Source organism: Schistocerca cancellata, chromosome 4, assembly GCF_023864275.1.
Source record: "Schistocerca cancellata isolate TAMUIC-IGC-003103 chromosome 4, iqSchCanc2.1, whole genome shotgun sequence".
Classification (NCBI taxonomy): domain Eukaryota; kingdom Metazoa; phylum Arthropoda; class Insecta; order Orthoptera; family Acrididae; genus Schistocerca; species Schistocerca cancellata.
In genome coordinates, this window is record NC_064629.1 from 530,133,146 (window position 1) to 530,277,324 (window position 144,179).

At 41.4% G+C, this 144,179-nt stretch overlaps 1 protein-coding gene across 1 annotated transcript; it reads right to left on the reverse strand.

The window, feature by feature from the left end:
- Positions 1-13,270: 13,270 nt before the first annotated feature.
- LOC126184557 (cyclin-dependent kinase 10) lies at positions 13,271-120,555 on the reverse strand. Its single transcript, XM_049926984.1, has 9 exons — positions 120,382-120,555; positions 61,564-61,680; positions 42,894-43,033; positions 38,524-38,596; positions 29,107-29,281; positions 27,241-27,443; positions 25,698-26,144; positions 18,571-18,743; positions 13,271-13,411 (listed from the first exon to the last, which is right to left on the reverse strand). Exons 2-9 carry the CDS (start codon positions 61,577-61,579, stop codon positions 13,376-13,378), a joined length of 1,263 nt encoding a protein of 420 aa, XP_049782941.1. The 5' UTR covers positions 61,580-61,680; positions 120,382-120,555; the 3' UTR covers positions 13,271-13,375.
- Positions 120,556-144,179: the final 23,624 nt, after the last annotated feature.

A 144,179-nucleotide genomic window follows, 5' to 3' on the forward strand; every position in this document is an offset into this window, starting at 1 on the left:
CACACACACACACACACACACACACAGATCACAGATGTCTCAAAATTACACTCAATAGTTCGCATTACCATCTGATTTTTGACAACATTTGACAGTCAGCAACAACGACCAAAACACAGCATCAAAACAAGTATGTTGTGAAGTCTGCAAAACAAAATTTCAATTGGCAATTATAAGGAGGAGGACAGGGCCAAAAATGAACAAAAACACATGTAGAAAACCATCCACCAATCTGGTTGCAGAATTTCAAATTACTACTATGCCATAGAAAAACCAACCGCCAGAACTGTTTATATATATATTATAATCCCAAAATTTAAACTAAATTGTATAAACAAAAATATGTGCATATTCCAGGCCACTGGAGATACCTTACGAAGAATAAATGAGAAAAGATCGTGGCACAAAAATTGTGTGTCTTTCAGTTGTAATTAGATGGTCCAAAAGCAAAAAATATCAATATACCATGTCTATTGAAAGTACTGTAATTTCTCTTTACCTTAGTTTACACGTCAAGTTCCGTAGGACCAAATTGAGGAGCAAATCTCCAAGGTCATGGACATGTCAGTACATGAAATTACAACATAAAAGTAATAACAGATACAAATAAAATGTCTATGAACCCAAAAAAAGTCAAGCCATAAGTTTAAGTAAATGCAGTCAACAATATAACATAAGAATCAGCTTAATTTTTCAAGGAACTCCTCAACAGAATAGAACGAGTCACCCATTAGGAAACTCTTCAGTTTCGATTTGAAAGTGCCTGGATTACTGCTAAGATTACTGAATTCTTGTAGTAGCTTACTGAAAATGGATGCAGCAGTATACCGCACACCTTTCTGCAAAAGAGGTGAGGAAGTCTGATCCAAATGTAGGTTGGATTTCTGCCGAATTAACTCTTAGGAATAAGCTGATATTGTTAACAAGAAATGACACTAAAGAATATATAAGCTGATATTGTTAACAAGAAATGACATTAAAGAACATAAATGTATACATTTTTCATTATTGAAAGGCCAGTGTCAAAATACCCTGACTAGTGAACAGGGGTCGACAAGAGGTTCACAAACTTACGCCACTTATTGCCCGAACTGCCCATTTCTGAGCCAAAAACATCCTTTTAGAGTGGGAAGAGTTACCCCAAAATATAATACCATATGACATACGTGAATGAAAATAAGCAAAGTAGACTAATTTTCATGTAAAATGATCACTTACTTCAGATACAGCAGCATTAAGTCTCTGAACAAGATCCTGAAAGTGGGCTTTCCATGACAGTGTACTATCTACCTGAACACCTAGAAATCTGAACTGTTCGGTTTCACTATCATATGCCCATTCTGTGAAATTAAAATGTCGGGTTTTGTTGAATTAAGTGGTAGAAACTGTAAAAGCTTAGTCTTACTGTGATTTAGTGTTAAGTTTATTTTCTACACACCATGAACAACTTACGTCATGAAACTGAGCCAATGTTGCACACGACATCCTTTACTACTAAGCTAGTGTCATCAGCAAACAGAAATATTTTAGAGTTACTCATAATACTAGAGGGCATATCATTTATATAAATAACGAACACGAGTGGCCCCAACACTGATCCTTGGAGCATCCCCCCCCATTTGACCATACCCCACTCAGACCCCACATCACAGCCATTCTCAACACTGTGAATAATGACCTTTTGCTGTTTGTTGTTAAAGTAAGAGATGAACCAATTGTGAGCTTTTCCCATATTCCATAATGGTACAACTTCTGGAGTAATATGTCATCAACACAATCAAATGCCTTAGTTAAATCAAAAAATATGCCTAGCATTTGAAACCTTTTGTTTAACCCATCCAGTACCTCACAGAGAAAAGAGTATATAGCATTTTCAGTTGTTTAACTACTTCTAAAGACAAACTGTACATTTGATAGCAAATTATGTGATATAAAATGATCAATGATCAATAATAACTTTAGCAAACACTGATGGCATAGAAACAGGTCTAAAATTGTCTACATTATCCCTTTCTCCCTCTTTATAATGTGGCTTTACTGCTGAGTACTTTAATTGTTCAGGAAACTGACCATTCCTAAAGGAAAAATTACAAATATGGCTAAGTACAGGACTAACATGTACAGCACAGTACTTTAATATTCTGCTAAGCATTCCATCATATCCATGAGTCCTTAGTCTTCAGTGATTTAATTATTGACTCAATCTCACCCTTGTAAGTATCACAGAGGAGTATTTCAGATATCAATCTCGAAAAGGCATTTTCCAAGAGAGTTATATGATTCCCTGTAGGAACCAAATTTTTATTTAATTCACCAGCAATGCTGAGAAAATGATTGTTAAATACTGTACATATATCTGTTTTATCAGTAACAGAAATATTTTTATTACGAACTGAATTTATATCATCGACCTCAGACATTTTTCCTTTGATTGCATAACACTAGAAAAATTTGCGTATCAATCACACTCAAATAATACACTAAAGATGGAAAGCTACAACAGTACCACCATATTTAAAATAAAAATTAGTTTCTATACATGTCCCCCCTCCATTTATTTTAGATTACTCCGACTGTGTGTGATGATATATTATATTTTGCAAGCTCCGTTACAATCTTAGCACATGACAGACACTGACTGTTGTCTCAATAGTCTTAAATAACCAATTTTCATACAAAATTATCTGCAAGAGCACAATATTGTATATTTTTTGTTAGAAGCCTATCAATTGCATTTAAAATTCAATCACTCTGCACTAAATATCATAAATATCATTTACCCTTAATCCACACAAATAAGAGTTTTACAAAAGTCAACAGTTTTCTGGATATTGACTTTTATTTTCCACTCATTATCACACAACAAGGCGAGTACCGTATTTACTCGAATCTAAGCCGCACTCAAATCTAAGCCGCACCTGAAAAATGAGACTCGAAATAAAGGAAAAAAAAAAAAATTCCCGAATCTAAGCCGCACCTGAAATTTGAGACTTTAAATTCAAGGGGGGAGAAAAGTTTTAGGCCGCACCTCCAAATCGAAACAAAGTTGTTCCATTGTAATATGAGACACAATTTAGGTCGAGTGAATGATGATACAGCTACAGTAGTTTGGATCGAGTCGTAAGCTTAGCAGTTAAGCTTTACCAGGTAGCCATTGCTATGCGTCAGGCGCTCCGTCCGTATTTATACGGGTGCCCTTCCTTTTTCACGTGCTTCGTCTGGTTTGAATCGATTGCTTATTTTGCTTTGATCTGATAAGTGCCGTTTTCTTTGTTATAGGTGTTTGCGTCACTCTTAAGCTGAAAATGCATTACTGCACTGTGTCATGCATTGTTTGTCGCATTCTGATAGTGCGTGTTTACGGCCGGTCGCGGCTCGCGGCATGGCTTGCTTTTGTGCGCGCTACCACCGCGTACAATTAAAAAAAAAAGACAGGAATCGTCTCATTAGCGAAACAATGGCAAGAGACTGCTATTTGTTGTTACTTACACTGCTGCTTTCTTTGATAATGATCAACAAGAATCAAATAATAGACTGCGTATGATAGAACATGTTCTGAACGAGAGTTAGGCGAAAATTTTTCTCCGTTTGAAAATCTTTGCGGCCGCTTCTTTATTACATCAAATTCTGAACATAAATTAGAGTCATCTTAGGTTTAAAATTCTAGTCACTTGCCGTGCTTCATTTCTGACTGTATCACTATTAGGCATAAGACTAATACGAATATAAACATGACACGATACGTATATTCTTCCGCGTTTGCTGTTGTTTCACTCTAGTTTCGTAGGTTATTAGGCAGACAGGATTTAAATGAGATAGCACCAAACACGAAAGAATACATGGCAAAATGTTTATATTCGTATTATTCTTATGGTGAAGAGAATACTGTATGTGATTCAAATTTCATCAGGTTCCTATTAGCAACCATCTCTTCTCACAGATAGGAAAAAATTCAGAACGTAGAGTTGGCCATATTGACAAACATCCCAAACAGTCTTGCCAGTCAGATTTTCGTGGTACACTGAAATTGTGCTACATTCGAAGATGAACAATACGGAATTTGTATTTACTTCGTTGGATAATGTATGAAAATGCAGTGGTCGAAACTCGCGGTGGAGAAAAAAAGCTCATCTTCCACTTTTTTTTTAAATTTATTTACTGACGCAGAGGTTTTGGCGCCAGTATTTATCTTTGTGCCTACAAAGCATGCCCGCGTAGCGCTACATATATTCGACGGCGGAAGTTAGTTGTGGCGGCACGTACCAACATTTTTCATAATTTCCGCTTGCTTTGCACTCGATTCTAAGCCGCAGGTGGTTTTTTGGATTACGAAAACCGGAAAAAAAGTGCAGCTTAGATTCGAGTAAATACGGTACTCGGCATTGTCCAGATACTTATTTATTCCAATATTCTATTAGACCATCTCCTTCTCCCCCCTCTCTGTCTACCTCCTCCTGCCCCCACTCTCTTTCACATCCTCCTCCACCCTGTCTCTGTCCACCTCCTTCACCCCCTTCTCTCTGTTCAGTTTCTGCCTCTGTCTCTCTCTCTGTCTCTTCCCCCCCCCCCCCCCCCTTCCTCTGTCCATCCGGTCCTTCCTCCTCTGTAAATCTCCTCCTCCTCACCCCTTGTAAGTCCAACTCCCCCTCACTCAGCTCTTTAACAATCTCCTCCTCCTCGCCCCCCCTTCCTTATCTCCTGCACCCCTTCCCTCTGTCCCTCTCCTCCTCTTTCCTCTCTTTGTCCACTTCCTCCTCCTCCTCCTCCTCCTCCTCCTTTGCCCCCCTCTGTCCATCTTCCATTTCCCTGTCCATTTCTCCTACCCAATCTCTCTGTCCACCTCCTCCTCCTCCCACTTCTCTCCACATTATCACCCCCCACCCCAGTAGGAGGTTGCTGGTTCGTACCCCCAAAGTATTTCTTGTATTTCTTTCCAGATAGTAAGTAATGTGTGTACCAAGTTTGGTTGAAACCAATCCAGTGGTTTAGGAGGACCTCTTATCCATAGCTTCACCCACATACACACTTGTCACATATATTTAACATATTTCACTCATTTTTGTACCTCTAGCGAATTTTGTCCCACAGTTCCAGCTAAATATTTATGATACCATATATCCTGAATTACAAGAGGTACAATGATACAATTTTGCTGGCACATCCAGTGGCATATGTGGACACCATTTGCTAATTGTGTTGTGAATAGAGTTAGAAGTACAAAAATAATAAATTAAAATGCCACGCATGATACAAGTTTCACTGTAAGCAGAAAACCTTTTTCCTTTTATCATTTTGCAGGGAGTGTAGGCAAAAAGATGTTTGAAATTATGTGTAAAGTTTGTAGCAAGTCACTAAGTGCTCTTAATTCTCAAATACTGGATGAATATAGTCTGGCTATTTGCACATCATGGGCTACAATACTTTTTCACTCCCACCCCCACTCTTACTCCTTTGAGAGGGAGGTGGTTCTTACCCCCACAGTGGTTGTTAACAGATAGTAAGCGATATATATATATATATATATATATATATATATATATATATATATATATATATATATATATATACACACACACCAAGTTTGGTTGAAATCAATCCAGTGTTTTATGAAGAGATCTGGAACATACATACATTTATACAAACACACACACACACACACACACACACACACACACACACACACACACAGATATATGTACACTTTTATAAAATGTTTGGAAGCGGAACATATCTGTAATAATGTTTTGATAATTTATAATAGTGGGAAGTATGCTTCCACTATAGAAATGTAACATTTTCTTAGGAAAGCTGCAGCAATATATATTACTAAATGGCGAACCCGGTTCACGGTTCACAGTCCCAGTTGCAGGCTGCCCGACAGTTTCCAGGGGGACAACAAAGATTCGACTTTCAGAATTTCATATAATTATTGAACACATTTAAAAAGTTAAAATACTGTCTTAATCTACCAGTTAAGAAGTATGAACTCATGTCAAAAGTTTAACAGTTAGACAAGTATTACAGCTAGAAACTGGCAGCTTAACTTGTGGCATGCCAATTACCCAGACTATATTAATCCAGTATTTGAGAATGACAGTATTTAGTGATTTCCAACAAACTTTATACACAATTTTCAACCTTTATGAAACTTTTTATTGCTGATACACTCCACAAAATGATGGAAGGAAGAACGATCATCACTTATTACATTTTTATTGTTTATTGAGTTATACTTTAGCATCTGGCATGGCACTCTATTTATTACTTCTTTACTACTCTTTCAAAGTGAAAAAATTTTGCAGAGAGTGTCCACATGTACCACTGAATGTACCTGCACAATTATATCATTGTATGACACATATTTAAGGACATATGATGTCAAACATTGGTATGTGTGAAAAACCAGCTTTTGTTTAAAATGGGGTAGCTATTACCCTGACTATAATCATCCAGTGTTTCATAATGAGAGCATTTAGCAATTTCCAATAAACTTTGAACACAATTAGAGTTTTGCATCTTGAGCCATTAAGGTTTTATATGCTTAACACCACATATTTAACTCATTTATAAAGTAATGAGACACCTGAAGTTGTTTTAGATATGGAAGTTTGATTTTTTAAAGTATTGGGGGGGGGGGGGGTGTTTGCTGGTAGTAAATATTACACAGTGACTAATTTTGGAACTGTTGTTGCCTGTCATCAATTTTCCAGTGTATTTCTGTAAACAATTTTGTTGCTACCTCATTGGACTGATGTCAGATAATGTACAACATTTCGTTTACAATGAAACTATACAGAAGTACATGTGCATAAAAAAGCAGTGGCAAGTACAAGATTCTATGTCTTGGCACATGGAACTATGAAATTGTGAGTAAATGCAGATGACACTCTTCGTGTTATTGCATTTACTTATTCCAGTGCCATACATAATACTTTCTTCCTAAAGGTGACAATGCTCAATGACATAGTACTGGTCTCATCAATAAATTCCTTCAGTAGCTAACAGTTCAGGGGAAAGAATAAAGAACTCAGTCTCTCTATATTCTTTCCAAAGAGCAGGTGTAGCATCCACCACAAGTGGTGAGCTGCTGCTCAAGGTAATCACACTCAATATTGCCATAACTTGAGCTATGCCAAACTAATGCAATTATTTTGCTCACTTTAAACATGATCAGAATTGTAAATTTTTTTTCTTTAGAACTGTTTTCATGTTCAGTGTATGTACTATCATGGATCTACACGTTATTTAATTAAGTTTCATTGTATATGGCTGACAAGAAACTTAATTAATATTTTTGTTATTTTTTCCTTTGACTTTTGGATATCTGAATATACAGGGAGACAGCTTAAATGTTTATTCTGTTAAACTGATGTTAGTCCAAGCAAAGGAAGTTATTTTGGTACATGAATAATAAACAATGAAACTATGTTTATGAAAGCAATTTACCCAGACAGTTAGAATAGTGACATTACATTGTTCTCTTGGAGAGGTTAAAGTGTTCACTTTCTGACCTCTTAAGGGTTTTATCTTGCAGTGTAAGTGACTATAATGACTACTTGTGTATTGCACCTGTGTTTTTCTGGATAATGTCCAAACAGAAAGGAAGTGAAAAGGTAGAAATAATTATTTTGTGGTAATTTCCATGATTACTTTACTCAAGTGGCTTCTCAGTTGGTCCCATAAGGCTGTGTTGACCACATTAATTACATTTCTATCACAGAAGAATCTGTAGTGATCTGCAGAAGTTGAAGCCATGACTGTCAGGCCAACAGCCCATAACACTAACTACTAGAAGACATCTGAAAACTCGTGCAAGCAGATTGCCTATTTCTCAGAAAATTGCATGGGCCACTTTTAAATTATAGACATCCCTGTACAATATCTGGGATAACATCCTCTTTCCTGACTCATTAAAATAGGACAGGGTGGTCTGTATGAGTGTGATCACCCTTTAAAAAAAATGGATAAACAGGAAGTTACAGTTGTACAGAACAAGAGGGGAAAGGGGGGGTTAACCTGTAAGGCTACGTTACCAATATGGCAACAATTTTGGAAGCCAATGTCTTGGATGCAACATGATTTGCAAATGAAAAGGAGGTTTGTGACATATCAAACAAATAATGAAATTCAGATGAAAAACAATGGTGCCTTTCATTGGAGCACAGCTTTATTCATTCTTGAATTAGACAAACTCACTCCATTGGACTTCTGTAGCCTAGCCTGGTGAAACTGGATATCCATGTGCACCCAGAACTGCAATGAGGAGAGGAACCATCATGCTAAAAGGAAGCTGGAATTAGCCTATCTTCAGGCACCAGTGACAGCAGGACATCTTTTTCCAATAACTGCAAATAACTGGCTACTGTTAGTGTAACCCGAATGAAGGGGATCCATGTACTGAAGGTCGACATCTGACCAGTGACTGTGATTCTCTTTATTTAACTATCCATTCCCATATAAATTAGCTTCATCTGTAAACAGTACAAATTTTCTTTTGGTCCATCATCATTCCTCATGTTATACTCAAAGTAACTGTTAGAAACCATCTCAATTTGATGACTTGAATGAACTAGTTGAAATAATCTGATGTTTGTTTAACTTTTTCTGTCATGTGTTGGTGACTTAAAACCACACAACATAATCCTAAAGCATGTGAAATCATTTAATAAGTTATTTCTCATAAGACAAATCCAATGCTGATAATCCTGTCTATTGCATAATATATCCAAATCTAGAAAGTTCTTCTACAAGCCTCTTACATGGTGACCCTGTGGCTTATATATCACCTGTTAAGAGACCTGTAGATGAAGACTTATTAATGTTCCAATTTCCATGTTTATATTATGTAAATGTTCCCACAATTATAAATCTGAAATATTCCATATATTTACATTATTTATTGTTAAAATTTTTATTGGAAATTCAGCACATGTGATTTAGTTGAAAAATGTCAACAGATTAAAATTATTTTTTAGTTTGTTTCTCGATTTTCAAGGCACTTTGAAAAATAAATAAGTTTAGAATAAAGAGTGCAATGGTAAATTATCAACTTTATTCCAATCTCATTTTAGTTTTCTTTTCATAATCTGAAGCCCAGCAAGATAACACAGTATTAATGAGCAGCACCAACAAAAGTGACCACAAATAGAGTCTTCACTTTTATTGGAGTTATTCAGAAAAGTAGAGTTTGTGGATCATGTTTGTCTTGTATAATCACAACCAATACACTATGTGCTCATCTCAAAGTCATTGCTGAGAGGCATTGTGAATTTATACAGAATACTCATTAACAGTTTAGGATCAGGGAAAGCATCTCACCATCTCTATAATGCAATCTGTATGCCACTGACAAAGTTATTTTCCATGTCAAAAATTCAAACCAACTAACCCCTGTGGTCAAATGCCACTACTAAACCATTTATAGTGACTTTTCTCACAGAGGAGATGTACATCCACTTCAATTGAAGGAGTAACTGTCTTCAGTTGACTTGTCATGAAGAAATAAAACATTCAAATGTTGTTATATTTTCATAAACTACATATGAAAATTACTTAAAAGACACTAAATAAGTTATGACAATGTAGTGCTGATGAGCTCTGAAGTTTCTACACCATCACAAATATGGGAAAGCATTGTCTATGTATTGACATTTTAATAGCTCAAAATGTAACACGTGATATATCATGGAAATAGAAATTATCTGGAGAAATACGGGTTGACTTTTTCACTTATTTAAAACTCATCTCACTCTGTGTTAAATTGAAGCTTTGGTACACTGTACAGTCAAACCCTGTGTTTAGCTCAAGTATTGTTAATAGATATGCTGACCAGTGCTTACATTCAGGAAGTGCAACTTCTAATATTGTCAAGAGATAGACTTAAAACAGAAGACAGTCCTTTTTAGTTTTAGAACATCAGCTCTCTTCTTTCTTCTGGGATGAAAGAGGAATGATTGATTGTGGGTAGGAAAAAAAAAGACCAGGGGCTGGGAGGGGAGGGGGCAGAAGGGGGGGGGGAGGGAGAAAGTAGGACACTCAGACTTTAGGGTATGAGAAGCTCACCTGCTGTGGAATAGAGGAGCAAATATATGATTCATACTGTGTAATGAATCTTACTGAAAGTGTTGGTCATCTGCAAGGACTTATAGGCAGAGGGATGCATATGATCAGACAGTCAGTTCCTGTATCTTTAGCTAAAGAAAGAAGATGGCAGATAGTGGTGGTGGCCCCATTTCATCCCATTTAACAATCTTTACATGAAAATACTTCCACTGTCTATCTAAATGGCGCTCTGTTGGCAAATAGAATGTACTGCCTCACGTGATAGCAGTATGTGTCACACACAATATGCACCATGAGCCATCAATCCAGACATCCTTTCTTCAGGTTCTGAACACCCAATGGACATATTGCTACACCCATGCTCATATCTGAGTGATAAATTCTGTATCCGATAGTGAGGAGTTGGTTCTGGATGGTATGATCATTCATTGGTTGCTGTTCTCCAGCACTGAATTGGTGAGTGATTTACTACCGTGACCCATCTATCCAATGATACAATTTGCAGTAGTCAATGGCAAGTGTTATCATCAAGACATAGCTGCCCATGTCAGTCCACAATACATGTAGCAGTTTTGCCAAAAGTTATGTCCGTCAGATATTTAACATGGCTTTGCATAACCATTCCACATAAATTTATAATTGGAGAGCAAGGTCTGGGGTTTTCTGGTTGCAGTAAACAGTTCTTAATGAGTAATAGGGAAAGCAGTGAGTGGGGAAAAAAGCATCAATGTACAACACTATGGGTTGTGATTGATTTTGCCATTTTGGAAGATATCAGTAAAATGAGCTTTCTTACCTACATACAATTAATTAATAATCTTTTGTCTCTCTGTCCAGCCACTCTACGAACTGTTAAATGCTGTAATTTGTCTGGGCAAGTGCTCAAAGAATACCTTGCAGAATGCACTCAATAAAAATTACATACTCTGGCTCTACAATAAGAAGGCCAAGTAAGTGATACACATACCAGGTCCAGTCCATAGGATTTTATTTTTCTTCAACTGTTACCAAGTACTACCATACATGCTAACCCACATATATTTCTTGTCATTCTTCAAGGTACCAATTTAAGATAGTTTCACTAGGTGTGCATGAAGTATGCTGCAGTAACCTGCTATCCACGCCACTGGAATACAGCATGCTCATACTTCAAATAAAAGTATGACTTTTGTTCGTACAGAAGATTTGAAGAGAGAACAGGGCAGGGAGGAGGGTAAGGAGGAGGGGGAGGGGTAGTACATGAAGGAGGGGAGGGAGAAGAGATAAGGCAGGGATAGAAAGCAGAACAACCCATCAGAGACTTCTGACATCAGTTCTTATTTAAGGTAAGGGTATGGTGAGGATTGGATGGCCAGTGACATGCCATGAGCCAAGTTGTGCCAGCAGAACACTGTTTCTCTGAGTAGCAGTCAACACTACAATTCTGAAAATATGATTATAGCTAAACTGTGGTCCAAGAACACCTTTTTGGTAAATCATTTAACTTGATGTTAAAAATTCTATAAAATCCTACAGTATCTAGAATGAATTTAATTTTTTGAACTGGAACTTTCTGTACTTGCGAAAAAAAGAATTACTGCATATGTGGTGTGTTTTCATTGTTAACTGCAAATGATGCAATGCAGCTTTCATGTTCAGCCCTTAAACATTTCATTTCCTCTGATGTTTTTGTGTTTCCTTTCCCAGATGAAGGGATCTACTGGGCTTATGTATGTCAGTGTGCGGTTACATGTTTAGTATCCACTTTCTGTATCTTTTTTTCCAACTGTACTTTTATTGTTCACTCTTCTTCCATGTGTAGCTTATAGCCTAATATGAGATAATTTCACTTTTAAATGGCTCTGAGCACTATGGGACTTAACATCTGAGGTCATCAGTCCCATAAAACTTAGAACTACTTAAACCTAACTAATGTAAGGACATCACACACATCCATGCCTGAGGCAGGATTCGAACCTGCGACCGTAGCAGTCGCGCGGTTCTGGACTGAAGCGGCTACAACCGCTCAGCCACAGCGGCCGCCATTTCAGTTTCCACAGCCAATCAGTGACACAAAAAGAACAATCCCAGCATCCTCGTGGATTAATTTAGAATAAGAAAAAGTTTACAAAAAGAAGCCTGGACCAGTGTTTTGCAGTATTTACTCAGCACCCCATTCTCAATCACCTTCATCAATTGTGCACTGCAAAATCATTACTTATTATTGAAGTTATGATCATTGTCCCATAAGCACAAAGAATAACTGAACCATTTATGGCAAGTAACTTTTACAATGGACTGGAACTGCATCTTACTTGTGTAAAATGGTAATGAATCTGGAAATGCTTCACAACTGATAAATACATATGGGAATTTGATATACATTCTAAACTCATTCCCCCCTTTCTCTGGCCATCTCCTTCTCACCCCTTTATCCACTTCGTCCTTCTTCTCTCCTCTACCTGTGCATCATCTCATCATATCTTCTCCCCTCTCTCAACTCACCCCCCCCCCCCCCCCCCAAAAAAAATCTGTCTTCTTAACCCTCTCTCTAACCTTGAGCCTTCTTTATAGTAATTACAAATGAACAATTTGTCTAATGGTTTACACGACCTCCTATCATAGTTGAAATTGACAGTGAGAAAATAACTGAAACCACATATTTTCACAGCACAGCTCAGTTTGTTCCTCACAGCTGGTTTTAACAGAAAACCTGTACATTTCTGTTTTAAAAAACATACAGCCTATGACTGTCTGAATGTTTATTAGTGTGTCATGTAAAAATCTTAAGTAAATTCGTAAACAACTTTTCGAGATTTTCGGTAGCGACTTGTCTTTATAAAATAGTATAGATTACTTGGTGCTTGATGCTGATATTAATCACTTTCAAATGACACCTTTTTTAACAGGTTACACAATGGATATGAAAACACTAGAAATCAGTCGGATGATTATAATTATAGCAAAAAAACACATTCTTTTCTGCACACTTGAAAACAAGGATCCTTTACTATGTTCACTGAGAAATAAGAAAGTTAAGTGTGATAGCTGCTGCTGGAGAATGTAATATGCAGTGGCTGCAGATAAAACTAAAAATTTCTTAGGTCAAACTCTTTCAATAAAGTAACTAAGAAATACTCCTTGAAAATTTTAAACACTCAAATTAGTTTCAAATAAAAAGATGTAGCCATACCATTCATTCGTATGTATCAAAATTAATATGACAATATAGTATGCCCACTCTTTAAAACATAGCTTTATTCAGTCTGAGCAAGGAAGAATTTTATTTAACAAAATACTCAAATGCATTCTGATTAAAGTCAATTGTCACACATCACTCAATTCGCCTCTTCTTCACCAATGAACCAAGCTGGAACAGAACAAATATTATGTGTAAATGACAAAATTTTGCTTTGGACAGGAAACAAAACACACACAATACCTCCCCCCCCCTCTCTCTCCCTCCCTGTCCCTCTCTAAAAGTTATTAAAGATGTTCTTACACTAAAAATGCTTAAAACACAATTACAACAAAGTTAATATACCAAAATTTCTAACAGAGAGTAAATATATAGTATGTTTTGACAGTTTTCTTCTGGTAAAAATGTTTAAGGACACTGTTATTCTACACAAATACTATACTGAAAAGGGAAAATGATGCTGTAGTATCACAAGCAATATACAAAAAATTAATAGCGAAATAGAAGTTCAGCAATGAGAAAATTATTAATTATTTGAAAACTGTACATGACTGACATTAATCCTAGTTTACTCGCAAGTGCTTTCATGTCTATAATTCCAAGACACATCCCAAAACAAATACAACTGTGTTTTTGTGTCATCATATGATGTATTTTTATCTAAAGACATGTTGTGGTGACATCTGAATGAATTACTATTAGAGAACAATCAACACATGTAGTGATTGTGTCACCAACCATGCTCGTGAATCTGAATAACAAACCTATGTTATTACAATGTAAGTGATTAAAGCATATAAACAAACAATTTCAAGATATGTTATAATTAAGCAAAACAAGATAAAAAGAAACAACAGTTTCCCATATGCTGTGTGAGCTAATACAGAGCAACATAACTTGATACAGTTTTATGCCATTTGGACAGCACTTAAAATTTGCAAAGAGATTATCATGAAGATACTACAAAAATTAAGCAACTTAAATTTCAAGTATGGTTCAGCATGACATTGAAGTGTTTATCCAGAAATTATCTACAGAGTAGCAACAGGAATTAGTTCCACACTGGCAAATCTATATCCTCTTGACAAGGGGTATCCATCAACAACAAATATTAATTCCATAAAAATGAGATTCCTTTCTGTGTAATTTACTACAGTGGAACTTTTCACTACAAAGGTATGCTGAAAAGTAATGTCTCCCAATTTTTTATCCTGTTCTCAACCCTGTTTGAGGTACCACATGTCATGTGTATCACTTGGTCGACTGAAAGCACAAATTCAAATAGTTCATCTACACTCTGATGGCCTTCTCCTTCACCATGACAGTTCCAGACTATACAGGAGGACCGTGACATCTGCAAAAACCTGACGCATTAGGTTGTCATTGATTATCCACCATACAGTCTTGATTTGGCCCCATCCAATTTTCATCTGTTTCCAAAACTGAAAGAACACCTTTGAGGACTTCACTTCAATAGTGATGAAGCGGCAGAAATAGAGGTGAGCCGGTGAATCCATCAACAAAGTCAAACATTCTACAGTGACAGTATCAACAAATGGTCTCTTGTTGGAAGAAATGTATTTGTTGTCAGAGTAGCTGTGTTGAGAAATAAATGTGCCGAAATGAAGAATAAAGATGTAGAATGTTAACATCGTTTGTTTTATTTAAACAGCTTTAAACATTTTCACATAAAAAATTCGGAGGCATAACTTTGTAGCATACCCTCATATCCAGCACTTGCCCGCGAAAGGCAAAGGTCCCGAGTTCGAGTCTCGGTCCGGCACACAGTTTTAATCTGCCAGGAAGTTTCATACCCTGATATGTAATAATCTGGTCAGGTAGAGTATATTAATGGTCAATGGAATGTAAAAAAAATGACAATATGTCTGAAACATCAATTTAAATGAAATTACAGTGCTCATCATGAAATTAGGTATGTCGAGGTCACATTGCCTGCCTACTAGAGTGAGATGGCACACTGGACTTGCATTCGGGAGTATGACAATTCAAATCCTTGTCCGGTTGGACAAATTTAATTGTACCATTATTTCCTTGTACTGCTCGAGGCAAATACCCCGCAACGGTTGCTTTGCAATGGCACAGTCCATTTCCCTCCCCATCCATGAAACGATCTGATCTTGTGCTTCGTTTCTAATGACCTCACAGCCAACAGAATACTAAAACCTAACCTTCCCTCTTTCAGACCACCACCACCACCACCACCACCACCACCACCACCACCACTGTCATCATCATCATCATCATCATCATCATCATCATCAACATCATCCCTTTCCCTTCATTTTCATCTCTTGCATTTTTCCAGGAATCCTCATCCATTCCCTGCACATGCCAAAACTATTTTATATTTTTCCTTCATCTTATCTTACAGAAACTCACATATGCAATCTCCCTTATACTTTCATTTTTCATTTTTTTCTTTTTGTTACATCCACCTGACTTCTCAAAACCTCATTTCAATTACTTGCACCTTACTTACACCCCCCCCCCCCCCCCCCGTCTTAATAATTCAGATTTCTGAATTCTACAAAACAATTAGTATATAATACATTTTGTATATCACTTTTTCTTTCTTTCCTTTTTTTTTTTTTTTGGGGGGGGGGGGGGGGGGTCTGTCTTGTTCCATATCATTCCTCTCACACTCCCATCAGCTTCCCTTACACATTCACGTATCACTTTGTTATTTCTTTCACGTCCCTGGTTTTATGCTCCCCAGCTATTTTAAACCTCCAACTGGTTTTAACTGTTCCCCATATAATGTCATTTTTACTACATATAGGTCTATCCTTTTTTCTCACTGTAGCAACTCACTTACACTTCTTTGGATTAAATTTTAGGCCATACACTTGGACAATCTTTTCCAAAAACCCACTCACTCCTGTGCTTCCTCCTCATTGTTCCTCCCCTTCATCAAATCATCAACAAATGACACTGCTGTCATCCCGTCTTTTCTCTCTCCTGCCATCTGTGCCATTGTAACATAAAACAACACTATGAAAATCAATGAAGACATTGGACTTTCTTCTTTCAAACTACTTCTCTGCTTTGCCATCTTTTTCTCCATCTTCCCACTCTCACACAACTTACACCTGCCTGGCATACTTCTTTCGGCTTTTACAGTCATCCTGTACATCCCTTTCCTTCTTAGTGCCTCCAAATATCACTTCTGAATACTATGTACTATGCTTTCTCTAAATACAGGAAGATCAACAGCAGATCTCTCAAATGGTGTTTCTGCAGCTGTCTCACAGCAAATGGGAGATCTACTTTGGACCTTCCTGGCCAGAAGCTATACTTTCCTTATTTCAGCTGCTTTTCCATTTCTCTCGGAATTCACCTCTTCGGAATCTTCTCAAAAATTTTTGCACAGTGGCATAAAAGGTAACATCCCTACAGTTTTTGAAATCATATTAGTTTCTATTTTTAAAGACTGTCTTCTGGAGTATTCATTTCCTTCCACAGAGCCTTCACAACTTGATACAACATTGCATCCCCAAATCATCTGCTGCTCTGATTGTCTGCACATTCACTTAATCTAAACCTGCTACCTTCCCTCTTTTCATGTTTTTCCATGCAATTTAAATCTTTTTTCAGTTCACTCTCTATATATCTATCTTTGTCTGTTGTTCCACATGGATTCAGCAGATTATCAAAATATGTCCTCCACAGCTCTTTAACATCATCTTCTGTCTTTATCTCATTCCCATCTTTACCAATCAATTTTACACTTTCTGCTATTATGATCATTCCATACAGTGTTTTCTTCTTTCCTTTACTAATTCAATCATCATAGTCTGTTTTTCCATCCCCTTTCTCCCTATCCTCTGTGATCAGTTTTTGTGCCTCCCTATTTCTGAATTCTTACCCTTCTTCAAAATTGCACCATGGTATCTCCTTATATCTCCTATTACTGTTCCTTATACACACTTCCTCTGCAGTTTCTACCAGTGTGTTCTTAAAGTTCCTCCATTCTTCTTCCACATCCCACCTAGTGGGATTTTGTTTCTCATTTTTCTATGATAACATCCTTCAGCTCTGCTTCTTTAACTTCTATACCTTTACATGCCTTTCTTGACCACCTGTTCACTCTCGCTCCACTATTTTTCTAATGTTCATTACTAACAGCCAATAGTCACCAAACCTGCAATGGTTTTATAGTGATATCTGCTATGTTACTCAACATTCATCACCTGCAAACATATAATCAGCTACTAGCTTTTTAGCCTCATCATTGCTATGCCACATAACCTCTCTTATCAAATGAGTTTCCAACCTTCAACCAATTTGGTCTTTACCATTCTCCAATTTCTTCCTCTTTCAATCAATCTCTCCAAATTATAAGCATATCCACTTCAGTCTTGGTGTCCTCCTCACTGGCTATTGTATACAGTCTACACCTATTTCTCAGTTCACACCTTCCTTCACCCCTCAAACTTGTTTCTGGTATCTCTAACACATCTAGTTTCTGTCTTTCCATAATTTCAACAAGGTCTTCAACTTTCCCTTTTAAAGTTTTTACATTTAATGTTCCAAATCATAAACTACGTCTATTGCTATGTAGTTAACCTTTAGATGCATTTTAGATTCTGAGGCTTGTAACATTTTTGAAAGCTCCTTAGATATCCTCTGTTGACTTGCCTATTGCAGTTTCATTCAGATTTTCCTGCCCTTTTCAGGTTTTCTGTGACCTTTACAGTTGATCACGGGCCACAGATCCCCACTGTACTTCACCACAACATGGAATCTCCTATTTCATACTGTTGCAGTCAACATGCAAAAGTACACAACTGTGTACTTTACTTCATTAGAACTAACCAATGAGAATCTGGCATCTTCTACAATACAATATGCTGTTTCTGCGTTTATCCTTTCTTCAGTTCATTAGAGCAAATATTTTTTAAAAATAAAACACACACACATACATGCATGCATAATCGGGCATTATTTTTGGCATTTGTAATAATCAAGTTTTGCTCTAAATGGAGAATGTTCTCAAACATGTTTGCAATTTACAAAGAGAAGACTTGGTCTTTTTCCAAGATATTTCTTTTACTTAAATTAAATCAATGCAATTGCTGCCAAACTGATATATATGTGTAGATGGACAGTAAAATGAAAATCTTTCAAAATGTGCAACCAGCCTTTAACCATTACACTATTTTGTTAGACGATAAATTTTGAATAAAATATTGACATTTAATAGAGAAAGATCATTTTTCTTTCCTTAGAAATATTAAATATTTGAAATACTTCCACAAATTCATTTAACAAAGACCTCAAATGAAATAATAGCACTTTCTGATACTTACTAGATCTGAAATTGCTGGCAAATGAAGTGAGCAATCTGCTGCTTTTGATGGATCAGCTGGGTCTTGTGTACTGTTTCCAGCAGCTGCTGAACCCGAAGATGGATTTTCACCTGGCTTTCCAGGCTTAAGATTCCGGTGTTGTGGGAATGTTGGCATCAGTTTTGGGTCACATGCTACAACAAACAAGAAAAAATATAAAATCACTTTCAGTTGTATAATATGTGCAAATCAGGAAAGAAGGACTAGTGCTCTCATCTTGCGTAAAGGTAAACAGTTCTTAGTAAGTGTATATGATTAAATCTAGAGACATTTTCTGAATCTCATGTTTATTATCCAATTATGGTAACTAATCACACACTAGGGAGTAGTGAAAGTGGAAAGTGAGAATGGTAGGTCAGTTCTCCAATCCCTCAACTTTCCTCCATTTCTAAGTAGTAATGAGAAGCCTTTTGCCTAGTCCAACTTGGTCTTTGACTCTGAGCTTACACTGTTGCCACAATCTCATTTCTACTGTGAGCACCACCCAGATAAAGTAAGAAGCAACAATTACTAAACGAACATCTGTCGTTAACATAGTTTGTGTGGCAATACAGCACTTCATTCATACTGATCCTGACACGGCTTTGCAATTTTGTTGCTAACCACTAGCCAAAATTTGCTCATGTGTGCACTGCATGAAAGTGAGAGAGAGAGAGAGAGAGAGAGAGAGAGAGAGAGAGAGAGTCAAGACAGCAGGGATTGTTTGCCATTTTTGTTTTTCAGTTAAGGTGCCCGAGTTTCACGGCACACACAGACAAACAAAGGGGGCATATAAAATGTATACAAATTTATTTGCAACCTTAAAGACAATGCCAGAAGAGATGACATCTTATTGGCACCATAGACTGCAACAAGAAAAGTATGTGTGGTCTTTCACTGGGAACAGTACAGAAAATATTTACAGAAGCATGGGCAATGCAAACCTGTGGTCCAGAAATCATGTTTCAACCTCTGAGAAAAGATATTGGTGGAAGAAAAACTGCCAATGATTTGGATGATTTCCAGAAAGACATTGTTCACCATAATGTAATGGAATATTATGGCAGTAGCAAGTATCCTGCTAGGAAAATGCTAGCAGACGCTTTCAAAGAAGGGCCGTCGTTCGAATGTAAGAATTATGAAATCTTTGCGATTTAGGTACAGAACATGGGTCAATGGAAGACAAAATTATGATGGAGAGATCTAACACTGGAACAGCTATAGCTACTTTTATGAGAGAAATGCACCACACACCAGGAAAGAAAATCATCAAAGCCCAATTATTTACCCTCAATGAGAGCTGGTTCAATCAGATTCATGCCAGAAACCACGTATGTCAGGATTCGAAAGGCAGAGGTGCACTGAAAGTATTGAGTGGCAAAGGAAACAAACTCTGTCATGCAGGATCATCTGAATATGGCATTATCCAAAGTGTGAAGATAATCAGTGGATTTGAAGGATGTAAATATTATCATGAAGAAATGAACAGTGATGCATTTAAATGCAAGTTTTTAGATTTATCATGTGGTTCAGAAGAGGATTGTGCAATTGTCACTGATAATGGCAATTATTATTCAAGAAGAAAATTCATAATTCAAGTACAAAGAAGGAATAAACTGCATACTGGCTATAAGATAAAGGTATTTCAATTTCAGCCCACTACAGAAAAGTGGAGATGTTAGAAGAACTCTGGAGCCACAAGCACTTTTATAATCAATATGGACTTCACAGCTCTGTACCATTTCCAGTGCAGCCTGTTAAAAAATGTATGGGACCTGGTGAAAGCAAAGCCACATACAAAAACTGTAAGTTCAGAATGAAAGAAGTGCACAATTTACTTGAGGAAGCAATTGATGATGTCATGGTGGAAGGCTGGATTAAGTGTGTATACCACACTGAAAATCTACATGTAAATGATTTTCTGAAGGAAGGCACACAAGAAAATTGTAGGGAAAGCATTGTCACTGCTTCAAATGACTCCTCGGATAGCAAGTCTTCAGAAGAGGACATTTAGAACTGCAATAACTTGTATTAAATGTTGTTTTCTTGTTCCTTACCCTCCCCAAAGCTGAGGACACTGTTCCCTCTCTCTGTTCTCTTTCCTCTTGTCTTCCCTTTCCTTGGCAGAGCAGCTAATATGTGTATACCACCTGTCCTGGCACGTTTGTCGATATTACTTGTTGGGAACACAAGACTAGCGTTTTCTGTTTTGCACCAGGGTCACAACTAGCATTCAAAGCTAAGAATACTTTAAATGTTCACATAACCGTATAGCTTTATAACTTAACAGATGAGTAGTAATAACATATTTGGCTATAACACATCTTCTAGAGCACATGAGAATACATTACTGAAGAGGCTGCTGTTTAGAAGTATTTTCTGAACATTTGCTTGGCATATGGTTTCAAAGCCATGATAAATTGTTTAAAATAAGCAACTGTCTGCTTCTGATTATAAAACCTTTATTGCTATGTACTATCTGCCATGTCAGATATCACATGATTTTCAAGTGAGTATACTGAGCATACATGTGGCAGACAGCATTGTCTGATGGCACAGTTTGCTGGGTTCAGCTCAAGATGAGTGGGCCACAGGCCTCTGACTTGTGGTGACTGAAGCGTATGGTGAGAACAAGAGTGTAGGAAGTGCACAGGAAAGGTGGATGGGGTGCCCTCTACACTTGCACCTTCAGCCATCATGTTTGCTGCTTCCTGGTAAAGTAGGTGTATCTTGTATTTCATTTTTCCTCAATATCTCAAGTTACCAAAACTTCCTCTCTATTCAATTTTTTTACGCTCATGACTGACATACAAATTAATGAAAGGCAGTTTGGAAAAAACAGTGCTAATTGACTCTCTTATTGAGCTATCAGTTGTGGTCTACAAGACACTGTAGGTCACGACTGGTAGTACAATAAAGAGATTCGCTTAGCAGCCATCGGATTCTCTCTCTCTCTCTCTCTCTCTCTCTCTCTCTCTCTCTCTCTCTCTCTCTCTCTCTCTTCCAACACAACTTCATAAAATAACTTACAGTTGTGGAACATCGCCTATAAATTTTTTTCTGTAACATGTAACTTTTTGCACCTATCACCTTTACTTTAAAAGTATCAACTGCTTTAAATTTGTTAACACATTTCTCCTTCAGTTGACAAGCAAGCAGTATCATGCAGATGACAAGGTGGATGTATCCATATTTGTGTGTCAACACTGCAAAATTAACCACATAAATAAAAATTTATATCTAATGACACACAGAGAACAGCAGAGAATTGCACTTTCATTGCATGACTAAGGTACCACTTCCCCCATTAAGCTTAGACATGTGAGAAATTATTTGTTTTAAATATACAGTATAACCCCACGATCCCAGAATTAACGTTTTCCTGCCGTTTATGACATTTTTTATCGGTCCCGTCAAATTTCCTATGCCCAAAATCTTAATTTGCACCTCATTTTGCGTCAAAATATTTATAATTTTCCTGTGATTTACGCAATTCGAAACTATGTTTTTGGTGAAAGTATGCTGGCCGTCCAGTAGTGTTTACAAATATTAAGTGGTTAAGTTTCTTGACACCAGGGCACTCTATTCAGCGGATTTGAATGGGTAAATGAGTAAAAGTTGTAACAATTTGTGCTAAATCTCCCTCCGCTGCCTAGCTCTACGTGGCGTCGTGGCTGATGGGAGTAACTAGGTTCGTTCAAATGAAGATATCATGACCAATCACAACTATTTTCAAACTGTCTCTACTGCACAAATGCAGTTTCGTGATTGTTGTGATCATCATGACACCTTTGTCAAACCATATTTAGCGTGTTTCGGCGTATGGCCATGTGGATTGCTAGTTGACACCATCATTAACTTTGTGTTGCTCAAATGTTTTTAGTGCAAACACAGCATTGGTTATTTATTGTATCCATGCTGAGCAAAACGTGTTCTGAGAATTTATTCTCATTGCCAAGTGCAGTATTTACGTACGTATTTTTTGAATTATTACACAAACAATGTGAGTAAGAGTTTGCGTGTGTGTGGTTTTTTAGTAATGGTTTAAAAGTAAATGATGACGTCGAAAATTCATATACACAGTGCACGAGATGCAGAATAACACCTATTCAAACACTGTCAAAATACTTATTTACATATATGCACTTGACAATGAGAGAAAATTCTTGAAACACATCGTGCTAAGCTTGAAAAAATACGTAACTAGTGCAGTATTTCATTATTTAAATAATGAATGACAGCTGCAGGCTTTTCAAAAACATCGATTATGATGTTTGAAATTAAGTCAAACGTTATCAATTCCAGTTACATCAGCGGTTTTTGTTAGATAATAAACCTTGATTAGATAATAAATAAGTCCCTGAAAAGTCTTTTGATGTCTGTTATGCACATACATCATACATAAAGTGCAACAGGGTATCCTATATGTAACTCTTACAGCTTAAAACATTATTTTCCACATTTTACACTTTTTTTTTTAGAAGTCCCCTGAAAAGTGTAAAAGCAGGGTTTCACTGTATCACTCTCTCCTGCAATAGGATATTTATACACAGCACCAAATAGCATCACCACAGGCCAACCAAATGATGTATCGATGTTAAAACTCTACCCATTTTATCCTGTCACCTACCTGTATTTTCCTACATCTCTTATCACTGGCAACACAGGTCCACTCAGAGATTCTTTTCCCCTATTTCTTTCTGCTGTTACAGTTGCACTGCATTATGGATCATATGCTTTGTTATGTGGTAATAAACCATTCATGAAATCATATTCTACTAATGTAAGGGGTGGAATGCAACATGCACAATATTTCTATGAATGGCATGTGTGTTCCTTGTGATAACTGTCTGTGTGTTACATTTATGATATATAGATATGGAGAATGATTTTTGGATCTATTTTAAAAGATATGAAAAACCACCTAACCACAATATTCACATTGTCTGGTACAGAATACCAATAGTACATCAATTTGATTCACAGAACTTTTACAAGTATCCTCTAAGAGAATGGATTACAATTTTGTCAGTCAAATCTTTTAATAAAGTATCATCAAAAGCTAAATTTCCGACCAGATAAATTATCAATAGCAGCAGGCGGCGGCAGGTACAGGTGTACCCGACTTTAACGCTCAAATGAATTATAGTAATGCAATCAAAAAAGAAGCATGTGTAAAGTATAAAAGTGAATTCTCGAAATTTAGTGAACACATTTCAAATTTACATTTCGTTATTGATGGTCTAAGAAGAGAAAACCACAGCCTGAAGCTCGAAAATGTACAACTAAGAACGAAGGTAAACGTGCTTTTACTCCAACAAGATAAAATGGATAAATCGACGGAATGGATAAAAGTCAACAACAAACGCAGATCACCGGGCGCTAATACTTCACAAACAGTAAGTGACACAAACTTGGTGGACGTAAATAAATTTGCTCCTAGTAACAGTCTATCAGTGACTGGCGCAGAATCAAAACTAAAATCGTGTATGTATATCCTCACCAAATGAGCGTTCGAGTTCTGACAACTACAAACTTTCTGCTCCAAACAAATCTATCAAACATGTACACATTTTTGCGGACAGTCATGGTAGAGGCTTAGCAGATATCGTAAAAAGCAATCTTAGCAATGCTGAAGTGTGTGGAATAGTGAAACCTGGTGCAAAAATCGAGGAAGTATTATCGGGTTGCGATCCTGAGAACGTTAAAAATGACTATGTGATGATAATCGGTGGTGCAAACAATGTAGCCTGTGATGAAGGCCACGATGTGATACAAATGCTGGAAAAGAATTTCTCAGCGTTAAATCGCTCCAAGTTATTTGTTGTAAACATCCCGAAAAGACATGACTTGGAGGCACAGTCATGTGTCAACGAAGCTATCTCGCAAACAAACTATAAATTGACAAAGACTTGCAATCGATTTAATAACAGTTGTGTTGTAGATGTAAGCAGTTTTAGAAGGGAGTTGTTTACAAAACATGGTATGCACCTAAACCGGGCAGGAAAGAGAGCATTAGGTATTCTCCTAAAAGCAGTAATGACAGAACAACTCAACTCTACGAGATGCACTTCGTATAAACAAACTACAATGCAGAAAAAAGTAGTCCGTATAATGTGCAGAGTACCTCCGAGAACCTCCTGCCTTACGCTCTTTAAAAAACTTGGAATACTTTCCACAACCTGCCAGTATATTTTTCCCTAATGAGTTTCTTGGTTGACAATCCTGCCCACTATGCAACCAATGAAAGCTTTCATTTTCACAATACAAGAAAGAAGGCTGGCCTCCACTTCGAACTAAAAAGTTTAACTCAGGTACAGAAAGGAGTGCATTACTCCAGTGTCAAAATATTTAACTTATTACCGAGCTATATAAAAAGTCTACATAGTAACAGTGCATCATTCAAAAACAATCTAAAGACATATTTAATCGAGAAAACGTTTTACTCACTTGATGAATACTTCAACAGAGAAAAGTAGTCTTTGTATGTATTTATATTTACTGTTGTTTGTTTATGTTCTTTTTGTTCCTATTTGTAACCATATACTTACTGTGACAAATAGGCTTTTGCAATGTGATAAACTTTGCATAATGTATTATTCCTACAACTTTATTTTAGTTCATTATTATTTTTGCAAGTCTTATGTAATTTATGTCTAGTTCTGCTCTTGTAAACTAATTGGTACCATGGTCTGTGAACATATATTACTCAGTCTGCTGGTAAAGTAGTGTAGTCACTCCTCATGTTGGACAACAAAACTCTTACTCACAGTGGTTATGTTACTCTCTTTCACTTTCCTTGTGCTACATGCAGATATGCAAAGAAGCATTATCTATAGAGAGCAGTATTTGGCAGACAAAGCCAAAAAGTAAAATATCTGAAGACAAAGCTCATGCTTTTAAAAGAGAAAGCCATTTGCTTCATAAACATGAAAAATTATAAAATATTCTGTTACACATATTTCTTTGTTGTAGTGAAACCAAAATTAATGCATTTGAAATTAAAAATAAAACACTGAGTCATTTTGATTAAAAAGCTGTCAATATTTACTTGTATGAATTAAGGATGTTTAATGACCCATAAAACAAATTAAAAAACAAATACTTACGAAGTGGTGCTTCCTTGAAGTAAGAGCTCTGTAGACACTCTTCAGCTGTAGCTCTTTTTTTGGGATCATACATGAAAAGGAAGTTTAGTAACCTTAGCCCAGCAGCAGAAAGCCATGGAAACCTCTGCTTTAAATTATTATAGGGCTGCTGCTTCAAAGTAAAGCTCTGTAGAGCTGGAAGAGAGGAGAACTCTGGCCAGATGGCATCAGAAGGTGTTCCCAAAAGATCCACAATAAGCTCAAGCTGGCCAAGTTCTGAACGCCCAGGCAGTAACGGCCGATGGCCCAATAGTTCACCTAATATACAGCCTGCTGCCCACATATCCACAGAAGTAGTTTGTGTGCGGGCCTGTAGCAACAACTCTGGTGCACGATACCACAGTGTTACCACACGAGGGGTCATTGGTCGCAAAGGTAATCCAAACCATCGTGCTAGTCCAAAATCAGCTAAAAAGAGACAGAGAGAGAAACACTGTCATGAAAGGATATATTATTAATGAAACACCATATCATCATATTAGCTGATACAGTTTATATAATCCATTTAAGAAACCTAAAAATTATGAACATTTATAGTTTTATGTTTTTAGTAATGGTTTAAAAGTAAATGACGACATCGAACATTCATATACACTGAATAAATCAGTGCACTTTTCACATTGTAGTAATATTCCCCAGAAGCAGGCAGTCTGCTCTGTCAGTCAACTATGAATGTTTAGGTAAAAGGAAATGTGAACCATAAATAACTTTAATCATGTACAATGATACTGTAAAAACTACCATAATTATACAAAAACGGAACAAATAAAGTATTTCTCATGATAAACTTAGCACAGAATAACAAAGATGTCTGAGCACTGAAAGATATTTTGGTGAGTGGAAGGTGGGAGGGAGGTGATGTGGGTTGTCTCATGGACTTGAAATATGGGGAAAACGGTGTGATAGCAAGGTAATTTCTGTGATGGCAAGGAACTGGGTGGGCAGAGATATGAATATGGATGAATAGGGTTGGTGAGTGGGTACAGAGGTTTTAGGTTTGTAGGCAAGTGCAGATCCTGTGGAGGGGGGAGAGGGGGAGGGGAAATGTCACCTGGGTCATGACCTTCTCCGGTCCAAAAAACATTTTAGTATAAGCATTTATGTTTTTAAATCCCATATTTCAGAGCTAGCTTTTGGAGAATATAGTAGCGTGAGAACTTGAGTCTCGAAAATAAGGAGTTCTAGAAATTACAAGTTACTTTTAACAAACTGTGACCCCCTCCCCAGAACTGAACACTGGGTCTGCACATGATGGTGGGAGAGGAAAGCGTGTCATAGATAGTGGAACAGAAAGAGAGTGAGGATGTATGAAGATTCTCAGATGGCAGGAAACGATGCATAGATGGTCAAAAAGTGGAAGGTTAGGTGGAACGGGAGGTCTGGAGGTGAACTGATGGAATTACAGCTTCATACTATTTCAAGAAACCAATGTCTTTATGCATCGACAACAACTATTAAAGGAAGTAACATTTGAAAGACAATCCAGAAGTATTAATAAAGTTACCTATTTTTACACATCCTTTGTCTGTCATCAGCAAGTTTGAAACTTTAAGGTCACGATGTACCACAAAATTACGATGTAGGTACTGCAGGCCTCGTAAAACTTGCAACATGATACACTTTACTTGCGATTCAGAAAAAGGGGCCTGCATGTTATCAAGTAGACTAGCCAGGTCCTGTTCACAGTACTCCATTGCAAGGAAAATGCTGAAACAATAAAAATTCAAATGTAAAAATTATATCCAAATGTAAGAAGAAAATGATATTAGTTGAGATGATAATGTTAATATTTTACAAGTCACATTTACACAGGACAATGGTCAAGAAAATTTAAGACATAAATATTGCTTGTTTGATATTACACTCTCAAAGAAAACTAACGGCACTTTTGACAACAGCCTGTTTAAATAACAGCAACAACAAAACTTTGAAAGAAATTTAAAAATAACATATTTTGAACAATATAAAGAGACAGAAATATGTTAAATGTTTTCTTTCAAACTCCAATCATTTATAAGTAACTGTCAATACAAAGGATACTAGGAAAGTTTTGCAGTGTGCGACCACACACGGATATCTAACAATTTGGTTTTGTGTGTGTTTAGCTTCAACCATACTTACAACAGGAAATGTTTAAACATGAGAGTCTCAACATTTTTAAACAAAGAAAACTTCACTATTATATAGGGTACAGAACAATGTTGGACACAAACCGCAAAGTCATTTAAAAGTCGTGTGCCAAAATTCAGATTCATTAAGTGTTTCTTCACTAAAACAATGATCTAGAACAGGCATGGACAACCTTCGGTGAACCACAGACCCGATTCACACACTTACTTAAGCTCATGGGCCACCTTGTCATGCAAAAGCAGTGCTCCTAGAGCATAAAGTCAAAACTATAGAGCCTGTGAGATTAATGTTTATGTGGTAATGCACCGACTGGAATGGCACCCCTTTCCTGACATGCCATGCCAGCAAATTATGCCTCAATACACAAATTTTTGAGAGAACATTCGTTTTGTGTTCACGCGGAATTTCTTCCAAGGGCTGGACTGAAACAGATTGTGGGCTGGATGCGGTCTAAGGGTCGCCGGTTGCCCTCTCATGTTTTAGAACATTGTTCAAAAATTTGAAAGGATTATTTAGTTGTATTATATGTCATAGACTCAGTGCAACCCTTATTTTGCTCAATGTGACTTTGCTGTGCTTCCAAAAGTGAAGACTTGCTTTAAAGCCTGGGAGTTTTCTACAAATCATGAGCTACCACATACATGGTGGAATGACCATGCGCTAAAATAACAAGGTAACCCTCTGGTAATTGGTTTCAAATTCTGAAGACCTGCAATGAGCACAGAGGAAAATGCTACAAGAAAGCAAGACAATCATGGATGTAAAGCAAAACTTTATTAGTATCCTTTCTACAGATCTCAAAATAGTTTGTAACAACACACTACAGATGTATACCTTGGCTCTTTCCATATTTCCAATGGTTCTCCTTCATGATGAAATCTACGGAACACAATGTGCACATGAGAGAGAGACATGATTACAGTTATTAGTTGTCTAGGGCAAGTTAGTAAGCAAAAATTAATTTGTGATCACTTCTGAAAGAGAGTTCAATTCTTGCAAACCTATATCAGTCACCGAGTGAAGAACGCACCATGTCTCACTTAACGAAAGGCAGGTTTAGGTACAAAACAGACCAACTGCAGTGACCAGTTCAAGTCGTAGTTCACTTTATCACAAAGATTAACTTCAGGCAGTACTGTGTTTTAAAAGTATCATGATCAAGGCAGCTTATTTATTCTTCCCTTATTCTTTTGTATTGGTATATAAATACCAATTAAGAAAGTGGTTAACCAGAACACACCTTTCCAGGCTCCTTCCAACAACAACTTCTTTCAGGTGAACTATATTCTCATGGCGACAACTCAGCAACACTGAAATTTCACGAAGGCCGCTAACAGGCAAACCATCCTTTTCATGTTCCATTCGAACTTTCTTCAGTGCAACCACTTTATCTGATTTTGTATCTCTTGCACGATCTGCAGCAGAAAGTATTTACACAATTCTAAACATTGTCAATAAAGAACATTGATACATCATTTACCATTGAACGTAAGTCATTACACATACAGGAATTAGAGAACTAGGCAAGGAACAGCAATTGGCAGAATGTCTGCAGAATTTATCTGGTGCTAGCTAGACACAAATACAATATGGAAGTTATTTGTTAATTTAACTTTTGCCAACAATGAATATTTACTATAACTTCTCCAAGAAAGCCTTCACAAATCCGGCAGGGTCAGGGATTTTCTCTGCCTCGTGATGACTGGGTGTTGTGTGATGTCCTTAGGTTAGTTAGGTTTAAGTAGTTTTAAGTTCTATGGGACTGATGACCGTAGATGTTAAGTCCCATAGTGCTCAGAGCCATTTGAACCATTTTTTGAACCTTCACAAATCACAATAATCATCAACTTTAATGCATAAACAAACCTACTGGATGATGTTCACCCTACCCGAATGTACACTTCCATTCCCCATTAGAAAATAATACTTTCCTGGCAACTGATTATGTTTGCCTTTAACTTAGTCAACATGTCTGCTAAGAATAATTTAGCAAAACAGGGAAGTAAAATGGGTATGTTACTACACAATGTGATCCAGAACTGAGTTCCTCCATTGGTCATTTCTCTATAAATCTGTCAGATCACATAGTACTTGAAAGGGTGTTCATGGTTCACATATGCACAGCAACCCAGATTGTAAAATGTTTAATGTGTCTGTTTAGTCTGTCTTTGTTGGAAAAGGTAATTGAAAGAAGTCAGATCAACTGCATTTCAAGCATTTCAGTCTCCTGTGATGACACAATTTCTCGAATATGTGCAGTAGCCGAATCAACAAGGACCAAAAATGGTTGAATAGGGGAAAAAATTCATGTAGTTACAAATTTTTTTACGGTGGTAGGAAGGAGTGGTACAAATAACATACTAAAAATCCTGACAGGTATGGTGTGAGAGTTAGGGAGGTGTATTGTGGCTGTTTAAATATGACTTTTTATGTTTTTCTAGCATAACTCTAAAATCTCCGTTTCTAGTGAAAATTTTTCCCGGTACAAAATTACACTACATTAAATTTCCTAAAAATGTTCTATTCCTTTTTTCTCTAAAACTGATAGTTTCTGCGTTGCAGAGTATGAAAAAACAGCAAATTATTGAAAACAGTGTTTTAATGGTATAAAATTAATGTTTATTTTTAAATTAATTGGGTTATGTAGAAATATCAAATGTGTATACAACAGCTACATGCAGCAGAGCCATATTAAGGGATAAATTGTGTTCTACAGGTGTAACAGGTTGTAGGCAGTGGTGTGTGTGCAGCCGATATGGAGGGTAGAAGCACAAGGGAAGTTAAATGTTCAAATGTGTGTGAAATCTTATGGGGCTTAATTGCTAAGGTCATCAGTCCCTAAGCTTACACACTATTTAACCTAAATTATCCTAAGGAGAAACACACATACCCATGCCCGAGGGAGGACTCGAACCTCCGCCGGGACCAGCTACACAGTCCATGACTGCAGCGCCTTAGACCACGCGGCTAATCCCATGTGGCGAGGGCAGTTAGATTGCCAGACTGGTCACGCACTTCCCACCTTGGTAGGTCTGCAAACTGAAGAGTGAGAAGGTGATTCCCACTCTATCTTCCCCACTACATCACAAGAAGCAACTACAGGGCGTTTCACAGTTATACAGATCCTCCACAGTGAATCTTACTAATCACTGGTGGCACAGATCATAGACATACCTCTGGATAACTATTTTCCACAAAGTGCATCAACACTAGTTGGCATGGACAGAATCTATGTAAATCTTTGCACACTGGTCTGGACAGCTAGAGGGGGAATTGATTCTTAGTCATTAAAAAAAGTTTACTAATCAAAAGTACTTCCTACTTAACCCACTGAAATCAACTCTGGTTACAGATTGCAATGATAAATCTATTATTTTTATATATCTGTTGTTGCTAAAATAGTTAAAATATTTTTGTTTCTGAAATATTGCTACAATAATTGCATTCAGCCATTTGACACATAGAGAAATATCTACGAATAATGCAAATGAAAAAAGCAAGCTATATGTAGCGAATATGAAACCTGAGGATCACTGACAAAATGTCCTTGTCAGATTATACCCAATACTTAGAACAATGCCATAGTATATTAAACCACAACAATGGGAACAAAGAAAAGTTGTCACTACTGGGATAAAAAAAATCTTTATTTTTTTTAATAAGGAGAAGAAACTGTTTCAGGGGGTAGATATAGTTTGATGGATCAGCTGCAAATAATAAACATGGTAGTAAGAAGCAATGTGCATGAGTAATTACTTAGAGATTGATAATTTTTTAGAAAGCTTTTAGATCTGTAGTGGGAGTTCAAACACAAGGAATTAAATCTTCATATCGAAGTTCTGCATTAGCCTGAGGAAACAACAAATAAAACGTTTTTCATTTAGTGTTCTGTGATCCTGTGCAGAAACTTGATCCCAGAGGACTGATGATTGAAAAAGGCTGGATGTTTATGGCATTTTGTTGTGATTAAAAATGTAAAAGATAAAATGGGTTGATGTGAGAAATTAACTGTTAATAAATACTGGAGAAGACAGCCACTTACTGGCAGTAATAAAAACAGGAAAAATTGAAGCAGGTATATGCTATGGGGAAATGGTGTCACAAAAACTGTTCCTGAAGAATATGTAGCTGGGAAGAGAAAGTCAAGAGGGCAAAAAGATTGAACTCGTTGATGATCTAAAGGAAACTTGTGTATATGCAGTGAAATGAAAAAGGAAGTAACAAATATCAAGAAATGGAGACAGGGCACACGGGATGGTCAGGAAAACGACAAATAGCGATTGTGTAAGAAACCAGAAGTTGGCTCCATCATATTTGTAGAAGGGACATCTCCACTTCTGCGAGAAGACTGTCAACGGGACGAAAGAAATGGGACTCTGTTACAACGTCTATGAGCTGGTTGCCTAAATAACGTTGCAGGAAGAAAACCAGAAGCATGGGAGACGGCCAATGCAGAGACCCATCAGATGGCGCCCGGGATTTGGTACTCAGCAGATGCTACCGAGTGGGAGCTACACCAGATGCAAAAATTGTCAACATACAAAACTTGGGTAACCACAGGCCCAACAGAGGTTACAATCCCAGTGATGGCTATGAGGAAGAGTGTGACACTTAACACAGACCCCTGTGGGATACCATTCTCCTGAATCCGAAAGGTGCTGAGTGAAGTGCCAACTCAAACCCAGAAGATCCAGTGGAATAAAAACTTGCTGACAAAATTAGAAGGGGGCCGCAAAAGCCCCGGTCATGGAGGGTAATTAAATTTGATGGTGCCAAGCCATGTAGTACGCCTTTTGCAGGTCAAAGAAGACCATGACAAAGTGGCAGCGATTAGTAAAAGCCTGTCAGATTGTTGTTTCCAATCTGAGTAAACGGTCAGTTGGAGATCGTCCTTCCCAGAAGCCACACTGATACGGGGACAAAAGGCCCCAAGATTCAAGTACCCAACATAATCAGAAGCTAACCATCCTCTCAAACAGTTTATGAAGTACATTCATCAGGCTAATTGTGTGGTAGCTGTCGAGAGATGTTGGGTTCTTCCTGGGCTTAAGGACAGGAATAACTATATTGTCTCACCATTGTGACGGGAAAGCACCTGTGAGCCAAATGTGGTTGAAGATAGGATTTCTTTTTTTTTTTTGGGGGGGGGGGGGGGGGGGAGGAGACCAGACAGCGAGGTCATCGGTCTCATCGGATTAGGGAGGGACGGGGAAGGAAGTCGGCAGTGCCCTTCCAAAGGAACCAACCCGGCATTTGCCTGGAGCAATTTAGGGAAATCACGGAAAACCTAAATCAGGACGCTGGATTGAACCGTCGTCCTCCCGAATGTGGTTGAAGACCTTCAGTAGATGTTGCCTCTGGGTAATGTCAAAAGGTTGGGTCATTTGGTTGTGGATGGAATCTGGGCCTTGGGCTGTGTCATGTGAAGAGGTAAGAGCCTGTAAGAATTCCCATTCAGTGAAGGGTTCATTAAAGAGTTCAGCATAGTGGGGGTTGAAACAGAGGGGGGTCTGATGAACTCAGCGTTTCTGATGGAGAAAGTTAGCAGGATAGGAAGAAGATGCTGATGCCACCGAAAAGTGTGTCACGAGGTGTTCTGCAAGGACCAATGCATTAGTAAACAGAGCACCTAACAGAATAAGACCCTGGACAGCTGACTGTCGCTGGCAGTCCAGAAGGCTATGGAGCTTGGACAAAACCTGGGAGGAAGAGGCATACGTCCCCAGTGACGAAACATAGCATTCCCAGCACTCCTTTTTACTCTGCTTAATAAGGCACCGAGCCTTAGCATGGAGGCACTTAAAAGCAAAGAGGCTAGTCTGTGAAGAGTGTCGTTTAAATTGCTGCAGCACCCATCGGCAGTCCTGGACAGCAACTGCTATGTCCTTGGTCCACCACGGTACCAGTCGATGACAAGGGGGACAGCAGTGCCAGCATCAGTGCAATTTGAAAGAGAGGTGTCAAAAGTGCACAGCAGACATATATATAGGCCAACTGGTGCAGCAGAATGCCCAACATGGGGACATGTCTGCCAGGTGGAGGCAGGGGAACGTTAGAATCACCAGAAAGTGGTCACTGTCACAAAGATCATCATGGGGTGACCAATGAGGAGACAGTGAGATCGATAGGAGTAAAGGTGCCTTGAGTGGCACAGAAGTGTGTAGGGGAACCGTCATTGAGGAGACACAAATCAAAGTCTGTAATAAGTTGGTCAATTAGAAGACCCCTACCCACTGAAATGGCACTCCCCTACAGAGGGCGGTGTGCACTGAAGTCCCCGAGGAGGAGAAACGAGGGCAGGAGTTGCTGTATTAAGGTAGCCAGTTCAACATAGGGAACTGGCCTACCTGGAAGGAGATAGACATTGCAAACGGTGTTTGCTGGAATTGTTTGCATTCTAAACACTATTGCTTCCAGATTGGTACAAAGAGGGATACAGTCACTAATGACATTGGAGCGAACCAAAGTGCAGACCCCTCCAGATGCTATCTGGGGGCCGGCATGGTTCAGACAGAACACCCAATAACCATGAAGCATTGGAGAGTGGTTGTCACGGAAGTGCATTTCTTGAAGAGCAAGACAGAATGCAGAACAGGAGGAAATAAGACGACATATTTCCGGCAGGTGACAATAGTATCTGATGCAGTTCCAGTGGATTCTGCAAGATCCAGAACTGAAAGAGAGTGGGCGACCTTGGGGCGCACAGGTGGTGTGTCTCACGGGTGAGTTGTCGTAGTAGGCTTGTGGCGTGAGAGATGCCAGGCAGAGGGGTCCCGGAGGGGGGCAGAGGGGAGGAGCCCATCACTGCCAAGTGCCAAAGAAGGGAGACACTTCTTCGGTCGGGGAGGGGGGCGGCTCGTGGAGGGGAAGTCATAGGAACGACAGGGGAGGGAGAGGAAAGAGGGGGACAGAGCTGGGGTAAGGAACAGATAAGAGGGGAAAGGATGTAACAGAGGCAAAAGTTGCAGAAAGTGGAACCAGATTAAGTCTCTCATATTTTTGGCGATCCCAAGCCTAAGACAGGCAATCCAGGGACTTGTACTCTTGGATCTTCTTTTCTCTCTTGAAAGCTAAGCAACCTGATGAGTGAGGGGAATGGTGGTCATGACAATTGACATACAAAGGTGGTGCAACACGGGCTTTGCTCGTGGATTGGGTGTCTACAGTCACCAAACAGAGGGTCTGCCATACAGCAGGAAGACATGCCCAAAATGCAAAAACCTCATGGGTAATGGGGCATACAGCTTCACATCACATCTGTAGCACATAACCTTGGCCTTCTCTGGGAGGGTCAGAATGAAGGCCCGGTATCAGTGTGGTTGTGTTTGCGACACTTCTGTACATGTCGAACAAAATGAACACCATATCGCCCAAGATTAGCCCAGAGTTCCTTGTCAGTTAGTTGGATGAGGTCCCTATGAAAAATCACTCTCCGGACCATATTCAGAGATTGGTGAGGGGTAACAGACACTGGGACATTGCCAAGATGATCACAACTATGAAGAGCTGCAGATTGGGTAGCAAAAGAAGCTTTGATCAACAGGGAGCCCAATCGCATCTTACTGAGAGGCTTCACTTCACCAAACTTGTTCTCGATATTCTCCACAAAAAACAATGGCTTAGTGACAGTGAATCCGTCCTAGTACAGATCAGGTAGGGGGAAGTGTTTTATCCCAGGATGGTGAGCCTGGCCCTCCTTCCATGGTGTAGGGAGGCTGTCGTGTCATACGAAGCAGCACTCAATGATCCTTCACCATTCAAAGAGATGGCCATTTGAGAATGGCCATATTTTTGCAGCTTTATATGTTTAATGTGCCAAGCATCCGCCCTGATACCACCCACTCCAATCAGGGGCTCTCCCCATGGGCACCATCCAGCCACAGCAAGGGCCACCTGGCATGGCGGCCATTGCTGGGAGTTCCAATGCTCCAGAAAGACAAGCAACCACTCCTTGGCATACATGGGGAGGGAACAGACCAGGTATCAGTAGTGTGATCCCTGTGTTGTCAGGGGGCTCAGCCAGATGGTTACATGACAGCCACACCACACGGTCTGGCTACACAAGCTGGTGGCCTAACAGGGTGGACGGGTCTATGGTGAGGAATGAAGAGAGGAAGGAAGGGGAGAGAGGTATCCACACCATAGACGCTAGGGTGGGAGTATTTCCCCAAATGGCTCACACTAAAAACAGAAAATTTACAGATGGAGGTCAAGTCTCAAGTGGGGACGTAAATGCCAAAAAGGATTAAGGAGCACAGGCAAGAGGAACAAAATTGCAAGCAATACAGGGAACCTGGTGAACAGCCATGCCAACATAAAACAGAACACCAAGAGGGGGGAAGGAGGGGGGGAGCAGAGAAGATGTAAGGGTGAGGAGAGGGTGGGGGCAGGGTGGAGCAAATGTAACCAGGGAAGGAAGAATGGACTGCAATAGCTTGGGGCATGAAATCAAGGGGGGGGGGGGGGGGGGGGGGGGTCATTTGAAACTTGTCAATTGCATGGATCATAAAAAGAAAACAATCTGCTTGGACCCCAGGTTTTAATTCTCAAAACACAATGACAGTATGGATCTTCACAAAAAATAAAATTTTAAAATCTCAATAAATGACTGAAGCTTTCAGATATTCACTTTCTTCTGGTGATATCTTGTACAGGATATCTTTTATATATTTATTTTTGGTTTCAATGAAAAAAAATGTCAATTTGCACAATAAGCAAACAAAAGCATCTTTCTCAAATGCTTTGGAATGACCCACTTTTTTATTTCTTTTGGGGCTGTTTAAATGGCTTCAGTTTCTACTCTCGTGCAACAGCAAAGCTTATTACTTTGACCTATTTCACCATGTCTTTAAAAGAGTCAGCCACTAAATTAGTGCATATTGCGTCTAAGAAAGAAGTCAGTCCTGATACTGAACCTTTGGATCTCAACTCCCAGAGCTCTCTTCATCCATGCACTCTCTCTGACACCTACCATGTACTTTACACCCATGTGACCTTAACTTGAGCTAATCTCTTTCTATTGTCAATTTCCTGTACGTTTTCCTCCAAGTTTCCATCTTTGTGGCTTGTCCTGCTCTTCTAATTTTTCTTCCTTTGTTTTTATTTTGAGTTTCTTATCATTTAATGCCCAGCCTTTTCAACTTATTCATCTAACTTCGAACCTACTTCTTTATAAATTTAGTTTGTTTATCCATTTAGTTATATGCATTTGCATTACTAATTACTTTGACATTTTTATATTTAGTTCCTTTCTTGCATCTTGTGTAACTCCCTTGCTCCCAACATTCTTAAATAACTTACCATTCCTACTGCCATCTTGGCCACATTTTTAAATCTTCATCTTTTCCATGCTCTTTCTCTGTATACAGAAGAACATTTGATTCACATCTGAGATCCATTGGTCACTATTTTCTGTGGCTGTTGACTGTGCCATGACCATTACAATGAGAGTAATTTTTGTGATGTGTGCAGGCTGTATCAAAAATGCAAAGAAACAAAACTTTGCAGACTGTTTCAGAAATGTCAGTGTCAGGAACAGTAATGCATAAAATTACACTAACATGACTAAATGTGGAAAATATAACTTAAGTATCAAACTAGAAACAGATAATAAAGGCCACTAAAGAAACACTAATCTCAAGTCTTGCAGCAAGATACATAACGTCAAACAAATTTAACTTTATATTACTTCAGGTCTCTAAAGCATTTCCAGGTAACATTATAAAAGTTATATGGACAACAAATGATAAAATATATTTCCAGACTTAAGATTAAGTAAAACTAGCAACACAATATGGCATCTACATAAATACATATAGTGTTCAAAACATCTTTAATCAGTCACTTTGAGCAAGGGCCTTTCATGTCCAATATTACAGAGAACTCTATCTTGTCTCTATGACACACTTTACAGTTTTCATTGCCTGGCTCTTAGAATCTTTATTAGAACTGTGTACATCCAGATCACCTGCTCAGTTCATACTATGAATATGAAAAATGAAATCTTCAGAACCCTTTTGACCACACAGAGTGTCAGTCTCAATATACACCACATGAGTTCTGCCCTAATAGAATAATATTTGTTGTTCCATTTCTCCACCCCCCACACAGTGCTCCTTTCAGTCACAGACTCCTTCATATTTCCAACAATTCAATGAAATCTCATTTTTACTGGTCTGTTACTCTGCTTTTATCACACACTATAAGTGGAGATCGATTATGCTTCCTATGAAGTTGGAAGTAATGAAGAGAGCAAAAAATACTTTTACTTGATTTTGTGAATATCATTTAAAAATTGCATTTTACTCACAACAAAAAAAGCTCATTTCTTTTCTAACTCAGCATTACAGACATTTCTAATTACGAAAAAAAAAAAAAGAATAAACAATCTGACACCTGGAAAGAAAAAGTGTTCTTAGACAGATAACTTCTTTCATGTAACATTCCAACATTCAAAAGTGATGCAAAGGGCTTATAAAGTAATGCCCTTTAATATACAGAATGCAATTAAAAGTTCTGACAAATACTACTACTACTACTACTACTACTACAAGTACTTGTTAACTTAGTTTTATCAACTACTAATCACAGATCAGTAGTTCATACAGGCAACACACGTTTGGCATGCTTACTTTGTAATAAAACAAACTTTACTTACAAACAATGCCATACGTTCCTTCTCCAATTCTGTTCAGTTTTTCAAATTCCGACACAAATCGACACCTTCCAAGCTGAAACAACGATTTTTGAAAAAGGTTTATTACCATCACATAATAATGAAGCATCCAACACTTTCACCTTTTTGTTAAAACATGATAAACAGGTTTTTCTTCTCCCACGAGATGTCAAGTTTTAGCTTTGCATTTCCACTGAAGACTCATTTAAACAACATGACTCATTAACATATAGTCATTAACATATACTATACCAGTTTCATTGCCATACATTTCACTTTCAATAATCAGTGCTCCTCAAGCCTCATAGTACAGTCATTGTGAATCATATTTATGGAGTTCTAGACATAATACATATGTAATTTACTTTCATAAGATATGTCTATAGTTCAGGTTGCTTTATAATTGCATTAATAAGAGGGTCTGAGATTTAAATACACAGGACAGTTAAGCATTGGATGTTCTGCAGTACAAAATGCTACAGGGATGCAGTATCTCTCTGTAGTATTTTAAGTATACTATGGATAACTGGCCAATGGGTTGTTGACACTCACTTAAGGCCAAAAAGGTCATTATCAAATTCAAGTACATCATGTTATCTAAAAATTAGCTTTTATCATGATCAAAAAGTTTAAATCTTAAAGTTCATAAGATCTACAGCTGGGGAACTGCGTAAAAGGGTCTAAAAATATTGATAAATCATGTCAGCATGAGGACTGATCACAGTTGAAGGTCTTTCGGGTCCACAGTGCAGTGACAGGTGCTCCCTCTATGCTCATACCATTGACAAGATACATTTTTAAGAAGTTCCACTTCATTATAACAAATTACTCTCTCTTACAAATGATATAACTTGATCGATGGCTTCTTGTCATCTGCTAGAATGAACAATAGTGAGTCATTTAACTATAGTTCCCACTTTAACTTTGTTTTAAAATGGTACTTAACAATAATATAAGCCACAACTAGGAGGACAAAGGTAAAGGCACCAGATTCACAGTCCTGACATTGCAGCAGTTGATAATGGAAGCAAGACGAAGAAAAATCAAGATATGTTCATAGGATTTGTTGACCGGCAAAAAGCATTCAGATGTAAGATGTTCGAAATCCTGAGAAAAACTGGGGTAAGCTATAGGAAAGATGGGTAATATAAATGTGTACAAGAACCAAGAAGGAACAATAAGAGTGGAAGATATAGAACAAAGTACAGATTAAAAAGGGTGTAAAAAAGGAGTGTACTCTTTCTCCCCTGCTGTTCTATCTGTACATCAAAGAGGTAATGACAGAAATAAAACAATGATTCAAGATAAGGATTAAAATTCAAAGTGAAAGGCTATCAATGTTAAGATTTGCTGCTGATATTGCTGCCCTCAGTGAAAGTGAAGAAAAATTATGGGATCTGTTAAATAGAATGAACAGTCTCCTAACGAGTACAGAATATAGGTCAAAAGTAAACTGAAGAAAAACGAAAGTAACGAGAAGTAGCAGAAATGAGAACAGCAAGAAACTCAACATCGTAATAGGTGATCACAAAGTAGATGAAGTTAAGGAATTCCGCTACCTAGACAGCAAAATCACCCATGATGGACAGAGCACAGGGGCATACGAAGCACTGCCAAAAAGAGCGTTTCTGGCCAAGTGAAGTTTACTAGTATCAAACTTAAGTCTTAACTTGAGGAAGAAATTTCTGAGAATGTACATTTGGATCACAGCATTTTGTTGCAGTGAGACATGGACTGTGGGAAAACTGGAACAGAAGAGAACAGAAGCATCTGAGATGTGGTGCTACAGAAGACTTTTGAAAATTAGATGAACTGATAAGGTAAGGAATGAGGTGGTTCTCCACAGAATTGGCAACGAAAGGAATATGTGGAAACACTGACAAGAAGCAGGGGCAGAATGATAGGACATCTGTTAAGACATCAGGAAATAACTTCCATGGAACTAGAGAGAGCTGTAGAGGGTAAGAACTGTAGAGGAAGACAGAGATTGGGTTGGGATACATACTGTTGTGCCCATGATTGGGGAACAACAAATAACAGCAGGCATGAATAGACAACAAGTTTGTTCCACAAAAAGGGAAAAGCAAAACCAGAATAATACTATACACCATTGAATGATCTAGAGTAGCCACTAGGACAGCTATCAGCAGAGTCTGTGGATGACATTGAAGTTGGAGTGCTGTGAAGCAGAATCCCAGTTCAAGAGCGCGGTCTGAATGCTGACGATGGTGATCCGAATGGTGTGGTGTCGTGGTACCAGTGGTAGCAAAGCCCAAGATGAGACTGCTCGAGTGAGGGCCTGCACGAGCTTATAAAGCCTGGGCAACGGAGGAATATACCCACTGTCAATGAGTTTACTGCGCCATGGCAAAGAACGATTGGCACAGTACTGTCATGTAGCAGCTATTTGATGTGGGTAGCTGGCTGGGCATTGCTACGTTATTGTGAAGAAAGCTATGTGTACGAACCATACATGCGCTGTCCAACTCGGCAGCACTACACTTGAACCGAAAATTGCCGGCCCTGGGCCATCTGACATAAGACCTGCAGTTGTGTGGTGGTCAGCACCATGATGCAGGCATTAATGATACCACACATCCAGCAAATAATTAAGGACATAGGTTGTAAGTGCTACTCTGAGATGAAAAGGTTGACACAGTAGAGGAATTAGTGGTGGGCCACATCAAACTAGTCAGAAGACCAATGAAAAAGAAAGAGGGCAATACAACGACATCATGATAGCTCCTCTCATAGGATGAAGCACAGGGGTGCTTAGTGTAGCAGATACATATGCAAACCAACCATGTGCCTTTGATTAGTCATAATATAATGGGGGTCACAGTGGCTTGTCATTTTCTACTCGACTCTTTCAAAATTATGTCACTATCCTAATCATAGATCATTACTCAATATTCTGATCTATAGCATTTCCTTCGTGGTGGCCTCCATGGCTAATTGATTACCAAATTTTGTTTCTTGGTATTTCTGTGTAACTTTGAATCCAGTGTGGTAAATGTCAGAATGTAGATCAAGAATAGTTGAGACTAGTGAACTGGAATAATATTTGTCTCCCACTTGCTGATTCTTCATTGAACTACTGAACACCAAGATGTTTTTTGTGTACTTATGTATTATAAGGTTTTGGTGATGGCTATCAACTCAGCCATGAATACGCCACTTGCATGTTGTAACGAGTGTTGTGTGTGAATCTTTATGTGCAGGAGAGCATGACCTACGCTTTCATTAATTTTGAACCCAACTGTTTGAATGGCTCTCTGGTTAGCACACACATATAGAACTACAATAATAAACACTGGATAATGGAGAAGTCTGCATTTTTGTTTGCTTCTCTGAATGGGAGGTTATACACCATGGGGGACCTCATGAGGGAGTTACATGGATATAGTCCAATGGAGGGTGCTGTAGTGTTCTATTTAATATCTCCAGTCATACCCCAGTTGGTTTTTATTAAACAGGATCAGGTAATTCGGGTGTTCAGATACATTATGGATTGTTATCACATATTTTATGAGAGCTGTTGGCACCTGATGCACAACAAAGGCATACAAGTTTCCGTAATGAGGCTGTCAAGTGGACTTAATCAGAATGGTACAGCTGTGGGTTTAATTCACTATGCTGTACACAGTCCAAGAAACTTACAGTGGGTGGCATATTACACTGATCATCCCTAGTTCAGACTGGGCAAAAGTAGCATGCTGTAGAAATAAGAGAATGGTGTGGCTCACTTCCTGGGAGGTGTTGTACATGAAATTGATGGTATTGAAATACAACTGGTCTTTAGCTGACTTGTAAAGGATAGTATCATTAATTGCTACTGTGAAAATAGTTACAATCAATATAAACCACTGAGGGACTCACGTTTTCTTGTGTGTGGTAAGTTACTAAAGGTTGTGGTGATTCTGACCTGAAACAGAGAGGGAGGAGGGGGGGGGGGGGGGGAGACAGACAGACATAGAGAGAGAGAGAGAGAGAGAGAGAGAGAGAGAGAGAGAGAGAGAGAGATATTGTACAGATATGAAAGTTAATCGGTGTAGGCATGCTTGCATGAGGCAAGCTGTTTTTAATACTCTTCTGTTCCTCTGTTTGCTTTCATTAAGATCAAACACAAAAATTAATTACGAATTACAAGCTGATGAACTACACTTATGAAATCAGTCATTTGCCTGATCCTGAATAGAAGTGTTTATGTTGCATAGGACATATTTTACAGTGATCTTAAAGAATAAAAAAAAGTTTAAATTGCCATAAATACTTTTCTCACAATTTTACAGCTCCATTTGATGATTACTCAGTAGCAGAGAAAAAGGTTGACAGAATTGTTTAATACACACCACATCCTGTTCTGGGATGTCCATTGGCTTCCCTGTAAGAAATGAAGTGAACACCCCTCTCCGTGTAACAGGAGCAGAGGGATCTGGTCCAGCTTCTGCTGGAGCGTAGTCATCTTGCTCTAGTGACAGAGATTGTTTTGCTGGAAGAAACAAAATACAATCAACATGCATTAGTATCACATATGTGAAATCTACTTTCTATGATACTATGGAGGTCGCGGGGGATGCAGAGAGGAAATTATTTGCTGTTACTGATGTTTATATGAATAAAATTATTTTCACATGAAAAAAATTGGACTACGTGCAAAACTAAGGAGCGAAGTCAATAAAGAACATAATCACATCTAAAAATGTTGTTCTATATGTTTTATAGCAAAAAAACCTCAGTCTGTTAGTATGTGCTGCATGTGGTGACATATACACAGATTCTGTTGGTGGTATATGTTAATAATGACAGTCCCTTTGTATTTTTCCAGAGTAGTGGGCTATGGGACAGCACTTGGTTTCACTGTCAAATTTCTTTTACTTCAGTCATCAGCAAACAAAACTCACTAATATTAAAGTTGAACATTAGTACAAGATGGAAAGTCAACAGGAAACTAAAGTCACCAATTTTAATATTGTTAATATGATTGCACCCTTAAGAGATCGTATTGACAAAAAAGTATTAGTTACTTCACAGATTGCATGGACAAATTAAAAAAGGTTTCCATAAGTAACAAAACATTAGCAAAATTTCAAGAGTGTGTAAGTGAATTCTTCACTCTGTTAGGTTACATGAATTGTATTCTGTGAATCCCAACGAGATTTTAACACATATTTTATTTATGTGCAATGCAATTAAATAATTTAGCTGTCAACTTTATGAAACATAATAATACGTCACAGTGATAATATTAATCATAACTCAATACATTTTATGTTTGAGAGTTTGTGTGAAGATACTAGTCATTGAAATAGGAAGAGGTCCCCAAGAGAAAGTTCTCTGATTCGGTATTTAACTCCACATTCACTCCAAGACATTTAATATGGTCTGGCAGGCTGTTGAATAAATTATACCTACGAACATGGCTCTGTCTGAACTAACATTTAATTTTAGTCTTTGCAGACATTTGTGGTAATAGTATTATGCTGATGCTTTTAATAATGACAAAGGATATTATGAACATACAGGCAGAGAGACAGTTACCAAAATACCAAGTACTTGGAAGTGATCTCTAAAGAACATTCTAGAATTAACACATGATATAATCCTTATTCAATACTTTTCAGTTCTCAAAATAATGTCCCAGCGAGTGAGGCTTCCTCAAAAACGGAGTCCATAATTCATTAGTGAATACACTACTGGCCATTAAAATTGCTACACCACGAAGATGACGTGCTACAGACGCGAAATTTAACCGACAGGAAGAAGATGTTGTGATATGCAAATGATTAGCTTTTCAGAGCATTTACACAAGGTTGGCGCCGGTGGCGACACCTACAAAGAGCTGACATGAGGAAAGTTTCCCATCAATTTCTCATACACAAACAGCAGTTGACTGGCGTTGCCTGGTGAAACGTTGTTGTGATGCCTCGTGTAAGGAGGAGAAATGCGTACCATCATGGTTCCGACTTTGATAAAGGTCGGATTGTAGCCTATCGCGATTGCGGTTTACCATATCACGACATTGCTGCTTGCGTTGATCGAGATCCACTGACTGTTAGCAGAATATGGAATCGATGGGTTCAGGAGGGTAATACGGAATGCCGTGCTGGATCCCAACGGCCTCGTATCACTAGCAGTCAAGATGACAGGCATCTTATCCACATGGCTGTAATGGATCATGCAGCCGTGTCTCGATCCCTGAGTCAACAGATGGGGACGTTTGCAAGACAACAACCATCAGCATGAACAGTTCGATGGCGTTTGCAGCAGCATGGACTATCAGCTCGGCGACCACGGCTGCGGTTACCCTTGACGCTGCATCACAGACAGGAGCGCCTGCGATGGTGTACTCAATGACGAACTTGGGTGCACGAATGGCAAAACATCAGTTTTCTGGATGAATCCAGGTTCTGTTTACAGCATCATGATGGTCGCATCCGTGTTTGGCGACATCGCGGCGAACGCACATTGGAAGCGTGTATTCGTCATCGCCATACTGGCGGATCACCCGGCGTGATGGTGTGGGGTGCTATTGGTTACATGTCTTGGTCACCTCTTGTTCGCATTGACAGCACTTTGAACAGTGGACGTTACCTTTCAGATGTGTTACGACCCGTGGCTCAACCCTTCATTCGATACCTGCGAAAACCTGCATTTCAGCAGGATAATGCACGACCGCATGTTGCAGGTCCTGTACAGGCCTTTCTGGATACAGAAAATGTTCGACTGCTGCCCTGGCCAGCACATTCTCTAGATCTCTCACCAATTGAAAACGTCTGGTCAATGGTGGCTGAGCAACTGGCTCATCACAATACGCCAGTCACTACTCTTGATGAACTGTGGTATCGTGTTGAAGCTGCATGGGCAGCTGTACCTGTACATACCATCCAAGCTCTGTTTGACTCAATGCCCATGCATATCAAGGCCATTATTATGGCCAGAGGTGGTTGTTCTGGGTACTGATTTCTCAGGATCCATGCACCCAAATTGAGTGAAAATGTAATCACATGTCAGTTCTAGTATAATATATTTATCCAATGAATACTTGTTTACCATCTGCATTTCTTCTTTGTGAAGCAATTTTAATGGCCAGTAGTGTATTAATATGCTGAAACCAATTTTTTTCATTTTTGAAATCATTATAGCATCTTGCACTGTAAGGTGAACTAAGATTGTTGATTAATTGTATGGTGAGGTTCCCCAATTACGGTTGTGGAGGAAGGACAGATGATTGGGGTTTAATGTCACAGCAATGATGAGGTTGTTACTGGCGGAGCACATACTCTGATCAGGGAGGGATGGGAAGAAAAACTGGCCATGTCCTTTTCACGGAACCATCCCAGCATTTGCTTAAGGGATTTAGGGAAATCATGAAAAATCTTTATCTGGAATACAAGCCCAGTTCATAATTAAATGAGATCTCTCTGTAAGACGAAAAACTAGACACCATCTCCCTCTTGTATTTCATTGTTATACAGATTACTGATACAATTTGAGGAATTTTATGAGAAGCACTGAACAGTATGTACGTAGATTTAGTAAAATTTAATGGTAATTCATTTGTTTGCACCATCTGTTGATGTTTTCAAATATTTTTTTATTCCTTTAGTTGTATCTCCAGCAAAAAGAAGAATACCTACATCTACTACAATTGGAAGCATTTGATCATTTACTTACATCAGAAACAACAAAGGGCTAAAAATGGAATTCACCGTTCCAAGTGCTTATTGCTATATAATGAATATTGAACTGGATGGACTATTGGTAAAGCTAAAGCAAACTGTACCTTGTTTAAGACTAACAATATCATTATTTAGCATGTTAAAAAAGTAGTATTTTTGAGTCTGCCTTCATGGCAAAACAATAAGTCGTATAGAATTAAGAACAGTCTACCACATGGGTCTGTTCTGGCCACGCTGTCATTCAACCTGTATATAAATGGCACACCAGAAACTGTTACAGGAACTTGTTTTATGTACATGATACTGCCACTTCATTTCAAAGAAAGCATCTAGAGGATGCAGAAAATATGCTCACACAAGATGTGAGAGTACTTGGCAATTATTACAGAAATTGTATATCGTGCTCCAACCCTACAAAAACTGAAGCAACACTTTCCACCTCAACAACCGCTTAGCAAAATACATGCTAAAAGTCATCTTCTGTAACAAAATGGTTAAGAACAATCCTCATCGTAGGTATCTCGGAATTGCACTGGATTGTTTACTATCATTCAGGATTCCCCTCACGCCACATACAGAAAAGTTAAAGATGAGGAACAACATTATCCATCGTTGCAGTAAGGCATGCAACCATTTGGTTAGAGTAACATTCAATCGGTATGAAAATTCATACCCTCTATGAATCTAAATAATCCATATTAGTTACTATTCGATTTTGTTCAAATTTGGCACACAGCCTTTTGTTATTAATGGAATGATGCTGTCAAAATCTCAGATTATATTTATTATATATACCAATGTTTATGTCAATTAACAAATTGACTTTCATTATCATTTGAAGCCGTTACAAAGTTATTAGTGCATAAAATCAATTAATTAGAATTTTCTTTTTAAAACTTTAGTTACTTTACATTACATAATACAAAAATCACTCAAAATTAATATTTGCTTATAATTTTGCTGTTTGAGTGCATGAAATGACAGAATGTATGTGGGACATACATTAAAACTTAATATGTCATTTTATGTAAGACCTTATACAAACGCACAGTGGGAAAGTTATGGTGCAACCTCAATTCAGATGACGTATGTCAGTGTGAGCTTGCTTTTGTACAAAAGCAGCCAGAATGAAAGTTAGAGGAGGAATAAGTTTATTTATCAATTTGGAGAATATTTTGAACTTTGCTTATTTTGATTAAACAATATACTAGAAATTGAAGTTTTAATAACATTAATTACTATCAGATTAGTGATTGGATAAGGCAAGTTTTGCCATGAGAATGATCTGGAAGGAACATTCTGATTGTTCAGTTAGATCAACAGCCAATCAGAATTATGCTGTTCCTGCGCCAATATAGTGAGGTGGGCAGTGAGTAGATATAGTTCGAGATAGTCACTTGCTAACCGGTCTATGGATAACCCCATGTTAGATAGCTCTGTAAAAATAATATGTAAGATGAAGAACTAGTGAGTTAATTTCATTTAGAACGCATCGTGACTGAAGAGACTGGTGTTACGAACATTTTAGTGAAATGTTTGGTGTTTCAAAATTAAATACTTTGAGAGTTATGAGTGTGTGAACTTCCTGGTCACAATAATAGTTCTGCATGGCATATTTTGTGCTCTGTACAAAATACTTTGGCGACCACTTCTTTTGAAGAAAAGCACTGAAATGACCAAACTCGTGAAGAGTGGTGGGTCTGTGACTGTTAGATCATGAAAATTAGTCGGGTCATACTTGCAAAAATTCTGGTTGCTTTTTCAGTGAAAAGTTGTTGTACAGACAGTGAATTTTGAAGGATAAAGTTTACCATATTAAATACAGACATGATAGCCATTTCATGTGTTTCCATATGAATAAAAATCAGATTCAATACAATTTTTAACTGCTTTCTGCAAGTAGACTGCATCCTCCGAACACCCGATTTTTTAAACAGGCCTTCAGGAACTGACTTTCAGCTCTGTGTGGTAGGTATTAGGTAGTGGTTTCATCAACGCTGCTTTACACTGCCCAGCACTTATCTGCTACTACAGAGTGAAGGGACATCGGAAGGAAGGAATATCGAGGTAGGTGGACTTTCGAGAATGACAGAAAGAACGAAGACGACCAACCCCACCCCGTCGCAAACAGAGTTCTACCACAAAGGATCACTGTTGCCAAAAATGTTCAAGACCATGCCATCAGCATGCAAAACAACACTCACAGAGTTCTGGGATGTTCAAGGTGTGGTGCATTTGGAATTAATACCTAAAAGCACCACCATAAACTCTGGAAGGTCCTGTGAGACCCTTACAAAACTGAAAGCATGAATTCAAAGAGTTCATCCACACATGGAGCACCCTCTCCATCAGCATAACAACGTCTGGCAACACACAAGTGCTGCAATATCTGCAACAATCTGACGCCTTGGCTTCAATGTCATCCATCATCCTCCATGAAGTTCCAGTTGGTCCCAGCCAATTTTCATTTGTTTACAAAACTTAAAAGATACCTCCAAGAACTTCACTTTGATGAAGTGAAAAAAGCAGAGGTGATGTTGTGTTGTGTTTTGTTTTGTTTTGTTTTAGGGTGAAAAAACAACTGGAGTCATATGCACCCAAGTCAAAACAACAGAACACGAAGACAGAGAGGACTTAAAAAATGACTATACGTAAATCCCAATTGATATAAGAGAAGACAGTTAAAAACAGGGATGTGGAGAAAGGGTTACAAAAGACATAATACAGAAACAGAAGTCTAAAACTAAAAATTAAATGACCTTCACCATACTGCTTTGACGGCTATAAAGTGAAACGCGGTCAACAGCCCGTGCTTCATTTGCTAAAACAGCCAGTAACTCAAACGGCAAACCCAAGCAGGAACAATTAATGGTTAAAAAATGGGCATTCCGTCAGGATGTGGCGGACATTTAAAATTTGGGTGCGATGCATACAAAGCAGTGGGGGACCACCACTTACAAAAAGATAATGGCTAAAAAGGCTGTGCCCATTAGGCAAATGAGTTAAAATGACTTCCTTCCGGTGGGAGGGCGGAGAGGAGGTCGTTCAAGCCACTGGGAGAGGCTTAATAATCCAGAACTTATTCACATGAAGGGAGGACCAATGGCGATGCCAAAGGGACACCAACTCCTGACAGGCGGCAACACAGAGATCATTGGAAGGAATATAGGAACTAATGGGCTGAGGTATGAGGACTGCAGCCTTGGCAACAGTGTCAGCAGCCACATTTCCTGGCACACCGACATGACCAGGAATCCATGTAAACATCAGAGAGGCTCCACCAAGAGTAAGCAAGTGACAGTTTTCCTGGACCCGTTCCACTAAGGGATGGGCAGGGTACAGCGCACATAGCCTTTGAAGGGTGCTGAATGTCTGATCATAGAACACAATTGAAAAGTTTGTGTCGCCAGATGTACTCTGTGGTCCGATGCACGGCAAAGAGCTTAGCTGTAAATAGGGAACAGTGTGCCGGAAGCCAATATCAAAGGACGTGGGTGCCAATGACGAAGGCACACCTGACACCACGATCAGTCTGAGAGCCACCAGTTTACACCAAGGTACTATCACGAAGATCCATGTAAAGGTCGTGAAATTGAAGGCGACTAGGCAAGGCTGGAGTAGTGTCCTTACGAAGCGAATGAAGGCCGAGGTTAACATGGGCCGCTTCACGAAGCCAAGGTGGTGAAGGGTACACACCCCAGGAAAGTTGCACGTAGTGTGAAGTTAAGCTGACGGAGCAAGTGTCAAAAGCAGACTCCAGGAGGTAGCAGAGAGGAGGGATGCGCCTCATACTGGCGATCATAGGAATCATCGAAGAAGGAGGCATAGGATGGGTGGCCATGCATGGCAGACAAACGGCATGCATACCTGCTGAGGAGAAAGTCACAGCGGTAGGACAGTAGTAGTTCAGCAACTTCAACATACAGACACGCAACCGGGCTAGAGTAAAAGGTTCCAGTGACAAAATGGATGCCACAATGGTGAATAGTGTTGAGACGGCATAAGAGGGGCGGATGTGCAGACTCATAAACAAAGCACCCATAGGCTAGCTTTGAACGGACAAGGGACCAGTACAAACAGAGGAGGGTTGTTCGATCTGCGCCCTGGGAAGTACCATTGAGGACACTGAGTGATCACATACAGTGAGCTGCCAGGTAAGACACATGGGAGGACCAAGACAGTTTCCTATTGAACATGAGCCGCAGGTATTTCGTAGCTTAAACGAATGGAAGAGCAACAAGACCAAGATGTACAGATGGTGGGAGAAACCAATTGCAGTGCCTGAAATTCATACAGATGGTTTTGTCAGTGGAGAAATGAAAGCCACTGTTGATGCTGCAGGAGTGACGACAATCAAGACATTGCTGAAGACGCCGCTCAATGAGACAGGTCAGTGGAGAACTGCAATAGATGGCAAAATTGTCAACAAAAAGGGAGAAAGAGATGCCTAGTGGGAGACAGGCCATTATAGGTTTAAAGGCAATAGCAAAGAGGATGACGGTCAGGAAGGAAGCCTGAGGCACACTGGTTTCCTGGATAATTGTGTCCAACAAGGCAGAACCACATGTAAAGAGTAAGAAGGATACTAGTTCTCCAGCACGTGTTGTAGGCCTTCTCCAAATTGAAAAACACGGCCACAGTCTGGTATTTCCGCAGAAAGCCATTCATAACATGGGTGGACAAAGTAATGAGATGGTCAACTGCAGAAAGGCAGCTGTTAGTAAATTGCGAGACTCAAGCCACCATACCAGCTGGGCATGAATCATATGTTCCACCACCTTGCAAACACAGCTGATGAGAGAGGTGGATCGGTAGCTAGAAGGAAGGTTGCTGTCCTCACTGGGTTGAGGTATGGGTATGACGGTGGCTTCAAGCCAACGTCCAGGAAATGTGCCCTCTGTCCAGATGCAGTTGAATGTATTAAGCAGAAAACGCTTGCCCGCAAGAGAGAGGTTCTGCAACATCTGAATGTGGACAGCGTCTGGCCCTAGGGCAGAGGATCTGGATGAACTGCAAGCATGATCTAGCTTCCTCATAGTAAAGGCGGCATTATAGCACTCATGATTCTAAGAAGAGAAGGATATTGCCTGAGTCTCCTACACTCATTTCTGTTGGAGGAAGGCAGGGTGATAGTGGAACGAGCTCAAAATTTCGGCAGAATAGCGGCCCAAGGTGTTGGAGATAGCAATAGGCTCCACGACATCGTCTGCTACTATCAGGCTGGAAATTGGTGAATGGATCTTGGTCCCAGAGAACTGTTGGAGGTTGGCCCACACACCAGAGGAAGGGGTGGAACTGTTGAAAGAACTAGTGAATGAAATCCAGCTAGCTTTTTTTGCTATCCCAAAGAATGCGACGACACTTTGTGCGCATCTGTTTACCACTGTAGGATGGCGGTTAAAAATGCGGAGAGCACATCTCCACATGTGAACTGTATTGCGGCATGCCTCAGTCCACCAAGGGACTGGGACACAATGTGGTAAAGAGGAAGTGCGGGGAATGGAACGTTCTGCAGCAGTAAGGATAACATTTGTGAGATATTCCATCAGGTCATCACAACTGAGGAAATCTTGTTCTTTGAAGATTGCCAGGGATGAGTAAAGCTGCCAGTAAGCCATAGTACGCTGCCATTTGGGTGTGCACAGAGGTGGGGTAGGCGTCAGCAAATGGACAGCACATGGGAAATGGTCACTCGTATAGGTCTGACAAAGAAGGGACCACTCAAGACGATGGGCAAGCTGGACAGTGCAGAAGGATATGTCCAAATGGGAATAGGTGTGCAAGGAGTCGGAAAGGAACGTGGGGCTCCAGTGTTAAGGCAGCAGACATCTGTTGATTAAGAAGGTCAGCAAAGACCACACCTCTCTCACCAGTTCTGGAAATTGGAAGTTTGTGGTAAGGACTATGGGACCAAACTGCTGAGGTCATCCATTGCTGACATGTTCTGCAAGAACCCCAATGAGGATGATGCACACTTAAGTCATCGAGTAGCAGAAATGGGGGAGGTAGCTGCCCAATAAGCTGAAGGAAGTCTGCCCTGGTGACATCAAATGACGGAGGGACATAAATGGTACAGAGGGAAAAAGTCAGGTCAGGAAGGAAAAGGCAAACTGCAACAGCTTGAAGATGGGTAGACACGTAGGTGCATTGACTATGAATGTCATTCTGTATGAGCAGCATGACGCCCCCATGAGATGGAATGCTGACCTCCTTCAGTGTTGGTATCAACAAATTGATCTCTCATTGCGAGAAATGCAATCATCGCCAGGGTGACTGTTGAGAAATAGATATGTGCACATGAAGAATAAAGATGTAGAATGTTAATAACATTTACTTTATTTAAAAAGCTTTCCAAGTTTTCACATAAAAATTGGGAGGTATTACTTTTCAGCATGTACTCGTAATTTGTGTAAATACTGCTGTGAATTGTGTATGTATATCCATATGATAAATAAGTAAGAACATGGAACTGATTCACAACACTTTTTATCATGCAGTTAATATAATAATTTCACTGTATTTTAACTTTTGCACATGTATACCATAATTCACACAGTTAAAATCTTCCCAATGGTAATAATTGCTTATTTAGTGATTCCAGTGTATCATCTGCGTGATAAATGAACCCTGTGAATTTGAGAGTCTTTTTTGGAAATCAGTCTGTATGCCACAGACTGTTCTGTTACACCAAGTGTTCATATTTTGGAACATTTTTCTTACAGTTAGTGCTCAAACCTAAATTATCTTCTAAAATAATTCTTAACATAGTCTAGGTTGGTTGGTTGTTTTGGGGAAGGGACCAGACAGCGAGGTCATCGGTCTCATCGGATTAGGGAAGGACGGGGAAGGAAGTCGGCCGTACCCTTTGAAAGGAACCATCCTGGCATTTGCCTGAAGCGATTTAGGGAAATCACGGAAAACCTAAATCAGGATGGCCGGACGCGGGATTGAACTGTCGTCCTTCCGAATGTAGCACAGTCTAGCCACTGCTTGTAGCGACTATGGGCATGTTGTGATTTCCCTAACAATCAGTGCTCAGAGAATCTCCAAGCATGGCTTTCCTGATTGTTACTTCACGATGCAGCAAATTATTTCTGAGGAGTGATGGCTTTAAAAAAGTCGTTCACTCTTGTAGTACTTCAGAGAACTATTAGGTGGCTGTTCCAGCTTCCACAAAATGCAATGCGACTTGAAAAACATATTACAGGCATGATTTTTTTCCCATGCTTTCACTGTTGCAGTGTATACCTGTGGTTGCCTGGATCACAAAAGTTTGTCGAGAAATGGGGGGGGGGGGGGGGGGGAGTTTTTCACCGATGATGAAATTCTGAGGATTCTCAAAGAATCTGGATCAGAAATCAATGCCTGTAAGCAGCTAAAAAGGTCTGGATTTCACTGCAATTGCATTCACCGATGATGAAATTCTGAGGATTCTCAAAGAATCTGGATCAGAAATCAATGCCTGTAAGCAGCTAAAAAGGTCTGGATTTCACTGCAATTGCATTCTTCGAGAGCTGCAAGATCACCAATGGTGTCTGTTCTTTCGGACAGCATATTCATATACGAGGGTTGTCCTCAAAGTAAGTTCCATTTCAATTTCTATCCGCAGCAGCACTACAATCACAGTTTCAAGCATGCGTGTCAGTTACTCTGACTCAAGGAGAAGACACGTACACCATTTTCAGATCGCTGCTGCTGACGTGTGCTTTGTAGTGCTTCTTTATAACGTCAGCCGTAATTGAAAATGCCTCCGTGTGTGAAATCACATCTGTGATTCGTTTTCTAAATGCAAAGAAAGTTAAACCAAAGGAAATGCATTGGCAAATCTGCAAGGTTTACGGACAAAATGCTATGAGTGATTCAGTGGTTAGAAGATGGGTCAGACTGTTCAATGAAGGACGTGATCAAGTGCATGATGAAGAACAAAGTGGTCGCCCATCTATGGTTACTGATGAACTGGTTCACACAATTGAAGAGAAGATTAAGCACAATAGTAAGTTAACACTTAGTGCTCTTGCTATGGAAGTTCCACAAATTTCATTACTGATTCATGAAATTGTGTCTGAAAAACTGAAATTTCAAAAACTTTGCTCATATTGGGTACCCAAAAATTTTACACAAAAAACAACAGATGGGCAGTGGACTTCAGTTTTTGACACACTGCAATGAAGAAGGCGATGGTTTACTTTCTCGGATAGTCACGAGCGATGAAACTTGAGGTATCGAACGACACCCCTGAAACAAAACGGCAATCTATGGAATGGAGGCACACTTCATCCCCAACAAAGGTTAAGCCTAAGCAAATCTTGACACCTCAAAAAGTTATGTGCACCATTTTTTGGGACAGAAAAGGCATTTTGCTGATTGATTTCTTATGATGAGGCCACACAATCAATGCACATGGTTACTGCAAGACCATTAAGAAATTGCACCGCTCAATACAGAACAAGCACCGAGGATTACTGTCACAAGATGGTGTTTTTTTTCCACGATAATGCCCAATCTCACATGGCAAATGTGACCAAACAACTCTTACGGGAATTTCACTGGGACACGTTTGATCATCCTCTGTACAGCCCAGGCCTCACTCTTAGTGACTTCCATCTCTTCTACGAAGAAAGCACACAAAAACTTGTGCCATGCTATGACAAGTGCCTACAAAATTTCAGAAACTTTGTAGAAAAGTAGTTTAACAATTGTAGATTTTTTTACAATAAATATTTTTTCCGTATCTGTACACGTTTGTTTTATATAACCAAACAGAACTTACTTTGTGGACATACCTCGTACATGAGGCTTACCGGCGAATGATCACCTGCAGTGCGGATGCACTCACATTGCTCAAACTCTTACAGGATTCGGTAGATTGACTGCCACGAGTAATGAGTACAGTGGGCAAAAGCACTACAAACATAGTGTGTGGACAATAAGTTGGAAATGTGGGTCTCACGGGGAGCATGCCAGAGATAAGTCCCTGCAGTCACACTATCTTCTGTGTCCTCAATGGCTCAGTCAGATAGTGTGTCTGCCATGTATGCAGGAGATCCCGGGTTTGAGTCCAGGTCGGGGCACACATTTTCAACTGTCTCCATTGATATTTATCAACACCTGAAACCAGCTACAAAGGTCTGGATTTCATTGTAATTTCCTAAATGACTTGCATCCTATAGTTTGAAGGTAACAATGAGTGATCTGAAAATGGAAATGAGTCATCAGATGAATTAGAAGTATGCGAAGCTCTCATTCAATGAGGCAGACCACAATGGCAGGAGTTTCAAAGCAATTTCATTGCCTGGATAAATGATAATGTTCAACATCAATTACATGTCTTTGAAGGTGGAAGTAATTTTTTGGCACCTCTGGATGCTGAAAACACGGAATTTGAGTTTGGAGGCTGTTTACTGATGGGAGTATGATGATATAAAAAATAAAAAAATAAAAATAAAATAAGTAACTGAAGCAAACCACTATGCAGGATCAACTGTTTCTAAATTTCAGAGGTAAAATAAATAGCTCCCAGGTCTGTTTGCGCCGATCGGTCTGCTGTGAAGGTATACGAGATGTATCAGTTGTTTGCTATAATTACTCGCATGTGCCTTGTGCACAAATCAAATATTAGGAACTACTGGAGCAATAAGCTAATGTTTACCAGGAAAATCATAAAGAGAGACAGATTTAGGTCAATTTACTTTATGCTTTGTGTGAATAATAAATGACAATTACATACGCTGGGGCCAACAAACCCATAATCCTTTACACAAAATTCGACGTCTTTATGACAACTTTATAATGAAAACAAGGGAAGCTTCATTCTGACGACACTCTGACAGCTGATGAACATTTATGTCCTTTTATAGGAGGTATTTAATTTAGAGTACATACATCAAGAACAAGCCAAACAGGTATGGTATTAAGTTTGTCATTCTTGGTGATTCTACAACAGGCTACATTTTGTATTGTGAATATATACTGCTGCAGGAGAAAAATACGATAGTGCAGATTCATTAGCCCTTTGTTCATGTAACAATTATCTATGTAAGGACTGTATATTGTACATGGACCAGTTTTGTTGTTTGATGCTTGCGCGTATGTGCTGTCGGTGCAGTAATGAAGAACAGAAGAGGGCTGCCACAGCATACCAACAGAATAAAGTAAGAAGATGTCAAATGGTACTCAAGAGAAAAAAATTCAATGGTAACACTGCACTGGAAGGATGCTACGGATTTTTTGCCCTATCTACAAAACAGAGCATGACAATTACTGTCACAAACACAAAATCCACAGTCAGATTGGTAGAAAAGCTGAAGACTGATCTTATACTTGATTACATAAAAGAAATAAAACTAGTGTTGAACACAGAGATTAGTTGGCGACCTACTATTATCTTCAATGATAAACAATGAAATTGCTGAAAAATGGTTCAAATGGCTCTGAGCACTATGGGACTTAACATCTGTGGTCATCAGTCCCCTAGAACTTAGAACTACTTAAACCTAACTAACCTAAGGACATCACACAACACCCAGCCATCACGAGGCAGAGAAAATCCCTGACCCCGCCGGGAATCGAACCCGGGAACCCGGGCGTGGGAAGCGAGAACGCTACCGCACGACCACGAGATGCGGGCAAATTGCTGAAGAAGGTACTTTTTTGCGTGCTTATGATGTGTGCAGTCAATTCCTATATTCTCTACCAGAAACTTGGGCCTGTGTCTCAGAAACAAACAATCTTATTTACCTTCACGGCGAACCTGGGAAAACAAATTCTCAAGAAAGTAGATGAAGATTTTATTGAAAAGGAAACATTTCCTCACTCATTTGCCATTGAGAACAAGCAAAAAGTATGCTTCAAGATACTGTATGGTTTGTTCTGAGAAAGGTGCACCTGGTATTGGCAAACGAGTGAGAAGAGAGTGACGAATGTGAAGCAGGATTGTGTCTACCTGACTGTTTCAAGCAATGTCACATAAAGGCAAATTTCGCTCAGTGGAAACAGGTATATGAATTCAATAAACTAGTTTTGCACATTTCTTTTATAATAAATTCTTATGTACTGCATTTACAAACATTTTTCTACTCTCGTATTTTCTAATTTTCAAACTATAACTATTCTATAAATATGTGGTGAATTTCAAAATAAGTTAAATAAATGTTGAGATAAAGGATGATGGTACACATTTCAATAAAAAAGTTTTGCATTTCTTCTTCATAAGACAAGAAGGACCCTTACAAAGGAGTTGAGAAAGCGTGTGCCTTCTGGAGGATTGGTGCAGTCACTGTGGCTTGATAGGAATGAGTTAAGAGTGTTTCCAATTTGGGGGGCTAAATTTGATCAGCTCATCGTTTGCCTACACAGAAATCCTAATATTCCTGATCGGTCTTTCTAGCTCAATTTTTTTACTATACTCCAAATAATTCTTATCTTTTTGTCGGTACAGGCTTTCTCCCTTTCATGAAATCACTAACATTTTGACACACTGGTGAGTTCACTTAAAGAATGGTTCAAATGGCTCTGAGCACTATGGGACTTAACTTCTAAGGTCATCAGTCCCCTAGAACTTAGAACTACTTAAACCTAACTAACCTAAGGACATAACACACATCCATGCCCGAGGCAGGATTCGAACCTGCGACCGTAGCGGTCGCGCGGTTCCAGACTGTAGCGCCTTTAACCGCTTGGCCACCACGGCCGGCTCACTTAAAGAGTTTTATAATACTACTTGTAATGTGATTTAATCCTGTTATCATCATTGTCCCTTGATGTTAAGTTAAATCATCTATTAATTTTAATAAACAAAAATGAAGAAAGGCAATCACTTACCTACTACAGATTGATGTGTGTAATACAGTCAGACACAGTTGCACAGACACTTCACTAGCTTCTAAGATCAGGAAAATATGTGCACATCTGGGTGGCAGTTCAAAAGCAATTTCAGTCTCTGTACTGTTAGATGTGTCCATGCACCGCACACCAATCAGCTGTGGGTACATGGTTACCTTTCTTCAATTTCACTTACTTTTTGATTTCTAAAACTTCCATTACTACAACTATTTTCTAACTGCCTTCTGACTATGTTACAGCATATGAAATGAAAAAAAATTCTAGAATAAATATGGTCTAAAAAATTTAAGTTTAAATAACCACGTAGTATTACCTCATTCAATTTCAAGTTAAAATGTTTAATAATGCATCAAGTTCTATTATGAATAACACAAAACTACCCAATGAAGCCCTGTACATTGTGATTAATGCTGAACACTGTAAAATGTAAGGATATATACACTCCTGGAAATTGAAATAAGAACACCGTGAATTCATTGTCCCAGGAAGGAGAAACTTTATTGACACATTCCTGAGGTCAGATACATCACATGATCACACTGACAGAACCACAGGCACATAGACACAGGCAACAGAGCATGCACAATGTCGGCACTAGTACAGTGTATATCCACCTTTCGCAGCAATGCAGGCTGCTATTCTCCCATGGAGACGATCGTAGAGATGCTGGATGTAGTCCTGTGGAACGGCTTGCCATGCCATTTCCACCTGGCACCTCAGTTGAACCAGCGTTCGTGCTGGACGTGCAGACCGCGTGAGACGACGCTTCATCCAGTCCCAGACATGCTCAATGGGGGACAGATCCGGAGATCTTGCTGGCCAGGGTAGTTGACTTACACCTTCTAGAGCACGTTGGGTGGCACGGGATACATGCGGACGTGCATTGTCCTGTTGGAACAGCAAGTTCCCTTGCCGATGTAGGAATGGTAGAACGATGGGTTCGATGACGGTTTGGATGTACCGTGCACTATTCAGTGTCCCCTCGACGATCACCAGTGGTGTACGGCCAGTGTAGGAGATCGCTCCCCACACTATGATGCCGGGTGTTGGCCCTGTGTGCCTCGGTCGTATGCAGTCCTGATTGTGGCGCTCACCTGCACGGCGCCAAACAAGCATACGACCATCATTGGCACCAAGGCAGAAGCGACTCTCATCGCTGAAGACGACACGTCTCCATTCGTCCCTCCATTCACGCCTGTCGCGACACCACTGGAGACGGGCTGCACGATGTTGGGGCGTGAGCGGAAGACGGCCTAACGGTGTGCGGGACCGTAGCCCAGCTTCATGGAGACGGTTGCGAATGGTCCTCGCCGATACCCCAGGAGCAACAGTGTCCCTAATTTGCTGGGAAGTGGCGGTGCGGTCCCCTACGGCACTGCGTAGGATCCTATGGTCTTGGCGTGCATCCGTGCGTCGCTGCGGTCCGGTCCCAGGTCAACGGGCACGTGCACCTTCCGCCGACCACTGGCGACAACATCGATGTACTGTGGAGACCTCACGCCCCACGTGTTGAGCAATTCGGCGGTACGTCCACCCGGCCTCCCGCATGCCCACTATACACCCTCGCTCAAAGTCCGTCAACTGCACATACGGTTCACGCGGCATGCTACCAGTGTTAAAGACTGCGATGGAGCTCCGTATGCCACGGCAAACTGGCCGACACTGACGGCGGCGGTGCACAAATGCTGCGCAGCTAGCGCCATTCGACGGCCAACACCACGGTTCCTGGTGTGTCCGCTGTGCCGTGCGTGTGATCATTGCTTGTACAGCCCTCTCGCAGTGTCCGGAGCAAGTATGGTGGGTCTGACACACCGGTGTCAATGTGTTCTTTTTTCCATTTCCAGGAGTGTATGTTTTTGTATGCTTATACCTTTTCAAAATTTGTGGTGACTTCTACTTTTTCCATATTTGACTAGCAATACCTAGATGTTAAGTTATCATCAATGTATATTCAGCATTTCCATTTCAGTGGTCAAATTATGTTCAGAAATACATACTACACAGCATGATTTATATGATGCAGTTTCTCTAAACAAATCACAACTTCACTGACATTATTTTTAACCACCTAACATTTTGCTGCAATAAGTTAACTTTAACCTCTATTTTATCTTCACATATTCCAGACACAAAATTTTCAGTTACCTTAACTTCCTTAAAGACGGATAACTTTAGATCTGAATTTTCTCTTAAAATCTTGCTGCCCTCACACCACAGACTGCAGCAATATTACACTTCACAGTGTCCCATTAAATATTAGGATAGTATCAACTTGGCCAATTTTTCCTTCACTTCCCTGTTGAGATCTAGGTCACGACTTCAAAAAAAAACCATCAACAACAACCGAATCTGTGATTGGCCATACAACAACGAGAAGAGCTGATCTTACTGCATGTTGTCCTGCCTCACAAAGCTGTCCCAATGGGGCTGATAATAATGCATCAAAACAAGAACAAATATATACACAGATCATTGCTCTAGTTATCTTTACCAAGTCACTCTCAATAGTACACCCCTGAGCCTGCTAACACAGGGTGTCCCAAAGGAATGGTCAATATTCATGGATATGACAGGAACAATCATTTGAAATGAAAAAGTCTAGTAAACATATGCTGCAGACCTTAAGAGCTGTGAGAACTACTACATCTTCGGTAATGTGAAACAAATCTCTTCTACTGCAAGCTCTTTGGTTTCCATATTTTGGGAGCAGTTAATTTGGACCAAAACAAGAAAAAAATTGTCTAGTAAACATGGGCTCTAAAATGTTCACCTTACAAGCTATGAGTACTTGTTCAGTAGAAGAGTCGTGTTCCACAGCAGTGAAGATGAACAAGTGCTCATAGTTCTTAAGGTACGCACTTTAGAGCCCATGCTTACTAGACTTTTTTGCTTCAAATGATTGGTCCTGTCATATCCCTGTGTACCAAGCACTGCCCCACCTACCGACAGAACCTTATCTCTCTTTTTAAGATTATTACACAAAGAAACTATGTTCTCTATTACATGATTAAGACATGCATCTGACTTGAAGTTTGTGATCTGGTAGCTGTTACCTACTCCTTCTTACAGAAGTTGGCCACACCTATTCCACGAACTGATGGTGGCCTTTTCCCAACAAAAAAAACTACAGGTACTCTTCTGAAGAACAATATTCTACAGGATTCAGAAAGTTTCGATCTGCTTCCATTTTTGCTTTCGTGCAAATAAAAATCGTGGATTGTACAAATATATAATAATTATTAAGATTATTTTATGAGCAGAATCAAAGAATTTGAATGTATCATGCCACTGGCTCTTGCTCAACCACCCTTCTAATGAATGACCCAGGAACTATAAGATGAATCACACAATGATCTTGACAGCTCGTGATTCTTTAAAACAGTAACTAATTACTTCTGGTTTATCTTAATTGCTTAGATATTTTTTCCCATTTCCCTATCCAGAATTGAACAAGGCATATTTTAGAAAAAGTCTCAGGAAAGATAGAATAAATAATTACTTATTTCCGGCTCCATCTGAATCTGAACATCTGGCTGAGTCACTTCTTCCGACTCAGGCAGCAATTCCACGTTTTCCGCCAGTTCAAGGCTGTTTATTTCCACTTAATCAAATGAACCTGAAATTTTTCAAAATATATGACTGAGTATGCAACAGAGTTAACAAATTTGAAAAAAGAATGGATTATTTAATTTATACAATTTTATACAAAATTATGTGTACTGAGACATGCCATTACCATCTTACACACTGGTTTCTCAAAAACTTTGTGAAAACACCGGTATCTCAGAGATTGACTGTTAAGTGTCTGGGTTCCCTTTTCGACCCTTTCATAAAGTGATTTCCCTAAATGTTTCAAACTGACAGGAAACTGACCGTACCCAAAAATATATTGCACAGACAACTGACTACAACTAATATATGGTGCACTAATCTCCATGAATCCACTCAAAACTTCTCATATGGGTGTCTTTGGTCTTACATGATTTAATAATTCATTCAGTTTCATCTTTTCTTGTTTCCTGCAGCTGCATGTGACGTACACAGTCCAGTCACATTAATGAGACCACAGCCTATGTTCGACATCTACGTGCCATAACCACTCACAGACAGCAGATGGTAACACTAGCAGTGGAGGGTACATAAAATGTGTCAGTGAAGTCTTTGTCATAACGTGGAAATGGAGTGATTTATCTGACGTCCAATAAGGCATGATCTTTGGCTTTCAGGCAAAATGTGGAAGCATTTTCAAAATGGCTAATTCAGAAAACTGTTTGTGTGCCCCTGTGGTTAGTATCCTGTGCATGGCAAAATGGCTCTGTCCAAAACTGGCACCGAGAAAACTGTGCTGCACCATGGGCCATAGATGAACTGAACCATACAGAAGTGTAAGGGTACTCGTGACTTCTTGTTAGTACGAACGATTAGTACAAGATATTGCTGCTGTAAAGTAGCACTGCCAAGATGAAATGATAGATTGTCGGGATTAGATTGACTTTTAATGAACCAGTGTTTTGTGAGACTGTGCAGGGTGTAAGTCAAAAGTTAATTGCTGCAAAGTACACAATTGCAAATATGTTCCATTCGAGGAGGAATGATATCTGGAATAAGTTTCATGCTATGACCAATACTTCAAATTAAAAATGTACAAATTTCATCCAATGCAAACAAAATGGTTGTGTTCTTGTTTATTCCACCTTCATCATGAGAAAATGCTCCTGCTGCGTCAAATGAAAACTGGGCTCAGAGCAACATCACTGTTATATCCCCGTGACAAAAAAGTTCACTGTTTCTGTATTCATTTGGTCATGGTAACATGTGTTTAGGGGACAACACTGAGTTCATTTTTGTAATTTATTTTAATAATTAATCACCATTTAGAAATTTAACTTCACCCTCATGTCATGTTTTCTGGTACTGCCATTAAAAATTCAACAACACCTCAAAAGTGTTTATATGGCAACATAATTGTTGGAGATTCTCTGAATAGATATTAAATATTAAAATAAATTTACAGCAGTTTTCAAAAAAGTTTTACCTATACAAATGTATGTATAAAAGAAAAATTTCATTGCTAACTGATCTGTAGTTATAGTGGTATAACGTGCTTCTGTCATTTAGGCAGATCAGACACTTTGTGACATTTCAACTTGCACTTGAGAATGGCTATAAAGCCGAAATCATGATTGTGTGAAATAAACAAGTAATAATATACAGCTTAATGGAAGAACTTTCTTTCAAAATGGTTATGTACGTTGTGGGAGTGGTGAGAGTCCACAGTTATATGTACTTGTGAACTCATGTACTCACTTTCCTTTCTGAGCAAATTAAATCAACATGTATGCAACAACAGACTCGGGTGATGAGTGCGCTGTTGCAGAGACTCACGGGTCAAGCCTATGGGAACATGGAGGTGGCGAATTTGGGGATGACAGCACAGGACTTGCTGGTGACTTTAAAGTGCGTATATGGAGCTCATTTTTGATCTCTAGTGTACAGTTCTGCAACAATCGCTGGAAAGGACCAGGTCGGAGAAGGTAATGTTATGAACTGGTGAATGTTTTAAAGGCATTCTCTGGGTGACCTCATCAATTGGGAAGGCACAGTGGATCAATGCAAGTATGTTTTTATCCTTGGGGACCATGTCTATCCTTAAATGCAGTTTTTTTTTTTTTTCACCTTGGCATGATGGCATCTACCAGCATGACAATGCAAAAGTCACACAACTCGTATTGTATGTGCATGGTTCAAAGAGCACCAGAATGAGTTTACTGTACTCCCCTGGCCACCAAATTCCTGGATTAAAACCCAACTGAGAAACATAGTGCAGCTGCCATGGCACTGGAGTCAGCATGGCTCCACATCCCTATCAGTACCTTCCATTACCTCATCGACTCTCTTCCTGCACATCCACACTGCAAAAGATGGTTATTTAGGTTTCTGAGAGGTGGACACATTACTGTGACTGGACCGTGTATTTGTCTCTGAACACAAGCTATCAAGAGTTCTGTATATTTAACTGCACCAATAAAATTTTTATTTAACTTGCAGACTGTTAACAGGAAGTTAACAGAAAGTGATTACTAAATATTTCACACAGCTCTGGTGGATCACCAAAAACTTCAGTTTTTCACAAGAGAGGTGTAATATGTCAAGCACCCACATTTTGCTCTGATATCTGTCATAACCGATCATATAGTTTTAATTTTGGCCTGAGAGCTTTCTATTTTCTTGGTGTAATGCATGTTTGATGACATTTTTCAGCACTTTGTAGTAATGTCTGCAGTGAAATTCTGAAAGTGGTGTCTGACTGTCCTCCATATTATGATACAGCTCCTAAATAATATTCTAATGCTATTAGTTATCCAAATTGGTTGCTTATTAGCAGTGCGTATCTGCCTAAATTTTTTGAATGGCAAAGAGAGTTATCAAAGAAAGAAGTAAAGGTTTGAATTACATTTGATGTTTAAGCTGTCTGTATTGTAGACTTCTTGATATGTTAGTAGAGTTCAGTCCGGAGGCAGGACATTACTGCATAGTCCAACTGGTGGTAAAGGGGAGGGGGAGAGTGTATGTCAATTGAATTATTGCTTTCTGAGACAAAAGCCAGTTTTGAGGAGTTGGTTATCAACTTTATTTGCAAGTAGATGGCTAGATTTTGCTGTCAAATGAGAGATACAGTTTTTATTATTATTATTATTATTATTATTATTATTATTATTATGAACCCAGTAGCAAGATGGTGTGATCTTCATCAAAAGATATGAACTTGGCGAAGTCTGTTAATGTGAAAATAAACATGATTTTTTTTTTATGAAGCTAAAGCATTTCATTCTGTGTGATTATTTGACACTCATACTTATGAACTAACATCTTGAAATTTGCTGTTTCTGAAATTATGAAAATGCCCAGTTTGGAATTAAGGTGGAGACTATTCACAGTATATTGTTTCCAATCCAATGGTTGGATCTTGTGACCTATATGTGACCAATCAGATTATGAGACTGTTCACATCACTTGCACAGAATTGCATGGCTGGTGACCCTTTCAAAAACCATCATAGAAGCATAGGTGTGGAGGAAGATTATCTGTGTCTGCCAATTAATGTTTCCACACTGATTACAGCACATTGCCTGTATAATGTAGACACCAGTATTGGACATTCGTTCCATGATTTTGCAAAGAGGAGGAGGTAACTCTAAGTATTTCTTCAACTTCAGAAGCATCTGATGTGAAATCTGCACAACATGAAGGATGTAAAATAACTTTCCAACCTGGATTGCAAGCCATTCCCTTGTTATGTGTAGCGTAAGGGCAGGTGGGGTGTAATACGGTCATGCCCAGTTATGATATTCCATGATGTTTTTCTAACAGTGTGAGCCAGTTTTTGTAATGTTTCATAGAAGACACAAGAATCAGCGATGTTTCAAAGAAGCAAAAACTGGACAATAGCTTTGATGGTGAGTCTGCCTTGCATTTTTCTATTGACTAACTCTCAGATCTGTTGTGAGCTGACCATGTTCCATAGCTCATTGCAATACCGTCCAGAAAATAAGATACCTTTCATGTCAAAAGATGAATCTTCAGTTTAATGGGACTTAGAATCTATACAAAATTCAAAATATGCTTCCTAAGCATGTTTTCCACAATGGTGGTTATTTTGTGCACATCCTGTTGACAATAGAGATTATGGCAGTGGTATCAATTATGAATCTAAGAGTATACCTTTCCTTTCATTATGATTAGGCTTGCACTTTTGCTTTCTGGATAATTCCATGTAACTCTTTGATAGCATACAGCAGTGTGTGAGCACAGACCACTGCAGCAGGGCATCAGTTATCCTAAACAACTGCGGACAGGGGCAAGGTGGGAGTCAGAGGAAGCTAGGATAACTTATTTTTTGGACAACAATCATTTATGAAAACGTAGACAGAAACACTCAATTACACACAAAGCTGAACATATACAGGATTCATAATAAGTATCAAAAACTTATTTAGTCTTGATACTAAAACTTTACAAAAAGTACATACGAATATGGGTCCCAAAATCATTTGTTATGGAGTTATGAAAGGAATTCCCTGTAATGACTCCTGGTCATATAATTTACCTCAAATGTGCACTTTTACTCACATTCTTGTTTACAGTTGCTCATGGCATCTCTTTCGTTTTGTCTGATTGTCATTTGTTCTATTTTACAGTAACTTCCACAACAAAACATCATCACAATATAGTCAATGTCTGAAATTACAGGACACACACAACATGTATGGCCTAGGAGATGCGAATGTGGATGAAGCACATCAAATTTATGCTGAACTTTATTTTGGGAGGTAGTTACTTTACATAAGAATGTTTGTACGATTCTACCAATGCTTGCAAGAAACAGGCTCACTTGCAGATGATGGAAGACCACATGATGTTTGAACGCTTGAGTTTGAAGAATGGGTTCCTTGTACTGTGGATGAAACACTATCAACTAGTACAAGGAGAAATGTGAAAAGAGTAGGCATCAATCACGTGATGATCTGAAATATTATGCATGAAAATCTTCTGCAACCGTATCACCTTCAACATGTGCAAGGATTAAATGAGGCAGGCTTTCCACCAAGTGTGTGCTACGTTCATGCAATTCCTTAGCATGTATCTTATTCACTCATGAGACTGGCTTCTCACACGACATGATCTTCAATCATCACAACAATAGTCTACCCTTGTTAGCTGAGTGGTCAGCATGACAGAATGTCAATCCTAAGGGCCCGGGTTTGATTCCCGGCTGGGTCGGAGATTTTCTCCGCTCAGGAACTGGGTGTTGTGTTGTCCTAATCATCATTTCATCCCCATCAACGCACAAGTCGCCGAAGTGGTGTCGAATCGAAAGACTTGCACCCGGCAAACGGTCTACTCAACAGGAGGCCCTAATCACATGAAATTTACATTTACATCACAACAATCACATCTGGGCTCGTAAAAAAACCTCAGGAAGTGTGGCAAGGCAGGAAACAACAGAGGTTCAACCCCAACACGTGTGGTGAAATCATTCATGATTATCTCATTTTCACACCATTGTACTGGACAAACGTATCTAGCTTGTCAGACACAAGTTGATTCATTTTATTGATGATGTACCTCTAGAAATCATCCAATGAATGTGGTTTATGCATGATGGCACTTCACCTGAGGTTACACAAGTAGTTTGACAGTATCTTGATAACCAGTGGATTGATCAAGGGTGATCCATAGCATGGCCTGCCTTAAAATCCTTAGCATGTTCAATTCCTACATCCAATGCTAATGTTCTGAGAGAGCATATCCAAAATTGATCTAAGCAGAAATTGAACTAACCAAGTGTTTCATCACAGCATACAGCAAAGTATGCAACACAGGCTCCAGAGATGCAAAGAATCAGGAGCTGGTAACTTTGAGCAATTTTTGTAAATGTAAATGTGTTTGGTAAATGCATAATCTTTGTGCCATGAATAATACATACTTCATACCTCCCCTACAAAGGATTTTCGGACCCATGTTTGTATGAACATTTTGTAATGTTTCAGTGTCAAGAGTAATCCCTCAAGTCTGTGACATGTTTTTACACACAGTATATATTTTGTATCACAACCCACAAATAACACAGCAAACTAACAATGTAGCCTAATTTCCATGGCCACTACATCATGCCTACTGTTGTGGAAATAAATCCACAATTTGTTTTTGATTCAGAGTCCAGGCTAATTTTTTCCCACTAAATTTCGCTAACATTTTAAAGAAAGACTCACAGTCTTCTCATTCTTGCACTATCATTATTACTAGGCTCTTTCTCATTGCCGCAAGGGTCTTGGTTGCTCCTAACACTGGCTATTATTGCATCATCAGTTTATACTTGAAAGTCAATGTCAACATCACATGTGAGCCAATCCTGAATATTTTCCTGATCACTTTCTTCAAGTCCTGAAGAGTCTGTAATAAACCAAACCAGTTTAAAAACAAACTGCTATTTCGTGGCTCTTCAGGTGCAATGATGGACTCATGTGAAGGAAGGAGCTTATTCAAACCTTTTGCTGCCGTAATGTCCTTGATAGTAACTAAAACTTCAGCTGCCATATACAGCATCCTTCAAGAAATGTTCAGTTGTTGAATATTAGTCAAGTTTTTCACCATAAATGTCCAATTCCTCAATTCCATGCCTAGGCTGGAAATACACAATACAGCCAGTAGTTGTATTAAAACCAATATTAATTCCTTCTATCTTGTTAATTCCAAGTGTGTTTCACGAATCAAAGGGCCATTTATAGTTTGTTCTTGGGTATATATTCACATGAACCATGTGTAAAGTGTGATGTCTAAATCCTGGTTTTCTGTCATTTTCATTCCTTCTTCGGTGCAAGCCTATACCTTCACTGTCAAATACACTCACCAGTTTTATAATAATATCACTGTTCTTTGTAATGTCTCATATTGTTGCATTTACATCTCTATATTCCCAAGCAAACCTTGATCCACAAGCACCTTGTCACTGTCTATTATGTTAAGTTTACTGGAAACACCGAGAGCAACGCATTTACGTTTAGTCGCCATTTCAACAACAGTAGCCTGACCAGGTTCAGTCACCAATGCATAACAACAACAACAACAACAACAACGTGAGTGCTGAAACTAAAGTTTGGAAGGTAGGAGACGAGATACTGGCAGAAGTAAAGCTGTGAGTACCGGGCGTGAGTCATGCTTCGGTAGCTCAGATGGTAGAGCACTTGCCCGCGAAAGGCAAAGGTCCCGAGTTCAAGTCTCAGTCGGGCACACAATTTTAATCTGCCAGGAAGTTTCATATCAGCGCACACTCCGCTGCAGAGTGAAAATCTCATTCTGGAAACATGTGTGCTGTTGGGCAGGCAGGGGGAAATTGCCAAATTGGCCAGCCAAGTGCCAACAGAACTTCTAAATGGCGCAAACAAAAATTAAAATTTGCCAGCTGGAATGTTTACACTGTACCAATATTTAGGATGATTGGTATTTACATAATCAATGCTCTATTGTATATTTAAACACAAATACCAATGGTTAAAAGATAAGAGTAAGGGAAAAAAAGTTCACAAGGTCAAGATAAAATATCCACTAACTGCCAATACATAAATTCTGAGAAATGGGAATTATTGTAAAATTATGTGGTTGATGTGGTTGTTTTTCTAAAGTGGAACATAAGTGTTTTATCTGGAAAACTAAAGTTCTATGTGAAATTTCTGTATACAGGCATGTATCCACCATATAAAAGCTGTCTAAATAATGAAGACGATGGAAGGGGTATTGTGCATGGCCAAATGCTGTAACGAAGTTGGACTGCTTACCACATTTGAGACATAGTGGGATATGCAGCAATGTGTGGTAATGGAGTACCAGTATCATTGGAAAACAGTCCACATAACTAATCCTTGTGGATACACAACCAGTTTTGGTTTTGTGAAGCCATCTATATCTACATCATACTCTTCAAGCCACCTAATGGTGTATGGTGGAGGGTACTTCTGGTACCACTAACTGATCCCCCTACTCTGTTCCAGTCACAAATAGTGTGTGGTAAGAATGATCATCGATAAGCTTCTGTTATTGGCTCTAATTTCTTGAATTTTCTCATTGTGGTCATCACACAAGATGTATGTGGGAAAAAGTAATATCCTGTCTGACTCTTCCAGGAAAGTGCTCTCTCAAAGATTGAATAGTAAACCTCTTTATGACATACAGCACCTCTCTTGTAATGACTGACAACTCAGTTCGTTGAACATCGTAACGCTCTTGTGCCAGCTAAATGAGAATGTGATGAAACGTGCCACTCTCCACTCTCCATTGGATATTCTCTCTCTCTCTCTCTCTCTCTCTCTCTCTCTCTCTCTCTCTCTCTGCCCCCCCCCCCCCCCCCCCGATTGATGATTTACATTTCCTGAAGATTCTTCCTATGAGTCTCAATCTGGCATCTGTTTTCCTACTATTTGTTTTGTGTGATCATTCCAATTAAAGTCGCTGTGTACAGTTACTCCTAGAAATTTTACAGTAGATACAGTTTCCAGTAGTTTCTTATCGACAGTGTAGTTATAAAGTATTGACTTTGTAAAGTATATAAAGTATATATATAAAGTATTGACTTTGTATGCGCAATATATTACATTTATTTACATTCAGGGTCAACAGCCAGAGCCTGCACCATTCATCAATCCTCTGCAGGTCACTCTGCAAATCAGTACTGTTCTGGCATTGGTACTTCTTTACAGACAACCACATCATCTGCGAACAGTCTTAAAGAGCATCCGATGCTTTCTACTGAATCATTTATACGCAGTGCAAACAATAATGGTCCTCTGACATACTTTACCTGGAAAAGTATATGTTATATTCACTGTTTTTACTCATATTGTCTATATTACACCATTTTAATATGCAAAAACCTCTGACAGTGATTAGACTATCAGTTAAAACTAGAAGTACAGAAGTTTTTTTATTGTTTTCAAATAAAACACTACCATTATCATATTCTGTTACATGAATAGAGGAAAGATTAGTTCAAATGTTTGCTCAGTGAACAGAATTTCCATTAGGTCCCACAGCTGAAGAACATTCCCAGTTGATAAAATTTTGACCTCAAGTAACGAAGAAGTGAAAATGTTCTACTGATATTCTAAAGGTTTGTAAAAAGTTGACAGTGATAATTTTGTGGGTGTATTGGAATAACACCACTGAGTGCACTGTGATTTGGGAAGACTCCATTAAAAGACATAGAACATCCAAAATCTTGTCCTACTAGAAACGATAATATGATTCATAAACCAGATTTTTTTTTTTTTTTTTTTTTAAGTGTCTCGGTGTTACATTAAAGGATACAATTCTTTTTGGTACACATGTATGAAGAAAAAAAAGGGAAGCCGCTGCAGCTGGTTTGCTACAATGCTGTATTTGGGAACTTTTGTAACTACAAAAATGAGGGCAGGGCATCCTTGACCTGAATGAGAACAAATTTAAGTATGAAACTGTTAACTGTCAGCGTACATTCCTTTCATTGGAAAATATTTCTCAAAAAGTGAAACAATACTTGGTTTTGCCAAAAATCTGCTGTGTAATATCTTTATGAATGTCTTCATTATTTTCAAATTTTGCATCCGCAAAACTGGGCTTTTAATTTTGCCATATCAGCATTACACATATGATGAGGCATTCTGTGCAGCTCTATTGTTGAATAGAAGCCTTAATGAGGACTACTTAGTGAGCTGGCACATTGTCAAGTGAGACTAGCAAGACTCTAGAAACGTTTCTCATGTTCTATTCTACTGTTTCAGATAGGTAGTAGCAGGCTGAAGCTTGAGATGGTGAATGACACCGATCACTTAGATGAAGAGCGCCAAATACAAATAGGCATCAGCCTTCTGATTTTCGTGGGCACATGCACATCCTGAGGCATCGAGAAATAATTAATTTTGTGAGGAGAGATGTGTGACCAGAAGGGAGGGGGATTTTAGGGGAAAGGGTTTGCTACAGTAAGTTGGTTCAAGTGGATGTGGATCGCAGCAGTTATGCCGAGATGAAGAGGCTTGCACAAGATAGACTAGCATAAAGAGCTGCATCAAGTCAGTTTTACAGCTGACCATGTGAACAACAGGAAGACATAAGTGTATCTTGGTTTTTCTTAGATCTGGGCATCTTGTTGAACTGTGACAAATGAAGGGACTGGTGATCTACTGGTAAAGCTCATGCCTGGAAGCCACAGAATGTTTTAGTCAGCCTTTAACCTAACCTTCACCTCAAAATGATGTGAAAAATCACCAGGAATGATGCATGGGGTAGGTTAGGGACATGCAAATCGCCAAAATGGGGTCCAATTGAAAGACTTGAAGCAGACCATTGAGCCACGCAAAATCACTACCTGTAAAAAAAGACTTCTTACATTTTACGAGGGGTACTCTACTCAAAATAGGAAGTTGATGATGAAGTCTTTAGAGACAGAGTATAAGCTTTGGTTGGACCAGTAATGGGGGGAAATTGTGCACTGTCTTTTCAAAGGAAACACTCTGATCTTCATCTTACTTTCTTTAGGGAAACTGTGGAAAACCTACAGCTAGGTAGACAGACAGGGTTTTGAATCCCTCGCCTGCCTAATGTGAGTTTATTGTGGTCACCATGGCGCCACCTCACTCGGTCTTATTCTAAAAGTAAAACAGAATTTATTACTCCTAGAAGACAGGATGTTCCATGGCATTCTGGAAAAGAGACATGGACAGATACAACAGAGGACCCTACCACATATTAGTGCAACAGGAAATACAATCTTAATGAGATTTCAGTTTAGGGCTATGATTACCCACAGACCTTACATGAAAAAAAACTTAAAGTACTTGGTCATTTGCCTTGCAGCAAGTTTAGACTCCATAGCCCTCCATGCTTCTCTTTTCTCTGCTTCCTTTTCATTCTTTGATATCCTCCTTGTGGTCTACTGACATCGTCTAACATCTGGTATTTTCTTCCGCCATCCCCCCTTTTCCCCAGAATAAATTCTGCAATTACATCTACTCGAAAGCACTCGTCTCAAATTATGTCCTATCCAGTTTATCCCCTATTCTTCACTGTCAGCAACACCCTCTGATCTACAACTCTTCTCAGTACATACTCATTCCTGACTTTATCAGTCCAGCTGCTCTTCTCCATTTTGCACCATATCCCCATTTCACAATCTTCAATTCTCCTCTTGTCCTGCTTTCTCAATGTTCATGTTTCTGCTTTGTACAAGGCTGCACTCTGTATCATGGACTTCGTTTGTTGCTTTCTTAATTCTGTGTTCAACCCACCACCTAAGAATCTTTTCTGCTTTTGAAATGTCTCTTTTTACCAGTGCCATTCTGACTTGGATGTTCTGTTGACAATGTGTATGTTCCCCAATTCAACTTCACAAAAGCTTGTCTAATCTCATCTGCTTCATGGTTTATGACTTTATTTAATACTTTGCTCATATTTTCTTTGTTTTTGTTTTTTGTTTATTTTCATACCATATGCTACACATGCTCATCAAGGTCATTTAGCATTGGATCTCTTCATTTTCTGCAATAATCACCATGTCATCTGCAAATCTATCATATATTTTCAGTACATCTTTCCTGGTGCCTCTTTTCCTATCCAAAACCTCTTCAGTATTTCCTTCAAATAAGTGTTAAATAGGAGCAGCAAGATATAACAGCCCTGTCTGCCCTCTATCCCAGTCTAGTTGTTACTTGGTATCATTGTAATATGTACCCTTGCCTTTTGGTTCGAGTACAGATTTGCAAATAGTCTTCTCTCCTTACACTTTATTCCCTTCCTCTTCAACATATACATCAGCTTATCCCTCTGCACTCTGTCAAAGGCCTTTTCAAGATCTATAATGGCCACAAACACTTCTTTATTCTTATCTATGCATCTACACCTACATAGATACTCTGCAAGTCACTTTACGGTGTGTGGTGGAGGGTACCCTGTATCACTACTTGTCATTTCCCCTCTTGTTCCAGTCACAAACAAAGCATGGAAAAAACAACTGTCTGTACACCTCCATATGAGCCCTAATTTCTCGTATCTTATCTTCATGGTCCTTACGTGCAATGTATGTTGGCGGCAGTAGAATCATTTGGTAGTCAGCTTCAAATGCTGGTTCTCTAAATCTTTTCAATAGTGTTTCTCGAAAAGAATGTTGCCTTCCCTCCAGGGATTCCCATCTGAGTTACTGAAGCATCTCCATAACATGTGTTATTTGAACCTGCCAATAACAAGTCTAGTAGCCTGCCACTGAATTGCTTCGATGTCTTTCTTCAATCTGACCTGGTATGAATCCCAAAGACTCAAGCAGTACCCAAGAATGGGTCGCACTGACATCTTATATGCAGTCTCCTTTACAGGGAACAACTCTTTCCTCCAATTTTCTCAATACACCAAAGGCTACCACTTGCCTTCCATACCACAGTTCTCACATGCTCGTTCCACCTCATATCTCTATTAAACATTATGCCCATATATTTAAATGACATGACTGTGTCAAGCAGGACACAAGTAATACTGATCTGAACATTACAGGTTTGATCCTGCTTCTCATCCGCATTAACTTACATTTTTCCAGATTTAGGGCTAGCTGCCATTCATCAAGGGCTAGCTGCCATTCATCACACCAACTGGAAATTTTGTTTATGTCATCTCCTATCTTCCTGCTGTCACTCAATTTTGACATCTAATCATACACCACAGCATCATCAGCAAACAACCACAAATTGCTGCACACCCTGTCCGTCAAATCATTTATGTATACAGAGAACAACTGAGGTCCTATCACACTTCCCTGGGGCACTCCTGATGATACCCTTGTCTCTGATGAACACTCGCTGTTGAAGACAACATACTGAGTTCTAGTATTTAAGTAGTCTTCACGCCACTCATATATCTGTGAACTTATTCCATATGCTCGCACCTTCGTTAACAGCCTGGAATCGGGCACTGTGTCAAATGCTTTCTGGAAGTCTAGAAATATGGAATTTGCCTGTTGCCCTTCATCCATAGTTCTCAGTATATCATGTGAGGAAAGGGCAAGCTGAGTTTTGCACAAGTAATGTTTTCTAAAACGATTCTGATTCGTGGATGTAAGCCTCTCAGTCTCAAGAAAGTTTATTATATTTGAATTGAGAATATGTTCAACGATACTGCAGCAAGCAGAAGTTAGGGATATTGGTCTGTAATTTTGTGGGTATGTTCTTTTACGTATTTTTTATATACTGCAGTCACCTGTGATTTTTTCCCGTCGCTTCGGACTTGGTGCTGGGTGAGAGATTCACAATAAATGCTAGTTAGGTATGGGACAATGCCATAGAGTACTCTTTGTAAAATCGAACTGGGATTCCATCCACAACTGGTGAGTTATTTGCTTTCCAATCTCTCTATGCCAGACACGCTTATTACTATATCGCCCATACGGGAGTCTGTCCGATGGTCAAATGACGGTATGTTTGTACAGTTATCATGCGTGAACGATTTCTTGAATGTGAAATTTAAAACATCGGGTTTCGTTTTGCCATCTTCAACTGCCACACCAGACTGGTCGACAAGGGACCGAATGGAAGCCTCAGACCCACATAGCAATTTTACATACAACCAGAATGTTCTTGGGTTCTCTGCCAGATCTTTTGCTAAGGTGTGATGGTGGTAGTTGTATGCTTTGTTAGTAGAGCATCTGCGAATTTCGTTATTAAAACATGGTGGGTCTTTTACATGCTTCATTCACTTACTAGGCATGTAACTCTCCAGACTAAGATTTACAATCTGCTCAAACTTTGCCCATAATTCCTCAACATCCACCTTACTGGAACTATGTGATGTCAATTCACTGTCTAAGTGTCCGCTCCCAGTAGCTGAGTGGTCAGCGTGACAGAATATCAATCCTAAGGGCCCAGGTTCGATTCTCGGCTGGGTCAGAGATTTTCTCTGCTCAGTAAGTGGGTGTTGTGTTGTCCTTCTCATCATCATTTCATCTCCATCGACACACAAGTCGCCAAAGTGGCGTCAACTCGAAAGACTTGCACCAGGTGAACGGTCTACCTGACGGGAGGCCCTAACCACACGGCATTTCCAACTGTCTAAGCAAGATACTAATAACTGCTTATCTCCTCTATCTAGCAGAAACATTCTCCGAGCCTTGTTGACTGATTTATTAACTTTCGTAGTCATAGCTGCTATAATGACATCATGATTGCTAATCCCCATTTCTATACTGACATTGTCGATACGGTCGGATGTGTTTGTAGCTAGAAGGTCTAAGATACTTCCGTTGTGTGTGGGCTGCTGAGGCCTCTGCCCATAATGCTCTGAAAGTTCTAGACTGGGGAGAGTTGCTTCTGTTTGCAATTGCTTCTGGAACCACGATTGTACCCAGGTGTGCACCTCTTTGTCCGAAGCAAGTCAACGGCCACAAATGGCTTTCTTCAGGGCTTCAAAAACATGGAAATCGCTAAGGGGCGAGAGCGGGACGTACCGACGATGTGCAAGGGTTTCCTATCGGCCGCGCGGGATTAGCCGAGCGGTCTGGGGCGCTGCAGTCATGGACTGTGAGGCTGGTCCCGGCGGAGGTTCGAGTCCTCCCTCGGGCATGGGTGTGTGTGTGTTTGTCCTTAGGATAATTTAGGTTAAGTAGTGTGTAAGCTTAGGGACTGATGACCTTAGCAGTTAAGTCCCATAACATTTCACACACATTTGAACTTTCTTTTGGTTTCCCATCGAAACTTCTGCTGCGTACTCTAAACAACCTTGAAAACATGTAGGTGGGCATTTTGTTGGCAGGTTATTTCGACTACACTGAGTTTCGCTGAGAAGCCCTTAGGCTCGCTGCATTGGACGAATTTACCATCGCGAATTCGCATCGTCATCATCTCACGCGTTTCAGCAGTGTATGTGAAACAATTGAGCCTCGCACACTACGGCAGTGACGTTGCGAAATCGTCGCGTTCCTGCCAGCCGCTGCCGATCACCGCGAAGGAGCAGGCTTGTTGTTGAATGGAGAAGTGCACGAGTGTTCGCAACCGCAGCAACAGCTGCCGTCAGCCTGCCACTAATCCTTCCGGTTTGGGCGTGAAATTATTCATTGAAGGGGTGAAAAAATACAAGACAAATCTCGCAAAGAGCATGACGGTAAGGTGGGGTGGGGCGGGGGCTGGGCGTCCTACGTGAGCAAACTGTTTCGAACGCAGCGCGGTACGGCGACTGCGCGAAAATTCCAGTCGCCAGCAGTTAAATTGTACTACGCGAGTGCACATGCGCGTGGCACTGTGCGACGCGCGATGCGGCGAAGCGAACGCGATCAGTTGGTTTGATAGTTTCATCCGGATTGGACCCGGCTTGTGGTTTGTGGTTCAACTTAAAATGTCTTAAATTTTGATAAAATCTGTTTTACAGGCTGTACCAGAAGTACCATTACCCCCCCCCCCTCCCACCTCATCTAACAGTGTACTACACTTCAGAGCCAAAGGAACTGGTACACCTGCCTAGTATCGTGTAGGGCCCCCGCGAGCACGCAGAGGTGCCGCAACACGACGTGGCATGGACTCGACTAATGTCTGAAGTAGTGCCGGGGGCAATTGATACCATGAATCCTGCAGGGCCGTCCATAAATCCATAAGAGTACGAGGGGGTGTGGTCTGAACAGCACGTTGCAAGGCAGCCCAGATATGCTCAATAATAGTCATGTCTGGGGAGTTTGGTGGCCAGCAGGAGTGTTTAAACTCAGAAGAGTGTTCCTGGAGCCAGTCTGTAACAATTCTGGACGTGTGGGATGTCGCACCGTCTTGCTGGAATGGACATTAATGGATGCATGTGACCAGACAGGGCGCTTACGTACGTGTCACCTGTCAGAGTCGTATCTAGACGTATCAGAGGTCCCACATCACTCCAATTGCACACGCCCCACACCATTACAGTGCCTCCACCAGCTTGAACAGTCCTCTGCCGACATGCCGGGTCCACACTTGACCTCTTAGCTACAAATAATACCGATCTAATAGAGAGCGTCATGACGGATATAGGGATTAATGAACACAAGGTCATTGTAGCGAGGCTCAAAACCATATCAACAAAAACCACTAAAAATAAACGCAAAATATATCTATTTAAAACAGCAGATAAAAATTCGCTTGATGCCTTCCTAAAACAGTGTCTCCATTCCTTCCAAGCTAATTATGTAAGTGTAGATCAGATACGGTTCAGATTCAAAGATACAGTATGGACAGCAATAGATAGATTCATACCGCATAAGTTAATAAGAGACGGGACTGATCCACCATGGTACACAAAACACGTCAGAACACTGTTGCAGGAGCAACGAAAAAAGCTTGCCAAATTCAGAAGAACGCAAAATCCCCATGACTGGCTAAGTTTCACGGAAGCTCGCAATTTAGTGCGGACGTCAATGCGAGATACATTTAATAGTTTCCACAATGAAATATTGTCTCAAAATATTGTAGAAAACCCGAAGAGATTCTGGTCGTATGTAAAGTACACCAACGGCAAAAAACAGTCAATACCGTCACTGCGCGATAGCGATGGAAATGTTGGCGCTGATGGTGCCACTAAAGCGGAGTTACTAAATACAGCTTTCCGTAAGTCATTCACGAAAGAAGACGAAGTAAATATTCCAAAATTCGAATCCAGAACAGCTGCTAGCATGAGTGACATAAACGTAGATATCTTAGGTGTTGCGAAACAACTCAAATCACTTAAGAAAGGCAAGTCTTCCGGTCCAGATGGTATACCAATCAGGTTCCTCTCAGAGAATGCAGACAAAACAGCGCATTTCTTAGAAATCATATACAATCGCTCACTTGACGAAAGGCCTGTTCCTAAAGACTGGACAGTAGCACAGGTCACACCAATATTCAAGAAAGGAAATACGAGTAACCCATTGAATTAAAGACCCCCATCGCTGACCTCAATTTACAGTAGGATTTCGGAGCATATACTGTCCTCGAACATTATGAATCACCTTTAAGAAAATTACTTATTGATACATAACCAACACTGATTCAGAAAATATCGTTATTGTGCAACACAGCTAGCTCTTTATTCCCATGAAGTAATGAGTATTGTTGACAAGGGATCTCAGATCAATTCCATATTCCTAGATTTCCAGAAAGCTTTTGATACCGTTCCTCAGAAGCGACTGTTAATCAAATTGCGTGCATATGGAGTATCGTCTCAGTTGTGTGACTGGATTCGTGATTTCCTCTGAGAGAGATCACAGTTCGTAGTGATAGACGGTAAATCATCGCGTAGAACAGAAGTGATATCTGGCGTTCCGCAAGGTAGTGTCATAGGCCCTCTGCTGTTCCTGATTTATATAAATGGTTCAAATGGCTCTGAACACTATGGGACTTAACATCTGCGGTCCCCTAAAACTTAAAAGTACTTAAACCTAACTAACCTAAGGACATCACACATATCCATGCCCGAACATGAGACTGTGGCGGTCGCGCGGTTCCAGACTGAAGCGCCAAGAACCGATCGGCCACACCGGCCGGCTGATTTATATAAATGATCTAGGTGATAATCTGAGCAGCCCCCTTAGACTGTTTGCAGATGACGCTGTTATTTACCGTCTAGAAAAATCATCAGATGATCAATTCCAATTACAAAATGATCTAGAGAGAATTTCTGTATAGTGCGAAAAATGGCAATTAGCACTAAACAAAGAGAAGTACGAGGTTATCCACATGGGTACTAAAAGAAATCCGATAAATTTTGGGTATACGATAAATCGCACAAATCTAAGGGCTGTCAATTCGACTAGATACATGGGAATTACAATTACGAGCAACTTAAATTGGAAAGATCACATAGATAATATTGTGAGGAAGGCGAAACAAAGACTGCGCTTTGTTAGCAGAACACTTAGAAGATGCGACAAACCCACTAACGAGAAAGCCTACATTACACTTGCCCGTCCTCTGCTGGAATATTGCTGCGCGGTATGGGATCCTTACCAGGTAGGATTGACGGAGGACATCGAAAAAGTGCAACGAAGGGCAGCTCGTTTCGTGTTATCACGCAACAGGGGTGAGAGTGTCACTGATATGAAACGCAAGTTGGGGTGGCAGTCACTGAAACAAAAGCGGTTTTCTATGCGGCGAGATCTATTTACGAAATTTCAATCACAACTTTCTCTTCCGAATGCGAAAATATTTTGTTGACACCCACCTACGCAGGGAGAAATGATCATCATAATAAAATAAATCAGAGCTCGAACGGAAAGATTTGGATGTTCCTTTTTCCCACGCGCAATTCGAGAGTGGAATGGTAGAGACGTAACAAGAAAATGGTTCGATGAACCCTCTGCCAGGCATGTAAGTGTGAAATGCAAAGTAACCATGTAGATGTAGATGGATTAATGACGTTGTCTCCACACCCGTACGCGTCCACCCGCTCGATACAATTTGAAACGAGACTCGTCCAACCAGACAACATGTTTCCAGTCATTAACACTCTTATGTCGGTGTTGACGAGTCCAGGCGAGGCGGATATCTTTGTTTTGTGCGGTCATCAAGGGTATACGAGTGGACCTGCGGCTCCGAAAACCCATATCGATGATCTTTCGTTGAATGGTTCACATGCTGACATTTGATGATGGCCGAGCACTGAAATCTGCAGCAATTTGCGTTAGGGTTGCACTGCTGTCGCGTTGAATGATTCTCTTCAGTCGTCGTTCGTCCCGTTCTTGCAGGATGTTTTTACGGCCGCAGCGATGTCGGAGATTTGATGCTTTACCGGATTCCTGATATTCACGGTACACTCGTGAAATGACCGTACGGGAAAATCCCCAATTCATCGCTACCTAGGAGATGCTGCGTCCCATCGCTCGTGCGCCGACTATAACACCACCTTCAAACTCACTTAGATCTTGATAACCTACCATTGTAGCAACAGTAACCGATCTAAGAGCGTTGCCGATCGCATTTAAATACACTTGCCTATACCAGTTTTTTCAGTGTAATTGCTTTTTCTTGTTGCAGGTAATACTGATTTGTGAGAAGAATGGATGATGAATCGAATTACACCCTGGAACAACGAATCGTCTTGAGTACCTGTGTTCATGAACCCTGGGAAAACACAGAGAAATTCGAAATGAGTTCACCATTAGAATTAACATGGCTGCAGCACCGAAACCAACTATATTACGTTGGGAGAATAAGCTGTTTGGAACTGGTTCCACAAGAGATAGACCACGATTTGGAAAACCAAGAACAGCAGACACACGTGTGGAAGTTGCAGCATCAGTGGAGCGTTCGCCGAAGAAGTCGCCACGTGAGCTATCACGGGAAATGAACAGCCCATTAATGACTTCACTGCGCCATATGCGAACAGCCCTAAACCTACAACCGTTCAGACTCTAGTTTGGGAATGAATTGAGTGATCAAGACTCGGAGAATTGACGCGACTCCTGTGCGCGGTTACTGGAGGCGAATAATTTTGCGCCATGAAAATGCCAGGTTGCACACAGATCAAGTGCAGCAAACGGTGGTAATCTGATGGTACACCCTCTTCCAATCAGATCCACATGACAAGAACATATCGCACGGATACAAGCAATGGGACTTTCGGAACACCCTGTAGAACATCTGTATTGTGGAACTAGAGAAATAAAATTGGCACTTCATTGTGGAAAGTATTGATCGCAATTTTATTTACTGACATGTTTCAATACATCGTCATCGGAACAAAACCATGTTAAAAAGGAAAAGCTACATTTACAATATGAAATGCCATAGAAGAATTACACGCACAATGGGCAGCCGTTACATCAATACTTACAAAGAAATACAAGAACGAGCAACACAGCTGTGAGCACATAAGACATTGAAAATGGCTCATACATATATGAAACCTAGTGTCAAAATGTACATAGACACCATTAGTTGTGAAGTGAACAACTGCTGTCACTAGTTGGCTCTGGCACTGAATACAGCGCATAAAAGATTATCGAAGAATGTAACGAACAGGAGATCATACATTTAATATCAATTACGTACTATGCACGCATAGTATTCCAAAAAAAACATGTACTGCACGGAACAGCAATTAACAATGTAACGAAATATATAGATTTCATGTGGAAAGTTAGATGCTACAAGTACTAAACACAGAGTAGGCATCGATAAGATAATTTGTATGAAGCTATATCGCATTCTACGCTCACACTGTAATCATTTACGAACATAAGTCATATTATTTCTGTATTTTATATCTTGCACGTTGTTATAATTAAGGTCTTACTGATACCTTCTGTATGTTTAGTAACTGTAGCGGTTAACATTCCACATGAAATCTGTATATTTTGTTATATTATTTATCGTTATTCTGTGCATTTCATATTTTTTTAATACTATGCCTGCATGGTCCCTCTGTGGTTTTCCAACCGTATAGCACATAATGAAATTTTCGCTATGCACCAGAGTGTGCTCTGATAATGAAACCTCCTGCCATTAAAACTGTGTGCTGGACCGAGACTCGAACTCGTGGCCTTCATATAAGTGCACACTCTGTTGCAGAGTGAAAATTTCATTCTGGAATCATTCCCCAATCTGTGGCTAAGCCATGTCTCCGCAATATGCTTTCTGCCAGGAGTGCTAGTTCTGCAAGGTTCACAGGAGAGCTGCCGTGAAGTCTGGAAGGTAGGAGACCAGGGACTGGAAATTAAAGCTGTGAGGATGGGTCGCGAGTCGTGCATGGGTAGCTCAGTCTGTAGAGCACTTGCCCGCGAAAGGCAAGGTCCCGAGTTCGAGTCTTGGACGGCACACAGTTTTAATCTGCCAGGAAGATTCATGTATAGTACATAATCGATGTTCAGAGTATGATTCAAGCATACTCACTGAATAGCAATGGTTGCCATTTCAATTCTTCATAAAAATAATGAAACTCTCCTCAACACGCCTTTGAAAAGAAACAAAATTTATTTCACTCGTTCGTCGTGAACAATATTTCTTCTGTATTTGATATTTAAGATACGAATTTTCCATTAAAATGACTTTCGTCTATCCATGATGCATGTACTGTGCTGACTGGGCAGGTGTGCTGACGGCGGGATAACGCGTTTACTTCCACTGACAGTTGACTACGCGCAGACGGAGATGTGTATAGCACGTGTGAAGCGACACGACGCGCGACGCATATGTTCAACACGCGCCGTGTAGGTCCTGCGCATATTGAGACGCACAGTCATTCTCTGCTTGCGCCGGTTGGCGATGCACTGCGCAGCGCTGACAAAATCGAGGCGCGCGCGCGCTCTTAACCTTTCTCAAACTATTTTCCAGAAATAATCTGGCGAAAAAGTTCATTTTTACGTTACTTGTAGCTTTATACGTCAGCTTCATGGGTAAGTTGGTTGGTTGTTTCGGGGAAGGAGACCAGACAGCGAGGTCATCGGTCTCATCGGATTAGGGAAGGACGGGGAAGGAAGTCGGCCGTGCCCTTTGAAAGGAACCATCCCGGCATTTGTCCAGTGTCTAACCACTGCGCCACCTCGCTCGGTCATGGGTAAGTGCCCGTCATGTCGCTAATGGTCATACTTACTGTGATATTTGCATGGAAGGAAGACACTGCGTGAAATTCGAAAAGTTTACTGTGAAAAATAGTGGTCGCTACGATCTTGCGTTCGGTGCATATTACAACACATATTGCTGCATATGAAATTCAGCTAATATATTGTTTTTAAACTTGGGACGAGGTCTCTATCTGCCTCCAATCTCAAGAAAAAGGATTTTATGTGGCACATTTACTTCCGATCACACACGCGCGAGACTGAAATATTCGTAGCATCACTCATTTCCCTCAACTCGGTCATCATATCGAAACGAGATTTAGCAAAAGATAGCATGCAAGAAAGAGAGTATTTTGTCGAATGGTTAACACACAAAAATATATTACCGGTAGCGATATATTAAAAGCTATAGTTTTTATTTCAATTTTCCAATATAGTGCTGTATTTTTTAAGGCAGCTAGCGAAAAGAGAATTTCCTAGCACGAAAATAAAGATGAAATTTCTTCCCTTATATTACCGTAAACCGACACAATGAGGTTTTACGTAAGCTATTGACCTCTCTGGTCTCAATTGCTTCTTTAATCAGACACACTGTTTAAGGATACAGTCGCAAAAGCTACTGCAAGGTAGTTGTTGCAAATTATACCGTGTTGTGGCAAAGGAGAGCCCAATTATACCTGTCCCTATCAACAGGGGAAATGTAGCCGTTACTCAAAAAGGAAGAGGCTTCTTCAAATGAGAAAAAGTCAACAACTCATAAAATAAATAGCCAATTCTGTTGCAATTTTGGCAGATGTGTGCCAATGAGTTTTCTCACAATCGAATAAGTATTTTATAATGAAGGAAACGTGCAAAACTGAAATAAGTGGCTTTTAATTTGTTAAAGGAAAAATAAATTCTCTGCTGAAACACTAACTCCAGGAGTGGATATAACTTTGCTTCGTTAACATACAGTATTTTTTACAGCAATAAAATCGGAAAACTCATTTTTCTCGGCTGGGCTGTGCGTGTACGGTATCGCCTAAGATCGCTCGTGTACTCGCGCGGTATTTTAAGAATGAACGTCTAGAACTGATACTTACCAAACGATTTTCGCCCTATTCTTCATCTGAGAAGTATGAAAGTAATGACAAGTGTGAGCTTCAAGCTTCTTGATTACATGATTTTATAATATTTCTTACTATTTCACTGCCCGCACGATGAACTGTCTGCCCCTTCTTGCGATCTAACGACATTGTTGGTGGCAGAGGATATAATCCCAGTGGCTAATGGCCCACCAATAACTGAACTGTGCATTGCTATTAACAAAATAAAAACAATAACTAAACAAAATAGCAAAACTATAAAGATATAAAACACTGAAAAATATAATGCACCAATGAAAAAAAATCGACAGCTTAAATTGAGGAAAACGGAACAATACTCAATGATGACAAAGTTCAGTACAAAGGCAACACTTTTCGGAAAGTCAAGGCGACCACTGCCCATACGCACGGTATCGAATGGAGCATATGGGAGGATGCTCCCTCTGTCAGCGGCGAACCAAAATGCGGCTATCATTTTCAAACAAACTGAACCTGGATTGCCCGAAAACAGTATTTGATGCCATTCATATCTCCAGTGACGCCGTTCCATACACAGTTGCCGTCTGACAGGTTTCTGCACATTCGTCAAAGGTAGGCGGAGAAGTGGATAACGTGCACATAACCCATGCAGTAATAAACGGCGACGAACTGTCACCCTTGATGTGTACGATGTGTAACATTGTTCCGCTGTTGCGCCAGAGCCGAGGAGGACGCACATCTGTCCTGCAATGCAATTCGGATGAGGTGTCGATCTCTACATCTACATGGATACTCTGAAAATCACATTTAAATGCATGGCACAATTCTCTATTATTCCAATCCCGTATAGTGCGCGGAAAGAATGAACACCTACATTTTCCCGTACGAGCTCTGATTTCCCTTATTTTATAATGGTGATCGTTTCTCCCTATGTAGGTCAAAGTTGGTGAGTGGAATTTCGTGAGAAGACTCCGATGCAACGAAAAACGCCTTTGTTTTAATGATGTCCATCCCAAATCCTGTATAACTTCAGTGACACTCTCTCCCCTATTTCGCGATAATACAAAACGCGCTGCACTTATTTGAACTTTTTCGATGTACTCCGTCAATCGTATCTGGTAAGGACCCCACACCGCGCAGCAGTATTCTAAAAGAGGACGGACAAGCGTACTGTAGGCAGTCTCCTTAGAAGATCTGTTACATTGCAGTCTCCTTAGAAGATCTGTTACATTTCCTTGTCCTGCTAATAAAACGCAGTCTTTGGTCAGCCTTCCCCACAACATTTTCTATGTGTTCCTTCCAATTTAAGTTTTCGTAATTGTAATTCCTTGCTATTCAGTTGCATTTACGGCCTTTAGATTTGATTGATTTATCGTGTAACCGAAGTTTAACAGATTCCTTTTAGCAATAATGTGGATGACCTCACACTTTTCGTTATTTAGGGTCAATTGCCAATTTTCGCACCACGCAGATATCTTTTCATTTGTTTTGATCTTCTGATGACTTTATTAATCAACAAACGAGAGCGTCATCTGGAAACAACCTAAGACGGCTACTCAGATCGTCTCCCAAATCGTTTATATACACTCCTGGAAATGGAAAAAAGAACACATTGACACCGGTGTGTCAGACCCACCATACTTGCTCCGGACACTGCGAGAGGGCTGTACAAGCAGTGATCACACGCACGGCACAGCGGACACACCAGGAACCGCGGTGTTGGCCGTCGAATGGCGCTAGCTGCGCAGCATTTGTGCACCGCCGCCGTCAGTGTCAGCCAGTTTGCCGTGGCATACGGAGCTCCATCGCAGTCTTTAACACTGGTAGCATGCCGCGACAGCGTGGACGTGAACCGTATGTGCAATTGACGGACTTTGAGCGAGGGCGTATAGTGGGCATGCGGGAGGCCGGGTGGACGTACCGCCGAATTACTCAACACGTGGGGCGTGAGGTCTCCACAGTACATCGATGTTGTCGCCAGTGGTCGGCGGAAGGTGCACGTGCCCGTCGACCTGGGACCGGACCGCAGCGACGCACGGATGCACGCCAAGACCGTAGGATCCTACGCAGTGCCGTAGGGGACCGCACCGCCACTTCCCAGCAAATTAGGGACACTGTTGCTCCTGGGGTATCGGCGAGGACCATTCGCAACCGTCTCCATGAAGCTGGGCTACGGTCCAGCACACCGTTAGGCCGTCTTCCGCTCACGCCCCAACATCGTGCAGCCCGCCTCCAGTGGTGTCGCGACAGGCGTGAATGGAGGGACGAATGGAGACGTGTCGTCTTCAGCGATGAGAGTCGCTTCTGCCTTGGTGCCAATGATGGTCGTATGCGTGTTTGGCGCCGTGCAGGTGAGCGCTACAATCAGGACTGCATACGACCGAGGCACACAGGGCCAACACCCGGCATCATGGTGTGGGGAGCGATCTCCTACACTGGCCGTACACCACTGGTGATCGTCGAGGGGACACTGAATAGTGCACGGTACATCCAAACCGTCATCGAACCCATCGTTCTACCATTCCTAGACCGGCAAGGGAACTTGCTGTTCCAACAGGACAATGCACGTCCGCATGTATCCCGTGCCACCCAACGTGCTCTAGAAGGTGTAAGTCAACTACCCTGGCCAGCAAGATTTCCGGATCTGTCCCCCATTGAGCATGTTTGGGACTGGATGAAGCGTCGTCTCACGCGGTCTGCACGTCCAGCACGAACGCTGGTCCAACTGAGGCGCCAGGTGGAAATGGCATGGCAAGCCGTTCCACAGGACTACATCCAGCATCTCTACGATCGTCTCCATGGGAGAATAGCAGCCTGCATTGTTGCGAAAGGTGGATATACACTGTACTAGTGCCGACATTGTGCATGCTCTGTTGCCTGTGTCTATGTGCCTGTGGTTCTGTCAGTGTGATCATGTGATGTATCTGACCCCAGGAATGTGTCAATAAAGTTTCCCCTTCCTGGGACAATGAATTCACGGTGTTCTTATTTCAATTTCCAGGAGTGTAGATAAGGAACAGCAAAGGGCCTATAACACTACCTTGATAAACGCCAGAAGTCACTTCCGTTTTACTCGATGACTTTCCGTCAATTACTACGAACTGCGACCTCCCTGACAGGAAATCACGAATCCAGTCACACAACTGAGAAGACATTCCAAAAGCACGCAATTTCACTACAAGCCGTTTGTGTAGTACAGTGCAAAGCCTTCCGGAAATCCAGAGCTAGGAATCAATCTGAAATCCGTTGCTAATAGCACTCAACACTTCATGCGAGTAACGAGCTACTTGTGTTTCACAATAACGATGTTTTCTAAATCCATGTTGACTGTTTGTCAGTAAATCGTTTTCTTCGAGGTGGTGCGACCTGACCCATCTCGTCGTGTTCTACGGCTTTCCGTGAAGCATTCTACACACACCCATTGCACTGGCGAAACACTTCGTCCCACACGAGCAGTAATTTCTCGGAGGGACGCATCACATTCTCTCATATCAATAATGCGCCCTCTTTCAAACTCACTGATTTGAAAGTACTGTTCGCACATATGTCTGCGAGGCATTGTGCAGGTCTGCTCGAGTCGCACTGATCCATTACGTTCGGTTTATAGCGTCGACGAGAGAAGCAGCCACATTTTGCAGATAGGTGGTGTTGCGCCACAATGTCGATGATGACCTGGAACCTACGGGGGGACATTGTTCAAATGCTAATCAATTCTGCAGAACATACAAATGTACATTTCCTGTAAATATTAACGTCCTACTCTAGTCATTCAAGATGTTCTGTTTTTTTATGAACATGAGTCTACTTTACACAATGCTGTGTGGCCCATTATGTATTGATTAGCAGATGAATTAGAGTGCACCCACTACCTACGTATCTGGAAAAAACGAACAGCTGGCGTTACGGCCTTTTTTTTTTAACTGTTAATACAACAAATGACTCTGCATTCATTTGAAAACTAAAGAATTTACAGTGTCACAACTGCTTCTTTCAGCAGCCGTGAATTAATCATTGGGCGAGTCCAAAACGTCCTGTTGCATTTCTTAATGTATTTATAAAAGAAAGATGCAAACACAGCCCCGCTTTCTTCTGACGCCGCGATTTCGCTGCGTGCGCGGCTGTTGCTCGTGTACGTAAAGCCTAGTACACGTCCCATATAGTCTCGATCTCTCCCTATGCGACTTCCACATTTTTGGAGCCCTGAAGAAAGGCATTCGTGGCCGTCGATATGCTTCAGAGGAAGACTGAAAGCACACCTGTATACAATAATGGTTCCGTAGGCAACAGCAAACATTTTTGCATTATTACATTGACTATCTTGTCTCATAGTGGGATAAATGTATTAACAGTTAAGGCCATTACTTTTGAAATGACAAACAGGTTATTTCCTTTTTTCCCATGTTTCATTTTCATTTGACTGCCGCTTATAAAAGAACGACACACTGAACGTTTGCAGAAACTTGTTTGCAATCTGGAAAATGAGGAGTGCATGCTGCATAGCAGTTCTCTCTGACCCGCAGGAAATGAGCTGCATAAAGGTGCTGCAATCCCTAGGAGTTTCAGAAAATGTTATTTTCAGACAATGAATCAAATCAAAATGTTCAAATGTGTGTGAAATCTTATGGGACTTAACTGCTAAGGTCATCAGTCCCTAATCTTAGACACTACTTAACCTAAATTATCCTAAGGACAAACACACACACACCCATGCCCAAGGGAGGACTCGAACCTCCGCCAGGACCAGCCGCACGGTCCATGACTGTAGCGCCCGAGACCGCTCGACTAATCCCGCGCGGCTCAGACAATGAATCCAAAGTTATCAACCTACAATGGGCATATTAATGAATACAGCCGATGAATTCGCTAGGTATTTCGCCCAAAAACTTCAAAAACGTGACACAACATCATTATATATCGAAGTCTCAGAATCGCTACTTAAAATCTAGCAAGGACACACACTGCCTAATACTTCATGCACCATTACAGCGGATTTTGCTGTTAACTACATATGTTTGCTTCACGATGTTGCGCAAGGATTGCACAGGCAGAACATTCAACTTACCCTTCATCCTTTAGTTGTGTTCTATAAAACTGAGGGTTCCATTAAGGCGCTATCGTTGTATAAATGATTGACTGCAGAATGATATAAACATCTTTTGTAGAAAACCGATCTCTTTTATATGGTAACAAATATCACACGTCATTTCCTTCAGTAATGGCAGTTCCGTGTAATGTAAAAAACTTAAAGAACTTTGTAAATTTGTGCCTTCACAAGCGAAATCATGGGATAACCGCAGAACGGAATTTTTCTGCACTAGTCACTGCAAAAATGGATGTGATTTTGGGGGTGGTACTATTAAAAATTTAACCACAAGAACAAGGTTACAGTATCTTCGTGATAATCACATTATAAGTCAAAAAGACCTGTTTATATTTGTCAAAACTCATTTTTCAATAATACAAATATTTTGCATTACGACAGAGGAGCTAAAAAATTCAAAAATATGTTACAAAACTGTATGAAACTGGTTCTACCATTCATGGGACAAGAAAAAACATTTTTTCAAACCACTGAATGAAAAGAGATTGCTAATAAAGTGTGTTTTGTCATGTACTAAATTCGTACATCTTGAGCTTCAAATAAGGTTTCTCATAACTATCAAGGAAGAAAAATGTTCATCGCAGCTATCAACAATAACCACTGGTGGCTTGGAAAAAATCATGGAGATCACTGAAGAACACTGGATGCAAAGGTCAAATTCATGAGACCAAGTAGACCATCCTCAGTTTATTCGTAGCCATTTGATGCGCCAGATCCCTAATGAAAATATTTTAATGATTCTGTCTACTCCTGGGGCAAGCAGAAGCAACAGTCGCGTATATACTTTTCGATTAGGCACAATATTCTCCACTGATACCATGTTTAACAAAATGAACACTTTTTACACTTTGACGGATGTATTTTGTATTAACTGAAATTCATTTGATGTACACGAGCTAAGAGTCACAAATGGAAACGAATATATTTTTATTTATGTTCTTTCAGTATTATATCACTGAATAGAACAAACGCCCCTCTGATTCTTTTTTATGCTGAAAAATATCATAAAAGAAATTCTGTGAAAAAAATTAAGATTTATGCAATTTCAGTCTTTCTCGGCGTAATTCTTCTCGGGTTATCAGCCGATTGGTGGCGTCGTCTTGTGGCAACGTTTCAATGAGTTTCGTACCCATCATATTCGCCAGAAGATTTATGCTATTTATGCGACAAGACGACGCCACCACTTGGCTGATAACACGAGAATAATTCATCAGCAAAATTAAGATTGTTGAAATTTGTGACCTTGATGGAAAAATTCCTAAAATTCGCACAAAAATATGGAACGGCTTTACTACAGATTTGTAAACATATGTGTGCATAATTACAGTATTTTAATAATTTTGTATCATACTTGATCCTTTTACCTTTCCAGTGACATCCAATTGAATAAAATTGATTCATAAATAAAAAAGTTATAGAGGTTACAACTTTTAACGCACCTACCGATGCCAGTTTGTGAAAATGAACCGAATTTCAAAACTGCACCGTACCCACACCATTGATCCAAAAATTCTGGAAAATATATTTTAATGCAATTTTGTCATATGATGACATGTATTTCAATCCTCTCATGATGTACTTACTTACACTCATTTTTCACAAACTTCTGCGACATGAGGACAACAAGATTTATATACTTCGGATGATTTCAACTTGAATGAGCCTCATAAGAGACGGAATTTAAATTCTAGAACTCCATTGACTGGAAGTTGCGGAGTGAACGTAAAAAGAGTGGATATTATTATATTTCACATGCCACTTGACAAGTAACAAAGAACAAAGTGTCTGTCCTGAAAGCATTGAAGTAACCAAAACAGGAGACGATATATGCAAAATCAAATATCTGACTACTCATGCGCGTCATCAGAATGTTGTGTGTCATTTACGCTTTACAAAAATCGGAAAACGGCTATTGACATCGCCAACAGAAATAAGTTCCGCGAAATACACAACAAAATAAGAGAACCTCAATGTGCTTCCAAGCTAGAGAGGATTCATCTGACAATACAAAAGCCTAGTACAACAGTAAATAATACAACAGTTTACGTTCAAATGCCACAAGACAAAAAGACATAGGTACCAATGCATAAGCGTAGGTTAATGCGATGAACCTTAGCGATAACCCCCCCCCCCCCCCCCCCCCCCCCCCCGGGTTGTTCTAGAAGTCACAAAATGTAAGCAGCCTATGGCATTCACATTGGAGAAAGGAAGATTTTATTGTTCTCATTATTAGGAATACTGCTCACGGTAAAATGCTGAAAAATCAAATATTTGACAACTCATGTGGGTCATCAGAATGATGTATGTCATTTAGGCTACTGACATAGCGAAAAGAATTCCGAACTCACTTATTTCGAACAGATCAGATCAAGAGGTGCCCCCACTGATTTTTGATTATATAATAACTGAGGTAGGTAAAATACGGCCTTAGGCGTGTACGTCAGATTTAGATGAATCGTTTTACAATGCTTGGGTTTCAAAGATGGACGAACCAGTGAGAAGACTGTATTGTATATTGCACAGTAGCAAACTACCGATACAGAGAAAAAATATATGTACAGAAACTAAATTGGGGAAAAGAGAAGCTGAAGTGCATAATACAGTGAGAAGCCTGAAGCAAGAGGGTCAACTTATTTCTTTTGAAGAACGTGAATTTATGCTTTGCTTTCTGTAGCACAGCTTTTTGCTTCTTAAAAGTCTTATTTCCTGCTACTCTGACAATTAAAAGCGTAAAATTTATCTTAAGCGACTTGAGTGCATGTGAAATGCAAGGAAAAGCGACTTAGTTTTCATGATACCCGTATCAGCTCCGATCACCAGCAGAGAAAGGTAATGTAATGTAATATGTATAAGGAAACACCATCCTTTTGCAAATACGCTTAATTTCCGAGTGTTTATAAATTCTTTCAATGGTAATACACTGTATTCGTTGGTTATAAAGCTCAAGCTGACTTCGACGTCCAACGTATGGGCTCCCGTTGCTGGTTGGAGCCGCGCGGTCTGCGGCGCCTTGTCACGGTCCATGTGACTTCCCCCGTCGGAGGTTCGAGGCCTCCCTCGAGCTTGTGTGTGTGTGTTGCCCTTAGCGTAAGTTAGTCTAAGTCAGATTAAGTAGTGTGTAAGCTTAGGGACCGGTGTCCTCAGTTGGGTCTCATAAGACCTTACCACAAATTTCCGATTTTTGTTGGTCGGATTTCCGGGTGGGACAATGGCGCTGCCGTAGGCAACACAGGGCGACAAATGTTGAAGTTCCAGTCGATCATGAGCAGCTGGTTCGACATAGCACCTCCGCCCCACCCTATCCTGCAGTCGACTTGGGCACACAGAAGCCACCGTTATTGCGCCCTCCAGACACAGTTCGGCTTTGCCTGTTTTCTGTTTTCGAGGAGGATTACTCACTGGACGAATTTATCAGACAACCTTTGCTGTGTTCTGGACTTCGCTACTGTAAACTCTGTCGCTGCAGGTCACGCGGAACTGCTAGTTCGTTTCACCGATCGGTACGATTGATCTTGAGCGTTCTTTCTACCTTCTCCCTAGTGGCATTGAAAAATAAATCCAACAATCTTACCGAAAGTGACCATAACGCATGATGCGGTTAGTTCCAGCAGTGATATTAAAGTTCGCTCCATGGGCTGGAACACTACAGTGTGAACAGCTGAGACACTTAAGACATCTTATAAGAAACAAATACGTGAGATCAAGTCATATATTAATAATTCGGCTACTAATGCATACTGACAAATTGCAAGCGCGGTTATACATTCCTCTCCTCATTTAAGCGTGAAAACAGCTATCAATCGACACTAACTACATTATTATTATTATTATTATTATTATTATTATTACCGCGCCTTAGTTACAGGTGCAAATGCAAGCTTTGCAGTCTGGTATCGCTTTAAGCACTTGCCCACAAATGTCTCAAGCTACTTTAACTATGCCACACATACAGGGTGTTTCAAAAATGACCGGTATATTTGAAACGGCAATAAAAACTAAACGAGCAGCGATAGAAATACACCGTTTGTTGCAATATGCTTGGGACAACAGTACATTTTCAGGCAGACAAACTTTCGAAATTACAGTAGTTACAATTTTCAACAACAGATGGCGCTGCGGTCTGGGAAACTCTATAGTACGATATTTTCCACATATCCACCATGCGTAGCAATAATATGGCGTAGTCTCTGAATGAAATTACCCGAAACCTTTGACAACGTGTCTGGCGGAATGGCTTCACATGCAGATGAGATGTACTGCTTCAGCTGTTCAATTGTTTCTGGATTCTGGGGGTACACCTGCTCTTTCAAGTGTCCCCACAGAAAGACGTCACAGGGGTTCATGTCTGGCGAATAGGGAGGCCAATCCACGCCGCCTCCTGTATGTTTCGAATAGCCCAAAGCAATCACACGATCATCGAAATATTCATTCAGGAAATTAAAGACGTCGGCCGTGCGATGTGGCCGGGCACCATCTTGCATAAACCACGAGGTGTTCGCAGTGTCGTCTAAGGCAGTTTGTACCGCCACAAATTCACGAAGAATGTCCAGATAGCGTGATGCAGTAATCGTTTCGGATCTGAAAAATGGGCCAATGATTCCTTTGGAGGAAAAGGCGGCCCAGACCAGTACTTTTTGAGGATGCAGGGACGATGGGACTGCAACATGGGGCTTTTCGTTTCCCCATATGCGCCAGTTCTGTTTATTGACGAAGCCGTCCAGGTAAAAATAAGCTTCGTCAGTAAACCAAATGCTGCCCACATGCATATCGCCGTCATCAATCCTGTGCACTATATCGTTAGCGAATGTCTCTCGTGCAGCAATGGTAGCGGCGCTGAGGGGTTGCCGCGTTTGAATTTTGTATGGATAGAGGTGTAAACTCTGGCGCATGAGACGATACGTGGACGTTGGCGTCATTTGGACCGTAGCTGCAACACGGCGAACGGAAACCCGAGGCCGCTGTTGGATCACCTGCTGCACTAGCTGTGCGTTGCCCTCTGTGGTTACCGTACGCGGTCGCCCTACCTTTCCAGCATGTTCATTCGTCACGTTCCCAGTCCGTTGAAATTTTTCAAACAGATCCTTTATTGTATCGCTTTTCGGTCCTTTGGTTACATTAAACCTCCGTTGAAAACTTCGTCTTGTTGCAACAACACTGTGTTCTAGGCGGTGGAATTCCAACACCAGAAAAATCCTCTGTTCTAAGGAATAAACCATGTTGTCTACAGCACACTTGCACGTTGTGAACAGCACACGCTCACAGCAGAAAGACGACGTACAGAATGGCGCACCCACAGACTGCGTTGTCTTCTATATCTCTCATCACTTGCAGCGCCATCTGTTGTTGAAAATTGTAACTACTGTAATTTCGAAAGTTTGTCCGCCTGAAAATGTACTGTTGTGCCAAGCATATTGCAACAAACGGTGTATTTCTATCGCTGCTCGTTTAGTTTTTATTGCCGTTTGAAATATACCGGTCATTTTTGAAACACCCTGTATTAACAACCTTTTGCGTTCAGGGTAACATAATCTGGTTTGTGCAAATACACTGATGGGTCAGAACATTAGTACCATCACCCACCGCGAGACTGGCGCTGCGGGCATGTGACACAATAAGCGGAGCAGAGACTAATGGAGAATCATTCTAGTAAGATACGGGTCGCATATGGGGAAATACACCGACATAAGAGACTTTGACAATGGGCAGATTGTTATGGCCCGGCGCCTAAGAACGAGCATCTCGAAAACGATGAAACTGGTCGGCTGTTTGTGTGCTACTGTCTAAGCATCTCTGGAAAAAGGCTGAAGGAGGATGGAGCCGTTTATGAATGACAAGATGATGTGCGTCCCCGCCTCATCACAAAACGGCGACGCTGGAGGTTTGCTCACTCTGAAGGAGGATAGGAAAAGGAAGGAAGATTGGGTTTAATGTCCAGTCGACATCGAGGGTATTAGAGACGTAGCACATGCTCGGATTGTGTCAAGCATGGGGAACGAAATCGGCTGCGTCCTTTCAAAGAAACCAGTCCGGAATTTGCCTGGGCAATTTAGGAAAATCATGGAAAACCTAGATCTGGATGGCCGGACGCAGTGAACCGTCGTCCTCCCGAATTCGAGTTGTGTGTGCAAACCACTGCGCTACCTCGCTCGGTCAGGGTAGGAAGTTTTCCATGGCAGATCTGACGACAGAGTATAATGCTGGTTCAGACAAGTATTTCGGAGAACATCGTTCAGCGCACAGTGCTGAACATTAGACTCCGTAGCAGACGACCCCTACGTGTTACCATGTTGACCCAATAACATCGTCAACTACAATTGTAGTGCACATGGGATAATCGAGACTGAACCGTGGATCAACAGAAACGTGTTGCCTGGTAGGATGAATCACGTTTCTTCTTACTCCAGGTAAGTGGTCCTGTCTTGATCCGCCGTCACCAAGGCGAAAGTTTGCTCGAAACGTGAACTGCACCATAGACGCAGGCCGATGGGGCCAATGCTGTGATATGGGGACATTCATCTGGGCTTCCATAGGATGCAATCCCACTTATACTCTCACATGTCATTTTTTACTCTAATATGACGCTGCGAGAATACCGATAAAATTTTAGTAGATGAGTGATCTGTCACGGATTCACGAAGTGGGCACGAATTTGTTTTCGTTTGCAAATTGGTCTCTTATACCAGTTTTTATATTTTATTCATACCTTTTCGCGGTATTCTTGATTTGTAGTGCAGTGCTGTATGGCGAGAAAGTGATCCTAGTGCCATGCAGCACAAATCTGCGTAATTCTAGGAGCTGATTACAGATACTTATTACATTTGTTAAAGATAAATAACAAAAATCGAGCACCGTAATCTTCAAATAAACCATTGTGCTTGCCACCCACCGCGTTCTGGCAAGGCAAAGCTGGATGAGAAATAAAATAGTGGCTTCGAGATGCCGACAGAATAGGTCCAGCTCGCCACCAAGCAGTATGTTGAGGACGAAGTCTGCACTACCGATTCGAAGTCGAGTGATACCGAAAGTACGTGCGCATTTCAGGACTAGCACGCCGTCCTCCGTGATCTCTGAGCTGTTTCACTGCTTCCAAAACTAAGCGTGGCTGAAAACTTTTAAATTTCTCTCCTCCTTCCTGAGCAGGAAAGTTGGCGTTACATGTTCCGCACAGCAAGGGCTCTCATTGAAATCCATCACTTGGATGCTTCTTTAACGTTTACAATTAAATTCTCTCAGCTATCTTGACATATTTTCTTCACGTGGCTTATTTCAGTTATATATATTTTTTTAAATACCTTCACTTTAAAAGCATAAGATTTTAAAGCGTACATGACGACTTACTTGTAACAAGAGCGTTCAATACTCGTGTTTTATAGCAGCTGTCTCTCGCTTTCTTTTCGAAACAATTTGGTTGGTACGTTAAACTGCACTAGTGTCTACTTTCAAAAGATTTTAGCTCATTGACGTAAAGAAAAGAAAGAAAAAAATCATCAACGAGCGAAGTCTTACAGTCTCCCAACAAAAGACAGTTTACAACACAATAGGAGAGTACTTCGCACTAGTTCCTCAATTTTCTTTTGCATTCATAGATGGAGTGCGGGAAAAAATGACTCGCTGTATGGCATTGCAGGCGTCCTAATCTCATATTGTTCTTATAATTATCCGACGAGATATACGTCAGGAGCAGAAGTATCTTTTACGGTGTGTCGTGAATACTAGTTCTCTAAACTTCCATAACAGCGTTTCGCGAAAACAACGTCGCCATTTTTCTCATGTAAAGCCCCTGAGCATCTCTAACACGTTCGTGCCATACAGCCACAAAATTACTTGCATGGCTCTGAATTCCTTCAGTCTTCCGCGTTTAATATGGAATACCAGATAGAGTTATTCCTTAACCATTTAAATACCGAGCCGGTTCTTTTGAAATAGGCACCGCCTGTTTACTTTCCCATCACAGTCGTATCAGTGCCTGAACTTTGTGTCTAATGATCTCATCGTCGACGTATGGTAAACCTACCTGATACAAATTACTACCGTACATAACTGCAAACGGTCTGAAATTTGGAAACTTATGGTATGATCTTAATGGGACCAAACTGTTGAGGTCATCGGTCGCTAAGCTTACACACTACTTACTCTAACTTTAACTTACGCTAAACACAACACAACACCACACACACACACACACACACACTCGCCCGAGGGAGGACTCTATAACCTCCGACGGGGCGAGCCGCGCGGACCGTGATAGGACGCCCGAGACCCCGCGGCTACCCCGCGCGGCGCAAACTGCCTAAATGTGATACATTATCTCTAACAAACATCAGCAGCAGATGTCATTCCACTACACAGCTGGAAGACGGTTGCCTCCTGAATTCTCCATGCTTCACAGTCTGCAGCTGTATGTTTTTTAATACAGTACGCCTTCCTTCCATTAGAGGGCCTTCTAAATCTTTTCTTATCTCTCAGAATCCAGGAAAATGCTTGCATGTTCCATCAAGGGTAGAGTGACCTTTCTCTTTCCAATGATACATACAGACAAAACTTTAAGCGACTGTTGGGTGTCAGGTCGGCAAACAACAGCGGAAGAAACCTATTGTCTATGTGATGATGTGTTTACAAGAGCCAGTGCAACCGCTCGCGTGCAGGAATAATGGGAAACAAAGTTCCCGAACAGGCAGTAAACGATGTTAAAAATTGATATATTGCCAAACGGAAGTATGCGACCGTTTAAATATTTATACAATAATTTCTTACGTCAATATTGCTTAATAATGACGAAGTTCACAATACCAATTTGCCGTTGATAGCCATCTTCAGAAGTGATTAATCCACTAACAGCTTCCTCATGTCTAACAATTCCAGATGTGCGCACTGAACGTCATGAAGTCGAATAAAATACGACAATGAATTATGCATCATGTCGCTACATAGCAGAGAGACAAACTGAATATTAGAAGAATCGCCCCCTTACAACCCATCTGCTCTACACACATACTTGGCCGCAGGTATAAACTTAATTGCCTGTAAGTGTCGACAGCTTGGCTGATTTTCTTGATGTACTCACTTTGGTCTCTTGTTTGAAGAGTCAGTCACTAAACTCTTTGTCGTAGGCGTTGGATATGTCGTTTCTTAACTTCCAGCATAATATTTAGGCATACTGGCCGCAAAGCGATATGTTGTGTGAACCAAACTTCGCTCACTCGGATGTCACAATGCAGTTCCTTGCCTACTAACAGTACAAAAATTTCGTCCTGTGGATATTTTTGGTAGAGAATGGCTGTCAAAGAAAAGCAATTTGCCAATATAGTAACCACATGAACAAGTACCGTAGTTCATGACTGTGTCGCCGTGCTTTATACACTCCTGGAAATTGAAATAAGAACACCGTGAATTCATTGTCCCAGGAAGGGGAAACTTTATTGACACATTCCTGGGGTCAGATACATCACATGATCACACTGACAGAACCACAGGCACATAGACACAGGCAACAGAGCATGCACAATGTCGGCACTAGTACAGTGTATATCCACCTTTCGCAGCAATGCAGGCTGCTATTCTCCCATGGAGACGATCGTAGAGATGCTGGATGTAGTCCTGTGGAACGGCTTGCCATGCCATTTCCACCTGGCGCCTCAGTTGGACCAGCGTTCGTGCTGGACGTGCAGACCGCGTGAGACGACGCTTCATCCAGTCCCAAACATGCTCAATGGGGGACAGATCCGGAGATCTTGCTGGCCAGAGTAGTTGACTTACACCTTCTAGAGCACGTTGGGTGGCACGGGATACATGCGGACGTGCATTGTCCTGTTGGAACAGCAAGTTCCCTTGCCGGTCTAGGAATGGTAGAACGATGGGTTCGATGACGGTTTGGATGTACCGTGCACTATTCAGTGTCCCCTCGACGATCACCAGTGGTGTACGGCCAGTGTAGGAGATCGCTCCCCACACCATGATGCCGGGTGTTGGCCCTGTGTGCCTCGGTCGTATGCAGTCCTGATTGTGGCGCTCACCTGCACGGCGCCAAACACGCATACGACCATCATTGGCACCAAGGCAGAAGCGACTCTCATCGCTGAAGACGACACGTCTCCATTCGTCCCTCCATTCACGCCTGTCGCGACACCACTGGAGGCGGGCTGCACGATGTTGGGGCGTGAACGGAAGACGGCCTAACGGTGTGCGGGACCGTAGCGCAGCTTCATGGAGACGGTTGCGAATGGTCCTCGCCGATACCCCAGGAGCAACAGTGTCCCTAATTTGCTGGGAAGTGGCGGTGCGGTCCCCTACGGCACTGCGTAGGATCCTACGGTCTTGGCGTGCATCCGTGCGTCGCTGCGGTCCGGTCCCAGGTCGACGGGCACGTGCACCTTCCGCCGACCACTGGCGACAACATCGATGTACTGTGGAGACCTCACGCCCCACGTGTTGAGCAATTCGGCGGTACGTCCACCCGGCCTCCCGCATGCCCACTATACGCCCTCGCTCAAAGTCTGTCAACTGCACATACGGTTCACGTCCACGCTGTCGCGGCATGCTACCAGTGTTAAAGACTGCGATGGAGCTCCGTATGCCACGGCAAACTGGCTGACACTGACGGCGGCGGTGCACAAATGCTGCGCAGCTAGCGCCATTCGACGGCCAACACCGCGGTTCCTGGTGTGTCCGCTGTGCCGTGCGTGTGATCATTGCTTGTACAGCCCTCTCGCAGTGTCCGGAGCAAGTATGGTGGGTCTGACACACCGGTGTCAATGTGTTCTTTTTTCCATTTCCAGGAGTGTAGTTAGTGCGGCGAGTAGAGTTTTGCGTTAGAATTCTCGAGTTCCCGAATTCAATTCCAGGTGTAGCTTTTTTTAAATTTCCTTATTTTAGACTTCGTTACAAGGTATCTGGCTTCTTAATCGTTATAGAGCATGTCTTACACAAAACACGAGCACTTATATATTATAATACAGCAATGAGCGTACAATCCTTTTCGTTATTGCAGTTTTAATGACATATTTTCGCTTTCAACGTTTATTCTGTTCTCTTCCACGCAATTCGCCCCTCCTAAGTCACCGTCCACTGTCAGCACTGTTTCTCTTTCTTCAGTCATATTCCCTCTCCCAAGGTGAAGGAAGCGACTCCATCCACCTTCTTCCTGGTCTATCCCTGCTCCTTTTAACGTAAGCCGTTACCCTGTAAATCACACAGACACAATGTGTAAGGGTATTGTTCGCCCTACTACATCCGAAGCTATTTCCCAGTGTAACCGCTGCCACCGGTTCTACCGATTAGTACCGACTCTCATGCTTAGTGCTTTAGTGTCCACTCAAGTTCTTCAGGACACATTGTCACTAGTAGGGCGTCCAGCCCGATACAAAGGTTATTACCAAATTCTGTTACTAATGCAACTGTCATCATTTAACGATCAGATAGGTCTTTTAGCTTTTAGTCTACTACTGTTATTATTACTAGCTACCTCAATGGATACCTGAAAAAATCTCGGCCATTACCACTAATTGGAATCTTACTCCGTTCACGGGTAGCTAAGTTTAATTGAATAGTGCAGAATAAAAGCTGTGTTTCTAACTCTCTCTCTCTCTCTCTCTCTCTCTCTCTCTCTCTCTCTCTCTCTCTCGCACGCACGCACGCACGCACGCACGCACACACACACACACACACACACACACACACCGGGCTTTGACTTCGTCAGGGAATGCGCTGCTACGTGAAGTTGTTTAAAGAAATCAAGTTGATCTCCATAGCACCGTATGTATACATAAAGAGGAAGTATAAGAGGTCAACGACCCACTTTGATTAATGAAGTGTCCACATGTGCTTTTCCACTGATAGGGAATGTAGAAAAACTGGCTGTACATTTCTATGCTGCTCTTTTAACCGTGGATGCAGCAATGTTCTGGTGAATTCAGCGAAGCAAGATCTAGCGAGTCACAAAATGTTTGGAGATGCAAGACGTCGCTTTGAGCATCTGCTCTGAATAATATGTACGAGCCGTGTTTTTAAGTAAGTACCGTTTTGGAATAAAAATAAAAAAGGGAAACTCTGCTTGGCAGTTTTATTTTTACATGAAAGCCTGTACTCTTATCTACTTTTCTACACAATTTTCACCAATATTCGACGTTTTTAAGTTTGTTTGCATTTGAAAAACCTCCTCCGATTGAGAATACCGCCGACAGTGAAGTATGTGCTGTGATTTGTTTTCTTAGTCCTAAAGGCGCGAAAGCGGCTATAATTCGTCGAGAGATCAGTGAAGTGTGTGGAGAAAACATTACGAGAGATGGAATGGTACGGAAATGGGTGAGAGCTTTTAAAGATAGCCGTACGAATGTGCACGACGGGGAACGAAGTGGGCGATCTTCAGTCATTAGTAACGATTCCGTGCACTAAATTGATGAAAAAGTGAGACAGAACGGACGCTTTAGGATTTCGATGTTGTATGACGAGTCTCCTCAAGTGTCAAGAAGTGTGTTTTATGCAGTTGTTGCTCAATCGAGCAGCAGGTTTCTACGAGGACGTTATTCAAAAGCTGGTTGTATGACACGATAAGTGCCTTAATACTGGTGGGAATTATGTAGGAAAGTACTCGTATATTCAGGTACATGTTTTCACGTAAAAGTGAAATTGCTAAGGAAAGTCTACTAGTTTTATTTTTATTTCAAAACGGTACTCCCTTAAAAAAAAGGGGGGGGGGACACGTCTTGTATGTTTTGTGACAGACATGCTGTCAACGTTGGCGTATTTAAAATATTACTTACTGAATACAGAATGGATGTTTAACATCTGCACATTGATACGTTTTGTAGTTATTTCTGTGCTATGTCTGGTCATTTGTTTTTAACCGATTATTACCCTTCATGACTATTTCTGAGATATCTGACCAATTATTGTTCTGTTCCGCGTTAAAAATATGTAGTTGTAGGCTACGCATCTACATTACTAAGCGACTATCCCGAAACCCGGTACCAGCTGTACGTTGCCTATCTAACAGCTCCCAGGGGGAACAAAAATTTGGTTTTCAATAAAACCCCGTCATTACCGACCGAATTTAAAAATCTGAAACGCTGTCATTATCTTCTCATTAAGAAGTATAATCTTATGTTAAAAGTTTAACACAAGAAAACAAATATTACTGTTAGAAACTGCGTGCGTATCTTGAGGCATCGTAACTGACGGCGTGAAAATACCCGGACTTCATACATTTATTGATTATTTGAGAATGGGAGCACTTAGCGACTTCCAACCAACCTTGCACATAATTTCACAACTTAACGAAACTTTTTCTCATGCCCTCTTCACACACACAAAATGATAAAACGAAAAAAGTTTATCGCTTAATACAATTTTGCTGTTTATGCTATACAACGGTAACATCTAGCATGAAGTTTAAATGTATTACTACTTTACTATTGACTTTATTCGTAATACAGTTTGCAGTCAGTATCCAAATATGTCATTGAATGTACAGGGTGTTTCAAAAATGACCGGTATATTTGAAACGGCAATAAAAACTAAACGAGCAGCGATAGAAATACACCGTTTGTTGCAATATGCTTGGGACAACAGTACATTTTCAGGCGGACAAACTTTCGAAATTGCAGTAGTTACAATTTTCAACAACAGATGGCGCTGCAGGTGATGTGAAAGATATAGAAGACAACGCAGTCTGTGGGTGCGCCATTCTGTACGTCGTCTTTCTGCTGTAAGCGTGTGCTGTTCACAACGTGCAAGCGTGCTGTAGACAACATGGTTTATTCCTTAGAACAGAGGATTTTTCTGGTGTTGGAATTCCACCGCCTAGAACACAGTGTTGTTGCAACAAGACGAAGTTTTCAACGGAGGTTTAATGTAACCAAAGGACGGAAAAGCGATACAATAAAGGATCTGTTTGAAAAATTTCAACGGACTGGGAACGTGACGGATGAACGTGCTGGAAAGGTAGGGCGACCGCGTACTGCAACCACAGAGGGCAACGCGCAGCTAGTGCAGCAGGTGATCCAACAGCGGCCATGGGTTTCCGTTCGCCGTGTTGCAGCTGCGGTCCAAATGACGCCAACGTCCACGTATCGTCTCATGCACCAGAGTTTACACCTCTATCCATACAAAATTCAAACGCGGCAACCCCTCAGCGCCACTACCATTGCTGCACGAGAGACATTTGCTAACGATATAGTGCACAGGATTGATGACGGCGATATGCATGTGGGCAGCTTTTGGTTTACTGAGGAAGCTTATTTTTACCTGGACGGCTTCGTCAATAAACAGATTCCAAAGGAATCATAGGCCCATTTTTCTGATCCGAAACGATTACTGCATCACGCTATCTGGACATTCTTCATGAATTTGTGGTGGTACAAACTGCCTTAGACGACACTGCGAACACCTCGTGGTTTATGCAAGATGGTGCCCGGCCACATCGCACGGCCGACGTCTTTGATGATGATGATGTTTGGTTTGTGGGGCGCTCAACTGCGCGGTTATCAGCGCCCGTACAATTACCCAATCTTTGCACAGTCCAATTTCGCCACTTTCCTGGATGATGATGAAATGATGAGGACAACACAAACACCCAGTCATCTCGAGGCAGGTGAAAATCCCTGACCCCGCCGGGAATCGAACCCGGGACCCCGTGCTCGGGAAGCGAGAACGCTACCGCGAGACCACGAGCGGCGGACGGCCGACGTCTTTAATTTCCTGAATGAATATTTCGATGATCGTGTGATTGCTTTGGGCTATCCGAAACATACAGGAGGCGGCGTGGATTGGCCTCTCTATTCGCCAGACATGAACCCCTGTGACTTCTTTATGTGGGGACACTTGAAAGACCAGGTGTACCTCCAGAAACAATTGAACAGCTGAAGCAGTACATGTCATCTGCATGTGAAGCCATTCCGCCAGACACGTTGTCAAAGGTTTCGGGTAATTTCATTCAGAGACTACGCATGGTGGATATGTGGAAAATATCGTACTATAGAGGTTCCCAGACCGCAGCGCCATCTGTTGTTGAAAATTGTAACTACTGTAATTTCGAAAGTTTGTCTGCCTGAAAATGTACTGTTGTCCCAAGCATATTGCAACCAACGGTGTATTTCTATCGCTGCTCGTTTAGTTTTTATTGCCGTTTCAAATATACCGGTCATTTTTGAAACACCCTGTACCTGCAAAATTATGTCATTCTACGACACGTTGTTTAGAAGACATGAAGTCGTAAACACTGAGATGTGTGAAAAACTAGATTTCACTTAAAATAGAGCGCAGATTACCCAGATCATATTCAGTCGGTGTTTCATAATGAGAGCACTTTGCGACTTCCAACAAACCAACAAACTTCAAATAAAAATTCAAACATTTTCAAAATTTATTCTCGTTACGCGCTTAGCGTCAAATATTTAAAACATTAACTCATTCGTAAAGTAATTAGACACTGAAGTTAAAGTTCGATCGAACTCGCGCATTCTAACACACGACTGTATGCACGGTACTAACTGGGCTTCACAGTGACATGCACTAAGGTGACAAAAGTCATGGGATAGCGATATCCCGGCCGGCGTGGCCGAACGGTTCTAGGCGCTACAGTCTGGAACCGCGCGACCACTACGGTCGGAGGTTCGAATCCTGCCTCGGGCATGAATGTGTGTGATGTCCTTAGGTTAGTTAGGTTTAAGTAGTTCTAAGTTCTAGGGGATTGATGACCTCAGAAGTTAAGTCCCATAGTGCTCAGAGCCATTTTGATAGTGATATCCACATATACAGATGAGGGTAGTATCGCGTACACGAAAGGGTATAAAAGGATAGTGCACAGGTGGAGCTGTCATTTGTACTTATGTGATTCATGCGAAAAGGTTTTTGCGACGTTATGGTGGCCACGGGACGGGAATTAACGGACTTTGAACGCGGAATGGTAGTTGGAACTAGAAGCTTCGGACATTGCATTTCGGGAATCGTCAGGCAATTCAGTACTCCGAGAGCCACAGGGTCACTAGTGTGCCGAAAATAACAAATTTCAAGCATTACCTCTTACTACGGACAATGCAGTGACCGACGACTTTCACATGACGACAGAGAATTGCAGCGTTCCCGATTTGAGTTGGTAAGAGCCGATGGTAGGGTTCGAGTGTGGCGCATACCTAACGAAGCCATGGCTTCAGATTGTCAACAATGCACTGCGCAAGCTGGTGATAGCGCCGTAACGGTATGGGCTGTGTTTACATGGTACGGACGGACTGAGTCCTCTACTCCCACTGAACCGGTCATTGACTGGAAATGGTTATATTCGGCTACTTGGAAACCATTTGCAGCCATTCATGGACTTCGTGTTCCCAAACGACGTCGGAATTTTCATGGGTGAAAATGCGCCACTTCACCGGGCCACAATTGTCCGCGATTGGTTTGAAGAACACTGGACATTTCTAGTGAATGATTTAGCCGCCCATATCGCCAAACATGAATCACACCGAACATTCCTGTGACGTAATTGGGAGGTCAGTTTGTGCACAAAATCGAGCACCGGCAACACTTTCGCAATTTTAGATGGCTGTAATGGCAGCATGGCGCAGTATTTCTGCAGGGGACTTCCGACGGCTTGTCGAGTCCACGCCACGTCGCATTGCTGCACTACGCCAGGCAGGAGGCGGCCCGTCACGATATTAAGAGGTATCCCACGTCTTTTGTTATTTCAGTGTAGTCTTGAATAAAGCTACTTGTCGTACATTGATTACAGTGTTGCCAAATGGCTTTCTTTTCTACCGAAAATATGCACGGGATGGAATTTTGGTAGAGACATTTTTGTACTGTTACTTTGCAAGGAATCGCGGTGTGGTACTTTGAGAGCGCGAATTTTGGGCCCCCTGTATAATTAACTAACGTCTACTGATCATCTCCGGTCTCACTGTTGGATATTAATACAGTGTGAAGCCCAATAAAAATGTGTGTGAATTGTTAAGGGACCAAACTGCTGAGGTCATCGGTCCCTAAGCCTACACACTACTTAACCTAACATACGCTAAGGACAACATACACACCCACGCCCGAGGGAGGACTCGAACCTCCGACAAGGGAGCCGCCCAGACCGTGCAAGACGCCCTAGACCTCGCAGCTACCCCGCACTGAAGCCCAATATCTTTACACTTCACTTGAGTTGTTCTTCAATTGCGACTTATTTGATAGTTATCTCTATAATATTTCTTTGGAATGCAGGAGACTGAGCCTTTAGCTCTAGGACGACAGACTGTGTGTCAGCAACAGGTAGACTACATAATGTAAATAGTGCGGGCTAAGTTACAACTACGCCGTCCTGTTTATTAACTTGCAATCGCTTTGTTAACAGCCACATACAGTAAGCGTGTAACTACATTGCCGGAAAAAAAGGTTAGCTCAGCTGGTAAGGCGTTGATTTTAATTCGATGACGGCATATGCCACCTGGGGGATAGCTGATGCTCTGATAATGGTTTGAACGTCGTCCGCCACCAGATAGCATAGCTACCAGAGCTCTACCTGTGTCTATCCTGTAACAGGGAATGCTCATAGCCAGATGGCTCCGAGTGGTGCAAACGTGTAGCAAGCAGGCAGCCACGCCATGGAGATGCACTCGTGCTTCCTACAGCCAGCGAGGTGAGTTTGAAGGGGATCAAATTGTGGCCTTCCGAGTGGCGTGGTGGTCTTTTCGGAAAATTGCTACCCAAGATGGACGTTCTGCGTCAGTTGCGCAATGATGCTGGTATCAGTCGTCATGCGAACATTCTCATAACTGTAGATGAGGCTCTGGACGAAGATGCAGCACGGAAGGATCGACGTATTGTAAGGGCAGCACAGATAAGAGGGCTTGTGAGCCCAGACGTGTCAACACAAACTGTTGCGGTCCCGTTATTAGCAGTGGGACTACGCACCTCTAGCCCGTCTTCTGCTCACGCCACGGCATCGATGTCCATGGCTCGACTGGTGCCTTCAGAGGATCATTTGGAAGATGCAATGGCGTGCCTCGGTCTTCGGCGATGAAAGCAGATTCTGTCTGCACGCAAGTGAGCGTCATTTGCGCGTGTAACGTAGACCTAGTGAGCGCTGTATCGTCGTTTGCATTCGTCCAAGACACACTGGCCCCAACCCAGGCTTATGGTCTGGGGTACGATAAGCTACGTACAACTCTCATTCGCCTTTGGTGTTTTTGGAGGAGGGAACGCTAACCAGCCCTTGGTACATGCAGAATGTTGTTAGCCCCGTTCTTTTGCCATTGTTACGACAGGAAAGTGGTGTGTTTTTCCAACAGGATAATACTCTCACACACACCGCCCGTGAAACTCAACGTGCTCTGCAAGACGTGCAACAACTTCCCTGGCCAGCACGATCTCTGGACTTGTCTTCGATCCTGGACGACGGAATGAGAAGTGACTCGTGAGATTTTCCGCCCGTGGAGGCTACGCCACGTACTAAAAAATGGGTTAAATGGCTCTGAGCACTATGGGACTTAACATCTATGGTCATCAGTCCCCTAGAACTTAGAACTACTTAAACCTAACTAACCTAAGGACATTACACAACACCCAGTCATCACGAGGCAGAGAAAATCCCTGACCCCGCCGGGAATCGAACCCGGCAACCCGGGCGTGGGAAGCGAGAACGCTACGCCACGTACTAATATGGGTGTTTCATGATGGGTCGGTACCTGGTACCTCGGAATCACCTGACAGTATACTTGTCACCTTTTCTGTAAGGATGCGTTGGCGTCATTACACAACTGTCCAGTTTATAATGGCTGTGTGTCAATACATTGTAAGTAAGCGAACGCATTCCGCTCATGTCAGCCCAGTTTCCCTAGGCAACATTCACAACCAAAAATCGTCACGTCCACATCATTTCTTTTCCAGCAGATGTGGACGATTATTAATAAATTGCAACTGTTTGACATTTATTCGCTTCACATGAGAATCAACAAAGCATCTTTAAATTTTAGTCAATGTGTGTTTTCAGTGATTCGTAGCACTGACTGCGCTGATAGAAGCATTGTCATTGACACGCAGGTTGGTTTGAAAATCACATTACTTTACTACGCATGATCCTGCTGGAAGTGGTATGCCTTGCTTTCCTCTGTCCTCTGAACTTACTTATTTTGCCTGATATAGTGCTACCTACAGCTCAAAGTGTACTTCAAATACGGTGTGGCATGACATTTTTCACAATATTAATTCACTACTACAGGTGAAATAGGTTATACATACAGAAAAAAATCTTCGTCTGACTGGGGCTTGAAGGCGGAATCTCTGGATTTTTAGTCTGGCACCGACCCAATGAGCCACTTGCTATTGTATAAAAGACGGGAGGCAGTTTACCTTGTGATCGTACAGACATAACAGGGGCCGTGGTCAAAACATACTTTCCTCTTATGAACTTATAGTGAACCAAACGGTATCAGAGATGGCCTGGAAAATCAGTAAGCTTACGGAAAAGACACTAAGAGAAGTAACTTTACATCAATACTCCGGAGTTATGACCGTTGTCAAACGGTGAATGACATGGCAGTGATACGAGCTATATACTATTGCATCTTTTTTTCGGTACTAGTACAACGTTTAAAATACCAAGGAAGAGTAAGGTACTAAACGTGTAGCGGAAAATGAATATTGCAGGATTATGTAGTTTGGTGGTGGTGATTCTGAGAAAAACGTGCCTAAAAGACACGTTATCTGAGGAATATAACTTTGCAAGTCTGGTGGTTTGATTCATTCATTAAGATCTAGTTAAGCAAATGATACTATAAATTACTGGACGTACCTAACAAATACATTGGGAATGATAGGTTAAATGAATACGTGCATTGTAAGTACGTGAATTGTAGTGTTTAGTTATGTTAAATACCAGGTGATGAGAACAGCATAAAACTGCATACCGTACTTCGTTAAACCCTTTCCCATCCATCAGACAAAAATTAAAATTAAATTAAACGTTTGGTAAAGATATATGTACCAATACAACAGTCTATAAAATGGTACTGATAGTTTTTTGAAGTTCAAGAAACGAATGAAGTGTAGAACATGCATCCGTTCTGAATAACGGTAGTGTATTTCCACAGATATTCACGCTGAGGTGACAAAAGTCGTGGGATACCTCCTAATATCGTGCCCGACCTCCTTTTGTCAGCCGACCACTGTGACCGAGCGGTTCTAGGCGCTTCAGTCCGGAATCGCGCTGCCGTTACAGTCGCACGTTCGAATCCTGCCTCGGGCATGGATGTGTGTGATGTCCTTAGGTTAGTTAGGTTCAAGTAGTTCTACGTATAGGGGACTGATGACCTCAGACGTTAAGTCCCATAGTACTTAGAGCCATTTGGACATTTGAAGCCTCCTTTTGCCCGGCGTAGTGCAGAAACTCAACGTGGCATGGACTCAACAAGTTCGTTGGAAGTCCCTTGATGAAATATTGAGCCATGTTGCCTCTACAACCGTCCGCAATTGCGAAAGTGTTGAAAATGCAGGGTTTTGTGCACGACTGACCTCTCGATAAGTCCCATAAATATTCGATACGATTCATGTCGGGCGATCTTGGTAGCCAAATCATTCGCTCGAATTGCCCAGAATGTTCTTCAAACCAATCGCCCTGTTTCATGGCGCATTGTCACCCATAGAAATTCCATCGTTGAATGGCTGCAAATGGTCTCCAAGTAGCCGAACATAACCATTTTCAAGCAATGATCGGTTTAGTTGGACCAGTGGACCCATTCCACGCCGCGTAAACACAGTCCACAGCATTATGCAGCCATCACCAGCTTGCACAGTGCCTTGGTGACAACTTGGGTCCATGGCTTCGTGGTGTCTGCGCCATACTCGAACCCTACCATCACCTCTCACCAACTGAAATCGGGACTCATCTGACCACGTCACGGATTTCTAGTTGTCTAGGGTCCAACCGATATGGTTACGAGCCCAGGAGAACCGCTGTAGACGATGTCGTGCTGTTGGCTAAGGCACTCGCTTCAGTCGTCTGCTACCATAGTCTATTCACACCCAATTTAACCGCACTGTTCTAACTGATACGTTCGTCGTACGTCCCACATTGATTTCTACGGTTATTTCAGGCAGTGTTGCCTGTGTATTATCATTGACAACTCTACACTGTCGTGAGAGGTAATGCATGAAATCTGGTATTCTCAGCACACTCTTGACGCTATGGATCTCAGAACATTAAATTCGCTAACGATTTCCGGAATGAAGTGTCCCATGCGTCTACATCCATTTAGCATTCCGCGCTTTAAATCTGTTAATTCCCGTCGTGTGGCCATAATCACCCGGCAACCTGTCAATGCACTGCTCTTTTATACTTTGTGTGCGCAATACTACCGCCATCAGTATATTATGTGCATATCACTATCCCAAGATTTTTGTCACCTCAGGACATACACCATTGTGCAAGTCTCGTGAACTTTGATCTCTCCGCTATATTGTTCCATCCAATGTCGCGCAGAAAAGTAACAAAACTAACTTTAGGACTACGGCGGACGATACGATGTGTTTGCCAGTTTAATCGGTTGTATATACAGGTATTTGTTTTTTTAGTTCCTTCATTCCAGCAAACTCCACCTCGAATCACTGTGAACTCACAGATGCGATTGTAACAGCCAGATGCACAAGACTGCTCTGGCGTAGAATGCAAGGATTCATCGACGTAGCGAAAGTAGTGTTTTAATCTCCGGATAAACAGTTCTAATTTGTTTGTGCAGAAAACAAGTGTAACTGACTATAAAATGCTTTCACCAAAGTATAACGCTTTCGGTATCATAGGCATATCATGATACTACATGTCAAGCATATCTTGTGATCAAATCTCATGGCAGATTAAAATAATGATCCGGAATGGGATTCGAACCTGGAACTTTGCCCTCACGGGCAATGCTCTTTCTGACAGCTATCCGGGCACTACTCACGACTCGCCTTCACAGCTTCACCTCTGCCAGAAACGCTCTTCCACCGCCCAAACTTCACTGAAGCTTCACTGCGAAACTTGCGGGACTAGCAATGCTGGAAGAAAGGATATTGCGGAGAAATGGTTTATCCACAACAGAGTGGACTGTTTCCAGAATTAATGTTTCAATCTGCAGCCGAGTATGCGCTGTTTTCAAACTTCCATGGAGATTAAAAACGAGTGAGTTACTGGCAGATGTGAAACTGGGAGGATGGGTTGTGAGTCGTGCCTAAGCCGAAACGCGAAAGGTAAGATTCCGGGTGCGAGCCTCCGTCCGAGACATAGTATTAAATCTGCCAGGAAGTTTCAAACCGGCCCACACTAAGCTAGGTGTTCAAAATTCATTATGCTATTATGTGATGTTTTTGTACATTGTACGTGTGTGACTGATATAGTTTGTTTTAATGTCGACATACAAATACTTTTTTCAATCTACAGAAAGTATTTTTTTCTTTCTAAATTATACACCATTGTGCAAGTCTCGTGAACTCTGATCTCTCCCCTACATTGTTCCATCCAATGTCGCGCAGAAAAGTAACAAAACTAACTTTAGGACTACGACGGACGATACGATGTGTTTGCCAGTTTAATCGGTTGTATATATTTGTTTTTTTATTTCTTTCATTCCAGCAAACTCCACCTCGAATCTTTTTTTTTTTTTTTTTTTTTTTTTTTTTTTTTTTTTTTTTCGCAAGGTATCGTCCTGATACTTTGTCCTGGGCGTTGCTTTCAGTAGCACCGTAAACCTAGGAAGATTGATTGTTTATGCATGTTCATCACTAAACATTCGGCTCCCTGTGCTATTTTCAGGTCACTGTCAGTAGCTGCCGTGACTAGGGCAAAAAGGGTTGACTATTTGAACGTTTGATGTCCAGCCAGTCATTATTTGCTTCAATTAGTTTGAAAAGTTTAGAGAAAACTGCCCTTAAAGAAGGTACATAATATTGTCCAAAGCATAATTAAAAACGTGGTAAACATTAAATAGGATGTTCCGACGTGTGATACACATCACCGTCCTTCAGCATTACAATGCGCTAGTAATTCCTTTTTTTTTCCACCCCAGTTACCGAATTTTGAAAATGTGTTAACCACGTCCTCATCGTCTATAAATTTCAATGAAAAAAAAAGAAAGAAATGGTCGTATGGCATTGTTGGCCGAGATGTCCCATTCGGGTTCGGCAGCCAATGCAAGTCTTATTTCAGTCGGCGCCACATTGGGCGGCTTGCGGCCGATGAGGAGGATGAAATGATGACTGCCGGCCGGAGTGTCCGAGCGGTTCTAGGGGCTACAGTCTGGAACCGCGCTACCGCTACGGTCGCAGGTTCGAATCCTGCCTCGGGCACGTATGTGTGTGATGTCCTTAGGTTAGTTAGGTTTAAGTAGTTCTAAGTTCTAGGGGACTGATGACCTCAGCAGTTAAGTCCCATGGTGCTCAGAGCCATTTGAACCCGGCCGGAAATCGAACCCAGGCCCAGTGCATGGGACGCAAGCACGTTACCACCCAGCTACGCAGGCGGAGTATAAATTTCAATGACAAGCTACTGTACCTTTCGTCGACGTTAATTTCAACCATCACTTTGTGTGTGCACAACTTTGAACTGGACGTTGCCTTACTTACGAGTCCTTTAAAGTTTGTGCGAGTCAGTTTGATCTGTCGAAAAGCTCCATAAAGTAACAAAAAGTCGCTCCGCATCTGAAGCTGCATTTCATTAATCGAACGACAGTTGCGAAATCACAATCATCCAAACATGGATAAACTAATAAGTTCCCTAAATGATTTTAGGTTTTCTATTTAGCTTGAGCACATTACATGTTGGTTGTAATTACGAGTTTTGTTATTATTAAATGAGATGAATTATGCTGCATTAAGTGACTGAAGCGAGTGCGCGTTTCTTCCTTGCAATCATACATTCTCGTTTGGCTGCAGTATTAGTAAAGCTGGGACTCAGAGGGACAGCTGTGGGTGCTCGACGATTATACCTGACACCGGCCGCGTGCCGAGGCCGTTTCCATAGCAACATCCGGTGTTGCCGTAACCATCAACGCTTCCCCACTGCACATCCCGCCGCACGGGGAACGCTTCAGTCGGCCTTGCTCGCATGTAGTGGGCCACGTGCTACCTCGCTTGAGAGCGTGACTACCAGTTATTACGCCAACTAGGGAACCGCAAGAACTTCCCCTCACCGATTTGATTCATATTGGAAGGGTGTGTAGGGCACGACTAGGACCTCAACATGTGAGAACTAAAAGGCGCAGCTCTCAGCTGTTTTCGAGAACATCGAGTTTTAAAATTTTAGGTGTGCTTATATGGTTTGTATGTGCGCTAGTATTCGAGGAGTCCGGCACCGAGGGATTAAGTGCTTGGTTTCATAAACGCTATGTCTCTGGATCGAATCTCCCTGCCTATACTTTTTTTCATTCCCACGTAATACTAACGTCTTATTTATCATGACTGTGGAAATCTTCAATGTTTAATAGATCATTTAGTATTTTCATAATCTTTATCCCAAGAAATGGGGAAAAAATTTCGTAAAGAGATTGGAAATAAGGATACACGATAACGTTCAAGCTAATCAATAGTAATTTTATTTATATTATTGTAACTACATATGGGACAACTATAATATGAAACCTATGGTGGACTGCACGAATGATGATGATCGTAGAAACATGGAAAACAATAATTATTGCTACATAACGGAAATATAATGATCGCTCATTTTCCCAAGTGAATGTTTTTTTTCAGTGTGTTTACTGCAAAACAAACTTCGTTATGTTCATAAAAAGATCTCGCTCATCACAGTTTTGTGTATCACGTACATCTGTTGTTAAAATCAAGGAGGAATGAAGAAAAAAAAGACTAAAAGCTAGTTTCGAGGCAGATACCTCAAGTTCATGAAACTAGGCGCTTACTAGCTCGGCGACGGAATTCTTGTATTGCCGGCCGTAGTGGCCGTGCGGTTCTAGGCGCTACAGTCTGGAGCCGAGCAACTGCTACGGTCGCAGGTTCGAATCCTGCCTCGGGCATGGATGTGTGTGATGTCGTTAGGTTAGTTAGGTTTAAGTAGTTCTAAGTTCTAGGGGACTGATGACCTCAGAAGTTAAGTCCCATAGCGCTCAGAGCCCTTTGAACCATTCTTGTATACTAGCGACAGTACAGTACAATAATATATAGGTAACAACGAAATCAACTCTCTTTAAAATGCAAATCCTAAATTGGGAGCGATATAAAGCACGTCTTAATGGTCCAAATGGCTCTGAGCACTATGGGACTTAACATCTGAGGTCATCAGTCCCCTAGAACTTAGAACTACTTAAACCTAACTAACCTAAGGACATCACACACATCCATGCACGAGGCAGGATTCGAACCTGCGACCGTAGCGGTCGCGCGGTTCCAGACTGAAGCGCCTAGAACCGCTCGGCCACACCGGCCGGCAAGCAAGCACATCTTAGTATTACGAGAGTTCTGAATAATGGAAACAAACGCCGTAAGTAATTTCCACACCAACTTTATAAACAAAACGCTCTTTGAAACCTAAAACAACCAAAAATGTACAAACGTATGTATCCAATTTGTAGAATAACCACGGATGTTGCTTTATAAATAAAATCAAAACGCATCTGGTATAATTCTTTTTAATTACATTGCAGTCAGTCAAGACGGATAACCAATAGTAACAGATTTTAACAGCTACTGCGGAAGATGGTCACGCAAACAATCGTATTATTTTCTAACGGTCAACCTAAATCAAATCGGTGAAGGGAAATTCTTACCGTCTCTTCTAAATGACTAATTCCGAACTAAACATGTACAAGCTGGCTTCTTGATTCACACAGAGTACATGTCTGCCTTATTAAATACTAAAACTCGCACGAACTGCCTTAATAAACTTCGATCTTACATTCTAACATTAGACTGCAAAATATCGAAAGCTCTGCACACTGTGATTCAGTTAACAAGAGGAAGATGAGAGAGAAACAACACCATGTTACACGACGCATTTTTTTAAGAAAACGTGTCGCTCTTATGTTCGAAATTAGATAATAACAAGTACTAAAATTAAAGAAGGGCAGTTATTCTTCGTGAGAGTTTATTACTATTATTTAATGGGCGATATATTTTAAGCAAACGGCAGTAGAAAATGGCGATAAATACTGAAAGACTGTACTGTGTCACCAAGAGGCGACAGTGAATTATTTTTATAACTCGATGATGAATTATTTTTATAACTCTATGAACGAAACACTGTACATAGATTATGCCGTTTATAGTACAATTATCAGTTTCAGCCTAATTAGGCCACTTTCAGATCAAAAATACAGCAGAGAATGGTAGCTATACCAATGGCAACAGCTGGTGCGCACGGGACGCGTAGTTGGTGATAGCTACCGTCAGACTCACTCCCTCTCTTCTCTGCGTTAGATCTTATTGTGGTCTAATTCGGCGAAACTGACTATTACAGTACGAAAAATGTGGTATAGACAGAGTTTAGTTAGTAAATATATTTTAAAGGGAAAATAGCTTATAATGCTTGTGCAAAAGTCACCCTATATGCTAACAGAACAAAACGCACAAGGGCTGCGCCCCCCCCCCCCCCCCCCAATATCTCTCAGGAAAATAAATAAAATATAACATATTCAGGTGTTTTTATTTCAATAAAACGATTTAAACATCAGTATTACACTGGTGTTTAACATGGCCGGATCTCAAACATTTCTTTGGCTGCTGACAAGTCGGCATTCGTCTTCCAAAATATTAAAAACATACCATATCCCCAGGCCCAGTCACAAAGCCCCCCCCCCCCCACCACAAACTATTGTGTGGGCACCCTTTAATATGCAGTACTGAAGCGTGTGCAATAGATTATGCCGTTTATAGTACAATTATCAGTTTCAGCCTAATTAGGCCACTTTCAGATCAAAAATACAGCAGAGAATGGTAGCTATACCAATGGCAACAGCTGGTGCGCACGGGACGCGTAGTTGGTGATAGCTACCGTCAGACTCACTCCCTCTCTTCTCTGCGTTAGATCTTATTGTGGTCTAATTCGGCGAAACTGACTATTACAGTACGAAAAATGTGGTATAGACAGAGTTTAGTTAGTAGATATATTTTAAAGGGAAAATAGCTTATAATGCTTGTGCAAAAGTCACCCTATATGCTAACAGAACAAAACGCACAAGGGCTGCGCCCCCCCCCCCCCAATATCTCTCAGGAAAATAAATAAAATATAACATATTCAGGTGTTTTTATTTCAATAAAACGATTTAAACATCAGTATTACACTGGTGTTTAACATGGCCGGATCTCAAACATTTCTTTGGCTGCTGACAAGTCGGCATTCGTCTTCCAAAATATTAAAAACATACCATATCCCCAGGCCCAGTCACAAAGCCCCCCCCCCCCCCCCACCACAAACTATTGTGTGGGCACCCTTTAATATGCAGTACTGAAGCGTGTGCAATAGATTATGCCGTTTATAGTACAATTATCAGTTTCAGCCTAATTAGGCCACTTTCAGATCAAAAATACAGCAGAGAATGGTAGCTATACCAATGGCAACAGCTGGTGCGCACGGGACGCGTAGTTGGTGATAGCTACCGTCAGACTCACTCCCTCTCTTCTCTGCGTTAGATCTTATTGTGGTCTAATTCGGCGAAACTGACTATTACAGTACGAAAAATGTGGTATAGACAGAGTTTAGTTAGTAAATATATTTTAAAGGGAAAATAGCTTATAATGCTTGTGCAAAAGTCACCCTATATGCTAACAGAACAAAACGCACAAGGGCTGCGCCCCCCCCCCCCCCCCCCCCCAATATCTCTCAGGAAAATAAATAAAATATAACATATTCAGGTGTTTTTATTTCAATAAAACGATTTAAACATCAGTATTACACTGGTGTTTAACATGGCCGGATCTCAAACATTTCTTTGGCTGCTGACAAGTCGGCATTCGTCTTCCAAAATATTAAAAACATACCATATCCCCAGGCCCAGTCACAAAGCCCCCCCCCCCCCCCCCCCACCACAAACTATTGTGTGGGCACCCTTTAATATGCAGTACTGAAGCGTGTGCAGGAGCCTGGATATTCAACAAATTCCTTCAACCGGATGGTATTACCGACAGAGCCGCGAACACTTTGGTCCATATTCCATGGGTACAAAGGGTATACAATCCACACACATATTAGCACACTTGATTAAACTAGCTCGTAGTACGTAATCTGAGCTTGTAAAAAGTCAGTTTTATCGAAATTTCAGTTTTGGATTAAAATTAAATAATTTGATTACTCTTACACTTGAACATGTTTTAGTATCCTAATTTGGTCTATGGCACAGAGATGACGATTTCTTAAGATGTTCAGTGCGACATTTACTTATAATATACACGCAAATATTAGTGAACCCACAGTGGGAAAGCATTTGCATACACATCAGACTCCATGATTTTTTTCCTTTGAGAATACCTAGAATCCGTAACGGTGAATGTGACCACATTCTACGGTCTCTGAAAATTGATGAGGTAATTTAGGAAATACAGTAATTGCACCGGTACAGAAACACTGAGACAATTTTTAATGCGTCTTGCGCGCATAAACTGAAAAGATCTGATGATGGAATAAAACTTTTACCATGCCGTGGAACGCACGTTAACTGAGCCTTTTCTAACAAATTACATTCCGAGACTCATATATGCCTTCAGTGACAAAAATAAAATCTGCCGAGATATACTTTCTCGCACACTACGACCCAACTCAAGAGTTCCAGTTTCGGGTCCGAGTACCAGCACAATTTTAATCTCTCAAGAAATCTCTCAACCTGATAACAATGTAAACAAGGCGTTCGCTACACTACACTCTTCTCCGTTATGTTCCAGACGTGAAATGAATAATTTATGAATTTCATTTCACATTAATCAGCAGCACAACTGCAGGACATTATACTGAAATCGGGAGCAGACAACACGAAATAGAGAAAATTAGGCAACAGACAATTCACACTGTTTTCCACACAGCCCAAAACCCAAGAGGAGTAACAGCTAAATCTTTACGATATCTATAAAAAAATAAAACTAGCACACAGCTTTTCAAATGTGTCTTCTGTACACAGTGCTAACAGAAAAGCTTGATATATAATATCAATACATACACCTACTTCTACATTGGAGACATTCCGATCAGAGGCGATCTGCAGATTGTGGTACTTGAAGACATACTTAATAGACAAGATTGCATTTAAACATTTATTTTGAATCGCCGACCGGTTTCAACAGTACTTCGCTGTCATCTTCGGATCTGCAGTACGACACACACACACACTGTATTTCTAAATGATGAGGTATGTTACCTGTATATATGAAACAATATAGTTGTGTATTTCATTACTACTGTTTACAAATGGAATGTGTGTGTATGTCGTACTGCAAATTCGAAGATTAAAGCAAAGTACTGTTAAACCGGTCATCAACTCAAAATTAGTATTTAAATGCGATCTTGTCTCTGAAATATATCCTCAAATATCAGATCCCACATATTGCGCAAGACCGGACTAGTGTCAAAAATTCATTGTAATGGTTTCACAGAGCGAGCCTTTATATGATGCTGAAGAAGTGTGTGTAATACAGCTAACACAATTTAAATGCGTCAAAATATTTACAAGAAAGGGACGCACTAAAATATGGAATCTTTTACTGTGTGAAAAAGAACTGAAGCCCTACTTTATAGTATACTAAAATTAAGTGTATATTAATCAAAATCTATGGCAACTCTACATTTTAGACATGAGCAATACCGGCAATTTTTTTGCTGTGCTGTTGATTATAGTACGCTAACCAACAGGAATTATTTATTACTTTTTACTTACACTTTTCTCTGAACAGCTATCGAATTTGGTTAGAATAATCCCAGTTATAAGACTGAGTTTAGCATCAAATGATTTCTGATGTACGCATAACGGGGAAAGTCAAGCTAGAAAATCAAAATACTGGTTTCTAGTATCCAAAACCCGAGTACCACCTAAGAAATAACGTCATAAATAAACTGACAGTACCAATGCAGTGTTCAGTGTAATCTCCTACTAACCAAAGGCAAACACCCAGCAGGCAGTTACAAGCACAATTCATTGATATGTGCAGCCTTAAGCTACACAAAACTACACATTCAATTCACTACATGGGCTCAAAAATACGCTCTCCTGTAGTAAAATACAGCTATGCTATCAGCATGAGCTCAAGGTTAAGGTGTATCCAACAAAAAAAAAAAAAAAAAAAAAAAAAATGATGCAAACACGCGATATGCATTTGCAGTTTTAACTAAATGCACTTCACAGTGCAGGTTTTCACGATAGTATCTTCACTACCAAATGCGGGGATTTGGTTAAACAGCCGACGAGAGTTTCACCACTCAGTATCGGCGGTTTCGCGCGCTCTATGCAGACTTAACTACGTTACTGATTATAGACAGATCTCACCCTCTGGCGGAAACCGAAACCTACATGTGTTCCACATGACATCGTCAGCTGACAACAGATTAAACATACCGACTAAAGGCGGCTACCGCAAAACGTAATTTTGCAATTCTTTTTTATATACAGCTTTTGCTCACAGTTTTGAAATTCATGTGGCTCCGTGACCTGGAACATGATTTAACCGCCGCAAAAAACTCTTGCAGTGGAGATGAATGTGTTGCTACAGCTATTTTCTTTCTTGCTCACTCAAGAATATTACCCCTGATGATAGATATTCCCCAGAGAAATCATAAGTTGCAAATGCTTCTGAGTAATGTGGAAGAACATAATACTTCATAGGCGGTCTTCAGGAGGTATCATTGGAAAATTACTCACACTACAATGCTATGAATTAGTAGATCGGCCTTCTAATTCCTGTGGAAGTTTCACGCAGGACTAAATAGATAACGACGAAACCGTGCAGCACAGTATTTCCTACGCACCCTCATGCCTATTATACGTGCTACGAACAGGGTGTACTTGGTCGGTGGCGATGTATTTCTTATTGCAATTGAGTGTTTCCATTAAGCTTCTATATATGTTTGTTACACTGAATTTTGCATGTCCTCCCCTATAAGCACAACAGAGCCCAACAGTTTGCACACGGAAAATATCGAAAGGAATACTATACCTTCGCCGCCGAGAATACCGGCGGGAGACAGACGTTTCTTTCGCGTCTGTAGTACTACAAAAACAATAACACACGCCCCCGACACCACTTCTAATACACAACACGAATACCTTCCGGTTGTTTTCACTAGCGTCCCACCGTATAATTTCAACTGTTTGGTCACACTGTGGCTTAAAGATATGCCTCTTTCTTATCACTACTCTCGACTTGTGCTAGATATCGATAAAACACTATCGATAATTGCTAAGAAAACGATCATATTTGTAGTGATAATGTCGTATGGTTTTTCTAGCCGTTTGTAGAGTATAATGTCCATATCTGGTATTTATAACACATATATGGTTATCTTTCATTATTACATGCTGAAATGAAAACTGATGTAAAAATGCACATTCACAATGTATGCGATCAATTCAAGTAAGTCATCCTTCAAACCGTAGAAATTTTCCAATAACTTTGCGATGTATTATTACAGACGCACAAGACTATATTCCAAAACTCTTTCAGTCACGGGAGTCTACACGTGTCCAGTTGCACAAAGTCGAGAAATCAGGCTCTGCGGTCGATAACTGCGTGCCACGGTCGCCTACTGGGGGTCGTGTGCGCACAGTGGATGCCCCAGTGTGTGCTACTGTGCGATCACGTGACACCGCTCCGCGCCACGCGAGGCGCTTTCAAACGGGATATGTACTTTCACTGGTTGGTTTGCCGCGTGGCAATCTTAGTCACCACAGAAACCACGCACCACATTATTTCGTCTCGTAGTAGTAGTAGTAGCTTTATTCGTCCGTAGATCTCTTTTTCCAAGGATATAGGACATGCCAAAGAATTTACAAGTTTAGACCAATTTAAAATAAGCTAATTCGTATACACATACATTTACAGACTTCTCGTTAGAGACAATCATTAGATTTACTCCTAGTATACAATACTTTTCTTTACAAATAACTTATTAAATAATGTAATGCTACACTGTTCACTCATACCTCAGTGTCATTCACTGGACACACTATAAACACATTGATTCACAGCACTTCACTCACTACACACACACATACACACTGGTGATCTCTGGCCATTTTCTGTACCACAACTTCCCATTTGCTATTCTGAAAAACTGAGTCAGCAACCCTTTACAATGAGTGAGATGTTGAGCTCAGGCCGGCCGCGATGGTCTAGCGGTTCTGGCGCTGCAGTCCGGAACCGCGGGACTGCTACGGTCGCAGGTTCGAATCCTGCCTCGGGCATGGGTGTGTGTGGTGTCCTTAGGTTAGTTAGGTTTAAGTAGTTCTAAGTTCTAGGGGACTTATGACCTAAGATGTTGAGTCCCATAGTGTTCAGAGGCATTTGAACATTTGTTGAGCTCAGAAAGAGGAAGAGGTGTGTATTGAGCAATGCATAGCTTGAGGGTAAGTTTTTCGAGAAAAGGAAAAAAAAAGGGGAAAAAAACATAGTGTGAAAGTGTTATGTGGAATGTTTGATATTTTGTGATCATTATTATTATTTATTTGTATAACCCCTACTCTGTTTTAGCCAAGTAATCCTTCAATGTACGAAATGTATTGCATAACAGGTACTTTTTAGCTATCTTTTTAAGTAAGTGTATTTTTGGGACTTCTTTTATCTCTTCTGGTAATTTATTTTACAGATTTATTCCTTGGTAGAAAATGCTGTTTTGAGTTTTATGTTTATTTTTTCTTGGCATGGTCATGGAACAAGAGCATTGCAGCTCACGGACGATGTCTCCCAGCGCAAATGCTTATCGTATGCTCTATTTATCTTTATGAGAAAGGATAATTTGTCATAATGTTTATGTAGGGATTATAACAACTAAAATATTCAAGAAACTAAGTGTTTGCAGAAAACTGTGGTATCAAGCAATCTGCAAACTCCACCTGATATGGGATGTACGCTGACTGCAAGAACTGCACCTTCTGTGGTTGATAAAGGTGCAAATTGTTGTTACGTAAGATTCCCCAAATAAATGTTTTGCTTGTCTTCAGAGCTCGTGTGTCCCGCTGACTAATGCTGGCATAGTTGTCACCAGTCACATGTCACACATTCTAAGGCGAGATGAAGCTGTACAGCAGCAGGAGCGTGTGTTCTTGTGGTAATTGGGTTTTTGTAGCCATGTTTATTTTTGTGTGGAGATAGGCACCAGGAATTCACAACCCGGCGTGTCTGAACAGCCCTTTCCTGCAACTTCATAAGGACTGACGAGGAAGGGACAGAACAGAATGTGCACTCTATCTTGGCAATGTTTTGTAATCTTGACTGCAGGACAGCGCCGGAACCACCGCCATACCAAGGAGAAGTCACAATTTCTCGTGAAAAACTTGGTAACGAAAGAAACTCAAATTATATAATGATTGCTTAACCGACGCTGTCGTCCTCCCCTGGTAGCCGAGTGGTCAGCGCGGCGGAATGTCATGCCTAACGACCCGGGTTCGATTCCCGGCTGGATCGGAGATTTTCTCCGCTCAGGGACTGGGTGTTGTGTTGTCCTTATCATCATCATTTCGTCCCCATTGACGCGCAAGTCGCCGAAGTGGCGTCCACTCGAAAGACTTGCACCAGTCGGTCTACCCGACGGGAGGCCCCAGCCACACGGCATTTCCATTTACCGACGGTGTTTACTGTCACTAAATCTGCGTTTTAGTACAATCATGTCAATTAATGTGTGAGAAATCTGTTACGAATAAAAGTCCTGCAGCCCAGATTCCCCACTGCTTTCCGACACATATGGTACTACAGTAATTCATTTGCGATGCGCAGGCTAACGTCTGTACCATGTCTCTTCTGAAATTTGGGCGAAGCTAACGAAAACCACAAACTGTATGTCTTGTGTAAATTTTATTTTCTGCGTAGGAACTCAAAGTTTTATTAATGTTATCCTCTTCATTTGCTTGTTAGTTAATTGAAAAAATAAGATCATAAACACATTGTACATATGATTTATCAACTGAACACTAATTCACTAACCAATGTTTCTACAAAACACAATGTATGTGTTCGTACTATATATGAGGCTGCTTCCTCTGTTCAACTGGTTCCACCCTGTGCTTCGAGCGACTTACGAGTATGAATGTCTCTCTCTTGCTCTAGCTGTCTAATTATCTAACTCTTGTGTGTGTGTGTGTGTGTGTGTGTGTGTGTGTGTGTGTGTATTTTCTTCCACACTTATTCTCTGTTTCGCCTGTCTGTGCTTCCTTTCTGCATAGTTATTTAGTTTAATTCGTTGAATATTCTGCTTTTCCATAGAGATACTTTTTATTTTAAAGGTAGTTTCCTTCCAATACTGCCTTCCATACATGGGAACGCTCTTCTTTGCTGAATTTTTGGTACAAGTTCTCGGTGGATTTAAAAATCATACTTCAAAGATTAAAGCAAACACTCAGGTAGCAACACAGTTACAACCAGGAATTAAACTCTATAAAACAAACAGTCTTAGAGAATGCATATATCACAAATATTGTAGAAGTATGTCACTATTTATGTATCGTGTATCTTTAAGATTTCGTAGTAATGAGTATTTCAAGAGATTTCGCGATTTCAGAAGGAAGATATTCACTTCCCTGCCTCGATACTTCAGCTAGTAACTAGGCAGTCTTCCTCCGCTGAATTTTTCACCTGTAGGTGGTCGGCTTGGTTATCAGTCGAAAAATCAGTGCAATAAATCAACATCTTTCGGGGGCAATCCACAAACCTCTTGGAATTCTCTATCTTTATTTGCTGGGTAATGGTTGTGGACCATTAATAAGTCGGCATATTTGGAATATAAGCTTTTGCTTTTTAGGACTCTTTGGTAATCAGAATATCTTGTTTTAAAGTTTCTGCACGCGTGAACTACAAAAACAGACACAAAAGAGCATAATAATCGATAAATTTTTGGTTTGTTGAGTCTTTCAGTAGCTGAGTAGCTGAGAACCAGGAGTGAGCCCGGGGAAAGATGTGCGATTGAGCCTCATTTCCAAACATAGCAACCACATTTTATTGTTATTTTAAAGAACGTTTGACATGATTTAAACATAACGCACGACAGTGCACGTTACCAATTTGTTCCAAATACACTCCTGGAAATGGAAAAAAGAACACATTGACACCGGTGTGTCAGACCCACCATACTTGCTCCGGACACTGCGAGAGGGCTGTACAAGCAATGATCACACGCACGGCACAGCGGACACACCAGGAACCGCGGTGTTGGCCGTCGAATGGCGCTAGCTGCGCAGCATTTGTGCACCGCCGCCGTCAGTGTCAGCCAGTTTGCCGTGGCATACGGAGCTCCATCGCAGTCTTTAACTCTGGTAGCATGCCGCGACAGCGTGGACGTGAACCGTATGTGCAGTTGACGGACTTTGAGCGAGGGCGTATAGTGGGCATGCGGGAGGCCGGGTGGACATACCGCCGAATTGCTCAACACGTGGGGCGTGAGGTCTCCACAGTACATCGATGTTGTCGCCAGTGGTCGGCGGAGGGTGCACGTGCCCGTCGGCCTGGGACCGGACCGCAGCGACGCACGGATGCACGCCAAGACCGTAGGATCCTACGCAGTGCCGTAGGGGACCGCACCGCCACTTCCCAGCAAATTAGGGACACTGTTGCTCCTGGGGTATCGGTGAGGACCATTCGCAACCGTCTCCATGAAGCTGGGCTACGGTCCCGCACACCGTTAGGCCGTCTTCCGCTCACGCCCCAACATCGTGCAGCCCGCCTCCAGTGGTGTCGCGACAGGCGTGAATCGAGGGACGAATGGAGACGTGTCGTCTTCAGCGATGAGAGTCGCTTCTGCCTTGGTGCCAATGATGGTCGTATGCGTGTTTGGCGCCGTGCAGGTGAGCGCCACAATCAGGACTGCATACGACCGAGGCACACAGGGCCAACACCCGGCATCATGGTGTGGGGAGCGATCTCCTACACTGGCCGTACACCACTGGTGATCGTCGAGGGGACACTGAATAGTGCACGGTACATCCAAACCGTCGTCGAACCCATCGTTCTACCATTCCTAGACCGGCAAGGGAACTTGCTGTTCCAACAGGACAATGCACGTCCGCATGTATCCCGTGCCACCCAACGTGCTCTAGAAGGTGTAAGTCAACTACCCTGGCCAGCAAGATCTCCGGATCTGTCCCCCATTGAGCATGTTTGGGACTGGATGAAGCGTCGTCTCACGCGGTCTGCACGTCCAGCACGAACGCTGGTCCAACTGAGGCGCCAGGTGGAAATGGCATGGCAAGCCGTTCCACAGGACTACATCCAGTATCTCTACGATCGTCTCCATGGGAGAATAGCAGCCTGCATTGCTGTGAAAGGTGGATATACACTGTACTAGTGCCGACATTGTGCATGCTCTGTTGCCTGTGTCTATGTGCCTGTGGTTCTGTCAGTGTGATCATGTGATGTATCTGACCCCAGGAATGTGTCAATAAAGTTTCCCCTTCCTGGGACAATGAATTCACGGTGTTCTTATTTCAATTTCCAGGAGTGTATCAGCGGACGAAAAAGCGGTTTTTCAGGAGGTCATATCTCTGATTCTATTGATCACAGAGATAAGGGATCAATTGTTTTGGGTAGCCCTAGGCATACCGACCATTTGTATACCTATCGGAAGAACTGGCATACTGTAGCTGTCCTACAATACAGGGTTAAAATTTAAACATTACAAATTTCCTCCAGCCTAGGCAAATTAAGCAATTCAGTTGGTTGGTTTGCATTAGATGTGGTCTAGAATCGACCTTACAGTCTTATAAAAGCACCATCTCTTCATGGTGGTTCCTGAAAAAATTCAAAAAACCACGAGTCTTCGGTACGAACTTTCTGTTCCCGACAGTTTGTCGAAAATGTTACCATATGTTCTCAAGATGATATTGTCGGGGAATTTCGAAACTCTTTTCGATATTGTTATCCGTTACCAAGTCCCAGAGGTTGAAAGTGGTACTTATGATGTAAAATATGGACGTAAAATTTTGTCTGAGGTGTAAATGGTGAATTAACTGACGTTGCGGACACAAGGAAAGGGTTCGAGGGCCATCGAAAGGGTTCTGAAGTCACCAAGCTATGTGTATAGTCAGCATGTGTCACTGTTTGGCAGGCACTTCATGCCCAAAGTGCTACTGCAGTAACAAAAAATGGGCTAGAAAGGGTCTTCACATGATTCAAAAGAACTTACAATGACTACAAAAAATTTTGTAAGACTGGAAAGACTACAAATTCAGTAAAACACTTCTAATATGATTTTTACTCTTTTCTGATACAAATCGTAAGTCGGGCGTTTTCGGTGAATAGCGATCTATGAGCAACGCAAAATTGTAAAGCAAACGATTTCGTGTTAACCTTAAATTATGCGGGCTTATTTGTTGTTTATATTATGAACCAAAGTATGTAAATGTGTCAAACTAGATAAATAAACTGTCAAAACTTTACTGACCTATAGAATTCGAATTAAATAGGATGTTTCACAATGCATGTTACACACTTCTAAGGGGTTGTAGAGAGGACTTAATAGATCAAGTTTTACATAAGAACTCATGTCCTGAACCGACATCCAAAGACTCTACAGTACGTCAAAGTTATATACAGGGTGATTCCGTGACGATATTACAAACTTTTTAGCGTGATGGAGAAGGATAAATGTGCTTGATAGGTTCCCGGGATTTACGCCGGATCATATTGTAGAAACCGCACAATATTTCAGCGAGACAACTGCCCGCCATCTTCAGGTGCTACTGTCGCGTCGCTGAGAAGCGCGCAAATTTATTTGCTGGCTTTCTAGAACAGCGCAGGCGCCAGCGGGGCATAACGTCATCGAAGACCAATCGTAGACAGCGTCGAATACCAGAGTCCTCTGCTGAAGAAACGGGTCGCGGTCTGCGGAAGCGCGCCGCGGCGCGGGAAAATGCGGCCGGGAGCGACGGACCCCGTTCGCGCGCGCGATTTAAGCATCTGCGCTAAGGCTTCCCATCTGCGTTGACTCGGCGCGGTTGCTAATCTGTGGCTGACGGTTCCTTAGTGCCTTATACGTATTTCGACCGCCTCCTTGATGATGGAGTCCCAGTATGTGGAAGCATGCGAGAGGATCTTAGTTTTTTCATAATTCATGCCGTGTCCCGTGTCAAGGCAATGCTCAGCAACCGCAGATTTCTCTGGTTGGCCCAACCTCGTGTGACGTTTATGTTCGTCGCATGCAGGAGTGTAGATAGAAGCAGTGGGAGGAAAAGAGGGAGGAGACAGCGGAAATGAAAACCAGATAAGTGGGCACCATACATAGGTATTGGGGGGGAGGGGGAGGGAGGGGGGGGGCGGGTCTGGAGCCTCTCTGACTGGCGAACTGTAACATGTAGGTATAGGGCAGCGTGCATTTGGACCGAAATTTTAAACCCGTGGGTATAGGGGAAAAATAAGTTTCCCCCTCCCCCCCCACAATTTTTGTGCTGCCAAAGTATGGTGGAGACATAGGCAGTGGCAAAGAAAAACAAAATGAGTGGCAGAGGAGAATGTGGAATGTACCGTAATGGGAGAAAAATGAGACGGTCGGAGAGAGACTCAGGCAGTAGTAATGAGAGGGAGATGCTGTTGTCTGAAGGCTTCACCACAAAGAGAGACTGAATAAAAGGATTTAGAATGTTCTGTGTTAAAAGAACGTGAATGTGTTTGCATACAAAAAATTTTCTGAGAAGGCCGAATGAAGGTTGAGGCAGCTGTTTCCCCACTTTGTTGAATGCAGTGTTATCCTGTACTACAGAGCCAGTACACTCTCGAAAAAATTATGCAGAATGAGACATGTCATTGCACTGAAAGTCGACGCCTTCGAAGAAATAGTGCGAAGTGTTCCGATGCAGAGCACAAGGTTTCTACGCAGATGTACCAGAGTAATTGTTCCTAATTTTCTCATGTTGCAGGGGACGAGAAAGTAAACATTACTTATGAATAATACAGTGAGACACTTAAAGTAGTAGATGAGTTTTGCTATTCGGGGAGCAAAATAACTGATGACGGTCGAAGTAGAGAGGATAAAAAATCTAGACTGGTTATGGCAAGGAAAGCGTTTCTGAAGAAGAGAAATTTGTTGACATTGAATATATATTAAAGTGTCAGTATGTCTTTCCTGAAAGTATTTGTATGGAGTGTAGCCATGTATGGAAGTGAAACATGGACGATAAATAGCTTAGATAAGAAGAGAGTAGAAGCTTTCAAAATGTGGTGCTACAGGAGAATGCTGAAAATTAGATGGGTGGCTTGAAAATTAGATGGGTGGCTCATGTAACTAATGAGGAGATACTGAACAGAATTGAGGAGAAGAGGAATTTGTGGCACAACTTGACTAGAAGAAGGGATCTGTTGGTAGGACACTTTCTGAGGTATCAAGAGATCACCAATTTAGTATTAGAGAAAAGCGTGGAGGGTAAAAATCGTAGAGGAAGGCCAAGAGATGAATACACTAAGCAGATTCAGAAGGATGTAGGTTACAGTAGTTATTCGGGGATGAAGAGGCTAGCACAGGATAGAGTAGCATGGAGAGTTGCATCAAACCAGTCTCTGGACTGAAGACAACAAACAACAACAACAATACAGTGTCTACAACTGCTTCGTTTTCTATAAAAAAAGTCAGTGTTCATAACTCACGAGTTTATATGCATTTGCTTCATATGTTATTTTTATCAATGAAAAAATGAACTATTGAAGTTAGGTCGTTACTATTGGTCACAATTTTTTCTATGAAATTTATTTCGTTGGTTTCGGGTATTAAAATACGTAACATTATTTTTCTACGAAAGTAGGAAAGACAGGCTTTCTAATTACAGAAGAGACATTGAGAGTTAAATTTGCTGTCTCCAGTATGTAATTATTCCTAGTACATTTTCTGCAGCCACATTTCTGATTTCCACACATATTTTCAATCAGAATTAGAGTAGATTGTGGTAGTATCAAATTTAAATAATATTTATAAATATATTTGCAATTTTGATTATATTTAAAGAGTAGCAGACTGAAAGAACAGTAATAAACTTGTTTGAAAAGTAGTGACGAAGACAGTTATCAGGAGCCCAAACCACCACAACTAGGAAACTAGATGATAGCTCAGCCATGACCTACACGGCAAGGGGGAAAACTGATACAACTGACAAACATACCAGTTCGGCACGAGATGTTACTCAGTAATGAAATACTGTAAAATGTATGTAAGCTCCATTTAATTTTATTTTTTAAATTGGTTTAATTTTCTTTCACTTCACTTCAAAATAGGAGGCTAAGTATTACATTGATATGTACATTGACGAAATGGCTGGTGCTAGTAATTCTGCGTTATGAAGTGTTCTGTCCCCACTCGTTCCCTGGCGTGCTAACACACTTCAGTAAATAGATATCAGCGCACTCGCATGTAAACCGCCATGAATTGTTCAATGGGTAGCGTGTTATAACTTAATTGCCTAGAGCACTGTCAAAGGCGCTTTTCGAGCCTTTTGTTCAGGCAATGTTCGGATCACAGCATCAGAGTCTAGTTGCCTTGCCAAATTATATTCAGTTTCCTAGGTTTTCAAATCTGTGAGATGATGATGATATATAGTTGATCTGAGACAACTTTTAACACGAGCCAGAGTGCTGAATGACCTTTATGTTTCAGTTGCAGTCACTGGAAGAGAGTAAAAGATGCGCATAGCAAGACATACAATCGGAAACAAGCTCAAAATTTTAAGCTCATGTATCGTATTCAAGAGTCCCAATGGTTCCAAAGTAACGTATTCAAAGTTACAAGCATGAATTCACATCAAATATTTAATTTGTTCATCTAAATCCGTTGTGACATCATTATTGTATTCCTTGATAAGTAACGTGCATGCCTCAGCTACCTGATCTTCGAGTACTTCCATAAAACCTTAGTGTTTCATCTAGAACCTTCACTGTTTCATATCGGTTCTTCAAGTTGGAAAAAGTACATTTCCTCGAATAAAATTTCTTAATTCAAATCTTTAACTTCATCCTTGGTTTCATCATGAAATGATTCCCTCTTCTTAGTGCGCATCTTCGGAAATTCAGGATCGATATTAATTGCACTGGGAACAGCTTCAGATCAGGGAGAATGGCGTCCCAATTTTCATGATGATATTTTGGCTCAAATGGCTCTGAGCACTGTGGGACTCAACAGCTGAGGTCATCAGTCCCCTAGAACTTAGAACTACTTAAACCTAAATGACCTAAGGACATCACACACATCCATGCGCGACGCAGGATACGAACCTGCGACCGTGGCGGTCGCGCGGTTCCAGACTGAAGCGCATAGAGCCGCTCGGTCACCAAGGCCGGCATGTAATAAGTTCTCAAAGTGTCTTGTTTCAACATCAGAGGTAGTATTTCGAGCTTGTAGTGATTTGCTTCTGTAGTCAATTGCTGCCAACAACTTTAGCTAAACTGATGCCATGATTAAACACTTAAACGATCTCACATAATCCAAAACACACCATTTCACAGAAAGTGTGTCAGCTGACAAATTTAGTCACTGAGAGTTTCAGTAGCAATGACAGTCTTATCCAAGTGAGCTGCAATTGGTATTGCAGTGCGAGTTTAGCACTTCAACGGGTGTCAGACATGCCATTTAAAGAACTTCCCGTGCTCTGTTAGAGTTACTCACCATTGTGGACTTCTACTGAACAGGTTGTAAAGAAGCTCAATCACTCCGAAAAAAGTACACTACTCGCCATTAAAATTGCCACACCAAGAAGAAATGCAGATGATAAACAGGTATTCATTGGAAAAATATATTATACTAGAACTGACATGTGATTACATTTTCACGCAATTTGGGTGCATAGATCCTGAGAAATCAGTACCCAGAATAACCACCTCTGGCCTTAATAACGGCCTTGATACGCCTGGGCATTGAGTCAAACAAAGCTTGGATGGCGTGTACAGGTACAGCTACCCATGCAGCTTCAACACGATACCACAGTTCATCAAGACCGGCCAGGGTGGCCGAGCGGTTCTAGGCGCTACGTCTGGAACCGCGCGACCGCTACGGTCGCAGGTTCGGATGCTGCCTCGGGCATGGATGTGTATGATGTCCTTAGGTTAGTTAGGTTTAAGTAGTTCTAAGTTCTAGGGGACTGATGACCTTAGAAGTTAAGTCCCACAGTGCTCAGAGCCATTTGAATCAAGTTCATCAAGAGTAGTGACTGGCGTATTGCGACGAGCCAGTTGCTCGGCCACCATTGACCAGACGTTTTCAATTGGTGAGAGATCTGGAGAATGTGCTGGCCAGGGCAGCAGTCGAACATTTTCTGTATCCAGAAAGGCCCATACAGGACCTGCAACATGCAGTCGAAAGTGTAGGGTTTCGCAGGGATCGAATGAAGGGTAGAGCCACGGGTCGTAACACACCTGAAACTTAACGTCCACTGTTCAAAGTGCCGTCAATGCGAACAAGAGGTGACCGAGACGTGTAACCAATGGAACCCCATACCATCACGCCGGGTGATACGCCAGTATGGCGATGACGAATACACGCTTCCAACGTGCGTTCACCGCGATGTCGCCAAACACGGATGCGACCATCATGATGCTGTAAACAGAAACTGGATTCATCCGAAAAAGTGACGTTTTGCCATTCGTGCACCCAGGTTCGTCTTTGAGTACAGCATCGCGGGTGCTCCTGTCTGTGATGCAGCGTCAAGGGTAACCGCAGTCATTGTCTCCGAGCTGAAAGTCCGTGCTGCTGCAAACGTCGTCGAACTGTTCGTGCAGATGGTTTTTTCCTGGGAAACGTCCCCATCTGTTGATTCAGGGATCGAGACGTGGCTGCACGATCCGTTACAGCCATGCAGATAAGATGCCTGTCGTCTCGACTGCTAGTGATACGAGGCCGTTGGGATCCAGCACGGCGTTCCGTATTACCCTCCTGAACCCACCGATTCCATATTCTGCTAACAGTCATTGGATCTCGACCAACGCGAGCAGTAATGTCGCGATACGATAAACCGCAATCGCGATAGGCTACAATCCGACCTTTATCAAAGTTGGAAACGTGATGGTACGCATTTCTCCTCCTTACACGAGGCATCACAACAACGTTTCACCAGGCAACGCCGGTCAACTGCTGTTTGTATATGAGAAATCGGTTGTAAACTTTCCTCATGTCAGCACGTTGGAAGTGTCGCCACCAGCGCCAACCTTGTGTGTATGCTCTGAAAAGCTAATCATTTGCATATCACAGCATCTTCTTCCTGTCGGTTAAATTTCACGTCTGTAGCACGTCATCTTCGTGGTGTAGCAATTTTAATGGCCAGTAGTGTATCTGCTTCATGACAACTCTCAGCTGCATGTACTCCACATAATGCTATAATAAGCAGACAAAGAAATTTTTCAAAAGGATTTCACTGAAGAAGAAGTGTCTGAGCTTGTTTATAACACCCTCTAATACTTTTTCCTGTACCACAGCATCTACCGATAGGAACAGAGTCTTTCACAAGTGCTGATGAAATTAAATGTGCTATAGCACTCTTGTTATCTTATTACAATGTAGGTATTTCATGTGACTCTTCCAACTTTCCCAGCGGATGTCTTGTAAATAGTCTTCACGGGTTTACCGCCGGATCACTATCCGGCGGCAAACCCGTGAAGACTATTTATAGGTATTTCATATTTATCAATTTCCTTCTTGAAGCAAATATTACGCAGAATAAATGTTGTTTGTTTAGTTTGATTTGAATCAGGGGTTGCACCAACAGTAACTGAATAATATTTTTCATTTCATCTCGGTCCCCAGATGGCGTACCTGACATGATGTATCAGTTGACAGATAATGCGACTGTAAACGAATGCGATTGTAAACGCTTTCCAACTCCTTGTCGGTCTCTGGCCCCGCTAATGTACTTTGCAAGAGCTGGATCATACTGACTCAACAGTTCTAATAAGCCGAGGAAATTTACATTATTTGGATCTCCAAGTTTCTGAACCTCTGAAGCCCAAGCCTCTTTGAGCAAGAAATAATGTCACATCAACTCAGGTGACAGTACCCATGTAAGCTGGATATTCTTAACACCAACAAAAGAGGAACATAACCTCTTTACAACACACAAGTGCATAGCAAATGCACCCTTTCATGCCATTTCAGTTCTTCACTTCGACGATTCTTCCAAGACGACTGTAGAGAAATGGAAATATTTTATGTTGCTTCTATCCTTGAATCCAAAATATTTTCCGTATACTCGTTTTTCGTGTGAAGTCACCTTGTGATAGAATCAGAAGTGCCTTATCTTTGAATGTTGTTCGCAAACTTACCAAATTATAGTGACGTTTCGCAGCTGTTGCGGTGTACATTTTTTGGGGAAATGTTTTGGTAGGATTTCCAACGACATTGAAAGAAAGCGCATTTACGACTCCGTCGGAAGGTGGTTTCAGTGCGCGACATACATTCAAGATTAAACACGAAATATAACTGCATACAACTGGTCGGTATGACTCACAAAACTGAACAACCAAAATGGAAAGGAAGAGCTAGATTGGTTATGCTGGTATGGGGTAAAGTTCTCTTTTTTATTAAATGATACAAAATTTATTTTACAGTAGCAGTCTGATATTTGCCAACTTGGTACCCTGAGGGATCTGAACCCTTGAGACACTTGGGCCCTCCATGAGGCTTGAGCCCTAGCGATTTTGCCCCCCCCCCCTTCCCACCCGGTCGTCGAGCCTGGCTGTATCGTGTGTATTAAGGTTATTCTGTATCTTTTTTAGAGTCACTGTTTCCTCTATATGTTGGTTACTCAGTAGCAATTGTATTATTGTAAGTGAATACAACAATTTTTCTTTTTTTTGGCCGGGGGGGGGGGGGGGGCAGCGTGGATTCCTGTTTTGTCTATTGAATGCGTGTTGGTGTTCTATGTGTGTGATGTGGGAATGGTGTGGTTTTCCATCACCTATTTCACAAACTTTGTGAGTGAGTTTTCCCACCATACACATTCTCTAAGGCTGTCTGTTTTTGTGAGTTTAATTCCTGTGTGTCGTACATTTTTCTGTCTGAGTATTCAGCTTAATCTGTGAAGTATGCATCTGAAAACTGCATGTTTGTGTTTTACTGCTTAATCTGATTGTGTATGATACTGGGTTGTGGGGTTTTGGTATACGGGGTGTATCAAAAAGGATTTTAAAAAAATGTTCAAATGTGTGTGAAATCTTAAGGGACTTAACTGCCAAGGTCATCAGTCCCTAAGCTTACACACTACTTAACCTAAATTATCCTAAGGAGAAACACACACACCCATGCCCGAAGGAGGACTCGAACCTCCGCCAGGACCAGCCGCACAGTCCATGACTACAGCGCCCAGACTGCTCGGCTAATCCAGCGCGGCCAAAAAGAATCATCAGATGGAACAAATTATAGCTATTATGTTATGTGAGATATGTATGTGAACAACGTACTGTTGAAAAGAGCAAACTCTCGAGTTTTACATGGTTCCTGCCACACTGGCATCTGGAAGTGCGGGAATTTTTAAATCAAAGGATTACTGAACAATGGGTCGGTTGGACCAAATGATTCAGCCTTACATTATTGACCTCCAGGGTCACCGGACCTGACTGTATGTGATTATTTCTTGTGGGGGTTTATAAAAGACTCTGTTTATGTACCTCCGTTACCAACAACAATGACTGAATTGGGACATCGCAAACAGTAGCAGTGGAAACTTTAACTCAAGACATGCTTCGCTGCAGTCTGGGAACAATTTGAATACCGCATTGACATTTGACGTGCAACTCAAGGGGGAAATATTGAACACCTATGAAAATATATGGAAAAAACCTTTTTGAGTTTCCGTTCATTTAACAGTTGCCCAAATATAATCTGCCGTCACCCCTAATTTTGATGTGACACAGACGTCTGGAACTCTAATTGTTGTGGCGTAGCAAGAGCCACGCCACTCGGAGGTAGCCGAAAGGCACGCGATGTAATGCAGACGGGCGTGAATTCTGGAACAGGATAACTATTGAATGGTAGCAAGAAAAGTACGTAGCGGCTTTATACTTAACTTTTATTCTCTGATGAATACAGCGTTCTTCTTGAGACATTTATACTCTAACTCTCAAAGTAGGTAAAGCTAATGGCGCCTTGCTAGGTCGTAGTCATGTGCTTAGCTGAAGGCTATTCTAACTCTCTCTCGGCAAATGAGAGGAAGGCCTCGTACGTCTAGTCGCTAGCAATGTCGTCCGTACAACTGGGGCGAGTGCTAGTCCGTCTTTCTAGACCTGCCATGTGGTGGCGCTAGTTCTGCAAGTACTGATGGCGGCGACACGCGGGTCCGACATGTACTAATGGACCGCGGCCGATTTAAGCTACCACCTAGCAAGTGTGGTGTCTGGCGGTGACACCACATTCCTCCCCCGCAAATCGGCGAACGGTCGTGGTAGAAGGCTTCCGCCCGCCGTGGGGAGGGCCCCATGTTGACGTAGGCGATGAGGTGGGGAGCCTAACAACAGGCGAGGCTGTGCCACCCGCACCCGGCCATTCGGTCCGAGGGGAGCTAGGAAACGCCTGGAAACCTACTCCAGGGTGCACGTCAACATGCGGCGTATGCGCCCGTAATGAGACAGGGTCGACCTCCATTGCGTCGGGGTATCCGACACGCGATGACGCCACGTGGTCCGGAGCGGGCCAGAGGTCCAGGGCGGACGACAGCTGGTCACGGGAAGCGATCGGCGGCGCGTGACCCATGGAGGCGGTTGGCGGCTGCAGCGAAGCGTCCGCGGCGGGCGGCGCCGTCGGCGGCTGCGGCGGCGGCGCGACTCCATGAGGCAAAATGGAAGGCATCGTCGGTAACACCTGGGGATGAGGCGAGCCAGTAGATGGGTCCCCAGGGCGCTGACCGGACGGCTCCGTCGCTGAAAGCAGACGGGGAGCGGCAGAACCCAGGCGACGACAGAGGCGCAGCTGATTGAGATGCCGACGCACCTCACCAGAGGCCCCCAAAACCAAATACATCGCGCGGCCGAGACAGCGAAGAATGCGCCCTGCGAGCCAACGCCGTGAACCGCGATAGTTGCGATAGAATACAGCGTCGCCAGGAGCAAAAGCAGGAGGCTGCCGCTGCACAGGAACCTGATGCGGCGGATGCAGCAAAGACATCAAGGTTCGATGAGGACGACCGTGAAGCAACTCAGCCGGCGAGCGACCATCGCGGGGCTGAGAGCGATACGAAGACAAAAAGAGCAACAACGCGTCCTCCCGAGAATGCGACTCTTTCAACTTCAACATCTGTGACTTGAAAGTCCGGACCAATCGTTCAGCGGCACCGTTTGACTGAGGCGAAAACGGCGCGGATGTCAGATGTTGAATACCATTGGCCTGGCAGAATGACTGAAATTCTGCGGACATGAATTGTGGACCATTGTCGGAAACAATAGTCTGTGGAAGACCTTCAATGCAGAAGATAGCAGACAACGCTTGGATGGTGGCAGAAGACGTCGTGGAAGACATCCGGACAACAAAAGGAAAATTACTGAAGGAATCGACAACAACCAACCATCGAGCATTCCAGAAGGGACCAGCAAAATCTATGTGTAAGCGTTGCCAAGGGGAAGTGGCTTTCGGCCATGCAAAGAATTTCCGCGGCGGTGCGGATTGTTGTTCGGCACACGCCATGCAAGAAGAGCACATATTCGTAATCGCAGCATCGATTCCGAACCAAGTACAGTGCTGACGAGCAAGTTGTTTCGTACGCACTATACCCCAATGTCCTTGGTGGAGAAGCTTTAAGACAGATGACTGTAACGAACGTGGGACCACGACCCTAGACTGATCATTATCAGAACGCAACAACAAAACACCACGTCGTACAAAAAGTCTCTCCTTGTGAGCAAAAAATCTGCGAACCAACGGATCCTCTATCCGTGACTTCGACAAGGGCCATTGCGCAGTAACAAAACGCAAAACGGTAGCAAGGACAGGGTCTGCAGCGGTGGCTGTAGCTACACGACGAAAATCAATCGGAAACGATTCGACCACGTCATCAGTGTCCGCATCAATGAACATGCAAGCAAGTTCGGAAGAATCGAATGCTTTATCCTCGGCAACAGGCAAACGGGACAACGCATCTGCGTTTCCGTGCTTAGCAGTGGACCGGTACAAGATATCGTAGCGGTACTGCGAGAGGAAAAGAGACCAGCGAATGAATTTCTGCGCTGTACGTGGAGGTACAGGCTTGTTCGGATGAAAAAGCGATGTCAAAGGTTTGTGGTCTGTGATGATGGTAAAGTGACGACCATACAAGAAATCGTGGAACTTCGTAACACCAAACACGAGAGCCAAAGCTTCTTTCTCTATCTGGGAATAATTTCTTTGCGCTGACGAGAGCAATTTGGACGCAAAGGCAATAGGGCGATCATGCGAACCATCTTTGTGCGCAAGCACAGCACCGATCCCGAAATCCGATGCATCTACCATCAACAAAAGGGGTTTCTGGGGATCGAATGGCGTAAGGCAAGTATTTGAAAGCAACGCCGATTTCAATTGGCGAAAGGCGCGTTCGCATTCCGTCGACCAGACGAACGGAACACCCTTACGGCGTAAGCGATGAAGCGGAGCTGAAATGGAAGAGGCATGCGGAATAAAGTTATGGTAGTAATTGATTTTTCCCAACACACTCTGTAGCTGCTTCACATTTTGCGGCGAAGGCAAGTCCTGTATGGCACGGAGGTGCTCTGGACTCGGATGTATGCCTTGGGCATTAATTACATGTCCCAGATATGGTAAGTCACGAGCAAAAAACACACATTTGTCCTTCCTCAAGCGAAGACCATTCTGTCGCAAGACCTGAAATAATGTGCGGAGATTTTGTAAATGTTCCGCTTCTGTCTTTCCTGAGATCACTATATCGTCCAGATAGTTTGCTGCAGTAGGGACCGACGCACAAATAGTTTGTAAATATTGCTGAAACAAAGCAGGGGCGGATGCACACCCGAATGGCAGTCTTTTGAATCTGTATAGTCCAAGATGCGTGTTAACCACTAATACGCGCTGGGATTCTTCGTCCACCGGTATTTGCAAGTACGCATCTGCTAGGTCCAACTTTGAAAAATATTTTCCCGGGCACAGTTTGTCAAAAAGATCTTCCGGGCGGGGCAAAGGAAAAGTAGCAGTCACTAGTTGTGGATTCACTGTTGCTTTGAAGTCCACGCAAAGTCTCAATTTGCCGGAAGGTTTTTGCAAAATCACTAAGGGTGAGGCCCAGAGAGAAGCCTGCACACGTTCAATTACACCTTGGGATTCTAAATCTTTTAATGTTCTTGCGACCTCATCACGCAATGCGTGGGGAACATTGCGCGCTCTGAAAAATTTCGGTTGCGCGTTGACTTTTAGTTCCAAATGTGCTTCATAGTTCTTAGCGCAACCAAGGCCCGGTGCAAAAATGTCTGCAAATTCCTCACATAGACTAGAAACACTGGCTGAAGGCACAGTCTGGTTCACTGATAGGACCCGATTCACTATAGACAAGTTAAACAATTGAAATAAATCTAAACCAAACAAGTTCACTGCAGCAGAAGAACGAAGAACGTAAAATGACACAAGTTTTGTTTGTCCCTTGTATGTTGCAAGAAGGCTGCACTGTCCTAACACAGGGATATGCTGTCCCGAATAACTAGTGAGCTGAACTTTTGCGGCACGCAACGGCGGTGCGCCCAGTTGTTTGTACGTGGCGCGAGTGAGCAATGAAACTGCAGCTCCGGTATCGAGCTGGAACGGTATCACTTGTCCGGCAAAGTCCAAATCTACAAAGAGTTTATTGTCCTGCCGACGACAAGAGCGACTGTTTTGTGCAACTTGAACAGACACTGGTACAGAATCACTTGCGACGTGACGGGATTGCCGTCGACGTCGACGCACACTTTTTGTGGGACGAACACAGTCACTGTTAGAGAGAGGAACACTGGGCGGAGTGGCATTAACGACATGAATGCCCATGGGCGAAGGTTCCCGAGCCTGAGTGTCCGTGGTTCGATTCCGGCGCGAAGCAAAGGGCCGGGAACGGTTGTGATTGTCTGATCTGATCTTTTTCTGGCAAACACTTTGAACATGTCCTTTCTTGAGACATTTATACTATAACTCTCAAAGTAGGTAAAGCTAATGGCGCCTTGCTAGGTCGTAGTCATGTGCTTAGCTGAAGGCTATTCTAACTCTCTCTCGGCAAATGAGAGGAAGGCCTCGTACGTCTAGTCGCTAGCAATGTCGTCCGTACAACTGGGGCGAGTGCTAGTCCGTCTTTCTAGACCTGCCATGTGGTGGCGCTAGTTCTGCAAGTACTGATGGCGGCGACACGCGGGTCCGACATGTACTAATGGACCGCGGCCGATTTAAGCTACCACCTAGCAAGTGTGGTGTCTGGCGGTGACACCACACTAATAATGATAATAATATAATGTACAAAATGGTTTAATATAAATATAATTGTACAGAAACCAGATGGCAGTTATAAGAGTCGAGGGACATGAAAGGGAAGCAGTGGTTGGGAATGGAGTAAGACAGGGTTGTAGCCTCTCCCCGATGTTATTCAATCTGTATATTGAGCAAGCAGTAAAGGAAACAAAAGAAAAATTCGGAGTAGGTATTAAAATCCATGGAGAAGAAATAAAAACTTTGAGGTTCGCCGATGACATTGTAATTCTGTCAGAGACAGCAAAGGACTTGGAAGAGCAGTTGAACGGAATGGATGGTGTCTTGAAGGGAGGATATAAGATGAACATCAACAAAAGCAAAACGAGGATAATGGAATGTAGTCGAATTAAGTCGGGTGATGTTGAGGGTATTAGATTAGGAAATGAGACACTGAGTTTTGCTATTTGGGGAGCAAAATAACTGATGATGGTCGAAGTAGAGAGGATATAAAATGTAGACTAGCAATGGCAAGGAAAGCGTTTCTGAAGAAGAGAAATTTGTTAACATCGAGAATAGATTTAAGTGTCAGGACGTCATTTCTGAAAGTATTTGTATGGAAGTGAAACATGGACGGTAAGTAGTTTGGGCAAGAAGAGAATAGAAGCTTTCGAAATGTGGTGCTACAGAAGAACGCTGAAGATTAGATGGGTATATCACATAACTAATGAGGAAGTATTGAATAGGATTGAGGAGAAGAGAAGTTTGTGGCACAACTTGACCAGAAGAAGGGATCGGTTGGTAGGACATGTTCTGAGGCATCAAGGGATCACCAATTTAGTATTGGAGGGCAGCGTGGAGGGTAAAAATCGTAGGGGGAGACCAAGAGATGAATACACTAAGCAGATTCAGAAGGATGTAGGTTGCAGTAGGTACTGGGAGATGAAGAAGCTTACACAGGATCGAGTAGCATGGAGAGCTGCATCAAACCAGTCTCAGGACTGAAGACCACAACAACAACAACAACAACAACAGTGCTTACCACACCACTCTAGCATAATTTCCAGGAAATTTCAGTACAGGGAAATCAATCATTTGAAAAGTATTAGTCTGAACATTGCATGGGGGCTTAATTAAAATAAAAATATAAGAATGCAAATATTTTTGGTAGCTGTATGTCCGATTACGCAAGTCTCGTAAACGGCTGGCCCTGTCTAGTTTTAGTACGCAATCTGACTGCTTAGAATGACAACAAAGAATGTAAGGAAATTTCTGTTAGCACAATTAATTAATTAAGTCCCCAGCAACTATAAAACCTACGATACAACAAACACAAGTGTAGCTGTTCTGTATGTGGTAGTATGACTCAACGCACATCTGGCACGGTTCTTCTTCAACAAGACAAGAATTTTTAAATACCAATTATACTGACGTAATAAAAGAAAATTACAAATACTATAATTGTGCAAGAAAACCAAAATTACACTCTAATACAAGTACACAAGCCAGATGCTTTGTTGACTGAACCTGTAATGACACATTATTCAGGACACACAAATAATGAAACATAATACTTATTACCTTCATATATATTGACGAAAAGCACTCAGATCGTTACAATATCTCCATTAGAACAACATCTGCTATCTCTCCCATCAAACCACTGCATAAAACATGGAACAACACTCTCCACTACCACATCTCACTCTGACTTCACGACAAGCAGTGTCCACCACAACTTCTCGGTAAGCACTGCTTGCCGCTACGTCTCAATAATCACTGGCAGTGGAGGCGGCGGAACAATACTTTCTGGCGCGATTTCTGGCGCTGTGGCTCAGTGTAGCCACCTTTCAACATTTGAGAAGTACATGTTTCATGAAACTGATTTGAGAGCTATAATAGCAATAAGCTCTAACAACTTGAGTAACATAATAAGTAACATGATATAAAATCGACCCGTGCATGCACGATCAGTATTTCAGGTTTTTTATTTTGGCATGAAGGCAATGTAACTGTCTTTTAGTGCTTTAGAAATTTTCTAGGACTTTACAGGGTAATATTGCATTTATTTAAAAATTCATAATTAGTTTCAAAATTCATATATACTTTTTTGACGATAGGGAGATTGGTAATGATTGATGAGATCTGATCAACTGTTGTGTTAAATCAATTTGCTGGTTTGCATACAGTTTACATGCGACAACAACGTGACGGATCTCCTATATCATCCCATCCCATTGATCATAAGGATCACCTCAACGTGTATTCAGTGAAAATGATTGGGAAATGATGCATGATTAAACATCACGCGAATTATGAAACTCGAAAACTTTTCACTCGCATTTTAGTCTCGAACCAGGGCTTCGAAGGAACGTTTGTCTATATTTATCCACAATATTTCTCTTGACTGCGTATCGGTGATTGATATTCGTATTCCCATTAGCTCCTTGTCATTCTGTGTAAAGTAGTCTGACGGCGGTAGTAGGACGTTTTTAAATGTACCTTTTGAGAGGCGGTCTTCACTAAGTCGTCGACTAATCCATTATATTTAGTGTTAGCGTCTCCCTTGATCTACAAAATTTTATCTTCTTCCAGAAATTTTCGTTTTCATTTGTGACTTTAATAATGTCCATTACTAACGGATTAGTTTTCTTGAGAAGAGATGGTGTCTGCATATCTTGGAGCGAGCTTCTACAATCAATTAAAATCAAAATGTGTTTTACTATGTGGTTCTGCAAGTAATGTAAACCTGCAAGTACTGCACAGCTGCAAGTACAGCCGTGGCTTCTGCAGAAAATGTAGAAGTTTCACTGGGAAGCGAAATCAGTTCCTTGTTACTTGTGCCTGGACAAAAGAACACACGACTCACTCTGCCATTATCTATGATTTTGAAGCCGTCATTACATATCTCGAAATACTCCGGGAAATTATCACTGTTACAGGTTTTTGTTAATTGCTCTGCTCCGACGAATGTTTTTGTTGAAAAGTTGAAAAATGGTCCAAATGGCTCTGAGCACTATGGGACTTACCATCTGAGGTCATCAGTCCCCTAGAACTTAGAACTACTTAAACCTAACTAACATAAGGACATCACACATATCCATGCCCGAGGCAGGATTCGAACCTGCGACCGTATCGGACGCGCGGTTCCGGACTGAAGTGCCTAGAACCGCTCGGCCACACTGGCCGGCGGAAAAGTTGAATATGTCGACTGTTGAAGTTATTTAATTATACTGGTAATCGGAATCAGGATGTGTTGGCGTTCCTTAGGCATTAAGTAAAATTTCCTTTAAAGCTACGAAGCTCATACATAATTACAATTTTATTCCCTGCCCATTAATTTCTTCTTCAGAAAACCTGTCGAGTTTCTCCATCAGTGGGAGGTCACTTGCAGACAGTCTTTTCAGGAGGAATATGTCTGTCATTAATTTCCATCGTAATGCACTTCCGCAGCTTCCGCTAACAATACATTTGTTGGAGTGGAACGCATAGCTCCTAGGCAAGTCGTGATGCAGCTAAACAGAATTTTTTTCTGGTTTCGAAATCGATTTCCTCAGGATTTCACTTATCAGATGGCCTTACCCTTTCTGTCCTGCTTTACTCAACTTTCTGTGGTTTCCCAGTTCTACCTATGGACTCATAGAACCGCGTGGAGTTCGTTGTTGACTACAGGTGCGGTCAGCCTTTGATGGCGCCTTTTCCTTTCCGAAATGTTTTCTGCTGTCAGCCCCATCTGCTGCAGCCCCATCCACGTGGGCTGGTCTCCAGACAAGCAACTGAAAAATATTCTCTGTTAAACACAGTTTGTAATTTTGCAGAATTTCTTATCATTTTCGATACTATTTGATCTCATGATACTTTATTCTCCGAAAGGTAGCTGAGAAATTTGGAAATTGACTTATGTGGAAATATAAAAGCTTTTAGTAAAATGACCCCCCACCCCACGGATAGACGCCTGTCTTCAGCTTTCCAATCAGTTACGCGCGTTAAGAAAGGGTAACATCAATACGTAACACCTGCAACGGTTAGAAAATGTGGGCGCATGACCAGTAGGCTTACTACACGGACATGCAGCTCAATAGCCATGTTTTCCAGTGCAGCGCCTCCTTCCTCCTGTGCATTGTTGTATCATATACGAGGGTTGCCCAGAAAGTAATGCACCGCATTTTTTTCTCGGCTGAAAACAATGCTACGAATGTGAAATATTATGTATGTATTATTTGAAGTGAGAGTGCCAAGTTTCCGTCACTTCCGACAGATAGCGTAACTGGAGGACAGTTTAGAAATGGCGTCTGTAGGTGATATACGTTACAAGCAACGTGCCGTCTTTGAATTTCTCACTGCAGAGAAAGAAACTGAGGAATATTCACAAACGCTTGTGCAAAGTCTATGGAGCATCTGCTGTCGACAGAAGTACAGTCAGTCGCTGGGCAAGTAGGTTGAG

Coding starts and splice junctions, on each gene's coding strand:
- LOC126184557 (XM_049926984.1), bottom strand. Junction 26,145..27,240: donor CAAAGGATGTGTAAAAATAG/GTAACTTTATTA, acceptor GTCTCTTTTTAG/CTGATTTTGGACTAGCACGA. Junction 13,412..18,570: donor TGCCAGCAATTTCAGATCTA/GTAAGTATCAGA, acceptor GTTCTGTTCCAG/CTTGGTTCATTGGTGAAGAA.